The sequence below is a fragment of the Phyllostomus discolor genome, chromosome 8 (assembly GCF_004126475.2).
Source record: "Phyllostomus discolor isolate MPI-MPIP mPhyDis1 chromosome 8, mPhyDis1.pri.v3, whole genome shotgun sequence".
Lineage (NCBI taxonomy): Eukaryota > Metazoa > Chordata > Mammalia > Chiroptera > Phyllostomidae > Phyllostomus > Phyllostomus discolor.
The window spans coordinates 1,798,092-1,936,980 of record NC_040910.2 but is presented as its reverse complement, the minus strand read 5'-3'; the positions used below and the strand labels follow the sequence as shown (position 1 = coordinate 1,936,980).

At 60.4% G+C, this 138,889-nt stretch overlaps 2 protein-coding genes across 5 annotated transcripts; both read left to right on the top strand.

Moving 5' to 3' along the window:
* Positions 1 to 41,791: 41,791 nt before the first annotated feature.
* PDE5A (phosphodiesterase 5A) lies at positions 41,792 to 109,397 on the top strand. 4 transcript variants are annotated; one of them, XM_036031773.1, is made up of 21 exons: positions 41,792 to 42,733; positions 55,995 to 56,589; positions 63,191 to 63,280; positions 71,186 to 71,257; positions 72,782 to 72,871; positions 74,637 to 74,732; positions 76,792 to 76,859; positions 80,311 to 80,419; positions 81,391 to 81,478; positions 83,782 to 83,957; positions 85,891 to 85,950; positions 93,345 to 93,491; positions 95,844 to 95,969; positions 97,604 to 97,698; positions 98,506 to 98,593; positions 99,244 to 99,344; positions 100,555 to 100,632; positions 102,326 to 102,389; positions 105,247 to 105,321; positions 106,169 to 106,252; positions 109,187 to 109,397. In XM_036031773.1, exons 1-21 carry the CDS (start codon positions 42,621 to 42,623, stop codon positions 109,322 to 109,324), a joined length of 2,553 nt encoding a protein of 850 aa, XP_035887666.1. In that variant the 5' UTR covers positions 41,792 to 42,620; the 3' UTR covers positions 109,325 to 109,397. The 4 variants fall into 4 exon arrangements, with proteins under 4 accessions (XP_035887666.1, XP_028376510.1, XP_035887668.1 ...); XM_028520709.2 differs by having other exon boundaries at positions 41,793 to 42,733; positions 74,637 to 74,774; XM_036031775.1 differs by lacking the exon at positions 41,792 to 42,733 and adding an exon at positions 42,995 to 43,255 and having other exon boundaries at positions 74,637 to 74,774.
* Positions 109,398 to 122,576: 13,179 nt separating this feature from the next.
* On the top strand, positions 122,577 to 125,653 carry FABP2 (fatty acid binding protein 2). Its single transcript, XM_028522045.2, has 4 exons — positions 122,577 to 122,796; positions 123,812 to 123,984; positions 124,856 to 124,963; positions 125,341 to 125,653. Exons 1-4 carry the CDS (start codon positions 122,730 to 122,732, stop codon positions 125,389 to 125,391), a joined length of 399 nt encoding a protein of 132 aa, XP_028377846.1. The 5' UTR covers positions 122,577 to 122,729; the 3' UTR covers positions 125,392 to 125,653.
* The last annotated feature ends 13,236 nt before the right edge of the window (positions 125,654 to 138,889 follow it).

Genomic DNA, 138,889 nt, shown 5'->3' with positions numbered 1-138,889 from the left:
GGGGCCCCACGGGCTCCTTCTGGGCCTAGTTTCCAAAGCAATGAATGGTTTGGTACTTTCTAAGAAAATACCAGAATCACCTGGCGTTCCTTTTTTTTTAAATGAACTGTGCCCTCTGAAAGCGTGCTTGGAAGGACATGCAGGTGAAAGGCATCTATCTGGGTGGACCCTGGCTGGGGGGACACAGGCTGCAATCAGCAGCCGGAATCAATACAAAGTTAAGTCGCATCGTAAGACTATTCAACTGTCTTCCTAGGCACAGGAATGGAGCTTCCAGGATGATCACTTTTAAATTGTAACTGTTTCAAAATGCGCCTGGCTGGTAACCACGCGAAGAAATAAAGCAGACCACATTGCTAATAAAATTTACGTCACATGTAATCAGCAACGACAGAAAGCAAAGCCTTCTAGGGGTTATTTTCAAACATTCAGACTAGGTTTCACTTAATAACAGCCAAACTTTCTGATCGTCATGCAAACGCCCACTCCTATCCCTGTCCTAGTGACATCCAAAGGTCAACAACAGCTGTGCAACCCAGCATCCGTCCTCTCTGCATCCTCCAGGGAGGCGGGAGGAGGGGGGAGGGAGGAGGGGAGGCCCCGCCCCCCGGGAAGGCCCCGCCCTCGGGAGGGAAGCGGGAGGCCCAGCCCGCAGGCCCAGCGCGCACAGGGAGGCCTCTCTGTGCTTTGACGGAAGGCCACACTCCGGGGGTTGTGCAAGAACCATACGGGCCGCGTTTGTGTTAAGCATCGTAGCCCCACAGATCATTGCAACCTGCTCTTACCATTGTAACCGGCAACGGTGTGTCGTCCGGGTGGTCCCGCCCCGAGTGGCCCCCACTGACGGGAAGCAGGCACCCCTGAAACCGATGACCTGCCACTTCTGAGCTTTCCGGTTGCTCTGGGACACATGGGGGTCTGTTAATCAGCCTCCAAGGCCTTCCCCCACGAGCTCTGACCAAACACTGCCATTGACGTGCTGAGATTAGTGAGCGGTTGCTCCGGGGAAATGGATGTTTGGAGAGTTGCTAGGGCAACAGTTCATCTCTCCCAGCAGCAAGCAAGTCTGCCGGGAAACATGCGACGGGAGAATCGAAACCCTTTTAAGTTAGAGGGAACTCCATGCTTGAAGACGGAGGCCGGTGGATGGAGAGACGCAATCACACACACGCGGATGGATGCAAAGGGGCGTGCTGCCTCAGTAGAAATCAAGGCAGTTTCGCTTGATGAAATGGGTTTTTCTGATTGTTTGCTCGTTTGGGTAATGCTGGCTTGGCTTTGTCCGGTGCTTCCTGTGGGTTCTCAATCCAGCTGAACTGCTGAGCTGCCCACAGGTCTGGCTGCAGGAGCCTCCGGCGCCACTGGGGAGCCCTGGTGGCAGGGGGCGTCTAGGGCCTGGCGCGGGTCGGCGGTCAGCGCAGCCGTGGAGGAGGACAGAGGAGGACAGCAGAGGACGGAGGAGGACGAGGCAGAGGCCCTGGGCCTCGTCCTCCCTGACGATGCCTGTGACTCTGTGGCCACGGCTCTGCCTGGAGCTGTGCTCCTCTCCGCTGTTTAATCTCCACTGTGGACCAACCCAGAAAACTGAGGCCCTTTCTAACAGCGCATTCTCAGCTATAGTCCTGCGTTTCCTTTGAACCTCTGCGAAGGCTCAGATCGGGAACCAGAACTCTCCTGGAGGGGAACCTTTCCGTGCCCTTGCCCCTGAACTCCCGGTGAATGGGCGGGGCGCTGGGAGGCGGAGGAGGCCGCGAGTGGCGGTGTGATGCGCCTTGCTGCAGGGAGTGGGGGGGGGGGGAGGCCGCCCTTCTCCGCTTGGGGGTCCGGTCCCTGATGCAGAAGTGGGTCGCGGGGACCGAGCCGCTGCCAGCCGGCGTGAGGCTGTGCTGACCGATGACGCTTGGAGCAGTGGGACCCCAAAGGCTCCACGGAAGGACGTGGGGGAGGGGGGGCTGCGGAAGGAACGCGGGGAAGACGGTGGAAGCGGAACCGAACCGCGCGCTCGCACGGCCCGCCGCCCGCCAGGGAGGGGCGGTGTCCCGGGGAGCCGAGCGAGTGTGTTTGCTTGTTCCGTCCTTCGCTGTTTGTCCGGGAGGAGAAAAGTCAGGCCGCGAAGAGGGTACAGTTCTCAGCCCCAAGATGACTCAAGAGAAGAGGAGCAGCTCGCTGAACTCCCGACACTCGACCGTGGGCCTTCAAGGGCGAGAGTCCCGGTCGGGAAGCTGTGTCCAGCAGACAACGCGGGGGGCCGGGGCGGGGGCTCCCTACGTCAGTGCGCCGGCTCACCCACCTTCTTTTTAAATCACATTCCTGTTGTGCCTGGTCTCCTTCGACATCCACAGAGAAATAGCAGCTTTGTTTTCCTTCCCCTTTTGTTAACCAAAGCAGCTACCGATGCGGAGGTTTCGTCCCCCAGGGACCCTCCTCCTGCGGACGGCCGGTGCAACCCTCCTCTGCACGCCTTTGACGCTTCACTGCGTGCGAAAAAGCCGTCGCAGGTCCCGGGGGACCTCGGCTTCCAGGCTGGTTCCCGCTGGGTCCCAGGAGTTTTGCTGGGCAGAGAAGCAGCCCCCCAGGTGGCCTCACCTGTGACGCAGCACAGCAGCTCCGGTCGTCCCGCAGACCCCACCTGCGCAGTAAGGCCATCGGAACACCACGTGACACAAAGCCCTTCTCCACGCGGCGGCGGCAGCGGGGGCGTTGAGAACAGGCCTGGGTGCCCCCTGCCTGTCTCACCACGCCCCTCACGGTCGCAGGAAGATCACAGCACCGGCGTGTCTGTGTCTGTGGTCTGTGGTCCCGGCCCCTGCCGGTGGGTCTGCACGCTCAGCAGCCGGCCTCGCCGCCTACCCTTAGCCTTCCCCTCCGGACGCGCCTCTGAACCAGGCAAAGATGAGTAATTCTTCCTCCTGTTGCCCCATCTCCCTGTCCGGGGGCCGCTGTCCTTCAGAACATGTAATTCATGAAAGAACGCCCTCTCGGAAGCGATGAGGCACAAGAATTATAACCCCTCAGTTGCCACATTCCCTCAGATCTTGCAACACGGAATTCTAATTCAGCGCCTGACATTCTCCGGCAGCCGCCCAGGCGTTATTTTACCCGGCACCGATGCAAATGTCAAGCCAGAGTTGGTCACAAGAAGTGGTGACGCTGGCACGCATGTTAGGGCTTCCTTCGTGTTCAGGTGACAGGGAGAGCGCTGGGATGGGACGCTCTCCGTGGCCAGCCAGCCTCGGTTTCCCCTGTGCCACACGTGGCCAATGGAATGGCGATCTTGGCACCTACTGACTAGACTCCGTTTAATGAGGTGCAGTGTGTATATGTGAGTGTGTCCATGAGTGTGCCGGCTCGTGTCTGTCTCATTGTCCCACACTCATGACACCCCACTTGTCAGTCCCAGGCTGACAGGGGAAGAGAGACCCCCACACTGTCCGTGGGCACTTCTGCCTGACTCACAGTGCTGTGCCACGTGGGCCCGGTGCGCACAGACAGGCCAAGTGCCACCAAAGGTGACCGAGAGCCACCATGCGTGGTCTGTCGTGGCACCAGTCACGGGCACAAAACAATTCCACGAAATAAAGGAAATCCACTGAAGGGAAGTACACAGTATTTTAATAAGTCTTCCTCTGGTAATTGGTGTCTTCTGATGAAATTCCAGAAACATCCCTCGGGACACCCACGATTGTTTCGGCAGCTCCTCGTACCAGGGCCACAGTCACACGGAGACACGTGTTTGGTTCCCTCCGGCACATGCAAGGGCAACCCGGGGCCCTGGACGAGTACCTCGCCTCCAAGTTCATGGGGAATGTTATTACAGCAACTTGGCAGCACATGAAAACTACTGTTAAGAAATGACAGACTTCTCCCAAACAGCGGGCTTCGGCTGGGTAAGCTGGGGTGCAGAAACGCAAGCCCGCAGGACCACTCGGGGGCCTCCGCCCCCCGAGGAGTTACAGCTTAACAAGCACAGACGAGATGGCGTCAGCGCGCCCGACAAACACTTCCTGCCACTTGTATGTAGCTTGTTCTGAAATGTGGTCCGTGGTCGTGGAAAACAGCTTAACGTCTTCTCTAACTCCACAAACAGCTTTAGCATGTTCTCGCTGGCCCTGCCAAGGCCAAGGCTGTGAGTCAAAAGTCTTGCGTCGGTCCCTGGGGTGGGGACGGCCTCTGCTTGGAGCGCTGGGGTGCAGAGTGGAAATGGCGGCACGGCGGGGGTCAGGGGGGCACGGACTTGGGCACATACACGGGACTGGCTCCAACCGACCAGTGTCTCATGACTCTGTCACCCCCGTCACCCCACCGTCCCTCGGTTCCCCCCTTCGTTATTACTAGCTTGGCCTCCTTCCTAGCGTCTGAGCCCTGGCTGCCCTCCCTCCCCCTGGCCCTCCCGCTGCTCCGCAGGAATGCGGCCCTGGACGCCTGTCCTGAAAGCCTGCGCACTGGTCCGGCTGCCCGTGGTCCCCAAAGTTCAGACTCCTGACCCGATACACCGATGTCTTCACGGTTCTCTCCAGCCCGCTTCGTCCGCCTCCTCTCTAACCGCCCTACACGTTTTTCCAGATGCCCCAAACTTTTATCATTTTGATCCCAGTGGCTAATAGCACAAGCCGTGTGACCAAACTGTCTGGGTCCTCGTCCCAGAAGTACCGCCTTCTGTCAGTGTGTGAGGCAGAGACAAAGCACTTAGCTTCTCCAGTTTCGGTTTTCCGCCGGGAAAATGGGGACCAAGGGGTGGCTGCTGGTGTTAAAGACACGCAACCCTCCGCAAAGGGCAGCGAGCACTAATCAAGCAAATAAACGCCGTGTCCGCTCCGACCTCCACGCCGTTACCCAAACCCGCCGCCTCACCTGCCCCTCCCGCCCAGCGTCCTTCCCCTCCCCCACGACACTCGCCTGCTTGTCCCCCAAAGTCCTGTTCCAACGGCAAACGCCCCTGACCGCCTCCCTTCCCCCTTCACTTAGAAGGGGGCGGTCCCCCCACGGCCACGCCCCGCACCTTCGCAGAGCCCGTGCCTGCCGCCCCCGCACCGCAACGTCTGTGCAGGCGGCAACGTCGTCCGTGCAGCCGCAGTGGGGTGGGCCGCCAACCCAGGGCGACGGGAGTGCTTACAGAAGGACGGCGACGTGGAGACGCGGGGACCCAGGGAAAGCACCACGTGACCGCAGGCAGAGACCTCGGCTGTGATGCGGCTGCGGGCCTAGGGCCCCCGAGGGCCGCCGGCCCCCCCGGGAAGCGGAGAGGCAAGGAGGGATCCTCCCGGGAGCCTTCAGGAGGAGGGTGGCCCCGACCACCCCTGGGTTTCGGACTCCCAGCCTCCGGAGCGGTAACACGGCAGACTTCTGTTGTTTCAGTTCGCGGTGCTTTGTGATGGAAGCCTTAGGAAACGAACTCACGTTCCCAGACTCGGGCAAAACTCCAACATATTTGTGTTGAGGCAGCAAGGGGCTTCATGAATGCCGCCTGGTGGGTCCGCACTTACCCAGGAAAAGAGGGGTGCACCCAGACAGCTGTGTTAGATCATCGAGGGTTCTGACTCTGCTTCCTGTGCCACCTAAACACTTCAGGCCAGAGACTTTCAGGCCTTAGGAAACTTGGCTGCATTCCTCCTTGCCCTGTGACCTACACGGATCACCCGTAAAGTGGCCATTGCTGTTACCCGCCAGGCAGTGACACAAGGCTTCTCAACAAGGGAGTCATGAAACCTGCACCGTTACTCATTTCTACATATCATCTGTAATCGAAGGCTATTGTGTTAGAACTTTAGTAAAACATTTTAAAAGCATTTTTATTAAAGCACGTTTGCTCTTAGTATTCTATTTATCTGTTATAATGCAGTATGCGAACATGTGCCTTACCTGGAAACATTAGTTTTTGCAGAAATAACAGTGCAAAGACGGATAAAACTAATCTTATATTCTAGGCCAGAATCAACGTCTACTCCCTACTGCAGTAACTGTATTTGAGGAGGAAGGATAAAATTTCTAGAAGAATCTGGAAAGAGAATGTAATTTCTGTCATTTGTGGTTAGAAAGGATGTTCATCGTATAATTGAAAATTCCGAAGTATGCAGGGAAGGCAGCACAGCATCCTCTTTGTCGCCTGAAACAACACATTATTATAGAGCAAAGAGAGTTCATTTTTGGAGCAAGGAAACCCAAGGCTCTGAAAGTAAGTGTGCCTTCTGAGTGGGACCCCCCTCAGCTCCAACTTCAAGGACAGGCGATGACGGTGCCAACTCTGTCCTCAAGTAGAAACCTCGGCCCTCTTGGAGCTGAACCCCCAGTTTTCTGGCACCCCCACGGGATGCCTGCTCTAAACTGAGGGTCCATCTCTCGCTGTGCCGGTCTGCGGACGCCGGGCCCCACGGGAGCAGGCCAGTGTGGCGCGGTCCGGTTCTCCGGCTGCAGGGCTCCAGTGGGAGCAGGCGCTCCACCCAGGCACCCAGCGGTCCCACTGTCATCGACAATCTCGGGTTAGGTTTTACCCCAGGCCCGCCTCCGCCCTGCTGTGGTGCTCGGGGTGAGGGATTCTCCCCTGAGCTTTCCTCACTTGTAAGCACGGGCAACGACCGGACCTGCTTCCTGGGATTTGCAGCGAGCGTTAAATAGGAGAAGGCTTGGGGTGTTTAACCTAGAACCTGGCATAGAAGAGTCAAGGTCACTGTTATTTCCATCATCGTCATCATCCTCACTGCTGAAGCTAGGAAATGGAGTGAATGAGCAAGCTGAAGGCAGGGCCACGCCCGACACTTAGTGGACACCGAACACCAGTATTCTAGACCGGGTGGTTAGCAGACTAGACCTTGGGCCAGATCCGGCCCAGCGCCTGCTTCTGCAGGGCTGTGCTCGCTGGCCACGGCCACCCTGTTCTTGCCCTGTGGCCCGTCTCCACTTTCCCCTAAAGAGCCAAACATTTGTGAAACAAACAAAAAAAAAAACACATAAACCTGCGGACCCCAAGATGTTTGTTACCTGTTAACTGGCCCCTGAAAGAACCGGTTTGCTGACCCCACACTGGGCCCTTGGAACCCACAGTGTTGCCCTCAGTTCGTCAGAAATGGGCACGCAGGTCCCCCAGACCTCCTGGGTCCGACGCTGCACCTCCCACAAGGCCCCCGGCTGGTTCAGGGGCACGGGAAAGGGGGCGCGGCGTCAGTCCTGGCCGGAGGTCGGCCTTTCTCTGTGAAGGGCCAGACGGTAAACATTTCCACCTTCTGGCCAGTCTTACACTCTGCCGTCCTGACTTGAGGGCAGCCATGAACAACACGGGAATGAAAGAACATTGTTCTACACCAATAAAGCTATTTGTGGAAACTGAAATTTTAATTCCATTAAATTTTCATGTGTCACAAAGTAGCTTTTCATTTTTCCCAAGCATTTAAAAACGTTCAAGGCTTTCTGAGCGCACAGGCCGTGCAAATCGGGTGGCAGGCTGGGCACAGCCGCCGGCCCGGTTCGCAGCCTGGGCCTGGGCCACCAGCTCGTCACCACCCTGCTGCCCCCTCCCCGCCTGCCCCCCCTCGGACTCAGCACCTGTTGATAGTCTAGCACATGTGACTTCAGAGGAGTTACCTGTTGTTTATCTAACCTTTCCTGGGACACACTTCTCCGTTTCTGTCCCTCCTTTATAATTTCTGACTCACCCCCTACGGTTTCGGGCAGACGGTGGACGGGAGGATGGACTGCATCCTTGCTCCCGGGCTGAGCAGGACGGTGCAGAGGGCGAGCTAGGAAGATCCCTCTCCTCTCTCCTCTCTCTCCCTCTCCCTCTCCCTCTCTCTCTCTCCCTCTCTCTCTCCCTCTCCCTCTCTCTCCCTCTCTCTCTCCCTCTCCATCTCTCCCTCCCTCTCTCTCCTCTCCCTCTCTCCCTCTCTCCCTCTCTCTCCCTCTCTCTCTCTCCCTCTCTCCTCCCTCTCTCTCCCTCTCCCTCCCTCTCCCTCTCCCTCTCTCCCTCTCCCTCTCTCCCTCCCTCTCTCTCCCTCTCTCACTCTCTCTCTCTCTCCCTCTCTCTCCTCTCTCCCTCTCTCTCCTCTCTCTCTCCCTCTCTCTCTCTCTCTCACACACACACACACACCCACACACGCCCGGCTCCGAAGGAATGAGAAAGCGGTCATAAAGAGCTCCTTTGTCCTAAATTCAAACCAAACACACTGCCCAATGACATACAGAGACAAATCCATTTCATAAAAGAAGTTTAGTTCATGGGAATCTTTCATTTACATCTGAGCTTGGCGGAAGCTGAGCTCAGTAAAGGCCTGCCACTGATGGCGGTGGGGGGCGGGGGGCGGGTAAGAATCGTTAGGTTGACACGGCACGGACAATGCGGGTTAGCAACTGACGAGACAGGGAAGTGCTTGAGCCAACAGCATAAACTATGTGAACTATTCGAATACTCTCAGAGGGAGCATTCATACAGATACATATATTATAACGGCTATATTTTACATTTATGATCTGAATGAACTTGTTAGAGGAGGTTCTGACTCCTGGTTGAGGCTATTGCTACACCTTCACGTATTTTTTAAAAATGTTGCCTTAATGACTCTATTTGATGTTTCTACCATCACCCAATTTTCTCTCTTTCTAAGAAAATTACTCTGTAAGACAGGCTAATATAAAGACCTTTCTACTTAATCTCACAAATCCTTCGCTAATGAAGTATTTCCCCCGGCGTGTTAATTAGGAAAGCCACACCCACACGGAACAGAAGATGCTGGCCTAACTCGCTGGAGCCTTATGAATTCATTGTTTTGTGTAAGAAATTCTGAGGCGAAACAGCCCCAGCGCTGCCTCAGTCAGTGCCTCAGCAACATCAAGGATGAAGTCTCCCCCGTGACTGCACACCGCGGTCTTCAGGATGTGCGCGGACTTGTCTCAGGCTACCCACCCGGCATCATAAGCAGACAAAGCAGCACCCAGTACAAATGCTGTCTGTTCAGCGTTTCTTCTGAACCGTGATGAAGTATCTCCGTGAGTTCCCCAGAAAATTCGACTTCACGGCCCACTGACGGGAAATGCATCATACCTGCTGTTAAAATAGGATCAGCCAGGACGAGTGGGTTCCCGTAACTGGACTAGGAAAGCGTGTGAGGGAGGTTCAATGACCTGGACGGAAACCGAGATAGAAAGGAGGAAGGGGCCGGGCAGTCAGACGATGCTCAGTGCTACAGCCAGAGTCAGTATGTAGCCAGTTGCCACTAAAAAAACTTCATCCCATTCTTCAGCAAGAGCTGGTCTGAAGGTAGCTTATTCATTTTCGTGGCGTGTACTCATATACACCACGGGGGGGTTCCGGCGGCGACCGAACCACCTGCAGTTTGGAGCAGCACAGACCTGAAACAGAGGAAACCGAGTCGCAGAATTCAAGGCGCACACCACACACCGAGTGAGCATCCCTGCAGACCTCGGCAGAACCCAGCCCTAGCGCCTTTCGGTACACCGACGCCCGTCACGTGCGTTAGGAAGCTGGAATCCACAGCCTCCACGGAGGCGCCAGCCGGCCTCCTGCACGCTGTGATTGGTCCCAGTCAATACCATCGCTGGCCAATCGGGACCCCCACTCTCTTCAGGTGCCTTTCTGTCCAGCCAATCAAAACACTTGCCATGTTAGTGCTGCTCCCTTCGCTCCTGAGTCCCTCCCAGGTCTTTGTGGTGTTGGGGGTTCTGGATCACCACTTTAAAGTCGTTCCAACTTTCACCGTCTGTGCTCATCAACAGCAACCGATGTTCGTCTTCACAGGTGGGGTGTTAGGGGGAAGTGCGGACTGTGGAAAAATGGAGGACATATGCTCTACTTAAAGGACCATCTCCTTCTTGGCGTCACTGACTACTGTTAGTGAAAAGGCGGGCTCAGGAGGTGAGACGTCCCAATGTTTCAAGAGAAATAAGGAATCTAAATATTTACAAAGTGATGTCCCGAGTTGTCAGTGTTGGCAATTAATTAGGTGGTATTGATTACATGGAAGTGTTCATGGTGTGAAAACTCTTTGAGCTGTACACCATGATTTGTGCATTATTCTATATTTAAGTATAATACATTCTTACATACATTTACTCTAAAATAAGCATAAACTGCTTATCAAGAACAGTATATTCCCACCTTAAAAATATATTCTATTCTCAAGAAAAAAGCAATAAATCAATTAAGTTAAATTAAGGATAAAAGCCCTCCAATGTGACCCAAGGTGACTGTCAGGGGTCTGTCTCTGACAGACTCGCTTCAGGACACTGCGGGTGAGAAGGAGCAGGACCCGGTCTTCCGGTGGCTGACAGGTGGTCGCGGCTGAAAGGAGAAGAGAAACGTGTGCATTCTCTTTCTTCCATCCTGGCTGTCCACCCTCGGTGTCCACCCAGCCGCAGCAAGTCCAGGAGCCTTGGGGAGGGCACAGCACTGTTTCCGAGACCCGGACGGCGGAGGGCCAGGGTGCAGAAAACTACTGTTTACTGTTGCCCACTGCTCCTCAAGCTAGGAGACGAAGCCTGTCTCAGTATGACCCGTTCTCAGTCTTCCAACTACAACACAGAAAGCATCTCAGACAAATTTCCTCTCTGTGATTTAAAAACCTAAGTTAGAAATGGGCTGATATTCGTTAATGTGATCGGGATCTGACGTGTTTCAGAAACAGTTATTTACCTTACCTTCCTGTCATGTTTTGCTTTTTTAAAAAATAGGAATACAGTTACAGAGTCAGTAATTCAGGACGAGATTATCTCGCAGGGTGCTTCACAAGCGGTCTTGCTGGAGACCTGCTTCTTTTAAATGTTTTTCTGCTGAAAATGGGAGAGCTGTTCTTTCCTTTCCCACGAATGCTTTGAAGACACATTTAAATATTTCAGACTATGAGAATTTGCTTGCCCTCACTGCAGAACTATTAGAAAAAAAGAGTTATTATTTGACCAGGAAAGAATAAGGCATTCAAATAGGATCAAACATCTGGAAATAAAATAGTATGTTCCATGAAGAAGCTGAAAAATCTCAAGACACACGCACTGTCAACCAACAACTCGGACACGGAGTGTAAGAGAAGAGGAACACAAGTGATGTCGTTAGAGGAAGCTCATTGGAGCACGCAAAGTCACACGAGAATAAGTCTATTGGTTTTTCCTACACAGACTAGAGGGGGAAAATAAAATAAAAATTGGCGGTATTAAATGTCTCCATTCTTTCAACTTAAAGGTGAACTGCAGCTTGAGAACTTTCTGAAAGTTTAATAAATAACTATTTCCCTTTAAATCCAAAGTGTTTCCTCTACCAGCTTTTTGGTGAACTATCTGGTTTACAGCGCAAACACATCCGCTCTAGAGATAAATGTACTTATTGGGTCCTTAAAGGGCGTGGCCCCTGCCTCAGAGCCCAGGGAGACCGTTGCCCGGGAGCTGCCCGGGTTCCAAGAAACCAACCGGGAAGTCAGAGAGCAGTGCGGGGGCACGTTAATGAAAAGTCCACTATGTAATCTAGGGTAATTGAGTATTTCCGCAGATGTGTATGAGATTTTATCACATGCCGTTGAGGTTCATACACACACCATTCACACACACAATAACCACGTATGACTCAAGCTCTCAGAACTTCCGAGTCACCATCTAGCCGGAACGGGCACTGATTTAGCACACTGCTCTCACCCTGATCTAGCACACCGCTCTGGGTCACTCTGGACGGGGAGACTGGCTCCTGGGAAAGTGGCTGACGACACAAGGAGGCTCCCGACCTTCAACCTCCCTAAGAATCATTCAACGGCACCCGGCTGCTTCCGACAGGCGAGACGCTGGCGTCTGCATATCTGCACTTACATGAAGTGTCCAGGCCTCACAATCCGAAAGACCATTCCGGCCTTTCAAAACGTGGTGGGGACGTGGAGCCAAGAGCATCCTGCACCGGCCCTCTCATCGGTGGCTTGGCTGCTGTGCCTGTGGGAACCGGAGGTGAGACCGTGCTGGAGATGGGCCCCACCTTGCCGACTCTGGGAGGCCTTCCCAGTCCTGTGACATCCACGCCCCCGACCGCCTGCACAGGCCTGGCCACAGCACAGGCAAACCGTCCCGTAACTAGACGCCCTCCCGACAAACAGGGACTCCTGCATTTCATCCGACTCGCCAACGAAACTCGGGGTGCGGACACTTCCAAGATCTCATTCCATGCCTGGTGGTCTGTGGTGACCCGATACTCCGCACACCTGTGAGTGAAGTCTCCCTTCTCACACCGAGGAACCGTGGGAACCGCCCCCCCACCCCCCGAACATCAGCCACGGTCAAGGGCAGCAGACACACCCCGGCCAGCCTGACCCCTCCTCGTCCATCGCCCCAGACGGTTCTGTCCAAAGAGATGGGTAAACACGCGAAGTCGCTGACCCGCATCAGCGTGCTGGTTTGAACCGAGACGACACCTTGCGGCGAGCTAGCGAGCATCGCGCCAACCCGAGAGCCCTCCCCGGGGAGTCCAGGGCAGAGAAAACCCGATCTGGACACTGTCTACCACCGCAAACGTCAGCCTGTGGTGGAAAAACAATAATAATAATAATAACAAATGTGCACGTGGTGACTCGAGCGCCCAGACACACTCTCTCATGTGGTGGTGTCGTCTGCGAGCATTGCCATCCTAATCGAGTTCTGGTCCTTGGATCCCCGGGGACTCAGGGACAAACAAGCAGGAGCCGAGCAGCAGGAAGAACACGGCCGTGCCCACTGGTTGATGAGACCTCCGGACGCTGAGCGTGGAGCGCAAAACCACAAACCGTACTTATAGACGGTTTATCCGTATGCGGACCAAACAGGAGTCCACAGGCGTCCTCGCGGAGGCAGATCCGTTGTCACAACACCCCCTACCGTCCCTAGCTTGCGGTCACCCCTGCATTCCACTTCGCCGGTCTGTGTCCTGAACCTCACCCGGTGCTCAAGGACCCAGGGGTGACCAGGCTGGCGGACCCCCGGGACTCGGGTCTGCCCCCCAACCCTGGCCAACACGGAGCCCCTCCAACTCCCACTCCCAACACACCAACTCCGCCCCGAGGAAGCAGATTCGCTCCGCCCCCACCGTTGGCTGTGTTCTCCGGAACACTCTGCCACTCGGACCTGGCGGCCACTGGTAATCAAGGGCAGCTCCCGCCCCGCCCACCTCACCGCCCCGCGGGTAGGCTGGGGCTGCAGGACCTACCTGGGCAGAAGAGGCCCAGCCTGTCCGTCCTGGGGCGGCAGCACCGAGGCCGAGGCCCGCCAGCAGGGAGACCCGAAACCCGTTGGAGGCGCTGTTGGGCAGGCGGCACCCAGGCCCTCCACGTGCGCGACCCTCCGTGTCCGACCCGGACCGCCAGCAGGGCTCTGAGCTGCCAGCTCTGGGATCCCTGCGCAGCGCCCGTGTACGGAGCGCCCTGTGCACGTGGGCGCACGCGCAGGCCCCACCCGCCAGCCCGGGAGCACACGTGCCTAGTACCCAGCTGCGCCCCCCGCGGCGTCTTTGCTAGGAGGTTGGTGAGGGGAAAACGGCTTCCGGCCGGGGGACACGGTCTCCTGTTCTCCCATCACCCATGTGGGCTTCCTCGGGGCTCGGCTTCCTTCCACGCGCCGCAGGTGTGCAGAGCGGCCTGTGGGGTGGCCGCCTCCTCCCCCCACCCGAGTGTGGCTGGGAGGCTGTGAGCGGTCATGCGGGTCCAGGGTGGGTCCTGCCTGCGCCCTGCGCTGCCTGGACAGAGGGGCCTGGACAAGGGGACCCGGACCTGGAACCTGGAACCTGGAACCATCAGCTGGAAAATAAAGATCTAACTTGCTTTTTCTCGTCTTTCTAAAGGGTCTGCACAGCTCACACTGGTTTCCCTCTCTCAGTTTAGAAGTGTGGCGGCCCTGCCCTAGAAGTTCGGTGATGTTTCTGTGAGCACACATAAGCAGCAGCAGGGCCCTAACCCTTGTTTCTGTCAGTCAGCCCCTGGCCCAACGGGCGTCCTTGTCCGTCTTGTCGCCGAGGGGCGCGGTCTCCGAGCAGACGTGAGTGGCGTTCACCCGGGGCGTGCTGCACGTGAGGGTTTCCCGGGTGTGCAGTTTCACACGAACAGGGGAGGACTTTTACAGGGCCCGGGCGCCTTCCCCCTCTGAACCCCCGGGGCGTCCCTCCACGGCCCACTGAAGGCAGCAGCCAAGGACGAGGGCAGAGCAGAATGGGAATCGCTGGCCGGGGTAAGAGGAGGAGGAGGAGGAAGCGGCTAGAGAGCTTGACGTTCCCACGGCCCATGCCCTGGGAGGAAGGTCAGCAGACAGGCGGCACCCCCACCCCCAGGGCTGGGGGACGGGGCCGAGGTGACGACCCCAGCACAGCTGGGTGCGCTGTGAGGTGCCAGGGGGCTGGGCAGGTGGCTGGCTTCCCCGAAGGGCGGTTTCTGCCTCCTCGGGTCACGGACAGGCTCCGTGTGTGGACGGGACACGTTCGGCCGTGTTTAGATTCCCCCCCCCCACCCCGGAACTCCGGTGCGGGTGACTTCCCGGAGAAAGCCTGGGCACAGGCAGGTCCCCCTTGCTGGTTCTCCCCCCGCCCCCCCAGCACTGCCGCCTGTGCGGCCCACCGTCAAGCACCTCAGAACAGCTCTTCCCCAACCCTGGCCACGTTTCTGGTCGCTTACGGAGGAAGGGCGGTTCCATATCCCTGTGGTGCCCGGTGGCCAAACACCGCCGTAACTTAGAACAGAGTGCGGTTGCAGAAAACTCCGGGGCTTAGGGCCTTCCAAATGCAATAGACTTGAAGGTGCATTCCGTTAAAAATGTATTTTTAAATAGATGCCTTTATTATTTCTTTTCACATATCCTCTGAAGTCCAGTTCCTTCTATTAGCAGGAAAAAAAAACTAAAATAAATCAGCCAAATACAATGAACTCAGCTTCTGCCCTGGCCGGTGTGGCCTCGGTGATTGGCGGGTCACCCCCTAAAGGGAGGGTCGAGGTTCCCAGTCCGGGCACGTGACTGGGTCGCAGGTTCTGCCCCAGCTCCAGGCGTGCGTGCAGGAGGCAACCGGTCAGCGTCTCACTGGGGCATTGGTCTCTCTCTCCTTCCGTCCCTCTCTCTTTCCCCCTTGCTCTAAAACCAATCAGCCTGTCCTCGGGTGAGGATAAAAAATGATAATTCGGTTTCTTTTGATTTTAAAATATTTCACGGAAAAAAATCAGCCAGTTAGAGGTGAGCCACAGCTCTCTCCCCCTCCTCGGGAGCCTTCTCTGACTCTCCCTCCTCCCCACCTGGCCGCTAGGTCCTGGCCGCTGGGTCCTGGCCGCAGGGCGGAGGGGACGAATGTCCAGCCCACGTGCTCTCTTCTGCTGGAACGGCCTGGCCCTCCCTCGTTGCTGGGTGGCCGTGCTGCCCCAGGGGCTGCTGAGGCCCCGCCGGTCTGCTCTTGTTTCGTGGTGTCATCTGCGGTTGACACCTCTGCATCTCACCTTGTCCTGAGGTCCCCACAGGGGCTCTCCTCTGTTCTACTTGCCGGTGGTCTCGAAGCCCTGAGCCTCGTGGGGGACCCAGGAGCCACCGCACCACAGCACGCAGGATTCTTTGAGGCAGCCTTCAAAAGGGACCTCGGCCATCCCTCTCCGGCCCAGAGACCACGCGGCGCCAGCGCTGGCTGGACGCTCGGCTCCCCGAGGAGCTGACCGCGCTCCCTGTCCCGCTCTCCGGGGCATTAGTGCCCAGGTAGGTGGCTGGGTCACTCACCTCCATGCGCCCCCACTTGTCTCCCTCCAGCTTCCAGATCTGACTCTGCCCGGGGGCAGGAAACGCCCTTCTCCTCGGGAGGAAACTGCCCTGCGAGTGAGGAAACGTCTCCCTGCTCCCGGTCGGTGCTTCTCAGAAACACCGCACTGCGGGGATCACGCACACGGGGCCGGGCTCCTCACTGTAACGAGCAGCTTTTGGAATTCATAAAACGCTCTTGTTCTTTAACAAAGCGTGGCTTTATGACTGGGTTCATGCAATTGGATGAAAAATTGTCAGCCTGAGGACCCTGAGAGGAGCACAAGTCCCCGTTGTGCTGCGCCTCCTTGTGCTCCGGAGCAGTGAGCGCCATGGATGCGACAGACACGGCGGCCGCCACGCACCTAGGGACTAGGGGACCGAAAACAAAGACGACACCGATTTAATACTTGAAAAAACATTGTCACCTTGTACCTACTCTCTATGGAATCTTTGAACAAGAACTGCCTTTCACTGTATCCTCCCGCCCCCTACCAGCATCCTGTGGCCCAGGGTGTCGTCCTAACCCCATTTTACAGAGGGCAAAGCTGAGGCACAGAGGGGTTCGGTGACTTGCCCAAGGCCACACAGACACGTTCTCTTGGATAAAATTGCTAAGTCTTTAATGTTCGGTCAGAGCTACAATGGCAACAGTGTGAGTGAGGTGGTGTGTGCAGTGAGTGAGGTAGTGTGTGAAACAAACCCTTCCCAGCTCCAGACTGCCTGGGTTCAAACTCCGAATTCCTCGCAGGTGCCCTCGAGGCCCCTCACCCCTCCACAGCTCAGCTATAAAGCGGGAAAGATAATAAACGCAAATGTCTCCGAGCGCCATTGTGAGGATAGATGAATGAGCGTGTGCAGAGACTCGAACCCACACCCGGCACACAGTGGGCTCTCACAGAACACCGGCTCCTCCCCAAGGCCCCCCTCGTCTGAACTCCTGGGGACCAGGGGGGCTTTGGAATTTGGAGACTCGCTTAGCTTGGCAGCGGGCGGCATGATGACCGGGGGGGTCTCAGAAACCCCTACGACCAAGTATTAAGGTTTCTGTAGCAAAACTCATGAATATTCACTCTGAGATAAACAACCCTAAAAATAGCCTCGTGTCAACCCTAACACTGGCCCATAAATCTACTCAGATCGTATTGTGTAACCGTTGGCGCATGAGTCATGGAAAGAGCAATTAATTCAATCACACGTTGTTTTAGTTCTTGCGATGAACTAGTTCCAGGACATGTGTCAGTGACTTACGGGGCTTTTTATCCGAAACCCACTTTATATGGTAACAACAGGTAGATACATTTCTCTTAACGTCCACATAAAAATACAACCGTGCAGCGGGGGTAGGGCAAACCAGTTGTTCACAGTCACTCAGTAAAGGCCCAAGACTTGGGGGCGGGAGTCTCCTTCCACTGTACGAACAACAAACCCACATCAGCGGGATATGTTGAGGCAAGAAACACTCGGGATCAAGAGTGCCCGTTTCCATTTCTTCCTGTGTTTGGTAAACATTACATTCTAATGTAGATGCGTGTGACTGTTTAAAGAGAGGAATGTCGTCTGTCAATGTGAAGGAGTCAGATGATTATGCAGCACTTCTGAGTCGCAGAATCGACTTAGAACTTTCCACAAAGCTAATAAAACAGAGCAAAGATAACATCCACGACAGAAAGATGGGTGAGACATTCCGCAGTCCCGCACTTGAAAGGAGCAGCACTTCCTGTTCCCAGGCTAGCAGGAGCCCCCGGATGGCAGACCCGGGTGGCGGCGGACCCGGCCTGGTGAGAGCCATCTCCCCCTCCAGCGGAGCAGACTCCTTCCTTCTCCCAGCAGCTGCCTGGGTCAGCCGCCCCGGGGCACTCGGCTGACCACCAGGTTAGGATGTTCCCAGGACTGGGGATGCCTCCTTCCCCCTTGCACTCAATGCATCATCATGCCTCTCTCTGGGAGCTCGGGCTGCTGCCTCCGAGAAGTAAACAGAAAGGCAGCTGAGTGACGGCTCTTTCAGAACGGAGCGTGATCTAGTCTCTTTCATTCCTGGGCAGTAAATGAAAGAAATACATTTCATTCTTGGCGTGACTTTGACCTCCATGGTCTAGTTAGTAGAATGGACACTGGAAATGTTGATACAGTTGTAGCTTCGCTTTATTTGCAGAAGACAAGAATTGCATCGGGTTGAAGAGGATGGGTGACATCGGAGTGTCACAGGCTGGCTACTCAGGAATCGGGTCAATGACCTGGCTTAGGTTGAATGCTCCGGACTCTACAGAAGAAACACCCCCCCGCTAGCTCGCACCGGAGGGAACGGAAGGCGGCGTGGCCAGGGGGTCCTTTCGCGGCTCAGGGACTGCAGGGTGGCAGCCGTGGCCGGCAGAGCCCGCGGGGGGAGCCGGCGCTGCAGCCCCTGCACGTCCACCCTCCGCCGGTCACTCCTAAGCACAGACAGCTGGAGCGGGAGCTGTGGAAACCGCGGCGGGAGAGAGAGGATGTTTCAAGGAAAACAGTCACATTTGTTTAACATGGCGCTGACCGAACAGAATAAGGTTGTGAGCCTTTCTCTTCTGGGGAAGGAAGAAGGATGTTTACATTCTTAATTCTTCTTTTCATCCGAGTCCAAGTCCGAAGAGCCTGAGAGCCTGAAGCTGGGTCTCCCCGCGGCTCTCCTTCCGGGAGGCCTCCGGTGGGAACGGAGAAAACCCACATTCGGGAAAGGCAGCGGGGATGGGGGAAGCTGGGAGTGAGCGGGTGAGGGTGCAGAGCAGCACAGTCAACATGGGAAGCACCCCCAAAACTCTGAGTCGTTGCGCCGTGGCTCTTCCCCGGGCACGGGCATCAGGACTCCTCACAGAGCTTGTTCAGGACACAGCTGCCGAAGGCCGCCCCCGGCTTCCTAAGCCGGAAACCCGAGACGTGGGGCGTGGGCCTCCTGCCCCTAACCCTGAAGCACGCTCCAGCTTGAGAACTACTTTTCCAGTGTGCCCCGGGCCTCACCACCCCGTGCTCACAAAACCACAGTGAGAGCAAGGCTTCAATCTCTGGCCCGCTGCATGCGATTACCGGGCCTCGCCCACCCACTCCCGCTGCCCCCCCCCCAGCCGGTAGCACCGGGGGGAAAGCGCTCCTCCCAAGGGGTTCTGCCCGGCGCCCGTCGTTGAGGAACCTCTGTGCCCGTGAACTCTGACCCCTGGTTCTTCTTCCAGCCTCGCTCTGTGTCGGGGCGCAGACGAGTCCAGGGGGCCCGTTTGGAAAAGAGACGGCCCCCGTCCACTCCCACCCCCTCCATCTCTGTCTCCCGACACCCTCCTCCTTGGAGACACTTCCCTACGTTAGCCACTTCACCCGAAGAGCCTCTCTCAGCTTTTAGCTGCGTCTCTGCACCGCAAACTGCCCTGGGCCAGCCCCGCCCTGATGTCTTCCTCCGCGGGCGGCTCGCTAACAGATCACTCGGGCCGAGGAGTCAGGAGGAGAGAGTCGGTCCCTCCAGGAGGACAGGCCCTTGTCCACCAAATACCAGACTTGGCAGAAGCACCTCTCGCCTCTGCTTTGCCTCCAAGGGGAAGGGGGCAGGGAACCGGTATCCTGAGGCGGGGGCGATGGGCCGTGATTTCCGAGCTGACCTGGAGGCAGGGAGAAGGGGCCAGTCAGAGGGGAATGCAGCAGACGGCCTTCCGGGGACGGCGGCACATTTCGCTTGGCCTGGCCGAAGCTGAAGGAGCCTCCTGGGTTCTCCCCCGGAATCCGAGGGTCAAGACACCGTCGTATTTCCTTGGCTTCCTAGAACTGTCTCGTGTCTTACGGGTCTAGACGAGTGTGACGGCAGGTGCGTGGGCTGAACCGGGGGTCACTGCTGGAAGGGCAGGAGGATAAAGAGTACAGAATACGGGGGGCATCCCTAAGAGTGCCAACAACTGAAAAAAAAAACAAAAATGCAAACACAGAAAGAAGACATTTCCCTCAAGGCCTTGTGGTTTGAAATGAAGGTGTACAAGAAACCTCTGTGTGTGTGTACACTGCCGTCTCCCTCACGCGTGAGCCTGCATTTCACTCTTCCCCTTTCCACATCCCAAACACCTGCTCGATCACCCGCTTCACGAAAGGGACGCCTTGCCTCAACAACCCGCCACTCACTCGGCGATTCGTGGCATTTGCATGGACGTGGAAATCCCAGCACTGCGTTTCCAGTCTGGAGCTAATAAATGTTCTTCCTCAGCGAGTGAAGCCAGAGCTCGTCTTTTAAGATGAACAAGTAAGCGAAGTTCAAGAACTTCCCACCAAGTTGGTTTTCACAGCTTGAATCTCAGAGTCGTCCCCAGTACATCGCGGGTGGCAATGTCCACCTTGTCGGCTGTTAGAAGACACGGAGAGTCGTACATGAAAAGCCTTCTGTCCCGCCTGTCCTGGAGTTAGCTGTTGTCTTCTCCTTCAGCGGAGCTCAGTGACACCCCAAGTCTGGGTTTCAGATCACAGACCTGTCCCCAGAATAAGCATCATGCGGGCTTTCAACCAGTCCAGAGCTTATGGCCCCCAGGCACCATGTGTTAAAGTGTCATAGAGTGACTGAGACCCACCAGTATTCCAGGGACACATCCGGATCCCCAGTATGAATCTCAGTACTTGACAGCCTTGGGGGAAATCTGCTTTAATAGAGTCTGCCACACACAAGCTCTGGTTTTGATTATTTGTACTAACTAGCCTCTCACCTCCAGCCCTCTTGCTGGACAAGATTTATTTACTAAGCCTCCAGCCAGAGCTGGAGCTCTGTGAGCCCAGAGTATGCGTGAACTTTCTTCCAGAACATGGTCCGGGGTCGGTTTTTCCCATGTGACTTTGATTTTACTGGGTCTGTTCACTCATGTTTAGAAATACATAGTACGGATTTATTTTTTTTCTGGTGACAGCTATTTTGATGAAAAATATACCATTTAGAAAAAAACTAAATGTATCGAATGCATTTCCACATGGGTTATAAACTACATTTGTAGACAGTGACATGATCCTTATATCTTAAGCAAGTCAGAAAATGATATAACTTTTGGACATTTAGTAAGCCCAGTTGACCCATATTTTGAAGCACATTCAAATTTCTCCTCATGGAATAATATGAATCACACAGAAACCCACATTTACCTAACTGTCCTGTTTTTTAAAATGTAGAAAAACTTAGGTTTCTTTTCCAAGTAAATTACATGTTATTCTTTAAGATAATTGTCATGCGACTGCTTTCGTTGGCCAAACTAGTGTTCTCACCACAGAGCATTATTATTTGATGTGAAATTGTTTTCACATGTGGTATGGGGAAGAGGGTTCTAAAAGCACAAAAATTCCCATGCAGATTTTCAATATTGAATCGGGCCTTTTCAGCACAAATAGTTACACATGTCGACAAATTCTTTGGATTGGTCAAAATGACAAAGAACCCTAAATTCCTAGTTTACCTAATTTTTGTCAGCATTTACTGGTGATCAAGAAACAGAGGATTTTACCAGGAGAAGTAAATATGTTTTGAACACATGGGTCAGAAAAGTGGGGTTTTGTGTTTAAACACAAAAATGTGAAAACCACAACCACTATCATTCTTATTTCATTCTCTCTTGAATGAGCGACTGCATTGTAACTGGAACGGGCTGGTCCGGGCCACTGGGCAGGCTCTGCTGACCTTCGAGAGCGAGGCGAGGAGTTCAGCAAGAAGGAGCCCAAATCCAGAGCAGGGGAAGAAGGGTGCAAACCACCGGCCTTAGGAACCACAAGGAGTCACAGCCGGAGAAGCCACCTAAGCGCAGCAGAACCCCAGCCGGGAGCGGGGCTGACCGCGAGAGGCCCGCCCAACCGTGGACCGGTCCAATGGTCAAGGGCGGGAACTCGAGGGGAGCCCAGGGTTCCTGGTATGGGGGGATGGGCGTGAGGCCCTCGTGGGTCGCTGGGGCCGAGGCACAGGGGCCGCCCTCCCTGGAAAGTGCATGACGAGAGAGACACGAGGGAGGTCAGGTCTGGTTGGCCCCGACTGCGTCCCTGCAGATGGGACGGTTGGTTATTCAGACGCAGTTCCCCGCGGGGACTTGCTGTCCTTCCCACGGGCCCTCGCGGTGGTCACGCGGTGGCCAACTTCTCACAGGTTTGAAATATTCAGACGAAAACCCTAGGAATCAGATTCTGTAATTACCTCAAGTGATTATACATGAGTAATTAGAATGATTGTTAAGCATCTGAATTCCTGATAAAATTATTTGCGCGTCATTTGGAACAGGATGAAACTGGAATCCTTATCTTTCAGGTGAAAAGGATAAAGTGTTCTGCAGAAGCCTCGGGCCCGGCTAGCACGCGGGCTGGCCCGTGACAGGTAATGAACGTGGTGCGGCGGGCGGGCCAGCCTGAACTGTTTCCAGTTTGTTGCAGTTTGGGGTGACTCCTTCAATGCTCTCGTCGGGGCGCCGTTAGGAAGTGAAAAAGGGACTGCAATCCAATATTGTATCTTTGTTCTCGTTTGTACCTGTGTGTGAGTATGTAGTTCAGCAAACAAACCCCTCTGAATTCTGACTTTAATGACACCTACGGGGTCTCTTCTGACTAAGGCCTGTACTTAACTGCCCTCCTTTTGGTTTTCACGAAGGGTTTTTCTGCCCCGTGGCAGCCTGTGGGTCTGATGAGGCCAAGGGAAGTAACTCTCCACTAGGGGATGGTGGTCGGTGCAGGGGAAATAACACGGCAACACAGCGGCAGGAAGGCACGTTTTCCGAATGCCCATCTCTACCGACCCCGTGTCGACTCGTCTGATCCACAGAACCCAGCTCTGGAACGAGCGGTAAGACAAGCAGCCACAGGGCGTGCAACACGGACGGATGTGCTGAGGCCGCAAGGGACATTTCAGGAATAAAGGACAGCGATCTCGAAGGACCTAAAAAAAATGTGTCCTCCACTACGGCTTGTCACCCGCACGTGCCTTGAATCAAACACTGGAGACAGCATTTGACTCAGAGACGAGGGTGCAGGTTCAAGAGCAGAGTCCAAGCTCCCCACAACCCATACCCACGTAGAAACTTGACTTTCTCTCCTCCCCTCTGGACCCCCAACCCCGCGGGAGAAGGTTGACCTCCACTGCTTATCGGTGCAGAGAGAGAAGGCGGACGTCGCTTTGGAGGTTGACCTTCCGGGGCAAGGAGCCGTCCCGGCAACCCCACGGCGCTCACCAGCCCTCGGTCCTCGCCCTGACAGTGTCCCGCCCGTCTGCTTCTCGCAGCTCCTGGGTCTCCGAGTCTTGCCAACCGGTGCGAACAGAGGGGCTTTCTCCCCGCTCCCGGGGCCGCCGGCCAGGTGGCCGCTGCACACACAAGAGGCTGGGGGACGCGGTGACGTGATTCAGTTACAGTCTGACCGTCGGAGCCGGGCCTGCGAGAGCACTCAGGGAGCTACGCTTCTCTTCCCCGCCCGGAATGATGCACTTCTGCACGCTGAGATGCTGCATGTGAAGTTTACCGGGGACCTAACGTTGACCGTGTGTTTACGTGTGTGCGGCTGGATGTTTCCCAACATCCTGAGAGGCTGCTGAAACACACACACACACACACACACACACTCACACACTCACACATTCAGCAGAGAGCCAGAAAGGCCAATTCAGTCGCAGAGTGAAGCTTAGTTTAAGTTTCAAACTAGGGAGAGGGTGTCCCCAGCCATTAAAAATACTTTGAGGGTGAGCCGGCCCGAGAGCTCACCCCAACCCAGGTTTGCACCCGGGCCGCCTGGGGGGCCATCGTGGGGAGAGTCCCACAGGGGTTCCGGCTGCTTAGCTCCGAGTTTCAACAGGGACAGCGATGGGAACAGTTAGCTGCCCCCCCCCGCCCCCCGTGCCTCACCCTCACCTGCCACCGCACAGGCGCCCGCACACGCATGCACTCGTGAAGAGGAGCTGGGAGCCCTTTCTCCCCACCCCACCCCCGCACACCCCCGTGCCGAGGTCGGCGGGCCTGCACTCACTGCCCCTCCCGGCCCAGTCCTCCGACCAGAGTGTCCGGCCTGGAGCGCATGAACACAGGCACACATAGGCAATCCCCTAAACATTCGTTTGGCCAGCAGTCCGGCAAATTCCAGCCCTCTAAGGATTAGACCAGCCCCTCTGTTTCTCTTGGAAGGCTCTGCCCGAGCCCAAGCCCGACGTTCTGTTTATCTTCCACTGTTTATCCTCCGAGGGACACGCCGCAGGGCGCCCGCCCTGACGGAGTACCTGCCGCGGCAGCGCTCGCTCGCAGGGGGACAGGCAGGCTCTCTCGGGGCCGGAGCGACTGACGTGCCACCTAAAATAATTCTCGGTCCTTGGTGGCTGTGGACACCGCGTAAGATTCAAAAGATTCCAAAAAACTGTATGGAGTGTTTCCGGCCCCTCTTCGTGTAGAAAGTGAAGCAGATCCGCTGTGTTACGTGGACTTTTGAAGCCTATCGCTACAAGCAGACTTAATTTGCTAATTGGTTTGCCCTCCCCGCCCCGCAACAGCAGTTTCCGGAGAAGGGCTGAGAGTGGAAGGGGCAGATTTGCATGTCAGAGTCCATCCTTTCTGGCCCGGAATGCAAAGATCCTCTGGCGGCAAGCCAAAAGGAGGGTAAAGAAAGCGAAGACGGAGATTACAAACAGCCCCGCCAGCTATCCCACAAACCCTTGAATGGCCGAGGATTAATTATGAGTGAGCTCATTTTTTGGTCCCTTTGTTCCAGTCGCTGACCCGAGGGGGCGGGCCGGCAGAGAACTGGGAAGCGTGGTTGAACAGAGAGAGGCTCCCTCAAAAGGCGCAAGTCCCCATTTGCCCCCTGAATGATGGCGGAACGAGAGCTGCTGGAAGTAATGTTCTATTAAGAAAAGGAATGAAGATTTTAGTGTCTTTTCTAAGTATAGTTTTATGAAAATAAATGGGAACCAAGGGAAGCCAGGGACTTTATTGTTTGTCTCAACAGCTGGAATTTTAGCATCTGTCTGCAAACAAGTAACTCAAATACGACACGAGTGCTACATTTAAAATACAGACGTATTTTGAATGAAGATATATATTCTCAACCTTTTTTTGACCCACATCTTATTCAATTAGCATGTGACATCCAACAAATATTTATTGGGCACAGACACGCCAGATATTTCCATCCCAACAATGCCAACTATTATTTCGAATCCTCTTTTGAAACAAAGATTATGAAACACGTGAGGATTAATGGAGAGAGCCCGTGACCGGCCTTGGGAAGGAGCCTGACGGGGAGGCAGAAGGCTGGGGCCCGGCCAGCGCCAGGGGTGTGCTGGTAAATGTTTAACAGCTGGCTCCCCGGGTTGGAGGGGAAAGAAAAAAAAACAAGCCTGATTTCCAGCATATGCTAAATTACTGCGGCGTAAATACGCCTCGGCATTGAACTCCATCACGGAGGGGGAGGGGGGAAGAGGGTGCACACCCGTTCTCCTGACCCGTGCGGGCCCACCTGAGCGCGTCGTGGGTGGGGACAGTGGCCCTCGGGCACCCAAGGGCCTGTTCCTAACACACAGCAGGCAGGGCCCGGAGGCGGGAGCTCTGCAGGGTGACTCACAAATGCCCACAGACACATGTCTGTGTGCGCCTGTTGTCTCTCTCTCTCCTGCTCTCGATCCGGGAGCACCCTCTCCCCTGCGCCCTCCCTCCCTCTGCAGCCCTCTTCTGCCCTTGGGGCGGGTGAGCTCTGCCGCTACAAAGCCAAGTGCGGCTCCTGCTACGAGTCGCTGGCAATGACCTCGAGCCCCCTGGGTGGCAGGCCGCACCAGTGGGTCCCACGGCCTCACAATGACTCACGTGACAGCATTAGGGTGCAGTTCCGCCTCAGCGAGGGAAGTCTTAGGCACAGTTGTTCAGGGACTACGTTGAGATGACACACGTATCGACCGTAAACCTCAGAGCCACATTTCCAGAGGCTTACCCAGCTCTCTACACAAGGTAAAGGGCAAACGGCATTTCCGTGTTACTGTGAAAGGAGCGTTACCCGGCGAGTCCCACGGAAGTGCCTCTGGGCCGTGCGGGGTCCGAGGACAACGCCTTGGGAACCGCCGCCCCAGCCTATGGTCACGGGCGTCTCTGGGTTTGCCTGGCGCCACAGGCCCCGTCCAGCCACGGGCAGCCACTCTGGGCCTGCGAGGAGGCCACTGTGACCACGGCACTCCCCGCTCGCGTTGGGACTCCCCGTGACTCTCAAGATAAAATCAAAACCCTGAGCGTGGCTGGCAGGGCCCTCTGCAGTCCGATCCCCACCCCCTCTGTCCCCGCCCGCCCACTGGTGACGGCCACACCGGCTCCCTCCTGTGCTTCGGACATGGCAGGTCCACTCTTGCCCCGGGGCCTTGGCCCACGCTCTTCTTCGTGCCCGTCCTGCCCTCCGCATGCCCCGTTCGCCTGGCGAACTTGACCCGCCAGGCAGGCGGCTGGCTACTGAACCCTCCCTCTAAGAGGCTTCCCTTCCCTGCCCCCCCCCTTGGATTAGGTCCCCATCGCGAGTTTGAACTGTCTCTTGGTGACATCATTCGTGTCCTCACCGTTGTCAGGGGGGAGACTGCCGGTCTGCTGCGTTGACCGTGAGCGGCGCTGACCCCGCGGGCCCAGTGAAGGGACGACGAAGCGCCTCATCCACCGGACGGCATCACAAAGACGCTCAGCGCTCAAAGAGAAAGCGCGACCAGATGCGCAGAGCACACGCCTCCTGTTCCCGTGAAAACGAGCTGGAGCCAGAGCGGCGGGGCCGCGCACAGAAGCGGAAGTCGGCTCCAGGAATGTGGGTTCCGTTACGGGGGGGGAGTCCGTCCCACCTGGACCCCTCTTTCCTCTGCGACAGCGTGTTTCCCGGGAGGCTCCGAACTCAGCCCCCACGGTCGGCTCCTGCTACACTCTGTCCACGGCCGTGTTCTCTCACCCACCCCTGCCTTTCAGGAAAATCATTGGAGTACGTGCCAGCTCCGAGTCTGGTCTGTGACCTCTTAACTTTCTGGGACAATTATCATATTCCCAAGCTAAACGTCACAGTAAATCTTACCTCTAGAAAATACTGTGGCTCTTCTCCTATTAAAAAAAAAGTGTGCGGCCCTGACTGGTGTGGCTCAGTGGATTGAGCACGGACCTGTGAACCAAAGGGTCGCCAGTTTGATTCCCAGTCAAGGGCACGTGCCTGGGTTGTGAGCCAGGTCCCCAGTAGGGGGTGCTCAAGAGGCAACCACACTTTGATGTTTCTCTCTCTCTCTTCCTCCCTTCCCCCTAAAAATAAATAAAATCTTTAAGAATAATGTGTAGGAAGTCAGGTAACTCCTGGAGGCTCAAAGCTCTTTGGAGTTTGCCCGATGTGACTTATCTGTGTCTTATGCCAGGGGGAAAACCAGCAGGGGACTGGACACAGAGCCTATGAAGAAACCATTAGAAATTATAATTTTAAATAGTTATTGTTTTGCTCAGTACAGAGCAAGTCACCAAAATGTTTTAAGATTTCCTGAAATGCTCCAGTAAACATTTGTCATTAATTCTACTCCAGACGAGACTCGGGCACCTTGCACAGTGCAGTGTATGAATGATTTACAGTAAGTCGCACAACCCGAGGCTGGTTGGGGATGGAAAGTGAAAGTGCGCAGTCAAATGGTTAAAGCTTTGGTTTAAAATATCTCAGCTGCATCTGGAAGTGTCTGAGAGGTTGCTTCCTTTCTCTAGTTCCTGCTGTACCCCTCTCAAAGCTAGAGTTTGTTTTAAAAAGACACAGATTAAACACTGCAGTGAATTATGTCTGCGTTCATGCACAAACACCTTTTTATTTTTGCTTGTCTTCGTGGATTTGGGGAAATGTAATGTTTATTTCATTGTGTTTGAGAAAACGACCGGTTCGAATGCAGCTTGCAAAAGGGAGGAGGGGAGCCGTGAGAGACCTAATTACAGTGACCTGTGGTAACTGGGTCAGCAAGGGGGGGGGGTTGTGTCTGTATTGGGAATAGGAACTTTCTGGAACATTTAAATAGCCGACCCTGTGCCATCCCCTTGCAAACCCACTTGGACATAACCAGTCACTTTGGATCAGGTCTGGGAAGGGAGTTCTAGGTGGAGGGGTTTGAAGTAGGCAGTGGGCGTCTGGGGAGGAGCTGGTGCCTCTGCTTGGGACCCCAGATGTGGGGAGACCCCCGGCAGGGCTGACAGGCCAGACACAAAGCTGCCGGGGTCCTGGTGCTGTGAGCGTGGGCGCAGCGAGGACAAACGCCGTTCTCCGCAGTGGGCGGGGGACACTGTTATTGAATGGCTGGACGTTGACCGATGTCCTTTCACATTGGCCATTTCTCATTTCTTTTTCTAGCTACACTATTCCATTTTAGGCTAACCCCCAGCTGGTGAACCCCGTGGCACTCCGTGGTTCTACGATACCTCCTCTAAGGGAGCGCTCCTCCCCCGAAGCTGGAAGGCTGACCCACTGGTCTACGGCATCTCTCAGTCCCCTTCCCTGCCGTGCTGAGCTGTGGCTCCACTCACGCATCCCGCCGCCCCTTGCCGCTCCCTCTGCCCAGGCTCTGCCTGCGGGGGTGCCTCCTCGGGGCTCGGGTCAGGTCGAGGGGAGGCCAGGCCTCCGACTCGGGCCAGCTGTGTTCGTAGAGCAACACTCACGGTCTCAGAGTTGGAGGACTTGGAGAACGTCACGGAAAACAAGAACCCACCAGCAAACGGGAGGTCTGTAAACCACCTGGGAACGCAGTCAATTCACGTCACAAACTCCCTCTTTCTGTCGAGCAGCAGCGTCGGGCCGAGCTCCCTGTGACGGGGGAACGGTTCCAGTCTGGGCTGCGTGGCGGCCACCTGTGCGGCCGAGTGACGGAAGTGTCCTGAGTCTCACTATGGTCCTTATACGATTGTCTCAACAGACACAGACAAAACACAAGCATCCCACAACAAGTCACTCAACAACTGAGGAACCGAAGGGAATGTTCCCGGCCTAATGAAGGACGTCTTACAACCTCGCCCTCTCACGACCCCTGCACCACGTTGAACGGGAGGTGCTGGCCGGGGCAGCGAGACAAGGGGGAGAAACAGGAGCATCCCCCTCGGAAGGGAAGAAAGAAACCAAACCATCTCTGTTGGCAGGCGGCATGATTTTCATGTCAAACACACACACCCCCACACACAGTCAGGCCCGTAAGTGAGTTCCGCACGGATGCAGGACGCGAAATCAACAGACCAAAGCCCGCTGCATTGCTCTGCACTAGCAGTGCACACGCTGGACGTGAACTTCAGAGAACAAGCCCGTCGATAACGGCAGCGGAAAGAGTGAGACGCTCAGGAGTGTGTCTAGCGAAGGCGGCCGGCGCCAGCACACTGGCAGCTACCAAGCGTCACTGCGGGATGCTGACGAAGCCGTCAACGAAGGACGGGAAATGCACGCTGGCGGACGGGAGACTCGGTGTCGTCGAGGTGGTGACACTCCCCAGGCCGATCGAAGGCTCAGCACGGTTTTCGTTAAGGGTTGACATCTTTCTCAGGAATTGACAAGCTGATCCTAAAATTTGTACGAAGATTCAAGGGGCCCAAAATAGTGCGGACAGTCTGGAAAAAGAGCAAATAGAGAAAACACACGCTTCCCAATCTCAACACTTCGGAGCCGCAGCAGCCACCACCACGGTGTGGGGCTGGCAGGACAGACGTAGATGAAAGGAAACGGGTTGAGACTTTTCACAGCAAAGTAACGGTGGGGCTGCGATTCCAGCCCAGATCGGACATGAAGCCGCACGATTTCCCACTCCCACGCAGGGGTGTTGGGGTGGTGGTTGTTCTCCGTATTCTTCTGCACAGTAAGCACCCTGGGACCGTGCGCCTCAGAAACAGCCAGCAAGCAACCGTGAGTGAGTGAGTGACACTTCTGGTGGTGACAGCTGTGCAGTAAGCAGTACGTGGGGTGTGACGTGGGTCATTCTGTTTCTAGGTACAACACGCCAGTTACCCTAAAGCCAAAGAAAGGAGTTAAAAGCTCCTTACCTATGTGCTGAAAAAACACAGACGGAGCTTCTACCCTCTGACATCCTTGACCCTTAAGGATGGATTGGCAAGGATATGAACATTATCTATGCAGCAGAAAGAAACAAGGAGCTCCTGCCCTTTGCAACAGCATGGATGGAGCTGGAGAGCATGATGCTAAGTGAAACAAGCCAGGCAGTGAAAGACGGATACCATATGATCTCACCTTTAACAGGAACCTAAACAACAAAACAAAGAAACAAGCAAAATATAACCAAAGATGCTGAAACAGAGGACAGGCTGACAGTGACTAGAGGGGAGAGGGGAGAGAATTTCAGGGGACATTGGGAAGGGTTCACAGAAACAAATTTAAAGGACACATGGACACAAACTAGGGGGAGGGTGATAATGGGAGGGAAGTGGGGAGGGTTGGGAGTGGGCTGGATTGGGAGTAAAAGGGAGAAAACTGTACTTGAACAATGATTAAAATAAAATTTAAAAAAAGAATATGAACATTAAAAACTATGGGTCTAAAATACAAGACGCTCCCACACTTCAGACCAAAACAGAAATTAGAGTAACCAGGAGGCGTCCACCCGGGTTCTCACTTTCCCCTGCAGCCGTCACCCTGAGCGAGACAAAGGTGGGTGAGCGACACGGAGGGGGACTCTTCCACGGACCGTCAGTCATTCACGGGAATCCTCCCAGGGACTCCCGGGACGCACTAGTCTCAGAATGGATTCATGGAACAAAGCAGCCCGAAGGAGTTCAAGGTCATCGGCGATGCCTGGGCACCGTCTCAGAGTGCCTCCTTCCACATGGAGGGTCGAGCTCCGAGGTGACGGCGCTGGAGAACTGAGCGGCTTCCTGACGACCTGAGACGTGACCGTTGCTTTGCCTCTCGTATCTGTGGACCGGTGCACCAGGACCGGGGGGTTCTCTGGCCCCTGAGAGAGTACCCCCAGCCACTCTGCCCGCAGGCGGCCGGCAGGACGGAGGCCCCCGGAGCCTCCGTGCGTGTGCTGGTGACGGGGTCTGACCACGCAGGCGGGGAAGGACCTGGGGAGGAGATGGGGCCGAGGGCTGGGCCGGCCTTCGCCACGGCTCCTCCGTCTCCTCCTATAGCCTGGCGGAGTGGTGGGGGGGGGGGCCCGACCAGGAGCAGCGGCGTGCAGGACGCAAGTGGGTCACACAGCTGGAAGTAAGGGCCACATCTGGCCCACATTCAGGCCCGTTTCTTTGGACAGCTGAAGGTTAGCAATCGTCTTTATGGGGTAATAACTAATGTCTACCAGGTACTTTAAAGGATTTATATTTCATCTAATAACGTTATGTAAAGTAAGGTTTTTTAAGGTAAAACAGACAGCACTTTGGTATTGCATTGTGTCTGACCTGTAAAATCATCGAGAATAATTGGCTTTGCTTTTAGAGCCTAAATCCTCCTGCTTATGAAAACAGCAACAATGACAGTTGTCCCTCTGGTGCTGCTGTCACCGGGAGAGCTGTAGTGCAGGCAGTGGAAGGACCCCTGTGGTGTGAGTTGACCTGGAAGGGGTGCGGGGGCCCATGCGGAGAGAGTTGGGGGCCTTACAGGGGCGTCTTCTCAGGAACCTGGGCCACACGGCTCCTTCCTCTTCCCACCCGAGTTTATTCTGTCCCCCGGTTTTATTATTTAGCTCTTGTAAGAACTATCCATCTATCTACGCACCTGTCTATCGACGCATCTTACCAGACGTGCAGTACGGTAGCTGCCCAAACCCTTTTGGGGTACATAAAGTGAGGGTGTCGATAACCACATGCCAGTGAAGTGGTGCGATCATTAGTTGGCTTCCTCGAGCCCGGCCGGGCGACGACGGGGAACAGCAGGAGACCTCGTGCGGTGCTCAGGGGCGCCAGCCCGATAAACAGTGACAGGCGCAGTCACGTACGGACTCGTAAGGCCCTTCTCAACATTCGGGAGGAGCCGTACAGTGGCAACAACGCTAGACGTGAGCATTAAATACCTGCTTCCAGCGTTCGGCCATTTATACTGCATGCCCCGGGCTGGGCACCGGTGTGGCTGCCCCGCCCGTGGGACGTCTGTCCCACTGTTACCGCCGCCCCTTTTCCCCGAGAGGAGGCTGAGGACCGGAGCGGCCGCGCGCCCTGCCCTGCCTGCACTCAGGACAGCCCACAGTGGCTCTCTAAATAAGACCTGAGGCCCGGCGGGCCGGCCTCGGGGTCTGCGGGGCCGCCGGTGGTGGCGGGTGGCGGGTCCCCGCCCAGCAGAGCTGGGGTGCACGGAGCTTCATGATCCTCACCCCGAAGGCTAAGCGGCAGCATCAGGGGGTCGGGGGAGTGGGTTAAACCCACACGCTGGTCGGATTCTCGCCCAGAAACCGTCACGCGCACTTCCTCAGAGCCCCTGGGTCCAGACGTGTGGAAACAGGTGAACCAGCGAGGTCAGCTCACACATCAAAGAGCAGCAGGGACTTTGAAGGGACGCTCTGCACCCTGGGCAGGCCCTTCAGACTCTTTGGAGTGGAGGAGCGATGGACATGGGTGCGGTGTCACAGCCCCACAACAATGAGGAGCAGGACCGGGCCCCGAGGAGCCCAGCCCCAGACAGGCCCAGGGTGGCCCTCTCCTGCCGACCGAAGACCCCACAGCCGGGGCAGCCCACAGTGATGCCTATGTTTGAGGGAACAGACGCGTGAGCCCCGAGGTGGCGGAGGCGGGAGGGTGGGGCTGCACTCCCCCCAGCACTCGTGGGGTCCCTTCCCCCCTGGTAGAAATGGACCGAAGTCCCACCGCATGCAGGGTGGCCACCTGCTCAGCCCCCGGAGCAGCTGCAGACTCCGTCCTCACTGCCTGACAAAGAGTGTCTCTCCCCACCCCTGCTTCCCGGTCGGAACGCTGCAGAACGGACCATCTTCAACCGCAGGAACCTGCGACGGAAGGTCACACGGCCGGGAGGTCCGTTCCCTGAGCTGATGTACCTGCACTCCAGAACACGGCTATTTGATGGGGGGGGGGGGGGGGGGGGGCAGAGGAGAGAGAGCAAGCGGGACAGGCTGAGCCAGGCACCACCAGGAGCTGCATCGGCCTGGGCGTGTGTCTCCCCGTGAGCCTCCACGTCCCTGCGGAGACGGGAGGTGGGGCCGTCTCCTGTGAGCCCCCAACCCTCTCCGCTACTCTAGCTCCTGGAGCTTTCCGGGCACACAGAGGGCTTAGCAGGTCACGGCGACCACACCTGTGACTTCTTCAAGGAGCCCCTTGTGTACACGTCACCTGTGTGTCCCCAGCTGTGTGCCGCTGTGCTGGGGGCCGGATTCCTGGGAGAAAACCCCCCACCACATTGTTTTGTTCTCAGCTGTGGCTTGGATGCCACGGACCTTTGGTGGAGTGATGGGGCTGTGAAGAAGGAAACCATTGCATGTCCCCAAAGGCCGTGCCTGGTTATGCCGATGCCAGCACCAGACCGGTGTGCTCATGAGGTGGCGTGGGGAGGTGGCAGCCACAGCTCCCTGCGTGTACCTCACGCCGAGGCTCCAGCTTTGGGGGGTAAGCTGTTGTCTGTGACCAGAGACGGACGCAGGCACCTGGTTTTACCTCGGTGGCCGCGTGCTCGTGAAACAAGTGAACGGCCCGGAGCCCGGAGCCCACCCTCTCCGGAGCCCGGCGGTCGTGCATCAGAAACTCAGCTGGGGTTGCCAACGACGGCCAAGACGTGTTTTTGCCTCAGAAGGAAACGGGTAGCAAACAGTGCTTTATCTTCGAGACATCTCGATGTTTGTGCTAAATATTACAGCAGAGACATCCTTGTCACCGACACCCTCGCAGCGGTTTTATGACGGCCACGCTCTTCTCCCCGTGTTTACGGAGAAGTCACTGGAAGTCCAGGGGGCTGGACACGACGAGCTCAGTAGGCACCGCCGGCGAGATCTGGGTGGCAACCCCGAGCCCAGGCCTTTCCTTCCCCAGTGTCCCCACCCCTGCTGCCGTGGCCTCGCTGGGCAGGGGCAGCAGGGAAGGTGGGAAGCACCCGGGGCAGGTGGCTTTTTGCCCCTGACAGGATAACCCCCCCCCCCCCCGCACAGTCCCGTCATCGGCACCCTGGTCAGCCGCAGCCTGGCACCCACGGGAGTCAGGGTCCCATCGCACTCACAGGGCTGCTGTGTCCCTTGAACGTTCCACGTGGCGAGGCCGCGCATCGGGCCCTCGGAGGCCGGTCTGCGTTTCCTGTGTGACAACGCCTTCGCCTTCGGGTCCGACGGGATTGTTACCAGACGCTAAAGGCAAGCAGAAAAGTGAGGAATCGCAGAATTGGGTCAGAATTCAAAAAAAAAAAAAAAAAAAGAAAGAAAGAAAAAGAAAAAGAAAACCCAGAATGGATTTGATGTAGAACCTAGGGACAAAAAAGCAATAATAAAAATGTATTTTACAAGTGTCATAAAAAATTTGCTACAGAAGAAAAATTCTTACTCCTTTGCTACAGAGGAAAACGAGTAACAGTTAAACACACAGAGAGTTTAAGTAATCTTGCTCCGTCATATATTTTACTTTTTATCCAAGACGTCACATCCATGTGGGAAAGCATGCGCCCCGGCCCACAGATACGTGAGCGCACAGGGTGAGCTCCCATAACGTGGACGCCCGAGGTAACTCCCCCGCCCAAGTACCTCTCCTCACCAGTGATTGGTTGTTGTTTACACGTCTACAAAATCACACTCCGTTTCCCCCGGGGGAGCTCCGACGAGGGGCCACAGAAAGCGACAGCCTCTCCCTCCGCCCCCAAGGACATCGCGCCTCTCGAACAGAGCCCTTGGGGCAGCTGTCTCCCGTCAGACGCGGGGAGAGAACTGGACCACGGCAATGACAGAGGGGAAAGGTAGCTCTCACCCCGGCCGCACCCGGTCTGTACCCCCAAGGGGCCAGTCCCGGCTGGGAGCGGCACCTGCACCCGTGAGGTCTGGGACTCCCGGGTGCATCTGTCAGCGGAAGGAAGGCCGCACGCAGAGCCCCCACGAGCACGGCGTCCTGTGCGTCCTTGGTGGCGTGACCCATCTCACACGGCCCTGGAGAGTGCATGGCCCCGGACACCCTCCACTCTCCCTGGCTGGCCCTGTGCCGCCTGGCCCTCCGACGCCCACACGTCCAGGGAGCTTTCTCTTTCGGTGCCGGCTGCATTCTCTCCCTCTGGGGACGAGGAGGCATCCTGACGCCCAGGGAATAAAGTCAGTGAGTCCCGGGTCTGTCCTGTCTCTGTGTCCCACTACTACTGCTCTCGACAGCACTGGAAGTCGAGGACTTGCCTCTGAGCGAGTGCAAGAATAAAATGCTGGGAACGTCTGAACACAGGAGGTGGCTGGGCCTTACATACCAAACAGCACGGGAGCAGTCGAGCGGGAAGCGAGGTCCAGCGATGTTGAACACAACGGGACCATCTCTAGGTCGCTCTGCTGGGCCCACACTACACAGGAAGCCATTAGTAGCAACGTTTACTTTAGGAATGCATGACCAAGTCAAACACCTCGGAGCGGTACATTTCCTTGCAAAATAAACAGAAAATAAATGGCCTAATAGCTGCCTTTCCAGCAATAGTGTATTTTCATAAAACCCTCTTCAATGACTACAATTTATTTCACACAGAGGCATTCAAAAATCTTTTTGTCACCGAGTATGCGACTGGCTGAGTAAACCTGGGGGACCCCAAGGGCCTCTCTGGCTCCCGTGAATAGCTGGATTATCCTTCCACGGACACATTACCGCCCCTTCCAGAAGAACACTGCTTGTTTGGGTCCTGAGGCAAAAAAAATATATCTGTGTAAGTATATTTTATATATTCATAAAAATATATGTAATCATTAGAATATGAAGAACATAGTCTATAACATTCATAATATTCATAATATATACTTATGAATTATTATGTGTAATATATATTTCATAATATAATATTCATAATATATAAAATATACATTATATAATTGTTAGAATATATATTCTAATACATTCGTAATATTAGAATATATACTCTAAAGCAACTAGCTTTTGTAGACAAGGAACGTAAGAGACACATTTATCTGGGAAAAAGCCTTGAGCAGGCCAGGTAACAGGGATTTCAAAGGGCACTGGAAGGTACTCGTGTATTTTCTAAACTCAACGCTCAGTGGAAGGTGGACACGACCACCCACGCTGTCCACATCTCTGCCCACTTGTCCTGCAACGAGAGTTTCCTTGCAGCTAGTGGTTGGGTTTGCTTGACTGTAAATCAGGCACTTGGGACACCGTCACCACCTTAGGAGGTGATGATGTGGCTGAAACAACCTGAATTTGTGTGTCCCACAGGGAAAATAATAATGACATTTAAATATGGCACTTTGCAAATAGTGATACTCAATAAATAGTCGCTAATTGGGTTTAAAGATTGCAGCTACTTCACATGAAGTAATCACTGTTTAACACCATACACTATCGGTCCAAGAACAAGCTGGAAACGTTACTCTAAGATCAGTTGAGAACAGCATTGTGGTTCTGTATGAGCAGATTCTGACTACAAGAATAGATATACTGCACTTATTCAATTCTTAAAATACAATAGAATTGCCCTGGCTGGCGGAGCTCAGTGGATTGAGCACGGGCTGTGAACCAAAGTGTCACAAGTTCGATTCCCAGCCAGGGCACATGCCTGGGTTGCAGGCCACGACCCCCAGCAACCACACATTGATGTTTCTCTCCCTCTCTCTCTATCTCCCTCCCTTCCCTCTCTAAAAATAAATAAAATAAAATCTTTAAAAAAACAATAGAATTTTTCTTTTTTGCACACCACAAAGAAGAAATTTCTCTGGGACTCCCAAAGGCAATTCTGCAGCTCATGTAGGAGCCGCATTGGCCTGTACCCCTCTCCTCCAAATAAATGGGCCAGAAATGCTTTTTTTGAGAAGGAAAAAGAAGAAAACTTGAGAAATAATGTTTCTTTATATAAAAAGCAGATGCTTTTTAAAAAACAATTAGTTAATAATGTAGTTATAGACCACACGTAGTCACTTAAATAAAATGATTTAAATTTTTCACATAAATGTTGGTCCTATTTTGTACTTGAGAGCATAATTTATTTAAGTCATAAACATACTTTTGGAAATTGAATGTAAGACAGGGATTCATGAATTGCTAATTTTTCTCCCCTGCTAAATCTTGAAGCAAAATGGGCATATTATTTTACATTAATTGCCTGAGATAGTCTCAATTTGAACCCCCCTGTGGATAGTTCTGTATCATTTCAATCCAGAACGCTTTCTGAAAGTTATGTACAGTCTTTGTTCTTGGGAGGGGGACTGAAAAAGTCTCGGGTCGTGGGGGGGGCCGTAGGGGGCCTGGGAATGTGAGTTTCCCGACGCACGTGGGTTCTAAGTTAAACCCAGAGGAAATGGCTGGACTTCACCGGAAGCCGGAGGAGGAGAGCGAACCTCAGCCCACGCCAAGTGCTGGACGGGCACGCTCCGTCCACGGGCGGGCGGCGTCGACAGCCCTGCAGCACACCGGGCTCTGGCCCGCAGCGCCTGCCGAGATGACCCTCTGTCCAGGGAATGGCAGGGAGCCAGCCGAGGGCTCTGGGAGGGAAGTGGCCGCACCAGGCTTCTGAGAGGTCACTGCCGGCGACATGGACAGTGCCTGGGCCCATGGGTGAGGACGGGGAGGAGCAAGGGAGGGGGGTGGACCGAGGAGAGGAGTCAGGGTGTGGGTCGAGCTGCAGGACGCCCTGACCCGTGGGAAGGAGAGAGAGAGTTCCACCACAAAGTGAGTGGGTCGCACCGAGAGGCAGAGCTGGCTGCAGAGAACGGCCGTGGCCGTGGCCTTGGCCTTGAGTGGGTGCTGGATCTGAATGGATGGAGAAAGGAGTTCGGCAGGATGGAGGGGCTGGGAGTCCCTCACACAGCTGCCCTCTGGGCAAGAGTTACCCGCTCCCGCTGGGGGCTGGCACCCCGGTCTCCACTGCACGGCCGCTCCATCGAAGAGCAGTCTCACCAAGCCGGGGGGCCGGTGCACCCGTGTGCAGGGAGAGAAACTGAGCCCTGGGAAGCCGAGTGCGCTGCCCACGGGCACACGGCCGGCAAGTGGAAAGGGTGACGTACACTTCCAGTCCGGGGAACGAAGCCCTGTCCCGTTGCTTTGTACCCATTCCTCCTTTTACAATAAACAAACAGACAAGCAAGGCCAAAGTGCTGTCCCTGCGGAGACAGGCAAACCGGCACGGAAGGTATCCAAGAGGATTTCCCCAAAAGTTTCCGCAATGGCCACATGGCCCTCCCAGGTGCCCACGGCCGTGAGAAAATCGCTGGCATCAGCGAACTCGGTGTTCTCCAGACGCTGCTGAGACTGTTTTTGGATCCCCGGCTCTAAGACACACGCCCAACTCACAGGCCTTCCTCGTGGGCAGGTGGGCACCGCGGTTCCCTGGAGAAGAAGGAAGACCCAGGAGCTGAGGGGCTGGGGGCGGGGGGTACCGATGCTGCTCCCTCTGCCCACTGACATGCCCACTCCTCTTCTGGGAGGAGCAGCCATCAAAGACGACCTTCCTGTGAGCCGGGCAGACGTGCTGGCCTGGGACCGCCTGGTCGGGCGGCCACAATGCCCCCTGCAGTGGGCGGTCCGTCTCCCTGTCTGAAGGGAGCGGACACACGGAGTCACCGCGACTGTGCCCGTGAAGAACGAACTCCTGCTTGGCCCGCGTGTCCCTACAGCCCTCGCTGACATAAAAGGGCGGCATTTCCCAAGCTCGTGTGTCACGTGCAAGTGAAAATGTTTGCACACCTTACAGTGTACCTAATTCGGGGGTCTTGCTTAAATTTTAATTGTTCTGATTAAACTGTAAAGTGTTAGTTTTTGTGTTAAAAGAATGGACTGTTCCAAGGCCATTCCAAGTCTTGAAGAAGTCTGTTCCAAGGCTGCTTTCGAGAGATGAGCATTGTCCCCAGTCACACGGCTCTGTCTTCCTCTGTGGCGTGACAATTAAATCCCACGTCCCCGCCCGTGTTTGCGGGGAGGCGTGCTTCCCGGGGCTGCGTGCCACCACCTGAGACTTTAAAAACCAGTCTCTACGCGTCAGCTAGAAAAAAAATTATTCCCAACGTCTCAAGGAAAGGCGAGTGACTCTCTAGAGGGGAAAGGAAGATTAATCAGCCTCCGTTTCTCTCGGATTTCTTTTAAAAATTCGCATTTCTGTTCCTTCGGTCTTTAGAGAGTCTATTTTAAATGACCTACTTTTAAGCCGGCTTTCCGTTCGGCGTGTCGCACCGGGATGCGGTCGACTCAGAAGTCTTCCCTGGCCCACGATGTCCTCCTGAACGCACCCCTGCATTCCCTGTGGCCCCGACCGGTGCGGGCTGCTGTCTCCAGGGACCGGACTCTTGGCGCTGGGAGGACTGTGGTCCAGAAGAGTGCACACCTGTTCCGGGCCTGAGCATTCTCTGTTTCTGTGGTGGTTGCCACTGGGTGTCACAGTCCCCGTGTGCAGGAGAGGGGCTGCAGCCCCCGAGCTGACTGGCTCCTGGGACCGGTCTCCAAAGCAGTAGCCGCAGGCAGTTGTCCGCTGGCTGCGGAGCGCTCTGGGCAGAACCCCCGCCACACACACACGCTGTCTGTTGCCATGGGTCTGGGCGCACTGCTCCCTCTCCCCAGGGAACTGCCCCCTCACACAGACCAGCCCTCCTCTGTCAGACCGAATTCTGGGGTGGAAGAGCCCTTGTCCGATTTGGGGGCAGAGAGGCTCCTTGGCATCACGGTGGCTGACTCCGTCCTGTCACCCAGAAGCCAGCCCCGACTTTGACACCGAGAGCTGGGATGAGGTTTCAGCCCACCTGTTTAAAAGACCTCGCCGGTCCCCATGGTGCCACGTTGAAGGGGCACTCCGACTCGGTGCTCAAACAACGGTGATGCCCGGGGGCCTCGGAGGCAGAGGCGGGCTTCCTGGGGGCCGTGGCCGCTGAAGGCCGTGACAGCTGCAAGACATCGCTGGGAGGAATTTTAAGAGACTGAAGCAGACGGACAGGCCCGAGAGGTGGATAACAGGCGGATTGCAGGACTCTGTGTTGCTTGGATGTCGGTTATGGAGCTAACAGATGCCCCTTCCGCCTAGCCTCCCACCAGGGCGCCGTCCACTCCCTGGCTGGGGTTGGGCCCCGTCTGAGGCCTGGCTGGGGGGACGGACGCCTGCTTCCGAACTCTCCCAGGGTGTCGGCAGCGCTCGGTCCCTTGAGGTCACAAGGCTGGGGGATTCGTTTTCTTGCCAGTTCGAGCTTCTCCTGGGCTGTCTGCTGGGGGCTGCCCGCAGCTCTCAGGAACTGCCTGCACTTTCTTGTCACATGGGGTTTTCCGCCTCTGTCTCTCTGTCTCTCTCTCTCACGCACATACCCACACACACACTGAGGTTTTAACCTCCACTTCCATTTCATCTCCACAGTGTACCTTCCAGCCTTCCCTCTTCCACGCTGAGAAACACGGGGCCCCTTTTCTGTGCAAACGCACACGCCATCCACTCCGTGTCCTCGGGCCCAGCACACACAGGACCGCTGCAGGAGAACAGGAGACACCGTGTGGTGTTTGGAAAACGAAACGGCCAGGCAGGAAAGACGCCGCGCCTCCATGACTCACGATTTGCGTTGCCCTTTTTGGAAAAGGGGGGGGTGACCCTCCGTGGTTCCGCTCATTTCTTTCCACCTGTGAGACCGAAACCTTCGACAGCGGAGGCGGAGAACGGCGGAAGGCCCCGCGGAATCCGAAAGCCGGGCTGGAGGGCGGGGCTCTCGCTCTTGCTCCCCGGGGTCACGCTGGGGGGGCGTCTGTGCGTGGTGGCTCGCCGGCGTGTTGTGGACAGCACTAACAGCGTTTTCCACGTCATCTCCGGGTAACGCTTGTTATTTTCTCACGCGTGCAATCGTTCTACAAGAAGAGTTGGGGTGCCCGAGGCAGCCCACGGCAGTGGGCTATGACAGGACACAGTGGAGCAGGTGCAGCTAAGGAAGGAAGCGGAGCTGGGAGGCGCGAGGGGCCAGTCCGCAGGAGGCTTACCTGCCGGCGCTTTAGAGTCCCGGGAGGCGCCGTTACCCCTGGGGGCTGAGGTTCGAGGGAGGGCAGCGTGAAGCACCTCACCCCTCGGTCCCTGGTGGTGTGATCCTGGAGTCCCAGGCCTCCCCGCTGGCCCCCAAGTCGCCACGGGCAGGCTCAGCTCTGAGACGCCCTGCGGAGAGAGTCCAGGGCCCCTTTCCTTTGCGGTCATTGTTCGGAAGCCTTCCTGGCCTCTGATCGTTAAAAATCTGATACCGTTGACCACGCAGCGCTTCACACTCTGCTCCGTCGCCTGCTGGCTTTGGGCTGTGGCGACCCGTCTGCCACCAGGCGGCTTCAGAGAGACCGAAGTCACAGGAGGACATTTGTTTAGTGCAGGAAGCATCACCCATGGTGTTGAGGAACTGGAAGACACTTTAAAAGTTCTCATGTTATCTGGCCCTGGCTGGTGTAGCTCAGTGGATTGAGTGCAGGCTGCGAACCAAAGCATCGCAGGTTCGATTCCCAGTCAGGGCACATGCCTGGGTTGCAGGCCACGGCCCCCAGCAACCGCACATTGATGTTTCTCTCTCTCTCTCCCTCCCTTCCCTCTCTAAAATAAATAAATAAGTCTTTTTAAAAAGTTCTCATATTATCAACCTAATGATGTGTTTCTGGCGTAGTGGTAATTTCTTACACTGTTGCCAAGACCGTCTTGAAAGGAGTCCGTTAACGTGGGCAGCGAAACGCTGTTGGCGCGCACCACGGCTAATAGTGCCCTCCACGGGGTGTGGAACCTGCGAGGCCGGGTTTGATTCTGCCACAAAAAGAAAATAGTCCATTGAGAAAACACCCGACTGAAAGAGCAGGTGTGGTGCAGGGGTAAGAGGAAGAGGACAAAGCAAAGGGAGACACCAGCTCCTTTTCGAAGGGATACAGTTGAAGGCGGGGGAGGAGGGGTGGTGAATTCCAGTGAAACATAGATGACGCAATATTTTAAAATCGGGCGGGCTGCCTGCTCTGCCCCGGCCGGTGGGCGTGGCCCCCGGGTCAGCGGGCTGTACAGGGGGGTCTTCCTTCCCGTCTTGGTTACCCCACTTCGCTCCTTTCTTTCTCGGAAAATCTTTCTCCAACTCGTGAAAAGGGGGTGTTTGATGCAAAGGCACTTAGTTTATATTTATTATTATTGTCGTTATTATTAACATGGGACACAGGGAAGGCCATGTTGGAGGTCACCCGCAAACCCGTCCCGGTGCCCCCACTCCGCCCCCCCGGGCGTGCTGGGTGGCTGGGGCGCCGTGAGCCACCCCGCCCGCGGGGCCCCGGGGTGGTGTCCCCGCTGCTCCCAGACCCCAGTGCCGGCTGCAGCAGCTAGGCGCACGGCCCTTCTTCGCCCAGGCCCCCGGGAAAGCGCCCGGAGTGGCAGCACCTCCCCTCTCGGGAATACGTCCCCCGGCCACCGCTCTCGTGGATGAGTCTCCACGTCGCGACCGCCCCTTTCCTAGAGGGGGACACTCGCGAACACACCCGTCACCTCCGCGCGCCCCGCAGCCCGCCCGCTCGGCGCGCAGCGCACCCCAGCGGTCGCGTGCCGCCGCCTCCCGGCCCTGGCCACCCGGCTTCCGGAGAGCTCGCCAGTCGCCGCCGCGGCCGCCTCGGAATCGGCACTTGTGAGGCCGCGGGAGCCGGGCCGGGCCGGACCCCCGGAGGCGCGGCTGCGGCTCGGGCCTCGCTCCCCGCACCTGGAGCCGGAGCCGGAGAGGCGGGGCGGGGCTGCAGCCCGGCCGAGCGCCGGTGCAGCTCGCCGAAGCCGGCCGGACCCGAGCGAGGCGCGGGGGAGGGTCTCGCGGCCGAGTCCGCGGCTCCGGGGGGGAGGGACCCCAGCAGGGGTGGACCCGGCCCCCGCGAGGCGCCGAGGCGCGCGGCGCGGGCATGGAACGGGCCGGCCCGAGCTCCGCGCGGCCGCGGGACCACAACTCGGTGGAAGCGTGGCTGGACGACCACTGGGACTTCACCTTCTCTTACTTTGTTAGGAAAGCCACCAGGTAAGAGGAGGACACGCGGCCGCGCGGGCCGCGCGTGGAGCCCGACCTGGGCTGGTCCGTCCTGGCATTGTCCCCTCCCTTCACCATTAGCAGCCTCGGATCGCGGGCCTTCATTTTAAAGTAGGTCCCGGGTCCTGTTACCGTGCGGAGATCTGGACTCGAGGGCGAGCGCAGTGTTAAAACCCAGGCGTGGGCTCGGATCCAACTTGCTCTCAAAGTTCAAATACAGAAATAACCCAGCGCCCGGCCCCCGCTGCTCGCATCCCGCGGGAGCCGTTCCCGCGCGCCCGTGTGCACGGCCTCCTGCAGCCGCGTCCACCTCCCGGAGCCCCAGACCTCCGCGGCGAAACCAAAACAGCCCGAGCCCCTTCCCTGCAGCTCCGGAAGCGCCGTCCCCGGCCCGGTCCCGGCGGCCGCGCTCCTCCCCCGTCCCCCTCGCCCGGGCCCGGCGGGGCGGGGAGGCGGGGTGGGGGCGAGACGGCGGGGCAGCCCCGGGCAGCAGCGTGCAGGAGCCTTCCCGGAGTGAGTGCTGGTGCCTGTACCCCTCCAGTCCCCAGCGTCCCGCCCGCCTCTTTTTACTCGCTCCTGCGTCTGAGGCGGCGCCGCGGACGGGGCTCCGGGAGGGGTGGCGGCGGGGCGCGCAACGGACCCCAGGGCCGGCGGGTCCCGAGCGGCCGAAGCGACCCCAGGGCCACTGTGGTCCGGAGCCAAGGCGGGGCGGCCGAGGTGGAGGGCGGGGGCGAACTCTCCTCTGGGAGGCGGCCGCCGGCCTTGGGGCGCGCGTGGGAAACACTAGCGGAGGCTGGGGAGGAACAGAGGCTGGCGCCGAGGGACCCGGAGGGGAGCGGAGAGTGCGTGGCGCGCGGGTCCCCGAAGCCTGCGCACTCGGTGAGGAGCCGGGACGCCAACAGGGCTCCTGCGCGCGCTCGGGCCGACTTCCAGACGAGCCTTTGGGAAGGGTCGGAGCCAGCCCTGGACGCCGGGCCTGAGGTGATGGTGGGGGAGCCGGCCGGGGCTTCGTGCCGGGCTCCCACCCGCCGGCGCGCAGCCGCCGCTGTGCCGGGCGCTCCCCGCCAGGGGGCGGCGCGGCGCGGGGCGAGCGGGCGGCGGGGTCGCTAGGGGAGCCGGCTCCAGGCACCCGCCGCACCTGGGCGCGGCGTCGCCCCCCTCGCCTGCTGGAGTTCGGGGTCCACCGGGGCCGCACGGCCTGCACCTCGCCTCCCCACGTCTGCTATGCTGCCCTTTGGAGACAGAACGAGGTACCACCCGGCACCCCCTTCCCACTCCTCGGGGCGCGGCAGGCCGGGGCTGGGTGGCGAGGGTTGGGGGGGGGGCGGTGCTTCACTGGCAGTGGACCCTGCGACATTCGAACCTCCTTGCCTCTTGCGGACCGTTACTTTGCAGCCTTAGATGGGGCCGTCTTCACCCCGTTACTCCTAAGGAGCATCCAGTGTTGGAGTCCACTGAACCACTTTCGGGTTTCTGACAGAGGCCAGGGCTTTGGGACAGATCTCCTCTCTCCGGATTAATTACTGTCCCCTCTGAAAGTCAGCCTTCTTCCCTGCTTTCACCTTCTCCCCTGGAGACCCACCCCACCCCACATCTGGGGCGCCTGAGGGGTGAGCCCTGTGTGGAATGCGGGTTCAGGGTGAGCACGGAGGCCGGAGAGGTCTGGAACTGCCCACTGCTGTGGGCAGCAGCATTCAGAGGTCCCCTGCTACTCCCCGGCCACCTGTCCCATTTCTTGGCACTTGTGCGCCCTTCCCCCGCCTGCCTCCCTGGAGTCCTGCGCGGTGCAGGGGATGGGGAGTGGGCAGGGGACCGGGCTGTTGGTTTAGGTGTGTGTGTCTGGTGGGGGGGGGGGGATGTGTCTTTCAGTTAGATTATCAACAGTTGAAAGAAGCAAGTCCTCTGTCTCAGGGAGCAGCCAAGACGCCCTTTCCTCTCCCTCCTGCCCATGTAAAGGCAGAAGCCGGGCGCCCATTTGGTGGTGGGTTTTACCTCGTCATGCCGAACCCCGCTGAGCGTCCTTCCGGGGCCTGCCGGAGCCTGCCGGAACTTTGGAAGTGGTATCTTAGTGCAAAACAAATGGAAAATGTTGGTGCCTGTCTCTTCACGTTACGTGTTCTCCCAAGTAGCACAGGATGAAAATCCTAATTCCCAAATTGGCGTTTGTCAGAGCAAAATGTAGGTCGTCCGAGACTCTCGGTGCGTTTCTCGGGCTGGGCTGTCCCCGCACGGCTGCTGTGGCCGGCTGGCCGCGCCCTTCTGAGGCCTGTGCGTCTGTCTCTGTGTGCATGCTCTCGGGAGAGGAGTTTGTGCCGAGTTCCAGGCGGAAAACGAAAGTATGAAGCAGCCCCGAGCACCGCAGGCCCTCGGTCTGGGGAGTTACAACGTGCTGGAGGGGTCAGCGTGCAGCCGGGCGCTTCAGGGCGCGGGGGTCCGGCTCGGGGTTGCACTGGGTGGTGCTCACTTACATGAGAGACCTGCAGGAAAAAAAACAAAGAGAGGTGGGGACGTAGGTGCTTATACAGCTGCCGGACTGCTGGGCCCGGGCACTCACTCAGCCGTGGTCAAGACTTAGCGCAGGCGCCTTCACTTCCCTGGCAAGGTCTTGTTTTCCAACTAGGAGCCCACGCTCCTGGGCCTTGTCCCCTCTGTCCCCAGGCTGGGAGTGCGAGTGCACACCGCAGGTGACTCAGGAAACCCACGAAACGACAGACTCCCAGCCCCCGAGGGTGCCCTTGGCTCGGCCCTCTGGGCCTGTGACCGGGCCCGATGCCCAGACTGTCGCCACAGCCCTGGACGTGATCATGGTCCTTTGACAACCAGGCCTGCTGCTCCATCCTTTCCCTGGTGGCGTGATTGGCGCCCGGGAGTGGACACCGAGGGGAACGCAAGTTCCAACTTCCCCAATTCTCCCTGGGACACCCGGGAATGTGGGCTGCCCTTGAAAGCCCTTGTTTGTGCTTTACACTGTGACTGTTTTCAGTGACAGAGTTGAGCACCTCATTGAAAGCTGTGCAGTTTGCAGCATAGAAATAGATGCGATTTGGCCCTGGCAGGGTAGCTCAGTGGCTTAGAGCATCGTTGGGGTATGCCAGGGTTGTGGGTTCGATCCCCAGTCGGGGCACATACAAGAAGCAACCAATGAATGCTTGGATAAGTGGAACAACAAGTTGATGTTTCTCCCTCTCTCTCTCTCCTTCTCTCTCTGAAATAAAGGGAATAGATGCTGTTTAGTAACTATAATCTGTCTATGTGAAGTTGAGGGTCAGCTGAACAATTGATGACGTAGTCTATTGGCATAAAAAATAATCCGAGACTGGCCCTCCCTGTGGGAGACAGTGTTGCAGCCGCCCCACCGGCCGGCCCGGCGGGAGAGACAGGTAATGAGGGGCCCTGAGGCCCACCCAGCGTTCTCAAATGACGCCTTCCTGGCTGCAGACACCACCCTCGCGGCCGCCGCCCCTCTGGACAGCCGGTGACAGCGCGGCTGCCTATCGTGAGTGCCACCAGCCCTGGGATCCCCGGCGGCTCGGGGTTCTGTCGGGGGAGCAGCACTTTTTATTGCTCTATTTTGTGTGAGGCAGATGCTTGAGAGTATTTGGCCTCTCCTGGAGAGAGGAGATACCACGTGAGGACAAGGTTTTTATGGCCGCGGGGTCAAGGTCCAGAAACAGAACTCCCGCGCCCCGGGGCCGTTTTCCGCGGCAGACTTCCCATGTAAGCGGCCGCGCTGGCCGGCTTGCTCACGCTCCTCTGGCCCAGAGCTCAGGGTTGGCCCTCCTCTTCCCCTTTCCCTCGTTCTTGTGTCGTTGTCTCACCTCTGGAAGCTGTAGCATCTCCATGTTTAAGGCATTGATGTTAACACAGATGACGGACAGAATGTAAACGTTGCTCCCCACTCTTAAACCTGACGGTCGCTGTAAGGGTGCAGGAATGGAAGCGGCATGACTTTCAGGCAGCGCTGTGCTGGCACGTTGTGTTAAACTGGTCCCCGGCGCTGAGGATGATCCAACTCCGTGGGCGTGCACTCCGTGGACCTGGATGCGATTTAGAACGCAGGGCGGGGCAGGAGCAGGCGTGCGGTTGTGCGTGTGGGGAATCGTACAATAACTAGTAGTACAAGAACACACTCAGGTGCTCACAGCTGGAAGCCTACTTCTGCCCCACCCTGTGCTTTTATGGTGGTAATTCTGGGGCAGCAACGGCCTTTTCGCTGTATCGTTTACAGCCAGGGCGCAGCCAGCCAGCTACAAGCTGCCTGCCGGCAACCTCAGTGCGCCTGCACAGATCACCTGGGAGACCACCAGAGCCCCTGCCCCCCCCCCCCGCCACGTGACGCAGTCTCTTCGCCCTTCCACCTTGGAGCCTCCAGTTCAGATCCTCCGAGAGCCCGTGAACCGGGGCCTCGGCCCCTAAAAACGTGGTCGAATGTGCGCAGTGGCCGTGGGCCAGAGAGGGATCTGTGGAAGTCAGGCTCTCTGCGCAGCATAGCCCACGTGTAAATAGGCGTGTGGTGCCTAGGGTTCAGGAGCTCCCCCCGCCCCGCCCCGCCCCGCCCCGCCCCAGTGAGTGACCTGAGGATGTGTAGAAATCGCCGATGTTTGCACAAGGTCGTGTTTTCAGCACATGAAGGTGAGCAGTTGTTTGCAGTTTAATTATGCTGTGCAACAACATTTCCTTTTTAAATAATTCCACCTAACTAGATGATCTGACTCCGGTCTCTCACGTTATTTCTGTGAAAGTTCCTGAAACCCCGTTCGCGCCGTGTGGGGGGACGTTGTGCCTTCTCCCCTCTCCGACGATGGAGAACATGTCCCACCACCGCCTTCCCCTCGCCCCGGCCCTGAAAACACAGCTCATCTGGGAACTGTGGCGGAACGTCCTGGTGTGCTTCAAAACAGCTGGGAGAGTCCTCTCGTAACTGAAGAGGCTGAAACGCACTGCTTGGTATTTTCTCGTTTACCCCCAGCATGTTCCAACCTAGTGGTTTACCAACCCGTAACCGCTGGGACGAGTTAGACGGGCTGTTTCTTCTCGGCGCCGGCCGTGGGAGGCGAGCCCCTTCCCGGGCCGCGGGCCTTCCTCCGTCAGGGCTGCCGGACAATTGAATGAACGCCGCACGGATGGATCGTGGAGGCCTGGAACGGGGCTCATCTCTGACTTCAGGACGCAGACTAGCTGCCGACGAGGCAGGACGTCCTAGGGAATCAGTTTGTGGGGCAGATGTGGGCCCCACCGGCCCCGTGGCGGCCGACCCGTGGGCCTGGCTACAGTGCAGCAGCGTGAGGTTACAGTGAGGTCACATTCCTGCCCCAGCGTGGGTGAGGTTCTCGGCGCGCAGAGCCCGCGGGCTGGGGAGGGAAGGGAAGGGGGCTTCCCCACGCGAGATGGCCTTTGACGGGTAGCTCTGTGATCGTGGGAGCCGGCGGGCATGCTCACTTCGCTTCGAGTGGCTTATCCGTCTGTACTTTATGATGTGCGTGTTTTGTTCATTCTCTCTGAACGGTGGGAAGTTCCGCTGTTGCCAAACAAATGCTCAGAGCAGGCCAAGCAGTCTGAGTGTTCAGTTCAGAAGACTCCTCCTGTGAGGAAGTCTGACAAGCTGTTGAACACATGTGTTCCTGGGGGCTCCAGCTCGAAGGGAACGTGCTTTCTGAAGACGTCCCTGCCAGCGCACTGTCCGAGCCTTTTCCCCGAATCTGACTCGTGAAGGAGGGTGAGCCTTTTGCAAACCATTTTCTCTGCGTAACTTCATCACACCCACACTTGAGAGGCCGCAGCTCCCCATCTGATGTCTCACCCTTCGTGATCATGGTGAACAATAAGAATGACCGTTTCCACTCCCTGCGGAGCAGCTGAGGTCACGGGAACAGGAAAGACCCGATCTGCTGAGCCGATGACATCGCCGGAGGACGCACGCGCAGACCGGACCAGTGCCTCTTCGCCGTGGAGGGGCCGCGTGACCCAGGGCTTCCCAAACCTCAGCGGCGCGCCCCTGCGACAGGAAGACATTCTTCCCCGTCTCCGTGACGGCGGTTAGGGAGCGCTCGGTCCCACGTGACGGACGCACAGCTGGGGCTCGTGCGGAGTGGTTCACCACAGGACGGCGTCCCTGGGGGCCGGTTTGGCTGGGAAGCTCAGCTGCTCAGAGGATCTCGTCAAGATCCCGCCTGTCCCTCTGCAGATCTAACCCATCTGCTCCTCCTGCAGTCCATCCGTCCGTCCCTCGTCCCTGCGTCCGTCCGTCCTCAGGCCCTGTGCTGTGTGGGCTCTGTTATTCCGAGTGTTTTCTTCACGTGCAGGAAACACCGTTTCTTGGCGGGATTCTGCGGTCTTGCACGTCTGATGTTCGAGAAGTGCCTTGAATGACTCAGAATTACTGGGAATTGCCCAGAATTACTCAGGCCTTGTTACGCCGCCCGTCTGTGCTGGGCCCGTGGCCGTGCCCGGGACGGTGTCGTCGGACCACTCCCCTGAGGCAGCCGGCCCACCGGGCGACATGTCCTTGGGGGTGGGGAGGGGCGTGGTTTCTAAAAGGAAGTGACGAGGGCACACCCAGAATCTCCCAGTTAACACCGTTCCTACTGTCGCCTTCCTTTTACTTGAACATCGTTTAAACATGGGGTTTTCAAGAGCAGGTGTAATTTAATCACAGTTACAGCCTGCATGCAACTGTAAAACCAGAGTAAGTACGTAAGTTAATTATGAACAAAATGAAAAAACTCCAACCAAATGCCCACGGACAGCGTTCGTTCAATCCACCCGAGGAGGGACCGCGGCCAGGCCTGCCAGACGGAGGGTCTGGGGCCAGCTGGCTGCTGCTGTAGCCGCCCTGTGTGGGCTCCCCCCCACTTCCCCCCACCCCGGGCCATTCCGTGGGCGCAGCCACGAAGCTTTCCTTCCCAGAACACAGCAGCCAGCCCCCCGGTCGTACTCGGTTTAACAGCGTCTCTGCACATCATGCCTTCCTCTCCCGCATCCTCTCTGCCCCGCTGGGCCGCCGTGCGGCCGGCTGCCTGGAGGACAGACGCCGGGGCTTTACAGCCGCAGGGCGGGACCTGGGGACAGGGTGGCCGTCCCGGGTTCTGGCTTTGTCGCCCAGGACAGGAGTGAAACGTTTTCATGGAAACGGAACAGGGCTGCGTGGGGTCCCCAGCTTGCTCTCTCGGGCTGCCCAGGGCCGCCTCCCCGAGTCTGAGCGGCAGAGCCCGTCCGGGGGCAGAGTCACGGCCTGGATTCCAGTGGCTGTGTCCCTGCCGATGCAGCCGGGTTGCCCTTTGAGGGACGCCTTTCCCGCGTGTGACCGTGAGTGCGTGGAGGGTCACAGGGCGTGTCTCCCCCAGGTCTCGGTCTCCCTCGGACGTGGAACCCTACCTATGACGCGGTTCTGCGTGTCATGTCGTCTGGTTCCCACAAGCGTCTCTGGTGTTTTTGTGGCTGGAGGAACCCGGGAGCCACGGAACCACCGCGGGCAGAGCACCCCTGGGCTTCCCGAGGCGGACCCCAGCGGACGCCTCGCTCCCACCCCCAGCTAGATGTCGGTGGGGGTGTCCCGAGCTGCCCCTGCTCCGCCCAGCACCTCGTGCCTGCACATCATCCGTTTGTCCTTCCCCTGAACCAGCGCGTCCCGGAAGGCAAGGGCCCCCACCCGGTCTGCGGCAGGCCCCGTGTTTGCCGTGGGGGCTGCTGAGCATGTGGCGGGAGGTTCGCCGGCCCCTGGCCCAGGCACCGAATGCCAGGGCCCCTGACCCCCACTTTGTGATCCACACTTCCAAATGCCCCCCGAGGGCTGGCACCAGTACCGGGCTGCGAGCTACTGCCCAAACCTTTAGCGTCTGTTTCCGTCTGGGGTGGCTCAGGGCCCTGGGCAGACTCAAGCTGGGGGACCCCCGACCACCACCTCCTCCCGAGGGTGTGGCCTTGGGGGCCTCTTTGGCGCTCTCCGTGAAATGGAAACAGTAGCAGGTGCTCCCTGGGGCTCCTCAGAACCCTGGAGAAAGTGCTGTGCGCTTCCTTGTCGTTCCAAGGAGCAGTTTTTGGGCGCCGCTGGTTTGCCCTGAGAACCACTCACGCCCGAACCAGAACCTCAGACTCGGAGAGTCACTCCCTCGGTACGGAGGGCGGGGTTGGAGCGACAGGCTGGCGATTTTATAGGCTTCGTGGGCCTTTCTCGTTTTCAGAGGACTTTTTCCTGGCGGCGTGAGCAGAACCTCTGTGGGTTCTGTGAGGGGCCGGGAAGGGCTCAGAGCCGCGGGCCGAGCTGGAGCGGGTGCCCAGCGCTGCCGTGGGCTCGCCCTGCGGCCGGCCCGGGGGAAGACCCCCGGCGCTACAGCTACAGCGGAGGGCGGAGGGGAGTGGGGACGCGGGGCAGAGAGGTTCGTAAACGGGCCGGAAATGCCCTCGCAGCTCCCAGCGCTCCTGAGCCTCTCCCTCCTTCTCTGAGTGTTTCCCAAGCGTGAGCAGGCACCGGAGCCGAGTTACGCACATCGTGCAACCACAGTGGTCTAAAGCCAGAGTCCAAGAGCGGGGCAACTCTCTGAGAAACATTGTATCTTATGCGAGTCGCTGTTGTGTGCTTCCTACCGATAACTTCAGCAGAGGTCCGTGTCAGCTCCCAACTGCCCCCTCTCCGACAGGAAATCTGCAGCCTCTGTCACTCTGGTCTGCGGTGACGGGTTCATGGGAGTGATGACGGAGAAACCCGCAGAGAGAGGGGGAGGGGTGGGGCATCGACAGCAGACAGACACGTGAGCACGCACCATGTGCGTGTCTGGGTCCTTCGGGGCCTGCAGCTTCCACTCTGCTCTGAGGTGTCCCCCAAGTCTCCCCACATGCTCCCGCTCCAGGGGGTCGGTCCACAGGCTCCTGGAGGCCCAGACGTCCGCCTGTAGGTGAGAGTCCCCCAGGTGACCCCCACCTCCGTGGGCAGGAGCAGCCAGGCCACCGGCCGCCCCCAGACCTCCCGTGGCAGAGCGAGCGTTAAGGCCGTCGAGTGGTGTGACCGCCCTCCAGGCTGGAACCGGGGTTGTTGTGAGACAGTGTTATGGTTTAATTACAGGTAACTACTTGTCTATTTTCTCACATTTGTTGTCAGTTTGGCTGTATCTTTGACAGTTTGAAAAAAGAACTTGTCCTTCAAGTCTCTAAATTATTTTGGAAAAACACTGAATTCGAAGTAGTGATGGGAAAAGGCGAGTTACATTCTTGCTCTTTCTGTTCCCGCCAAATGTGGGGTCTGGGTCTCCGCGTGTCACTCCGGACGTGATGCTACACGGGACTGTTGTCGTCGTCGGGGAGTCTGTGTGTTTCACCTCTGTTGTAGAAAATACACTAAAACAATGTGTTTTTTTAAAGATGAGTGTTTCTGTAGAGACACTTGTGCATTTAAATTGGGAGCTTAAGAAGAAACACAGTCGCTAACATCTAGTCTTTCTCTAGAAGCCTGTTTATTGAATAAGTTCATTTTATACTTTCAAAAATTTAAAAAAAAACCCTTTTTAGACGCATCACCGCTGAACGCTCAGCTCACTTGAAAACAGCTCGGCTTGTGCACTCGGCGCTGGGGACCTGGCGCCACCTGCCCCTTTCTCTGTGGGCACTGTCGCCTCGGGCTGCCAGGGGGCCTGCGGGGGCTGCACCGCCGTCCCCGTGGGGGGGTGGGGGAGAACAGACCGAGTCTCTCAGGCCTCCCCTTCCAGAGAGGGAGCTCTGGGACGAAGGCCCGGTCTCCCCACCCGGGGCCCTGACGGCCGGGTTCTGCGAGAGAGCCCAGCTGTGGGTCAGTGGGAGCAACGCCCGGGCTCACCGGCCGGCCTCCCCCGGAACCGAGCTCAGGCCGAAGTTTGTCCCGGGCTCCAACGCGCAGGCCGCCCCCCCACCCCCACCCCAGGGAGCGCCGGAGACTGTGCCCACGTGGGGCTATTTCCATATATAGTTTTAGAGTCTGAAAAGTGGGAACTCTCCAATGACATTTTAAAATAGAGTGGCTGAACATTTAGGTACTAGGCCATTACGGCGATATTTTTAGTATTAGAACACAAATACCCTAAGTACAGTATATTTTCAAGGAATTTCCATCCCTTGCTACATGATTTTAGGCAAGAGTGCAAAACACGTTAAACTCGTTTTACAAGTGGGTTTCGTCTCACACTTTCAACTTAGAAGAGTTATGTTTATATCACACTTCTCCTTCGCCTTGTAAATGTTTTCTCCCGATTCTTCTAGATGCCAAGAAATATTCTATAAAACCTAGGCAAAGTCTCTGCATTAGTTTCTTTTTCCAGACAGCCGGAATGTCGAGTACGTATTTTGAGGCACTTCTGTCTTTTTCAAGATTCCTTCTGTAAGGTGCGTGAGCTATTCCGCTTCGGCGGCAAGAACACGCGCGGCCATGTGCAGTCCTCCGCACAGGCGTGTGCGTGCGTCTGGGCGTCGTGTGCACGCGTGTGTTCGGCTGGTCCGGTCTGAAACGCCCGTGCCCCGTGCCCTGTCGGCACCCACTGCCCCTCCCGTGGGTCCCCACTGGAGAGCTGGCCCGTGGGGAGGCTGTGACTCGTCCACATCATCGGGGAATTTTTAGAACACAAACCGGGTTGTGCTTTTCCTCCCTGCGGTCAGTCTCTGCTAATCTTCAGTGAAAACGAGAAGTTGGGGAAGGGAGGAAGTTCCTGTTCTTCACAGCGTGACGCCTTAGACTGGCCTTTTCACTTTTTCAGTGAATGGTATCCGTCAGTTTACCAAGTTTCTAGAAAGTGGGCGATGGAGTGTGCCCAATGCACAATACAAAACTTTAAACTGTTTAAATATCCATAAAAAGGAGTTACTATTTTGGCGCCATTAAATGTAATCAATTAACTTAATGGAGTCTACCATTTTAAGAATGATACATTTTTAAAAAATATTTTATTTATTTATTTTTAGACAGAGGGGAAGGGAGGGAGAAAGAGAGAGAGAGAAACATCCATGTGTGGTTGTCTCTCACACGCCCCCTACTGGGGACCTGGCCCACAACCCAGGCATGTGCCCTGACTGGGAATCGAACCTGGGATCCCTTGGTTCACCGACTGATACTCAATCCACTGAGCCACAGGGCAAGAATGATACAGTCTGTATCTACTTAAAACAGTAAGCACGCAGGAGGTGTGGAGTGAAACACAGAGCGCTTTACTTCCGCCATGTGCGTAGTTGCGATGAACTGAGCTTTCTGTTACACCGTCGGTCAACAGCGGCTGTCCACCATCCGACCCTGCTGGCCCCCAGAGTTCCTTTGATCTTTCCACTCGCCAATGCAGTGACCCTCCCCTCCGGGCATCACTGAGGATGCCAAAGGTCGGGCACCGGAAAGGTCAGGTCCCACCTTCTCCCTGCAGCAGCTGCCCTGACCTGGCGGCCCAGACGCCTGCACAGTGAGTTCGTTGAGTGTCATAGGGCGTTCTGCTGCCTGGCGACACCACCGTGGGCCAAGCGGGGCTGCCGGTCCCCTAAGAGGCCCCGTGGACTGAAAACACGGCTTTCATGTCACCAATTTTCACACCCAGTCGTCACTGGGGGACCACACTGAGCTGCGAGGGTCTCCCCTGACGCAGTCCCGCGACCCCTAATGATTCCGACATTCCCTGGAGCAGGACAGCAGGACGACAGTGCGCTCCTCATCCGAGTCATCCTTTGAGCAGATTGGAGGTTTAAAGTTCAAGTCACGTTTACGGAAACTTATGGCAAGTTTTTGGCAGTTGCCAGTGGCTGTGTTTCCTGCCATGTGATTAATTCCCGTCCTCGGTTCCGCTCTTGCTCGGGGTGGGAGGGGGCGCTGAGGGAGGGGGCGCCGAGGGAGGGGGCGCGGGTGGGCTGGGGAGCCCAGGGGAGGTTCACCGGAGAGGGACTCTCCCAGCGTTGACTGCGGCGCCTTCCGGGCTTTCTCCGGTCGGTCGCTGTAAGACGTGCCGTCAGAGTCTGGAACCAAAACTCACGTGTGAGGCCCCTGGGACGGAGGGGGAACGCATCTTACAGTCTGTGAGGTGTGGCCCGTCTGCCCACCGGAGGGGGTGACGCCAGCGTTCCCTGCAGCCGAGCAGGTCGGACAGGGGCTGCGTCTCCGTGCTCCCCAGACAGTGCACGGCCGAGCGTTTTCTGTCCCGCCGTTTAGACACGCGCCCCCGGCGTGGAGACGGCGTCGCTCTCACTGGAGGGAAGTTCTTGTACGTGTCCGCAGTGGGGGCAAGTGTTTTTCTTTCGGAGGCGAACTTCGGTTTGGGAAGGAGTCAGGTCTCAGGCATGATGGCGCAGACTTTAAGTTAGCTGCTAATGCTGGTTTCTTCTTGAAGTTTGCTTTGTTTGTTTTGAGAGGAAGGCTTAGGGAAAAACAAGTGTAACTTTTAGATAAAACTAATATCCTAAGGAACTTTGAAATTTTCTTAGAAGTTAGTCTCAGAAGAAGGGTTTTAAACATGTCTGAGGTAATGGTGCTGTGCAGTCCAGTAAGATCGCAGCCTTCCAGGGCACCGTGCGACCTGACCGGTGCGCGGCCGCACGAGACCTGGCTGGTTCCTAAACAGCTCGGCCACTGCAAAGCCCCCAGCTCCTGCAGGGTTCTCCCACAGGGCAGGGCATTCAAAACAGACCATCTGAATTGGGGGGACGGAACCTTTAAAATGCGGTATTGCCTGCTGTAAGATTTCCGTCCCCCACACCAGACAGGTCATTTTTACCGCTACGGGTCAGGCATCACCGGAGCCTTCCGGTCACAGAGGCCTCCAGCCTTTCTGCACGCCAGATCGCACTGTCCATCTTCTCTGCGTCCTCCTCGGGTCTGCGTGGGGCCACAGAGGGGCAGCTATGTGAAATCAAGGGTGTGAGCGAGCCAGATCTAGCTACACATGTGTTTTCAGCGTCCGTGCATTTATTTAGCTTCAGAACAAGCTTCGTTGCAGACGACAGCCCCGTCTCCCTGCCTGTGTCTTCCCGAGACTCGTCCCGGGCTGTGCCTTGAGCCGCAGCGCAAACGGACTCGGGGAGGAGCAGGCGTGGCACTGCCTGTGGTGCGGGTCAGACACCCCCAGTCTGCTCCCTGAGAACCTCCGCTGGACCAGTCGTCCCCCGCTGCCGTCCAGGTCCCGGCCGTCCTAAATGAGCCGCCTTGTCTCTGTTCCCTGTGGCCCATCGGACGACGACCCCACTCGGCTGGGAGCTGGCCGGGAGCAGCCTCGGGGAGCCCCCGGCCCCGGCCCCAGGTAACCTTCGCCCCTGTGTTCCACAGAGAGATGGTCAACGCCTGGTTCGCGGAGCGCGTGCACACCATCCCCGCCTGCAAGGAGGATACCCGAGGCCGCTCCGAGTCCTGCCCGTGCCCCACGCAGCCCTCGGGCGCCCGCCCAGACAGCAGCGCCCCGGCCGCGCCGGCCAGGAAGATCTCTGCCTCCGAGTTCGACCGGCCCCTGCGGCCCATCGTGGTCAAGGACTCCGAGGGGACCGTGCGCTTCCTCCCGGACTCGGAGCAGAAGGAGCAGATGCCGCTGACCGCCCCGCGGCTCGACAAGGAGGATGACGGGGACCAGTGCTCGAGGCTCCTGGAGCTGGTGAAGGACATCTCCAGCCACCTGGATGTCACCGCCCTGTGCCACAAGATCTTCCTGCACATCCACCAGCTCATCTCCGCCGACCGCTACTCCCTGTTCCTGGTCTGCGAGGACAGCTCCAACGACAAGTTCCTGGTCAGCCGCCTCTTCGACGTGGCCGAAGGCTCCACCCTGGAGCAGGCGTCCAGCAGCTGCATCCGCCTGCAGTGGAACACGGGCATCGTGGGCCACGTGGCGGCGCGTGGGGAGCCCCTGAACATCAAGGACGCCTATGAGGTGAGGGTGCGCGGGGCGCGCGGGGCGCGCGGGGCACACTCGGGGTGAGGGGCGTGTGAAACCCAGGTGCCACGGTCTGCAGCCGTGTCCCGAGGTAGAGTCCACGGTAGTAACTCTTCCATCTCTGAGACGCCAGTCCCCTGACTGGTGGGTGTGGCCAGGAAATGGCCCTGGGCAGGGCCCCGGCCCCTTCTCCACCCCCATCCCCGGCCCGTGAGGTTGTGTCATCGTCTCTCAGCCACGTGCGCATCGTCCCACTGGGTGTTCCTGCGTGCTCCTGTCTCTGCTACCTCTGCTCGAACTTCTGAAGTTTGCACGGAGATTCCAGAACAGGTGCCAAAACCATCCAAAACCAAAAAACCCTGTTGACTTGTTTATTCATCCATCCACCATCCATCCACCCATCTACCCATTCATCTACCCATCCACCATCCACCCACCCATCATCCACCCACCATCCACCCACCATCCACCCACCATCCACCATCCACCCACCATCCATCCACCCACCCATCCACCCACCCATCCATCCTCCATCCACCCATCCACCCACCATCCACCATCCATCCACCATGCACCCATCCATCCACCATCCACCCACCCACCCATCCACCATCCGCCCATCCACCCACCATCCACCCACCATCCGCCATCCATCCACCATCCACCCACCCATCCACCCACCACCCACCCATCCATCCAAAATCATACTCGCTCACTCATAGTCTCCCTGACACCAAGGACGGATTCTCTTCCTTTCTATTCTTTCTTTCACTTTTATTAAGCATATAAAGTCATGGGGGTCTTTAAAAATTGGAAATCTTTACTCTAAACTACTTTAATGGAAAGATTTCCCATTTCTCCCACTTCTGCTCCAGTTGTGTACGGATCTTTAATTATGGACTTACAGTTTACACTATATAAGGTTTCAAATTCCATGCTTAAAGCGATCCTTTTCATTAATAAAACAATGGGGGTTGCACCAAGCCCCTGAGTTGAGTGACGCGTCCGTCATCTGTGGGTGACGCGAAGGCCAGCTGTTGCCGCTCCTGCCCTCCAGCTCGAGGGCTGCTCTGAGAAGCGCCCACGACCCCCCCCACCACCTGCAGCTCCTCAGTGGGATCCCGGGGTGGCAGGTCTCCTTCCCCCCTGGACCCCGGTGCCTGATACGACTCCTGGTGCCCAGTCGTCTTTGTAGACACTGACTCAGCAAAGCCGCAGCCGGTCAGGGGACAAGCAGAGGAGAAAGCAGCCCCTGACAGGTGCTGGGGGGGGGGGGCAGGCGGTGGGTCCGGGAAGCAGGGGACACAGGAGTCCGGATGGATGTGGGACGGAGGGTGGAGATCCAGGGTGGGGAGTGATGCGGGCTGTGGGCCCCGGAGGGCAGACGGGATGTGAGTGGGTGGGGGGAGTTGTGCACATGGTGGGACCCGCACGCGCAGAGGCAGTTAAGCAGGGTGGTCCCGGGGTCCGGGGCGCACGTCTGGAAATGGGGGGGTGGGGGGCCATAGTCCAGACACCGAGGATCCGGAGGGGCGGGGCCTGGACATGGGGGGAGGGGACTCGAGTGCCAGGCTGAGGCGCGTGGCCGGGCCCAGGGCCCCGGGGAGCAGTCACGGCAGGTTCAAAGGGGACGGCAGGGAGGCCGCACTTGAGAAAGTCGGGTTTTATGGCGGCTGTAAAAAGAGGCTGAGGGGAAAGTACTGGAGCGTGGGAGGGGGAGGGTTTTAGCAGTCTGAGGAGCGAGGCCTCCGAGGCGGGCGCTGGCCTTGGACACCCAGAGGGCTGCCTTTCCGGCGGGGAGAGGGGTCTGCAGGGAGGGGCTGGGGTCCCGGAGAGAGGAGTCCCGGGGGACTCAGTGTTGAAGGCGGGCGAACACTAACCGGCGGGAAGTGCCGAGGGCAGGAGTCCGGGGAGAGGCGTGACAGGTCAAGCCCACTACGCCCTGGGGTGTTTTTCCGAACCCGTCCTGTGCACGGGAGCCATTCAAACCTGATGCTTCTCGGCGCTGTCTCCACGCCCCCTTCGACCCGTCGTAACATCCCGCCCACCGCGGCTGACCCCAGAAGGGCGCTCCGGACGCAGCTGAAGGACTCCCTTCTGTGACAGGTGACAGGTGACAGCTGGGTTTCCCCTCTCCAGTGGCAGCAGGGCCCGGGCGTCTCCCGCCCGGAGAATCTCTTCACTTGCCTGCGTTTTGTTGAGTCTGCTCACCCTCCTCGGACGCGGACGGCGCAGTTTTTGTTTGGGGTTGGCGATGATCTGATGCCCGCACGGCCCTCTGGAAGGGGCCGCGTCCCCCACCCGTCCTCGGTCAAGGAGACGGCTCTCCGCCCGCGGTTCCTGCCTTGCCACCTGACCCTCGGGGTCCTGGCCTGGGTGTGGGGTGGCCCCGCAGAAGGGACTTGTGTCCAGGAATTCTGCTGCAGGTGGTGGGGCTGACCGTTGACGTGTAGTTGAGGTTGTTGGTACGACCCTGGGAGTCAGCCCCACCGATCCAGTGACTAGCCCGGGGGCTGCCCGGAGCCCTCTGTGACAGGAGTCAGGACGTGAAAACGCATTCGAGTGTTCCCCGAACCCCGAAACCCGCATCTGTGAAAGCAGCACTCTGCCACGGGGTCTCTCGGGCGCGTCTGACCGCGGGACACTGTGAAGGAGGTGGCGTCACCTTGGGAAACCTGCAGGCAGCCGTGAGGTGTGAGCGTGCTCAGGGGGAAGCTCAGAATGAAAAAAATGGTCTCACGGATCAAGGAGTGGTGAGAAAAACCAACATTTCATGCACTATTTGAAACTTTGTAACAGAAGGACGTAAGTTGGAGGATTCCACTGCTTAATTGCTAACAAAAGGAATGCATTCACACACTCAGTACGTGAGACGGGACCAGCAGCTCGGACCAGCAGGCCCCGGTCGGACCTCAGGGGCCCGTGAGAGGCCGGGGGCAGGCGCTGCCCACCCGTCGACGGCCAGACACTCGTCGCCTTCTGCGTCAGCCGGCCAGCGTTTTCGCAGCTTTCTGGACCGTGGCCCCGGAGTTGTTGACGATAAGACATTGACACAGAGTAATCAAAGCAGCAATGGGATCTGTTGGGCGCTTCTCTCACCTGTAAAAACTAGACGTCCCCCAGTGTCTGGGTTGGACCGGGAGCTAGTCGGGGCTCTTCAGAGAAACAGGGCCCACGCCGGAGGGGCCGATGCGCCCGCCCCGCCTGTCTGCCAGAGCAGGCTGTCCCCAGCGGGCTGGACAGCCCACCGCGGCGCGACGACCTGCACCCCGCCCTCTGAGGCCAACGCTCGCCCTTCTGGGGACCCCGGGAAATGATGTCGTGCCGGCTGCCCGGGCATCCCTGAGCCCAATCAGGTGGGCACGGGGAGTCAGCCGGCTCAGACGGCCCGAGCCCCAGTCCCGCACCCCGTGGACGCCCAGGCCGCCCTAAGACCCCCGTGTCCGCAGATTCACGGTGCGGAGCGCCCTCCTCTCCCAGGTCCACCGAGACGCCGACCCCAGCCTCTTCTCCCGCCTCCACAGGGCAGCCACGCCCCGTGTGCCCCGACTTCAGGGGCATGCCTGGGGGTCTGAGGGAGGGGCCCTCACCACGCAGCTGCCCTTCCCCCCACCCCACTCCCTTCCCCCCTTTTTCTCCAGAAGGCTCGTGGCCGTCTCCCCCCGCAGGCCTCGCTTTCTGCCTCATTGAGACGCACGGGCTCTCTCAAACGAGTTTCTGCTGCTCACAGTTATTTCCAAAACGGGTTCTGGAAGGAAGAAATAACCCCGCCACCGTTTCGGTGTTGAGGAACCCAGCCGTCTGCCACCACCCGGGCACGGCCCAGGGAGCACGGCTGGGGAAGCGCGGGGTCTGCCTCGCTCGGGGGGCTCACCACCGTTGCCTTACCGGGCCCCTTTACAGAAGAAAACCAGCCGATCCTTCGTCGCGTCTGTCGTGTTATTTCCTTCTGGGTTTCCCGTTCTTTTCAATCTCACTCCAGCTCGCAGAAAAGTCTCGAGGCCCGTGGGGGAAGCTTCCACGTGCCCATTCCCCGGTTACGTGTCGCCGTGTTTGCTTCACCCTTGTCCTTCCTCTCCCTGTCTAATGCATGTCAGTCCTGAGTGCGGGTTATTCCCTCTGACCCACTCAGTAAGTTGGAGGCATGGCCACTGAACATTCCAGTGCATTTTCAGTAGATCTTTCAACAAGAACATTCCCTTCCACCACTGCCATGTATCAGAGTCAGGAAACTTTACGGTGCAGCGCTGTCCCCTAAGAGGTGACAGTCATGTTGGCGAGCTGTTCCGTCGGAGCCACACTTCCCCTCTGACCGAGGGCCTCGTCCGGGACTGCAGCTGCACGCCCGTGTCCGGCCGCCTTGGTCTCCGGCACACCTGGCGCCATCTCTCCCTGTGTCCCCGTCTTCCTTGACACGCATTCGAGACGAGCACCGGCCAGCCCTTCTGCGGAACATCCCTCCGGGACAGACGCGGCCCAGGGCCCGGGCCTCGCTCCTGGGGACCCAGCTTTGCTGGCAGAGCGTGTGAGGCTCGCACTGCCCCCGCCCGTCTGTGCAGAGGGACGCCCGGGCCGCGGCCGGCTCCAACTCCATGCCTGCCCACCCCTGTTGCCTTAGTTGGGCCCCAGGGTCCAGTCCTCTTCTCCATAAACCAGACTTGGGATCAGAGTATTCATTAGCCACGTAGCTGCTGACGACATGTTCCTCTCTGTGTCTGGACATCGGGCTGTGGACTGATTCTCCGTGACGCGATTGCTTCCTTCTTTACACGCCTCCACATGGCCGTGCCGGGTGTCACCTGAGGACTGTTCCCTGGAGACACTCAGCCACGCGGCCCCCGTGTCCCCACAGAACTGCCCCCCCATTGCACCGACGGACGAAGCCACGACGCAGCGGCGTTCACGGGGACTGCACCACGCTCGTGCCGGTTCCCTGCCGCGGTCACGGCAACTTTCCTTCCGAAGTCGCCTTAGGTGCCACGTCTGGCCCCCGAGGGGAGGGCTGGCCTCGTTTCTGACCCCGATCGAGTGCCTCCGTGTAACCGTTTCCTCCGTGCGCAGCTTGGGCTTTGCGTGACTTCCGGCTAATTAAAAAAAAAAATAGACGTGACCTTCCGAGATGAGGATTTTCCGGCGTGGCTGCTCCATGCTCTCTGAAGGGAGGTCCGCGAGCAGGCCCGTGAGGGCGGAGGGCTATTATTAGGCTGAGCCTGTGTCTTCCCAGGGCTGCGGCTCCCAACGCCCATTCCAGCGTCTCTGTTCGGGCATGTGGTTTCCGTGGTAGTCGTGCCCCTCCCCCCCGGGGTGCCAAGCCGCCTGCAACTTCCTCCCGCAGGCCCCCCACCCGCCGACCAGATCGGCTTTGAACGATAACACGCCGAAGATGACCACACCTGATAATGTCGACGCCTGTTACTCACGCACCCCTTCCTTAATGTCGCAAACGCTTGGGATTCCTGTGCGCCTCCCGGGGGTACGCCGCCGGGCCAGCAGCAGCCCGGCCTGGAGCCCACGGCCCACCTCCCCCCCCCCCCAGGTCCGCAGGGTGAGGGGGCGGCCCTCTCTCCGTGCCCACCTCCCGGGCCGTGCGCCCTCCAGCCCCTCCTGACCACCGGGTGTGCACGGTGCGCCCCTCAGAGGGGCCGGGCCTCCGGGGGCGAAGGGGCTGTTGGCGGTCTGACTGCGGCCACAGAGGGTCTTCCCGGGCATTACAGCAGGGGCGATGGCATGGTTTAAATTCCCATGAGCCCCTGGGACAGAGGAAACGGGGGACCCGTGCTCCCGAGTGGGGGGAGGCAGGCACTGGAGGGGCAGCGGCGGGTTTGGTGGGGAGTGTCAGAGCAGAGACAGCACCGAGGCGGGGGCAGCGGGGGGCGCAGGAAGGTGGGCCGAGAGCTGAGACTGGACTGCATGGGGTGGGGGGGAGCCTGGTGGCATGGCCTCAAGTCCCTGATTTTTTTTTAAATGCCTGCCAGAATTTTATTTTTTTAACGTGGCTTTTTCCCCCACAGTTTAATTTTTTATTTTTATTTATTTTTAAATCTATTTTATTGATTATGCTATAACAGTTGTCCCATTTCCCCCCTTCATTCCCCTCCCCCTGCACACCCCCTCCCACCCACATCCCCCCCTTTAGTGCATGTCCATGGGTCATAAGTTCTTTAGCTTCTACATTTCCCGTACTATTCTTACCCTCCCCCTGTCTATTTTCTATCTACCATCTATGCTACTTGTTCTCTGTACCTTTCCCCCTCTCTCCTCCTCCCCCTCCCCTGGTGCTAACCCTCCATGTGTCCCTGATGTTAAGTGAGGCTGTAGGAATCGGCTCCTGTTTTGAGTTCCCTTAATCTCTGAACATTTTGGTTGAGTCTTTATTTCTTGGGTTCTCATAAACATTGGATTCTTGGAAAAACTTAAATTTGTCTTGGTGGAAAATGTTCCAGACTTACGCGGTCTGCTGCCTTTTACAGCAATAACATTGCCGTTCAGGGCAAAAAGGTAAGTCGAAGGGTAGGTTTCTCTAATCTTATAAGTCGGGAAAATCAAATCAGCCTTTGAACAGGTCAGCCACTAAATCGAATTTCTCTTCCCTCGCGAGGACCCTCGATTCAATGCAGAAGTGGACCGCATTACCGGCTACAGGACACAGAGCGTCCTCTGCATGCCAATTAAGAACCACAGGGAAGAGGTAAGCCAATTTTCCGTTTCGTAAAAGGTCATTTGAAAGCATTTTTCTTTTTGAAAAAAAAAAAAAAAAAAACTTGCGTACTTACGAATAAGTCCAGAGTGACAAGTTAACTCTACGGTGCTTACATGTCCTGCTTGTTGTTTCCGACTTAGACTTGAGTGTTAGGGTTGAGTCCTGATGGAGACCGTGCCGGGACTTAGAAACAGACATCAGACCTTTCGTCTCTTTACCGACCCCTCTCTCCGGCCCCCCTCCCCCCGCCCATGGATGCTGCCCGAGGTACACCGTCCAGGGGGTGGTCGTAATCCATCCATCTCACACGTGTTGAGTGATTGAGTAATGCTCTTCCCCAAATGATTGCCCAATTATAATGATCATCGGAAAATTTGAAGTTTCTTTTTTTTAAATACTTTTTTTAAAGATTTTATTTATTTATTTTTAGAGAGGGAATGGAGGGAGAAAGAGAGAGAAACATCAATGTGCGATTGCTGGGGCTAAGGCCTGCAACCCAGGCATGTGCCCTGATTGGGAATCGAACCTGCGACACTTTGGTTCACAGCCCGCGCTCAATCCACTGAGCTACACCAGCCAGGGATGGAAAATGTGAAGGTTCACTTGCAAGTTTTTTCTAATTGTTGCCCATCTTCTCCTTGTGTGTACTGAAAATACTCTGCGTGTGAGAGGACCTGGGTGGCTCAGCCCGGCTGCTCCAGAAGGGGGCTGCTCGTCGCCCGGTGGGCGTGCGTGTGACTGTGTAGGAGACCCCCAAGCTCTCCCCAAAAACCGCTGAGCCACGTGTGTTCTTACCCGCCGTGTCTGCTTGGTCCACGTCCGTGGCCGTCTGGGACGTTGTCAGCGTGTGTGACATTTTAGCAGCTCTCTTGCGGGGACGATTTAAATTCGGTTTCGGGGACACAGGACCCCACCCTCAGCTGCGGCGGGCCATCTGGGCCCTGCAGATCGGGTGAGAGTGGGTGCAGCCCGGGTCCCAAGGCTCCGCCTTCCCTGGGGTTCCGGCCGGACCCCGAGTGTCCTCCCCACCCCTACCTGCTCCACGCTCAGCGTCCTCTCTGCGTCTCCGTCTCACCTGTGACGCCCCCCCCCCCCCCCCCCCCGCCGCGGCGGTCACGGTTTCCTGGCACCAAGCACGGCACGAGATGAGGCACCGCCAGGAACTTCCCTGGAGGAGGCTGGAGAACTGGACTGAAGGGAGGGACTCCACACCGGGCTTTAACCCCCTCGCCACCCCCCCTTCTGGACCCACTGCCGCTGCGCCCCCGCCCTGCCCCCCCCCCCCGCCCCGGGGCCGCACCACAGCCTGTGAGAACCGTCCGCACGGGAGAGGGCGGTGGGAAACGGGAGGCCAGCACGCTCTCAGCCAGGCCGCGGTCACCCGAAGAGCGGACTTGGCGGCCAAGCGGATGCGGCGATGACTTCCAGATTTGTCTTCCCAAGTAAACAAACTGGGGGCAGGGTCAGCCTGCGTCCACTCACGGAAGCCCTCCTTCTCCCACGCCGCTTTGGAAGCCAGAAGGGAGGGTCCCAGCGAGGGTCTGGGGAGCGGCGTTAAGACGGCTGCTCTCGGGCGGAAGCCCGCCCTCGCCACTCACCTGCCGAGACACCGGGCGGAGTGGGCCTGCCCAGGAGTCTGCTGCAAACCGAGGCTCCCGAGAGGCCTGCCCCCGGGGTCGCGTGCTCGGGGCACCGCTCGGTGCCTGGCCCACGGAGGCATCAGTGCAGGCTGGCTGCTCGTGCTTGAGACAGACAGAGCTGGCGGGGGTTTTAGGGCAGACAGGGAGCGACAGACAAAGCTGTCCAAACAGGTCACCAGCCACACACCGACCGGCCGGCCGGGGTCATGTGATAGCGGATACGGTCCACCTTCGAACCAGTGCCAGGCCTCCGAGGAGAAGGCTTTTGCCAGGTTTCCTCGCACATGAGCCCAGCGGCGGGTCTGGAGTCTCCTCCGTGTCCAGTGCCAATGCCAATGCCAATGCCAATGCCAGCGCTGGCGGCCCGGGACCTGCGGGGGGGAAGTGAGCATCGACTGTGGATTCGTTGTCTGCAGACTGCCCTGGTGGCTGTCAGAGGCCCCGACCCTCGGGGCGTAGGTGTCAGTGCGGTGAGCTCCTTAAACAGACCAGTGAGATGCTGACCACGAGACCTGTGACCGCGCAGCCCTGTGACCTCAGAGGCTGAGCCGTGACAGCGCAGAGAGTCCAGGGAGACGCCCAGGTTTCAGGAAAACGCACGACCTCATCGTCTCTCCTTCCGCGCTCCGGGAGTTCCTCCCCTTCCTGTCCCCGTCGTGAGGGCGGTGGGCGCAGGACCCCTTTGTGGAGGCCTGGGTCACAGGCTTCTGACACATTCCCGAACGTCTGTGGCAAGTGTTTTTTTAAAACACAGAGAGGAGCTTTTTACGGTCTGCCCCCTCAGCTCCCTTCTCAGAGGAGAGGGTTAATGAGGACACTGAGGTGGGGGCGGGGGAAAGCTTGAGAAAGCTACAACAATTTGCTTGGAAAGGTCAAAGAGCAGCCGGCTGGAGAAAACGAAGATGGGGAGGCTCAGGGTGGGGGAGAGGGGAGCCGGCCGGGCTGGGCTGCGGGGTGAGGACTGGGGGCTGGGGCTCTGGCAGCAACTGCCCACCCTGGGGACACTCGCCTGAGGCCCTGGGGCACACCCACTCGCTCGACCTTCGTCCCAACCGCAGGAGGCAGTCGTCACTGCCCCCACGCAACACCCGAGGGGACGCGAGGCACGCAGGGGAGCTCACCTGGAGCCACGCCACTCGGCTCCGGCGGCGCTGGGGTCCAGACCAGGCAGTCTGTCTCGGGGCCGCAACGTGAGGAGGAGGCTGGGCCCCACGGGGCTCCGTGCCGCACGGGCCCTGAAGGTGGGGTGGGGAGGCCCATGGCCCCCCGAGGGTTCTGCGAGGGACGGGTTCGAGCCACTGCGCACAGGGCTCTTTTTCAGGCGGGGGAAGAAGGGCAGGAGGGAGAGGGAAGTGGGCTCAGGGTCACCTCCTCTGCAGCGTCCCCGGAGAACACCTCCCCGGGGAGAAGAGCGTCCCGGGAGCGCGCATCCTGTCCATCTGGGCCAGGTGCTCCGGAGAGCAGCCGCCACGGACCCACGGGCGCAGAGAAATCCATTCACTGAGTGTGCTTGCTGCGTGTGTGCGTGCTGCGTGCATGTGTGTGGATCTGGGGGCAGCTGTCCGTGGCCTCCGGACGTGATGCTGGATTTGGGGGACCTGGTCACTCCCGTCAGTTACTTCTACACCAGACGGTCTCTTTCCTGTTCGGGAAAGGAGGACAGGGAAAGGCGGCTCCTGCTCTGTGGCTCGGGCGACCCACTTCTGCGGAGCCGGCCTCCCGCGGCGCAGACCTGCGTGGTTTTATTTCTAGGGCTGCGCCGACCGGGAGGGGGGAACGGTCCTCGCCGCCCTGAGCTGGCCGAGCTGCCCGTGGGGGGGAGGGCCGGTTCTTCCGGGCTGAGACCCCACTTCCTCCGGGCTGAATGTGTCCACCCTGGTCACCGAGGAGAAATCTAACTGGGAACCAGACCTCTGCTGGTCCTTCCCTGTTTGCATCTGCACCATGACTGTGTTTCGTCACACGCAATGCCGTGCTCATCGATCTCCGATGCATATATGACAGGAGCGCGACAAATGCTTGAACAACTCGATAAAGGGAGCATTTTAGTTAAACATCTAATTACTTGTATCTCCCTCTGAAAAAAGCCTACACGTTTAAAAAGTACATATCAGCTAGTTTTTGTGAGCGTTTTGTAGGATGAATACTCTGGTGAACCACGAGATGTCATGCCGGCCCAAAATCCCAGAGTGAGGCCTCGATGGAATTAGACGTGTAATCCCCGCCGTGACACGCAAAAGGCAATGTCTGCAGGGCACGAAAGTAGCCCTGAGCCACGCTGACTGGGCTGGCCTCGAAAATCCTCATTCCCCCGCCCCTGCACGGTCCGGTCCGGACAGGCAGTGAGTGAGTGGCCGTGACATGACGTGCAGGTGCTTGGTCTGGGCCGTGAGGGTTTGAAGCACGTGCAGTGAGGAAGACTCTTGCTGTGAAACCGTTTTCAGTGGTGGGCGGAGAACTTGAACCCAGGAGTTAGAGGTCCCCTCGAGGTCACAGAACATGTTGCGTGAGTTCAGTGTTCAACACACAAGTTCAAGGGTCAGGCTGTGGGACCGGGGGTGGGGAGGCTCGGGCGGTGGACGCCGGCCTGCGCTGTCCGGCTCCCAGGGCCGCCGGGGCCTCCTTCAGCTTGACACGTCAGCTTGGAGCGGGTCGCATCGTGGCTTTACGTGTGGTCCTCCCGCCTGTGGTCAGACTGCGTGCAAATACGGCGACAGGAGGAGGCAGGGCCGAGTCACAGGGTGCTGGGCGACCTGGACCTGTTTCAGTCCTGAAGAGCCGGCTGGCCCTGTGTGTCTTCAAAACTCGTAAGTCGTTCGCTGCACTCATTCGCCCGGCATACTCTTTCTTGTGGCTTTGTGTCAGACACAAGGCCAGAGTGCTCGCAGGGTTTCCGTTTGTTCTGGGTGGGGATGTCACGATGCCCATGAGCTTGGCCGCCTCCTTTCCCGCGGGGCCCTCTGACCACACACAGGCGTGTTTCCCGAAGAAGAAGACGGCGGCGGCCCCGGCCCTGAGGCCCAGCAGAGGCAGCAGGTGGATGCACCTGCCGGCAGGTTCCCCACCCCAGGCTTCCCGTCCGGCCCGGGGGCAGGAGAGTGGGGAGGGGATGGGGACGTGGGTGAGGGTAGGCTGTGCTTGCTGAGTCTCACCGAGGCGCCCGGCAGGGGCTCCGGCTGCGGCCTGAGCGCCGTGTCACACAGGACACAGTGTGTGTTTCGCTCGGCCCTGCAGACCTGCTGGCTGCAGGACATCTGCTGTAGTGTGACAGGTCACTTACAGGCTGAACTTGGAGGACTGGTACGCAGGCCCTGCACAGCGACGGCAGCGCTCTGCGACCAGCTGCAGGCCGGCGTAGACCGTTCCTGGGGGTACCGTCTGACCCCGAGTCCCATAACTAGACCGCGGTGGGGCGGGGTGTGCGTGGTGGGTAATTTGCACTTTGTCTCAGGGAGCGAGGGGGTGGCCGGGGAACGGCTGCTCTCCACAGACGTGTGTGCAAACGCCCACACTCACCTGCTGGGAGCTGGGATCGCACAGGGGAAGGGCCGTGTAGACCGCTGAGCGCTCCATTTCTTCTCACTAACCCTCAGCTAAGCGTCCCGCCTGCTTCTCCCCCGGCAGAGCGCAAGGGGACATTCCAGGGTTAAATCAGGCGGAAGAGCAAGAGGGGATGACCTGACACAATTACTGAGTCACACTGGTTTTTCATCATCATCCCCCGAGCAGTGACACAAGGTGACAGCGACTGGACTTAGCGTCCAGGTCTGTTTGATGATGACAGATGACTGGACGATCGTGAGGACTGTGCTAGTGACCTCTCGCGACAGGACAAAGTGCCCGCAGCCCGGGGGTGGTGAACAGACCCCGGGGGGCAGGGCGGGCCCGTGGCTCAGCCCAGGCCCCCTTCTCTCAGGCCAGCAGCCCTTGCCCCCAAGGGCTCCCTCCAAAGCCACTGGGCAGGAGGCCTCAGTTCCTCGCCACCTGGGCCTCTCCCCTCAGGGTCCTCACCCCGCAGCAGAGGCAGGCAGGGTGGAGAGGGGCGGTGCAGACCGGTCTCCAGATCTGTGTGCCACCCCCTCTGTGTGCCCTGTCCTTCAGGGCCAGGCGGCAGGTGCAGCCCCAGGTCAGGGGAGGGGCGTCAGGCTCCGCCCCTGAAGGGTGGAGGCTCGGAGAGTTTGTGGTGATGTCTGGAAACTGCTAAGGACTAGATGTATTTTGTGGCTTCGTTCCCTTTCCTCATAGCCAGCCCAGGGATGCAGGAGGACGCTGCTGGCTGATTAAAGCAATTCTCAAAGCGTCCTTCTCGACCTCTCGTGTGCTTCCCTACCCCCGGGCCACCCGAGGCAGCACGGCCTGGCCCAACGGAAGGTGCCGGGCTGGCCTGCGTCCTGGGGACAGTGGAGGGGCACTCGGAGGAGCAGTGAGGACGAGAGGAAGGGGCCTGCCTCCCGGGCCGTGGCAAAGGGCGGAGACATTATCATCCTTCCAGGAGGTTCTGCCACAAAGGCTGCTCTGCAGGCGGTTGCAGCTGGCATGGGGCTGACGTCCCGTGCTCCTTAACCTCCACGGGAAGTGCTCACTGCGGTAGCCTCTTCGTCTGCTGCCCCGGTGTTCCCTGCGCCCGCCCCATTGGTCAGGAGCGCAGGGTGCACCCAGCGTTTGCTGGAGTTTATGCTGAAGGAGGGAAGGGTCCGGGGACACAACCGCTCCTGCCGGGCACGGGCCGGGCTTTATTTCAAGCCAGGGGACGGTAGGTGCCACTTACAGATCGCTGTTAAGGAGTGACAGCTTTCTTCGCTTTGGAGCAAACCCAGAGCCCCACAGGCCGACACCTGAGGGGTCTGGGCAGTCGGCCCTCTGCACGTGTGCCCGTACGTGGAGGAAGGCCCGGGTCCCGGTGCTTTCGCCGGGATCCGGAGCGGGCAGAGAGCCAGCTGCCGCCGGGGGCCAGTGGGGCGGGCTTGCCGCTCCGGGTGGGAGGCCGGGGACTGGTCTGGTGCAGGAACACCGGAAGGAGGAATCTGGAGTGTGTCCCAGGGTGTTTAGATAGACGTATGGGGGAGAGAGCGCGGCCGTCCCTAAAATAAAGCATGCCGCGGAGAGAATCCGTTCGTGGGGATCAAGACCATTAGCTCCTTTTTTGGACATGTTGCCTTACTGCCTAATGCTCTCCCCTCCCTCCTCCAATGTCAAGGCGGCCTCCCCACCCCCACGCCCAGTGGACGGCCTGGCCTGTTAGCTCCGTGGAGACAAAGCCATTAGAAGGACGCTCCCGCTCCTACCTCCTTCCCCCGCTCATCAGCATTTCCCTCCGCACCCGGCGGGCTCAGCCCACAGGCATGCCGCGGCTGACCCTCCAAATCCTGGGACCGCACCGGCCCTGCGGGGGCCACCGCATCCCCGCTGGCCTCTCCGCTGGCCACTCTCGTCCTTCGTGCATGGCCATTGCCCCCCGCCCTCTCCAGCCAGACCCCCCCCATCCCCCACCCTCGCCACTCTGTGGAAACCACCCTGGGTGACAACCCGCGACTCCCGAGGGCAAGAGCTGTGGCCCTTTCTCTGGCCTCACCTCGCCCAGCCAGTCAGCAGCACGTGGCAGCAGTGGCGGTCACTCATTCCTCCGGGACAGGCTTGTCTGCATGCTCTCCGGGACCTCCGACTGCCCGGCTGTCCTGCCTCCCCCTCGGCCTTTCTGAGTCGGCCCATCACACCTTAGTGGTTCTTATTTGACCATAAAAAGTAAAATTTAAGCCCTAGCTGGTGTAGCTCAGTGGATTGAGCGAGGGCTGTGAATCAAAGTGTCCCAGGTTCGATGCCCAGTCAGGGCATGTGCCTGGGTTGCAGGCCATGACCCCCAGCAACTGCACATTGATGTTTCTCTCTCTCTCTCTTTCTCCCTCCCTTCCCTCTCTAAAAATAAATAAATAAAACCTTTTAAAAAAAGACTTCTTTCCAAAAGTCAAATTCACATGCAACGTGATTGCCCGTGATGTCTCTCACGGTGCCAGGCGAACTCACAGGACCCAGTACGGTCCGGGACCCAGGAGGTCAAACACTTGAGAGCTCTCCCAGGAGCTGGCTGCAGTGCGAGCTCCAGGGCCCTCTCCTTCCGTCCCCGGCGGGCGTGTGCCGGGTCCGTGGCTTGCTGCTGCCTCCATGCCACGTGGGGCCACTTCTGTAAACACGGTCTGGTGAATTCACGCCGGTGACTTTGCCCAGCGGACTGACCGCCCTTCTCCCCTCACACCAGGTTGTCGGTGTGGCCCAGGCCATCAACAAGAAGTCGGGAAATGGCGGGACCTTCACGGAAAAGGACGAGAAGGTACGAAACGTGCGTCCGGTGTGAGGTCTGTCCGGGAAGGTGTGTTCTCTGTAGCCCACAGGTGGCAAACACGAGGCCCGTGGGCCGCATCCGGCCCTCCGCCTTGTTTTATCCGGCCCGGCACCTTGTTTCTACCCAACAGCACTGAGCTCCCTGCCCCTGGTTAAGGGCAGTCACACTTAAACACAGTCCTCAAATTACACTCGGCCCTTGGAAGGCCACGGTGAGGCTGATGTGGCCCCCGGTGAAGATGAGTCTGACGCCCCTGCTCCAGAGTGTACAGACCTCCGGAAGGGGCTCTGGCTGAACCTGCCGGTCACGGAAAGCCCTGTGGTTAAAAGCGGCTCGGAAGGGCCGCGCTGCCTTTCCCGCGGCAGACTCAGGGCCGGCCAGACTGCAGGCCACCTGTGCTCTGATCCCGTCAGCAGGACCCCGCCCTCCTCTCCGTGCGGCCACACCCCCCACCCCAGGGCCGCCTGCGCACGCGCACTCGGGGGCCTGCCTGCCCAGGGTGCTGGGGACCTCTAATCCGCTCCTGTACCTTCCATCCCTGCCAGTAAGGAGTTCACCCTCGCGTGAAACCCGGTAAGGCAGAGCTCCAGGCCTGCGCTCCAGGTCAGCCACAGATCGGAACTGCCTCCGGGGCGCAGCCACCCGCAGAATGTTCTCTAAGCCTCGCCCGCGGACAGACGGCGGGGCCCGGCGTGGGCATTCAGGCTGGAGGGGGGTGTGTGGCTCCCGCGAGAGCAGCGGCGGCGGCCGGCACCACGCCGCTGCCCCCGCCTCCAGCTCTGAGCCGCGGAGAGCCCAGCAGCGCCTCTAAGTAAATCGGGGTGGCAGGTGCCTGCGCTCCTGCCCCGTGAGCGACCCCTGCCAGTATTTGGTGGGGAGCGCGGCGCTGGACCGGCTCTGCGCGCCCCCGTCTGTCTGTGGCCCGTTAACGTGAGCCCCCCCCCACCCCTCGGCAAAGAGTCGCATCCCAAGGCTGTGGCGTCTCCGGGCAAAGTGAACCCACGACTGTGCATTACAGTATGTCGTGTAAAGACGTGGTTTGGTGGACAAGTGATACCATCGTGAGCCCACCGCCTTAGTGTGGTGCAGTGAGGGTGACCGCTACCCGTTACAAAGAACGAGATTCTGCTCCTATGTGCGACTCCACAGGCGCAGGAGCTCCGAGTCTCACCGCCACTCAGAGGCCGCACCGCCTCTGGCACCGGCGGGTTCCGCGTCAAAGGATGCAAAGAGCCCCGCGTCTCCATCCCACTCACTCCCTTCCCCTTGCTCCTTAGCGGAAAGCGACCGAGCAGGCTGTGCGTACACGTGGCATCCCCTGGGGGGCGCCACTGAGCTCGCACCTGCTCTGCACGCGCTCCGAATTCTCTGCAGGACACGCAGCTCCACTCTGGGCTCTCTAACGTTCACTACTCCAGCTCCGGATAACTTCGGATGCCCTCTGCACTCCAGGTAACGTAACAGGACACTTGCACAGGCCGTTCTCACCTGGCGGCGTCTCCTGTTTCCTAGGACTTCGCCGCCTACCTGGCCTTCTGTGGGATCGTGCTTCACAACGCCCAGCTCTACGAGACGTCGCTGCTGGAGAACAAGAGAAACCAGGCAAGTCTGAGGCCTGGAGAGCGCATACACTCTTCCGAGGTGGTCGTTAGCCTTGTGTCCAACATGCGTGCGTGGTGTTTGTCCGCGTGGGTGTGTGGGTGTGTGTGTGTGTGTGTGACTGAAAACCCCCAGAGTACGGATCCCCTTTCTAAATTCTTTAGCTGCTGCTTCTGACAGTCATTCCCGTTCCCAGCGGTCTGTGCGTCGTCACTGACTGGCGGTGCCGGCTGAGGTTAAGGGCGCGGGGTCACTGGGCTCGCACCCCCCCCACCCCGAGGCTGGCGCGGCCCCCAGCCTGCCAGCACTGTGAAACCCCGGGGCTAGGCTATCGGATGGGCGGCATCTGCGATGGAAATGAGGCTTCTGGGTCTCGCTCTCTCCGCGGGAGACACCGCCTCTTGGTTTTACTCTTCCCCAGACGAGGACCTCAGCGTCCATCCCTCGTCTCCCCTTCCTGGCCACCGCTCCCAACCTCTGCACTCCCAGCCGACTAGTTCTCCCAGGCTGCCCACGTGGGAAACCCACGTACTGTCCACAGCCAAAGTTAAATCTCCTTACCTTCCGTCTAGGTTAATTCTGATGCTGCAATTCCAAATAAGGGTTTTTACAAGTACTGTGACTGTGTAAATGTTGTTCGTCTGCGTGTTTCTGGATGTTTCTGAACTCCTTTCTTTCCTCCTGGAACCGTTTGCCCTGGTATAACCGCACGCCAACTCCCACCCCCCGAGACCCTCCGTTATTTAGGCAATTCTGCTGAGTTCTTTACGTGGGAGTCTCCTAATCAACGTCCTCCTCCTCCATCTGTCCTCCTCCACGGCACACATCCTCACCCACGGCCTCGGCTCGGGTGGCCGTGGGGACCTCTGTCACGGCCTCCTTAGGGGGTGGACTCCTCTGCTCCCCACCGGCTCCCTAGCCCCTCTCGGTTCCCCGCCCCGTGCCCCTGCAGCCCACCCCCAGCGAACTCCGTGAGGAGGGGCCGTGGCGAGGCAGGCTCTCTGAGTCCGCACATGCGTGCAGTTGTCCACTGTGCTGTGCTGCCGGCCTGGCTGGGTACAACATCCCCAAACAACAACAAAACACCAGTGTCTCAGGTTGTGAGGGTAGTGCTTGCTTTGTGTTCCGACTGGCATCCGTGTCGCTCTGATTCTCGGCTCTCTGTGGCTTCTTATTTTGTCTGCAAGCTCTTGGATCCTTTCTTTATCTTTGCTTTGCTAACTTAGTCTCACAACATGACTTTTTTTTAACTCATTATGCTGGTACCTGGTTGTCCCTTTCAGTCTAGAGACTCACGTCCTTCGGTTTTCGGTGACTCCTTCTCATCTTTTCTCTGATGCTCCATCTCCCCTGCTCTTCATTTTTTTTCGAACTTGCGTTAATAAGATCAACTTGTGTTTACAAGTGCCTTGTAAATGCTAAACTGTTTTATTCTTACAATATTACTGTGACTTCGGTACCCCGTTACCCTCATTTTTAAGAGTCTGGTGCTAGATCACAAACCTGGGGGGACGGCACGTCAGGGTTCAAGTCCGGTAGCTCTGGACTCAGAGGCTGCGATTCAGCCGCTGCCCTAACAGTAACGACCGTGGGCAGGGGCTGTTGTCAGGGAGCAGAGGCGTGCGTGGGTAACACTCAAACCCAAACCTGGCCCTAGCTCGTTACATTGAAGGCATACAAACAACACAAAGCCCGTGTTTGCCATTATATGGCTCTCACGATCACAAGCAGTTACTAAATAATGAGCCGTGGACGTGTCCTGGCCTAGGTGCTGCTCGACCTCGCCAGCCTGATCTTCGAGGAGCAACAGTCGCTGGAGGTGATCCTGAAGAAGATCGCCGCCACCATCATCTCCTTCATGCAGGTGCAGAAGTGCAGCATCTTCATAGTGGACGAAGACTGCCCCGTGAGTGCGGGCGCCGCCCTCCCCTTGCAGAACGACGGGCGCGGTCCTCGGAGTGCCGCCTTTCAACCCCATGCCTGCCCCCAGGCCCTCTTGCAGACCCCCCGGCTGCTCACGCACAGCCGATGACAGACAGGCGGTGGGAGCTGTCCTGGCGGAACTTGGCGGCAGTGGGGGGCAGGAGGGGCAGGGTCCCTTCAGGGTCCCTCCTCGAAGCAGTCGCCACGGCCGTGCCCGGGTGGCTGTGGTCCGTGGCCCCACAGCCGTGATGGGGAGTCACGTGGGCGGTACAGTGCGGACTCTCTGTGGTCAGGAATGGGGGGTCCCGGCTGCGAGGGGCAGGCAGGCCCCCATTCTGAATCCTGGGGTACACACTTTTGTTTTGTCTGGAAATTGTTTGAAAACCAGCAGGCAGGGCCCCCTGGAGGAAGTGCTTTTCAAGCAGCCCCTGCATCCCCAGCCGCTGCAGTGTTCGGACCGGTGGCGCTCCAGCCGCCGGTCTGTAACGTGGAGCCGCAGACATGTGCGGGAGGGTGTGTCCGTGCGGCGGCAGAGGGCTGGTCACTTCCAGTCCCGGCCGCGTCTGCAGTCGTGCAGTCGGCACCGGGCCCGGCCGAGGGCAGTTTCCCTTGTGCACCGTCCTTCCCGGCCCCGCCGGTGCACCGTGGCCTCCGGAGTGTTGCTGTTTGAGGGGGGTCATTCCTGTTCTTCCTCCTGCAGACCCGGGGGGTGGGCTCCTCTCTGGTGGGTCGGTGGGCAGGAGGGCGGGGCTCCCGCTGGTATCGGTGGGCCGCAATCCGTGTACGGCATCTGAGTTGATGTTTTTTGGGGCAAAGTAGAATAAAAGGCGCTTACTATGCAAATCAAACTTAAACACATTAATTGTGAAGTGGTCAGACTGCACCACACAGCCCACCATTATCAGGACCGCTGTGTGCACTAGTCCCTCTCGTCACCACGGCATCAGCTAGGGTCCCCCGGGCTGTCAGGGAGTCCGTGTTCCCGGAGAGCCTGCTTCGCCGTCTCAACCAGCCATGAAACCTCCCTATGGAGTCGGCTGCAAGACGGTAGCCGCCCTTTGGAAGTTCAGGCCGGCACTCATTAACGCAGCCCGTCAACCCGCTGTGTCCGCCCGGGGCCTGCTTGCTCCTCGGCGTCTGATCTGCGGACATTGTGTGTGAGGCCCCCTCCCAGACAGCTTACACGTCGCTCTCATTAACGTTGAGCGCGTGCCTCCCCGCCCCGCCCCTGCAGCGACCGCCTCTGACCCGGCTCAGCGGTGCTTCGGAGTAAGGCCCCCGTCAAGCAACTTCAGTGCTCGGGCTCGGAAAGTGGATTAAGTGATTTCATTTATATTGCAATTATTTATTGGTTCAGAGTATGTCAACAGCATGAGCCAAAATCAAAATGTAAGCAAGGAAAAAAAAACAAGTATCATTGTTTTATTTCTCTGTTTCCTTCCAAATCTTTATTCAGGTGTAAGGGTGGCCTCACTGCAAACATGTGCTCTGCTTTTTTTTTTTTTAAGGAAAAAAAAGTATTTTTCTATGTGGTTAAAGTCTTTACAATTATCGTAAGATCTCATAAAATATTACTGAAAGGCACGTCTTTTAAAAAAGACACTCCTCACCCAGGGTCCAATGGCAGCAATAAGTAGACGCCTAAAAGCAAGAACTGGAGGACTCTGAGTAAAGACGGAGCAGTTCTGAAGCCCACATTGCTTCACACCTGGTGGGGAGAAAGAATGAGCCAGTCGCGAGGGGAGCGCGGCGAGGACAGGAGCCGGCCTCCGTCCCACGCAGTCGTGAAGCGAGGGCTCGTGTCCTCGGAAAACGGCTGAAAAAAAAACCTGACCCCAGGGCTCGGTGTGCCGGTCCTGCCCTGGCCGTGTGTGTCTGTGCATGTCTGTGCATGTGTGTGCCTGTCTGTGTGTGTGTGTGTGTGTGTGCATGTCTGTGCGGCCGCGGGGGGCGCCTGGCGGGGCCCGTCTCTCAGTCCCGCCGCTGCTCTCTCCCCGCAGGACTCCTTCTCCAGCGTGTTCCACATGGAGTGCGAGGAGCTGGAGCGGTGCCCCGCCGCGGGAGCCAGGTAAGGCCGCGTCCCCGCCCACTCCCGAGGGGGTGGCACTGGTGAAAGGTGGTCGCTCGAGTACCCTGTTAAATTCAAGACCCAGATGCTCCAGGCTGTCCCTTCCCACACTTTTAAATGTCTCAGGCGCTGCCCTCTGCCCTCGAACCCCCCTCCTCTCCTTCCCTCTCCCCCTCTCGTCTTCGCTCTCCTCCCCTGGCCTCCCAGGTCTCCCCCCATCCAGACGGAAAGCTGCTCCACAGCCACTGCCAGCCCTTAGTTGGTTAGGGGCTGCGTGTAAATCAAAACTCGCTGTGTCTAGGCTATTATTTTAACAACGAACGCCAGTGAAAGGCCTTTCTCCTGTTAGAAGAATCCTGGGAGGCGGCCGAGGGGCAGGAGGCAGCTCTGGGTGGGTGGGATTCTGGGGATGGGTGCAGCAGGTGCCCCTGGTGTGGACCTCAGCTGCCGACCTGGGCGTGGGCAGCCGTGCAGGTGGGTGGGCTGGGGGCTCTCCCCAGAGGCTCTGCTGCCCGGAGTTTCCAGCTCACGGAGTCACAGCTGAACAGCTGACCGGCATTTCCCCCTCGGCATCGCTGGTCTCGGCTGCAGTTTGGTCCCTTCTCCGCGTGCTTTCTGATTCTTTGACGCCGTGGAGTGGGTACCGCGTCCCCTCTGGAGGTGCAGTGATTCGGCCACGTCCTGGGGAGGGGTGTCTCTCCCGCTCACGCGCGGGCCCCAGGCTCCCCCGCCCAGGTCAGCTGCGGAGCCCCTCATCCTCAGGACAGGCGTGGATCCATGCTGTGTGATGTTATGAGGCCGTGGCACCGTCGTTGCTTTTTATCAAGAACATGTTAGAGAGCTTCTGCATGAGACATGCAAATATTTGACTGTTTGTCTTTCCGGCTTGCATAGACAGTGAGTTTCTATACACGTGCAGATATAAACATACATGTATGTTCATGAATTTACATACGTCTCGGGGATGGTAGGAAATGGGTGTGATAATGCACACTAAGTGTACGACATTATGAATTACCTACACGTGCCTTTGGATGTTTGTGCAGCAGCCTGTCTGTGCAATTACATTTCGTGCATTTTCATTTTGATTTTATTATGAACTCAGCCAAGTCCTCTGAGTCCTCACGGTCACAGCGGAAGGAGCCCAGGGAGTTGGTGTGAGGGCGACCCCTACTGGTCAATGTGCATTTTTTTAAAAAGCCCGTCTTTCTGTGGATTTAATTTCTTACTATATAGTCAATCTGTGTCTGGTGAGCACCCTATTCCCTTCCTGTGAGCCAAATAGAGGTATCTTCCCACGTATGCTTTCAACCATTTCCAAACTGTCGTAGGAGGAAGATATTTTTTACAAAGGATAACTAGGGGAGTGTGGCTGACCTACATGGGTCACTTTCACCGATCATTAGCTGGTTCTGTAGTAATGGACATGATCGGACACTACTGCCTTATGTCCACTAAACATTTTAAACTTGGCCGTTAGTCTAAGGATGCAATTGAAGACCTCTCAGCGACATGAATATTTTTTAAGTAAAAATTAGATAGGAGGCTGAATGTTGCAGAAACTCTGCACTGGACTGGCGTTTACTGAGTCCTGCGTTCCGAGCAGGGCCTGAGCTGCTCCTCACCCGTCAGCAGCATCAGCATCGGGCCCTCCTGACCTTCTGAGCCACCCATTGAAGGTTGCACTCAGGCCTCTGCCGTTCCGTCTCCCAGACATTCTGTCCGTCTTCTGAGAGCGGGAGGCGTCAGCGGTGAGGAAATCGGCCATTTCGGGCAGTGAGGTGTCACTTTAAAAGCTCGGTCCGTTTGGTGTGTTTCCAACCGGCCCACTTGTCTTCTGTAAACTCAGACGCTACGTTGCAGACGGCCTGGAAATGTTGAGTGCGGAACGGAGACACACCGGGTGCCCGCGGTGCGTCATCGCTGGCCCCCTCCGTCCCATCCCTGTCTCTCTGTGTTCCCACCCGTGACTCTCACCTGGCCTTCCTTCCGCACCAGCCTCCAACGCCACCTCGCCCACCCGCTCCGGGCAGGTGCGCGCTGTCCTCCGCCCCCCAGCACCCGTGCTGTGGCACTGGGACCAGCTGTGCTAGTCAGCATGGGGCCTGACCGTGACCTGAGACCCTGGCACACAAGGGGCCTAGGCAGGGGTGCAGCGCTGTCGCTCCGTCCTGGGGACGCCCGAGGTGGCCCAGGCCCCTTGGGGTTTCTCCCCGTGCGTCCAGGGTGGGCCCGTCCCGGGGCGGGGGGGGGGGTTGGGGGTGCAGCTCCCGCCGCCCCCTCCCTGTTCCTGAGGGTGGGGGGGAGGACAGCAAGGACAGGCAGAGAAATGTGCCGTGGCCCCTCGGCTGGGGTTTCTGGACGCCCCCACATCTCCTGGGCTGTCCTGCTGGCTTGGACTGACTCGGGCGGCGACCCCCAGCCACAGGGCGGCTGAGGCCCGTGGTCTTTGTCCGTGGCTGGGGGCCCAGACTGGAGGGAGGTGAGGGCGGGATGCTGGCAGCCTGGGCCCTGGACGGGGCGCTATGCCGACCCTGGGTGCAGGTGGCCGCCATGCTGCCCCTCCGCCACAGCCCTTGCCTGGACCGTCCGCGCCCAGGGCGGCGCTGCCCCGCACCCCCTGCTGCCCCCCCCCGTGCTGCTGGCGGCACCTCTCCGCCAGCCGGCGCTCCCTCTGTGTTAACCGAGCACGGGAATGGGGTTTATCGGCATTTCTCCTGAGTCAGAGGGAAACGGTGCCCATGACTTAGTCAACCACACACTCCCCGTTCACCGGAGTGACCACTAGGAAACCTGGACAGTGTCGGGGAGTTAACAGGAGAGCTTCGAACTGATGCCTCTGACAGCGCTCTGGTCTCTGTGCCCCACCCGTGCGGCAGAGACTGGGGGGACATCCTCAGGTCTAGGGAACCGTTTGAAGACGATACAGTTTTAATCTAAAAAGTATCATGAAAGATCTCAGAGGAAAAGGGGAGGTGAGCGCTTCCCCAGTGAGACCCGCCCAGGCCGGCCTGCCCTGCCCTTGGTCTGGGGTGCGGGCGGACAGGAGGTTGGGGAGCAGGGGCCCGCGGTGGGGGCTGTGGCGGTGGACGGGCCGCCCCTCGGCCTCCGAGATCTGGTGAGACACAGGCGCTGGGAGGAAGTCCGTGCGGTTTCACACTAAAGGGCCCCGATCAGTGTGCCACTAACAATGGCAGCTCGGTCACTGAGGACGTGGGAAAGCTTGTCATAGGACACGTGAAAGGCTGTGGGCCTTTGTCTTCTCAAGACGTGTCAGTGACAGTGACTTCCGAGGGCCGTGCGTCATCCCACACGTGTAAAACGGCCTTTTCCGAGTCAGACACGCACTTTGCCCTGTAACCTGCGGCCGGCCCGTCTCTCGCACCCTCGGCCCTGCCCTGCCCTGCCCTGCCCTGCCTGGGAGGACTCACGCGCGGGGTCTCCGCCGCAGGGAGCGGGCCGCGGGCCGGACCAACTACATGTACGCCCGGTACGTGCAGAGCACCATGGAGGTCCTCAACATCCCCGACGTCGCCCAGGACAGGCGCTTCCCCTGGACGGTGAGTGCCCCGCGGCCGGGCCGGAGCTTGCAGCCGGCCTGCCCCGCAGACGGGGCGGGGGGGTGGGGGGGCTGCGGGGACCCCACAGCTGCAGGGAGGGCTGGCGGGCAGGCGGGGACGGGTCCGGGGTGGCCCCCGTGCTGTCCCTGGCCCCACGAAGGGGCACTGAGCAGCTCTCGCCAGGCGGCCGCCCCAAGTGTTCTGCCGTGCCCGTCGGTCAGGGGGTCCAGCACGTGCTGATGAACCCCACACATGCACCGGTTCTGGGGGACTCAGCTACGGCGTGCTCCCCGTCAGCGGCCTTCCTTAGATGCTTGCCAGGGTTCTCAAGTCTGCCCTGAAAAAGGAAGCTCCGTGGGGCCCGAAGGCCCGAGACCGGAGATCCGGCCCGCGGAGCAGCCCTGCGGGGAACGGAGTCTGTTTCTCTTGACGGCACAGCCACAGAGGCCAGTGTGTCGGCCATGGAAGGCCTCGGGTTCTGGTGTTTTCTCTCATTTCCCCTCAGGAAAGCGCCGCCCATTGTGGCCGCTGTCTCCCTGTCACTTCAGGCCCAGGGGGCGTCCCAGAGGCCGGCAGGGTGGGCGTCGGGAACAGCGGCAGTCTGTCCGCGGAGGGGCCGGCGTGTGACCGTGGGCCCCGGGGTTGGGGGAGCCCACTGGCTCTGCCCCTGTCACTGTGTCACCCGACACGCCTCCCGCCCCGGGCACATGCATGCCAGCGCTATGAGTGGCCGGGCCGTTTACAGTGGACAGGGAAGAAATACGGGGCGTTCGTTATGTTAGTGACACAAAGACTGATCGCTTTAGACTGCAGTTTGTGAGCCTGCTGTAGCCGGTGCACTTTCTGTCACTCCGGCTGGTACAAGACGCCTCTGTTCCTGGACTCCGGGTCCGGCACAGTTTACGTAGTAGCATCTCATGGGCAAATCGGTCTTCTTGTAACTTGTCGCTGGTCTTCTTGTCTTTGTTCAGAATGAAAACGCAGGGGACGTCAGCCAGCAGGGCATCCGGAGTCTGCTCTGCACGCCCATAAAAAACGGAAAGAAGAACAAAGTGATAGGTGAGCCTTTCCTGAACCTCCACGCTGCCCTCACTGGAGAAAAAAATGTATATCCCCAGAAACGTCTCTCCCGAGTGCAGATTTAAAGAGCAGCATGTGCACAAGACACAAGCTGAAGTGAAGGAACACTTCTGAAGTAGCCCCAGACATGGGTAACATGTCTCCCTGACGAGGATGCACTTGGTAACTGCTCTAACCCCGCTTGGGCGGACGCTGTGACTGAGGGGCTGTGCCGGGAGCCGGCAGATGGCGGGACAGCGGGTGGACCATGTGCATCGTTTCGGAGCCTCTCGCTTCTCGGTTTCCGACGCTTCTCTCACGAGTGCGTGGTCGGGACTGCAGGCTGTGCCCTCCATTCATGGAAAATACTTAATGAGCCCCCCGTCTGCAGCCGTCGGCACGGGGGGCACACCAGGGACCCGGGCAGAGCGAGGCCCGGCCCACGGGGAGCTCGGGCCCTGGTCCATGCTCACGGACAAACACTTCTGGTGGGGAAGTGTGCCCGCCTCACGCGTGTGTGCCCCGCAGGCGCCACCCGCCTCCTCCCCCCTGACTCATTCTGGGCTGCGGTCGGATTGCAGAGCCGTGGGCCTGGGCGGCTGCCCCACTGTCGGAGGCGGGAGGACCCCGCAGACACACACACACACACGGGAGAGCAAACCTGAGCGCGATGCAGACCACCTGCGGTGTGAGAACTGGCGTGGGCGACACAGTGATGAAAGGGCGGGGCTGATGGCCTCCCGTCTTCGTGGCCCTGAAATCCTCTGGGAGCAAGGAGAGAGAGCGGACTGCAGTCCTCACGGGAGGGGGGAAGTGGGGGCCGGAGCCGCCGCCCAGCCTTGCTCCACCGGCTCGGTGGCCAGTTTCTGCCCCCCCGCCACAGGCCGGGCCTTCTGCTTGCGGAGGAAGCAGAGCCAAGGAAACAAAGTCTCTGCGCCCAGGGATGCAGGGTCTAGAAGGGAGACGAGTACAGTCCCCCACGATACACTGAGTGGGGATGCGGAGGGCGCAAGGAAGAGGCGCCCGCCTCCCGGAGAGGTGGGAGGCCCTAGGGGCTCACCGGGTGGGGCTCCAGGAGCGGGAGCGTGGGGGGTGGGCAGGCCAGCGGACACGCACAGGCCAGGGTGCAGAGGGGAGCTGCTGGCCACAGGGTGCAGGAGCGGCGAGCAGCCCCGTGTGGCGGAGAGTGGCCATGGGGCCGGGCTGAGCTGGGGCGTGAGCTGGGCATCTAAGCACATAGCTCGGTGGCCTGGAGCCAATGAGCTCCCCTTTCCGAGACTCGGTTTCTCCATCTGTGAGACGGGGTGGTCCCACCCACCTCACCCACCTCACCCACCTCACCCACCTCACCCACCTCACCCACCGCACCGTACATCCTGAGGCCATCGGCACCCTGGAGCGTCGGGCCCAGGCCTGCCCCCCGGGGTGCAGCTGGTGGGGTCCGTTATCATCGACTCAGACACGGAGGAGGGGAGGGCTCACAGGACACGGTGTTACCCGGAGGTGGGAGGCCCCCGGATGGACCGCAGGCCGGGTGTCCCCCAGAAGGGCCGGCCCAGGGAAGACCAGTCATGGTGTCGACGCCGCCTTCCTCTCCTGTGGGTGACGACCTCACCTTCCTCTCCTGTGGGTGACGTGCTTGACTCGTGAGGAAGAGAGGCCGGGACGGAGGAGGCGAGGGTTTCCTTCAGAGATCAGCTCTGCTTCAGGATCAGCTCTGCTTGGATCGCTACGTAAAGCGCCGTTTTGGATTTGCGGCGGCATTAGAAGCCGTCAGCAGGCGTGATTGTCCCGGATGCGGGGGGCCGTGTCCGGAGTCTGAGGGCCCACCGTGAGTTGCCCGTGTTCTGTGCTCCGTGTTGCACGGCACCGTGGTTCTCACTCCGGGCTTCTCAGTAAGGAGACGCCGTCCGTGTGACCCCAAGTTCTGATGTGCGTCAAACCTGTCCTCTTGGCCAGGGTGCAAACACCCAAGTAGTCCCCGAAGGACGGACTGTCTGTGGGGACCCCAGTGACCCCAGACGCACGATCGAGTCTGGAGGGAGACCGCGCTGCAGGGCGGCTGGGAGCACGCGACCTGCGTGCAGGGCTCCGAGGGGTGAGCCCCCGTGTAGACAAGTTCCACCGACCTCTCTGTCTTGCACTGCACGGGGGCAGACTTGTTCGCCTGCGCTCAGGTGCCGGGCATTCCTCGGAGGAAAGTACAAGTCGGTCGTTGGGGGGTGGGTGGGCAGGGGGGCAGAGTGGACAGGAACCGTGACCGACGCCGGTAACCCGTGCCCCCCCCCCGTGGGTCGTTGCAGGCGTGTGCCAGCTCGCCAACAAGATGGAGGAGGGCACGGGCCAGGTCAAGCCATTCAACCGGAACGACGAGCAGTTCCTGGAGGCGTTCGTCATCTTCTGCGGCCTGGGCATCCGGAACACGCAGATGTACGAGGCCGTGGAGCGGGCCATGGCCAAGCAGATGGTCACGCTGGAGGTGAGCGCGGCCGCGGGGGCGTCCCGGCGTCCACGGCGCACACGCGGGCCCCCGTGCCGCCCCGACGACACACGGGTCTCTGCTGTCACCCACCCTCGCGGGGTCGGGGGACCCGCAGGACCGGGGCCCCCTGTCCCCATGCAGGCAGCCAAGGAAGCACAGCCCCGGGATGCGCGTCACAGGGCAGGGGACCAAACCACAACCTGCCCCCGGCGGGCCCCGCCTGACCTCTGTGTTCTCGGGGGGACGCGATCCTTGCCTTGACCCGAGCCACCCATGCACACAGACGGCACTGCCCGCCTGTCCCCACGCCACCTCGCCCACAGCTGCAGTCACACAGACAGACCCCCGAGTGCTCCCGGGGAGTCGGAAGGAGGGAGAGGAGAGCCAAGTCCACACGAGTCAGGCACAGCGTGAACCCCCAGACTGGCTGCCCCACTGTCTCTCAGACACTCGCTGCACAGATGGGCCGGGGGGGGGGGGGCCGGCTCCCGAAAGTCTGACTGGGCGGAGGCTGGGGCTCCGCTGCTCCCGAGCCCCCCACCCCCCCGAGATTCCCACCTGCAGGGGGCAGGGAGCCGCTGGTGGGGAAGCGCACCCCCCCCCGCAGGACCCAGGTGGGGCAGCCCCCTCCAGGGACCCCCGTCTAGGGAAGCAGACTTCCAGAAGGGCAGGTGCCACTCTGTGGGTCGGCGGGAAAGGCATGTGAGTGTCTGCCCGCGCTGGGATGCGCTGGAGTCGGTGTGCGGGGCACGGCTTTTCCTCGGACCCCTGATAAACAAACACCCAGCCTGAGGGGCTAGGAAGGGTGCACGACACGCCGAGATTTACCAGTAACCGAGACGGGTCACTTTACGTCCCAAAGGGAACACGTGACACTGTTAGCCGTGGTGTCCGGTGCCACCGTGAACCAGGGGCGTCTCAGTTCCAGATGCGCGTGCGTGTGTGCACACACACTTACCCACGCAGATGCACTCACGTATGTGTGCGGAGAGCCCCAAACATCTAAAACGGAAGTACCTTTCACCAATGGTGCCGAAACTCTGGGGGCGATTTTGTCACCCTGCGCTGCCCCTGACAAAAAGGAACTTTCAGGGATGAGCTCTGAAAGCATGCCCCACGGTTGGACCCCAGCCAGCGCCCTGGTTACCGAGAGCGTCTGAAACACTCTCCCAGCCCTGGGCCGCTGTCACTCTCCAAAACGGGGATCGGTGACCCTCTCGTCCGGCCGTGAGAGCCGGTGAGCCCGACCCTCCGGCCCCGCGAGGGCGATGGGCCGTGCTCCAGAGCAGGGGGTGGGAAGCTGGGTCCCCACCGCCCCCCCCACACCCACTGGGTGTGAGCTCCCTGCGTCTGGGTGTCCTCAGCCGGCTGTGGGCGGACCCTGGGCCCGTGCCTCTCTGCTCACTCGGGGTCCCGTGCGTGGGAAGGGGTCCCTGAGCCTGTGACGTTTCTGTGCCACCCGCAGTTTTGCGTCAGGGGCACAGGGCCCCTCTGAGGACTGCCTCTGCTCGCCCGCCCCCCCGCCCCCCAGACAGCAGCACCGAAACGCCAGCTTGTGCAAGTGCGGTTGTCCTGAGTGTGTCCACGAGCACAAGCAACTAACACTGGTGTGTTTTAAGGGAAAACAATCAAAACTACATGTTTTGCCAAGTGTGAGCCAATGGCGTGGCTCACAAACGTGTTTGTTCCACCAACAACATCGGGTTTCCCTGAACGCGGGGCCTACAGCGTCGTCGCCTGCGACAAACAGGGGACAGGGCGTCGGGGGCTCTCCCTCTGCGGGACGAAGCAAGCGGGAGGCCGAGCAAGCCCTGGCGGTCTGAGGGGTCCGGTCCCCCTTCCAGGGAGCTGTTTCGGCAGGGACCACCCCCCACGCAGGCGGGCCCCGCCAGGTAACCGGGTAACCGGTGACCGTGCCGTCTCTCCGCAGGTCCTGTCCTACCACGCCTCGGCGGCCGAGGAGGAGACGCAGGAGCTGCAGTCCTTGGCGGTAATGCCCGCTCCCCCCGCGGGAGCCACCGACCCCCTCACTCCCTCGCAGGCGCGCCTTCCCACGGCGTCTGCCTCCGCTGCCACGGCCCCCGCAGCCCGCGGCCCCGCGGGGCCGAGATGCAGACGGACACGCACAGACACACTTTCCGGCAGGGCCGCGGGCCCCGGCAACGCACGGATAATGGCTGACATTGACCTGTCACGCGTCAGACGGTGCTGGACTTTCTCCCAGCAACTGCTCTCGTCTTTACATCCGTCTCAGGCCGAAATTAGTTTAGTTTCCAGTCGCCGCAGGGACGGGGCCCGGGGGTTGTCTGGCCGGGGTCACGGCCCCGGGAGCACGCAGTTGCGATGCTGACAGCCACTCCATCTCACTGAGGACTGCGCGTGGCTTTAAGGCGTGTCTGACCGCACGGCTGGAGGAGCGTGGTTGAAGGGGGGTTCCCGTCGGGCCAGTCCCCGAGTTCTCGCCGCGTTCTCGCGTGTGGGCTGAGAGAGAGAGGTGTGCCGGTGTGGAGTGGCGTGTCCCTGGTTGTATGTAGCTTCCCACAGAGGGGGCCAGGGTCGATGCCGTGGACACCTGAGGCGTTGTGGACACTGGACGGCCAGGGCGGGCCTCCCGAGTGTGAGTCCGAGGCGGCGGCGCAGTTGGGTCCGTGTGACACGGGACGAGAGTCCTGCACGGGACGGTGGGCGGGGCCGGGTCGTTGTCACCGCTGAGAGCACCGACCGACACACGCGTGCCCGCGGAGCCCTCCCCACGTCTTCTCGTGCGCACTGTGCGCTGTGGAGGCCACGGGAGCCGGTGACCGCTGCAGGTGCCCGTGGCGGGAAGTGGGGGTCCACACACCACACAGTCCCCCCCCAGGGCCCACGCACGGCCCCACCTGTCAGGGACCGAGGAGGAGGAAGGTGTGCTGGACGAGGAGGAGGATGGTGGCCCGACAACCAGAGGGGGGACGTCAGGGAGGAGGGCCAGCTGGTCTGCTGTATGTGGGACATGGTGGGTGGGGCCGACCAGATGGACACTGGCCATCAGAGGGACAGGCTGGGGCAGGGAGGGCGGGCGCTCCGACCTGGAGGTGGTGCTCTGGGAGGCAGTCCTGGGGTTTGGGGGTGCGGGGGGTCCCATGGCCAGAAAGTCACAGCAGGGCAGCCGCTGGGAGAGAGCACAGAGACAGCGGGGGAGACGGAGGAGCAGGGCCGGGAAGAGCTGAGAGACGGGGCAGAAAAACAAGGGTGGGGTGGGGGGGGGACCCCGCGGAGGGCGGCAGTAGAGGCAGCTCCGAGGGGAGGGCGTCCCCGAGGGGCAGGACGGGTGACAGACGGGAGGACTGAGACGAGGCTGCACACCGGTGATGGTGACGAGCTGGGTGCTGAGAAGGCAGCTTCAGGCAGCGCACACAGGAGGAGACGAGGGGACGGAGGAAATGAGGACAGACTATTTTTTAGAAACAAGTTTTGTGTAAAAGAGGGAGGAGGAGGAGGAGCTACGAAGGGTGTCGGCTGAATCCTGGGAAGTTTTTTCTGTTTGTTTGGGTTTGGTTTGTGCTCGTGCTCATGAGTGTCCTGCTCGCAAGCACAGCCGCCAACGCAGGCGCTCTGGGGCTGAGGTGGGGAGCCCAGTGCCAGGCGGGAAGGGGCCCAAGCGGCCGGGAGGGCCGTCCCTGCGGCCAGGACGTGAGTTCAGGGGTCACGAGGAGAACAGCTGCGTGCACGGAGCACGGTCGAGGTTCTCCGTGTGTGTCAAGGAAGCACGTTTAATCCGCAGCAACTCTGAGCGTCGGTGCCCCTAGCACTCTGAAATGCGCTCCAGGTTGACAGCGTTTCTGTTGTCCTTCTCAGGGTCTCACAGCGCGGGGGGCAGAGGGGGGAGCTGGGAAGGCAGGGAGGCACGGAGGCAGGGAGGGAGGACTCCGTATCCTCGGCCCTCTGCAAGCTGAGCCCTCCGCCGAGGGGAGTTCCGGGAACTTGAGATGGTTTCCCCCCACCGAAGTCAGGCGCCTCTGGGGGTCAGCCTCATTTGGAATCAGCCATATTTGTGTTGTTCTGGATAGTGTTTGGAGAAGTGAGAATTTTCCCAATTATGTATGCAGGTCGAGGGGTTCAAAGTGTCTTTCCCATCAAGCTTTACTGGCCCCTTGTGGGACCCTCCCGGGGTGCTCACGTCCGGGACTGAGTCCCGCGGTGGGTGGGAAGGGACCGCGTGGGAGGATGCATTTCTCAGTGCAGTGGGCGCTGTGGGGTTGCTCGGCTCTGAAACAAGCTCCAGTTTGCTCCCTGCTGTGTGTTGTTTCGTATAAATAAAAACCAGCCCATAGAGCATTCCCTAAAGATAACACCCCCCTCCCAATCACGAGGCTGTTAAACTTTGCTTTTCACTTTGAAAATAGCATCGTCTTTCAGAAAACTCTGACAATTATTTTCTCAATTATGTGTATAATTTTAGCAAGGGAAAACACTCTGGAGTAACTGAAAATGGCTGTATTGCACCATTGTTCAAAACCATCTGTTGTTCCATTTGCAAAATAGGTTTCTGGCAGCTGCGTTGAGACATGTAGGGTTGCATAGCTCGTAGGTCAAATAATTCACTTAAATTGGTTGCAGTCCAGCGGTCGATTGCGCCTCCGGTTTTCCATCTGGTCCCGAACAAAACCCCGGGACCGCCCAGTGGCCCGGAGAGCGGCACCGTGGGCCGTGACCCAGACCGCCACCTCTGTCCCGGGTGTGGTTGTCGGTCCCGACTGAAAACATAAAATAAATGGGAAAGCCACCAAATGTCTTCTTAACGTTTATCTTAAAAAACTGGTTCTTAAGGGAATTAAAAAGTATGCTAAATATGTATGCCTGAGCCCAGAAAATTTCTCCAGTTACACAAAAGCAGTTTTGTTGATAGGAAATTCAGAATCCTTATTTTTTTTTCCCCCTTGAGTTTATGGAGCTTCCTGTTGTACATCTGGTCGAGTCTCGGCTTCACACTGGGCGCCGCACACGCAGGGCCTGGAGCTGGGCACTCTGCCACGCGCGTTCCAACGGTCCTCGGTCACGAGTCATTGGGACAGAGATACAGCGCCCAGCTGACCTGGCTATGGTGCTTGGGAAGCTATCAGAGCGTAATAAACGTTTATGTACTATAGGTGACCGCGTCGCTGATCGGCTCCTTGCCTCCCCCGCCTTCCTCTCTCGTTAGGAGCGCAGTCCATAAAAACGTGCTAGAGTTCAGCTTTGTCACGGGGTCGGGCCAACTCCGTTCCGTCCCTGCGGCTTCTGCCTCGACTCCTTTAATCTCGTCTGGAAGCCCATCAAGACGCCACGGTGGAAGGGCTTTGTGTCAGCAGAGCGAGAGGGGGAGAAGTTGGCCACACAGGCAATGGGCTTCCTGGGGCGTCCTGCTCCCCTGCCCCCCGGGTCGGGCCCGGGTGGGGCGGGCAGAGGCCTCGGATGCCCCAGCCGGCGCTAGCGTGGGGCCCCTGGTGTGTGTCCTGGTGAGCACAGCCCCTCACTTGTGGGGAAGGTCTCTACCGACCACCACACTGTCCGCGAAGAAGGCTGAGCAGGAATAACGAGGAAGAGCCGACCCTCTGACCTGCGTACCCAGCGCCCTCAGACTGCGGACTCGTCCCCGGGAGAGAGCGCCGTGTGGCCGAGAACCACGCACGCCCTCTCTGCACGCCGCGGCGACTCGGCCGCGCCCACCCGTGCACCGTAGAGGCCGAGGGCGTCTGAGACGGAGCTCGGGCCTGTCCCGGAAGGTCGCCGGCACGGTGGCCATGTGGGGCCAGACCGGGAAGGCCGTGAGCGAGCCCGGGGCCCTGTGGACACGGAGGTGACTGGGCCCCGAGCTCAGGACACTGCACCTTGGAGACCATCCCACCCCGCCTCCTGGTCTTCCAGGTGCGGGGAAGGGGAGAGAGGCGGCCGCGTTGCCTGGCGACAGAGTCGGTGGACGTGGGGACGACCAGATCCCGACAGCAGGCATCCCCTGGCCTCACTCCCAGACCCTCCTTCTGCGACGGCAGATGTCGCCGAGACGCAGGTGCGGGAGCCGATCGGGGTTTTGCCGCACTAGCGCCTCCCAGCCAGCTGCCGCTGGGGACAGCTGGTCCGGGTGAGGATCGCTGGGACATGGAGGTGTTTGTATAACCGAGCACGGCTCCCGTCACCACCCCCATCCCCACCCACGGGTGGCCGCGGCCCCCTCAGCGGGTCTCGCCTGCAGAGCTGCTGCTGGCTGCTGTCCGAGCGTCTGCAGGGACAGACGCTGGAGAGGGCCAGGCATCAGGACAGAGTCACGGACGGACAGGCGCCTTCAACGGGGAATCTCCTGCAGAGACGCGGGGGCGGCCGGCTCGCTCCGGTGTTGGCCGGGGAACTCGGAAACCAGGCGAGGTTGTGCACACCCAGCTTCCCCCCTGGACCGCACCCTCCACCCAGGGCGCGTGGTGCGTATCCGGCCTTCCGAGTCTGGTGACCCGGACCCGGACCCGGACCCCGACTCCCAGCTCCAGACCGCGTCCTCACTCAGCCGTGTCGTCTGCGGGCCGCAGCCCCTGTGGCCTCGGCATCAGGGCGGTCACAGCCCCTTACGGCCTCATGGGGCCGCCGAAGCCCGCTGTTTCTGCTCCTCGTTGACACCTTGCACAGCGCGTCACACGGTCCCCCGAAGAAAACCGGAGTCGGACTCTCCCTCTGCAGGCTCTGGCACATCGAGCCGCCGCCGTCCTAGGAAGCAGGAGAGCAAACCCACAGTCGTGCGCACAGACCGAGCCCGGGCGAGCCGTAGGCCCTGCCGTCAGTGAAACGCAGACTCTCGAGTCACACACCGGCGTTCAGAGCCGCCTCCCCAAGCCCGTTCCAGGCGGACGGAGATCGGACCCCTCGTGATGGTCGGACAGCTTTAAGTGACCTGGGACTTTCTCCCGGTCTGTGGGTCAGGGGTCCCCGGAATGCTGGACCTCTGCGTCCCCCACCACAGGGCTCTGGACGGACACGCTTGCTGTCCCCACGCGGTCAGCCCAGGAAGGCCGGGCCGTGGTGTGGCATGGTGGGCCGTGGTGTGGCCCAGCCTGCAGAAGGAGAGGCGCCGGCACTCCGGAGAGCGGGGCTGGAGCCGGCGTCGGTGCGGACAGGCCCCAGCTGCGCCGGCCTCGGGCCCTGCAGCGCGGGGACCGCCCTCTGCGGAGGGGAAGACGGAAGACTTCCCGCTGAGGGAACGCCGCCGCCCTAAGGGAGGACCACGTGCTGGCTGCCGGGTGCGGTGCGCCGGAGGGGACGGCTGCGCTCCGCTGCGAGTTCGAGGGCGGCTGCCCCGCCTCCTCACGTCCGCGCTGAGCCCCGCTCTGATGGGGGGAAGCGGGGGGCTGCCGTACACAAGGAGGCCCTTTAAGCCCCCAAATCCGCATCCGCCTCCCCACGGCGGCCTGCGCGTTAGCCCGCAGAACCGGCTTAGCACAAGGCGCGTTCCCTGTTTCCTCGGGAAGGCTGGGCCTGGGGACCGCCGGAGTTCGGAGTGGGGTGGGGGCGGCCCTCCCGCGGAGTTGGAGCACGGCGGGGTCTGTGCCGGAGGGGCGGAGGTCCGGCGAGCGGGGGGCTCGAGGCCGCTCCGCAAGACTTTGTTGTCTGACCTTTCACCCCCCCCCCCCAGTAAAGATGGAGGCAGAGCGGAGCAGTGAGGCCCCCGGTGTGCACAGGGCACCCAAGGATGGGGGGCGGGGCCCGGGGGGGGCGGGGAGTCGAGGGAAAAGCCTCCGAGGGAGCAGAGCTGGTCCGGATGATTGACACCCCCCCCCCCCCCCCCCCCCCGCCCCAGGCGGAAGCCTCTTTCCAGCAGGTGGTGCTCCGCCCCTCCGGCTGAAGTGCTGCTGGGGCCGGAGGCCCGGGGTGGGGGTGGGGGTGGGGGTGGGGGTGGGGGTGGGGCGGCCCAGGGTGGGGGTGGGGGCGTGCCCCACCCTGTCCCCGCAGGAATTCCGGGCGAGACGCCCCCCAGCTCTGCTGTCTGCAGGGCCGGCGTGCCGGGTGCTGCTCCGTGGGAGCTGGGGCCCAGCGTGGCCTGACTTTTCAGGAGAAACCGAAATCCATTATCTTTTAAACTCCCCCGACTCTTAAACGACACAGCACACGTGGTGATTTTCAGTGACCGTACCAAACTAGGGTGATTGGGAGGCACGCGCCGAGTCTGCCGGCTCCCCAGCCCGGGCCGAGGGCTTTGCCGTCCTGGGGGGGGGGGTGCGGGGAGGGGGTTCGGGTCCTTAGCACCGGAACCTAGGGCTCAAATCACGGGAGGGGACCGAGACTTTGTTCTCTCGTTCACTTAATAAGTGTTCATGCTGACACACTTCGAACGCACCCACTGGCAGTCCCAGGGGACCCCGAGATGTGCCCCCGTACGGCCTGCCTGGAGCTCCCAGGCAGTTCGCAGGAAGGCGGGAAGTTACTCGGTCACAGCAGGCAACCTGTGCGCACTTGAACAGGCTTCCCCGGCCGGGTCGGCTCTGGGGGCACCTGGCCCTCCAGTGGGTGGGTGGCAGCTGCGCCTCACAGGGCCCCCCCCCTCGGAGAGCAGGTGCCTCACGGGAGGAGCCGGCGGTGCGCAGGGACACGGATGCAGAAGGGCAAGGTGTGTCGACGAAGCTGCTGGCATGGACCACAGTGTAGTAACTAGCAAATCCGCACCGAGGTCGGCCATTAAAAGCAGATTCCCAGCCCTGGCTGGTGTAGCTCAGTGGATTGAGCACGGGCTGTGAACCAAAGTGTCACAGGTTCGATTCCCAGCCAGGGCACATGCCTGGGTTGCAGGCCATGACCCCCAGCAACCGCACACTGATGTTTCTCTCTCTCTCTCTCTCTTTCTCCCTCCCTTCCCTCTCTAAAATAAATAAATAAAATCTTTAAAAGAAAAGAAGCAGATTCCCCTCTGAGAAGCAAAGCGGGCTTCCCAAGACCCCTCTGGGGCCTCCCCAAGGAGGCGCCCTGGGTGAGTGCCGGGAGCAGCGGGCCGCCTCTGCTCCGCCCCCAGGAGGAGGAGGAGCGAACCCCTGTGCTCAGGGGTGAGCGCCCGGAAAACGGCCGCCTGAGAATTAAACGTGAAAGGCTAGTGTCTCACTGTCCTGCTCCCCACGGGACGCGCAGCCCCCGCAGTGGGACCGTCCTGGGCGACGAGGCGGCAGTAGTTATATCTGCGTGAGGCCTCGGTCCGGCGCCCTGCTCTAGGCTCAGCTCCCGGCAGCCGCTGCTCTCCCCCGCTGCCTCCGGGGGCCGAAGGGCGCGTCCCCGGTGTGGCGTTGGAGAGGAGAGTGAACCCCACGTGCTGTTCCCCAGAGCCCGGCAGGGGGCGCTGTGACCCCGCGGCCCGCCGACCGGCAGCGTCCTCACTGTCTGCTCCCCTCCCCCCAGGCCGCCGTGGTGCCCTCCGCCCGGACCCTGAGGATCACTGACTTCGGCTTCAGCGACTTCGAGCTGTCGGACCTGGAGACGGCGCTGTGCACCATCCGCATGTTCACCGACCTCGGCCTGGTGCAGAGCTTCCAGATGAAGCACGAGGTGGGGCCGCGGCGAAGTCCTTCAGGCGTGTGTGTGTGTCATGTGTGAACATGTGTGTGCACGTGTGGGGTCTGTGTGCCACGTGCCACACACATGCCAGTAGGTCGTGGGCACTTGTGTGCCTTGTGCGGGGGGGTGTCGTGTGCCATCATGTACGGGCAGGTATGTCGTGTACACGTGTGTTGTGTGTGCACGCGTGTGTAAGAGAATCGGTCTTGGGTGCTAGCGTGAAACACGGAGGGTGAGTCTCAGGGTTGATGCCTGTCACCTGACGAGTTCCAGAGAACGTTGAAGACAAATCGCCAGCCATCGTGAGGACGTGCACCCAGCACCAGGTGGAGGACCAGGAGAGAGGGCTGCCAACGGTGGGGGCGGGGCGTGTGAGGGCAGGAGGGGGCGGGGCACCGTGCGGGGGAGGGGCCGGTGGGGAGGCGCCGGGGAGCACCGCGAGAAGCAGGGCGTGCGGACCCTGTGAGCTGCTCGGAGGGCCCGGGTTCTGTCCGGGGAACAGCGGCGCCGGCAGGGAGCTGCAGCAGGAAGGGGACGGACCAGGTCATGATGACCCCGAGCAGGGAGGACCAGAGCTGAGCGAGCTTTGGCATCGACTTGAATGCCATCGTGGATGACCCCATCGGCCCCTGGGAGGTGGCGGGACCGGAGCACAGCCTGTGCGGACGGCACCCGCGGGTGTGGGAGAGGGGCAGGTGCCGTCTGAGGACGGGAGGCCGCTGGTTCACCTTCGACGTTGGGTGTTCTGGTCAGTCGACGGTCTGCTCCAGCGGTTTTCAGCCGGTGGGCTGCAGAAGGTTCTAAAACACGCAACACCTGGCTGCTGAGTGGGGCACTGAGCTCCTTTCCCGAGTAGACTGTCAAATAAAGAAACGACCACCACCACCACCACGACCACGGCTGGCTGGTGTGAACGAGTCACAGTTGTACCGATTTCAGTCAGACCGGCAGAAAGCAATCCACGTTTGGAGTGCTGCGGGATGGCCACGTGCGCATGTGTGTGTGTGTGGGGGGGGGGCGTGCTCGCCCTGAGGCGGGGAGGCAGAGGACCGCTGGAGTGTCTCTTGCACAGATTCCTCTCAGGAGCTTAAAAGGCGTGAGGGCCTCCCCCGTTGAGCAGTCTGCTAATTCATGAAATGCAAGTTCACTGACACGGCCAGTGCCAGCGTCCCCTGGGACGCGCGTCACAGTGCGGGCACAGAGAGGCCTGGGGGGGGGGGGAGGGCACACAGGCGCCCCCTCGCCGCCGGACCCCCCACGAGCAGTTTGCGTCCCCCCAGGGAGCCCCACGGCTTCCCGGACCTAGGTCTGCAGCGGGCGCTCAGCGGGAGCTAGTGACGCGGCCCCCTCCCCCTCCCCCGAGCACGCCCTCCGGTCCCGGGGCCCTGCCCTCTGGGTCTGGAGCGTCTCCAGTGACGTGTGAAGGGACAGGCACCTGCCTGTGGCACAGACCCCCGGTGCGCAGGGCGTGCGGGGCGGAGAGGAGGCAGCTTGGAGGCGGACAGCCCGCAGAGCCGCGCTGAGGGGCCGAGGTCCCTGGGGTTCCAGGGAACATGCACCCCACTCGGAAGGGGGCTCCCCCAGCATCTGAGATTCTCTCCGCAGTCTGTCCTTCTTTCGTTCCATCTCTCATGTTTGCTCCCCATGGACCTCGGGGCTTTATCCTGCATATAGTGTTTCTTAAGTTACTTCTTGGTACCCGGGCAGTGGCCCTGCCTGGACGTTTAAGCACAGTTTGAAGGGCGTGGAGAGGCCACTCCTGCGTCAGGGCTGGGAGCTCCCCTTCGGACCGGCGCCCTCCCCCTTGCCGCCCCCCCCCAGGCCCCGAGCCCTCCCCAAACACCTCCGCAGACAAACAGCCGGAGCCCGAGGGTGATGTCGGCGGCTGCTCGCACGTCTCTTTCCCTGAGAGGGAGTCCGTGCACGTGGGGTTCCCCACGTGGACTCTCCTCACGGTGACACTCGGACATAGTATCTTTCAAAAGGCTCGAGGGTGCCCCCCCCACGCCCCCACACCTTTCTTAGAGCCGTCTGGTGTTTCACCTCCAGCTCAGCCACTGGTGGGGGAGGGCAGGCTGACCCAGAGTCGGGCTGTCCAAGGGGATCTCAGCCTGACCCTTAGGAGGAGCCACAGGCCCCCGAGTGCGTTCCTTCTCCGCGTGCCAGCGTCCTCGTCCGCGAACGGGTCTAATCGGTGGAATCTCATGCCCGCCCCAGAGTCGGGAGTCGGAGGGCTCGACGTGCACACCTCCTGCGTGCAGCGCCTGCGACAGCGCGACTCGGTTGTGTGGCGGCGGCCGTGAGCGGCCCTCCTGACCCCGTGTGCTCCCCCCTCCCCCGCAGGTCCTCTGCAGGTGGATTTTAAGCGTGAAGAAGAACTACCGGAAGAATGTCGCCTACCACAACTGGAGGCACGCCTTCAACACGGCTCAGTGCATGTTCGCCGCCCTGACGGCGGGCAGAATCCAGGTACTCCGGGGCGCGTGCGCGGCCGGGGCTCTCTCTGTGGTGTCGCCAGTGAAATGCATAGCACATCCCGCCCCCCCCCCCCCAGTTTGTTTGGCGTGCCCCGGGGACGGTGGAGAGGGACACTGACGGCCAGTCACAGAACCAGTGACACTTCAGGGAAAGGAGGCGGGACGGCAGGACACTTAGTGGCTACCTTTCTTTCAGCTCTCGTGCACACAGCGTGTTCGCATAGTCCGTAAACAACCTCACGTGCAATTTAGATGGTGCTCGGGCAAAGAAATACTTCCTTCAGGGGAAGACGCCACGGTGTAACAAAAAGTATCCCACGTCTCAGGGTCACGTCCAACCTGCTCCACAGGAGAACTCCTCAGAACCCCGCAGGCCTGGGCCTGGCCCCGTGGGCACGCCGGGGCTCTGGGCTGCGGCGTCTCTCCGGCGGCAGCCCGCTGGCTTCACAAGCGCGGGGGCCGGCCCCTGCTCACGAGGGAGACCGCAGCAGAACACATTCGGGCGGTTCGCCCCCTCCCAGGCCACACAGTACGCACAGCCTGGCCTTGGGTTTGACCTTCAGTGGGGACCCTCAGGTCATTCTAAGTGAACGGTTCCAGGCATCCATCACGTCATTTATTTTTATTTTTATTTATTTATTTTGAAAGAGAGAGGAAGGGAGAGAGAAACATCAGTGTGTGGTTGCCTCTCGCACGCCCCCTACTGGGGACCTGGCCCGCAATCCGGGCCTGTGCCCCCTGACTGGGAATTGAACCAGCAACCCTGATCACATACTTTTTTAAAATTCGGAGCTTCCATGATTTTTTAAATTACTGAATTCTAAAACTCCTCCTCTGCCTCTGCCTCTGCCTCTGCCTCCATCGGGGGCTCAGTTAGCGGCGGGGACCAGAGCCCACATCTATAAGACACAGGCTGCCCTCACGCCGGGGCCTGGCGAGGTCACGGGGATCAAACCCCTGAAAGCCATCCTGGCTTCTGTGCAGAGAAACACACGCTGGTTCCGTGTGTGCTGCGAATACACTATTCAGAGCGCTGAGAACTCCCACAGGGTGGTGGAGCTGAGAACCTCCACGTGCATTTTCTCGCTCAGAAGAACAGGAGTGTGGACCACACAAATGGCAGCCACCCCCCCGCCAGAACAAGTCTGTGATTGGCTCTGGACTATACTGAGCAGTTTTAAAGCCAGAGGCTCACCCCGGCTCCCTCCGGTGTGCCGTTTGCTGGGCAGCCGCACTGTGGGTGAGCCTCCGGGCTCAGCCCCGGGGTGGGGGGAGAGCCCGGGCTGCAGGGAGCACGAGGTCGGAGAGGGGACGGCCATCCCCAGTTCACCCCGACTGCTCCGGTACGCGCGTGGGTCATCAGGAACGAGGGGCGTTCTCTGGGGCGGGCAGGTGAGCGGCAGAGGCCTCGCAGCCTTTCCTGTCGACATGTGGCGTTTGCCGTCGCCCCGTTCTGAAGACGCAGCGCAGCCGCTCCCCGCAGGGGGCAGGGCGCCCGCACGCTCCCCCGTGACGGGGACGCGGCCCGCGTGTGCGGCCCGGAGACAAACCCACGAGACCGGACAGAGGCGGCCCGGCCCCTGACCGTCCCCCCTCTGTCTCTCCTGGCCCACGTCGGCCGCGCAGAGCAAGCTGTCGGACCTGGAGGTGCTGGCCCTGCTGATCGCCGCGCTCAGCCACGACCTGGACCACCGCGGCGTGAACAACGCCTACATCCAGCGGTGAGGCGGCCGGGCCGGGGGGGTGAGGGGGGTGAGGGGGGTGAGGGGGGTGCTTCCTCAGAGCAGAGGCCACACCTGTGACGCCCGGTGCCACCTCTCAGCCAGCCGAGACCCCGCCACACGCGCTGGCTGTGTTTAAGGCAAAGGGAAAGAATCGTGTGGGTCTGGCACGGGGTCGGTAACGCTTCTGGCCTGAAGTGAAGCACATTTACGTTGAGAATCTTACTTCATGGGACAGTTGCTAACAGTTTCGCGTGAGGTCGAACGTCAGTGTTTCGTGGAAAAGAGTGCAGGCCAGCTTGGAAAGGCAGTGCTTTTCCTGACGCAGCAGGCGGGGCGTGGCTGGACGCTGGCGCCCGGCAAGCACTCGGGAGGCGGCGGTTTCGTTTGGTCGTGGTGGGCCTGGGGCTCCAGGCTCTGCGTCTGACTTGGGTTCACACCCTCCCTCCCACGGGCCCCGGTGCGGCCTCGGCCGGGGCTCAAGTCTCTCTGCACCTCGCCTCCCCGGATCGGTCGGGGGAACTGAGGCAGCAGCGCCCTGCCCTGCAGGGCCGGTGCGAGCTGCAAGGGCCAGTGCACCTCTGCGCCCCGTGGAGCGGCCAGTACCTGCTTAAGTGTCGAGGGAGTCTCAGCAGCAGAGGCTGGGACGCCCCCACCTGCAGCAGCCTGCCCTGTGTCTGTGAAGGAGCCCCTTGTTTAGCTGACCGGCAAGGAGGAGGAGGAGGAGGAGGAGTTGGGGAGCTGGCCCATGGAGGGGCTTGGCCCTGTTCTCTGAGCCCCCTACTCTCCCGGCCCCGGTCCCCACAGGAGTGAGCACCCGCTGGCCCAGCTGTACTGCCACTCCACCCTGGAGCACCACCACTTCGACCAGTGCCTGATGGTCCTCAACAGCCCGGTGAGCACCGGCAGCCAGGGGGCGTCCGAGGTTCCCTTGTCCTGTTCAGTCCTGGCTCTGGGCCCAGGGTCGTGTCCCCGAGCCTGACTCCCGGGTGGGGGAGGAAGGCGGCACAGACCCCTGAGGTGAAAGCAGGCTCGCTGGGTGCCTTTCGGTGTTACCTGCGGGCCCTGCCCCACCCCCTGCACCCGGCTGGCCACGTGAAGTCAGCACTGCACACAGGTGTGCCCAGACGTCCCTGGACGTGTCACAAAGGCCACAGAGAAAGGATTTGTTAGCACTCAATCCTTTAAAAGTTTCTCTGCTCCGTTCTTCATGAATGGGGCCTTGATTTTTCAAAGTTCCACCTTTGGTCGGGATGCAGCCGTGAACACGCCCCAGGCTCCCGGTCAGGGCGCAGGCCTGAGCTGTGGCCCTAGTGGGGAGCAGGCCTGAGCCGGCAGCGGCACCCTGTGAAGCCGCTTCTCTCTCGGGGGACGGCAGTGGGGGCAGGGCGGGTGGCTCGCTGCGGGGCGCTCACTGTGTGCCGTGGTGGAGGCAGGCGGGTGCCCCGCCCGCAGAGCCCGGAGCGCGGGGCCCGCGCCTGTCCGAGTCGGCAGCTCCTCCGCGGGGCGGGCGCGCGCCGACGCCGGTTGTCTGTCTCCCTGAAGGGCAACCAGATCCTCAGCGGCCTGTCCATCGAGGAGTACAAGACCGCGCTGAGAATAATCAAGCAGGCGATTTTAGCCACGGACCTGGCGCTCTACATTAAGTAAGTTCCGGGCAGCAGCCGGCGGCGAGCGGGTGTCGGAGCCGGCCGCGTCTCAGGCTGCGCGAGTGTCCGCGCCAGGACGCCGAGACCGCAGGGCGCGCGTCCTGGCAAAGCTGCCCGAGGACGGCGGACGGCGGACGGCGGACGGCTCCGCGTAGGGGGAAACGTGGGCCTTCGGGGCGGCTGGCCCAGGACTCAGTGTGTGCGCGTCCGGGGTGCACGTGGGCCTGTGGTCCCTGCGGCGGGTGGGGGGCGGGGCGGGGTGGAGCACAGACGGCTCAGGGGGGGTCCCTGGAACCCGCGGCCCCGCCCCCCCTCCCCAGGGTCACTCATCAGAAGGTACCTGCCTCCAAAGCCCCCGCTTCTCTGAACGCCGGTGGGGGGGGGGGGGCACTGTAAAGTCGGGGAGGATCACAGAAAATTCGGTAAACCTCGGCTGATTCAAAATGATCGCCGAATACAGGTGATCAAATTAGGGAGCACTTGACAAGCACCCGGAACCCCAAAGCCTTCCCAACCTTTCCCAGGCAAGGAGGGGTCTCTCCTCCGAACCCCCCCCCCCCGAGGCCCGCGTTTCCGTCTGGGGCCTCCGTCACCTGCGGCCCCTTCTGTTCTGTTTCCCGTTTTCCCGGTGGGTCCGGCGCCTCTGACCCCCGGCGCCGCCGCTGACAGTGCTGGGCCCGCGGGGGGTCGGCAGGGGGCGCCGGAGGAGCGCTGTTCCCGGTTCTCTGGGTCTGTGTGTGCTTCAGAAGCACGGCGCAGCGCTGGACAGACACGGCGCAAGTGTCACGACCCCTCTCTCTCTCTCTCTCTACCCGTGTCATAACCCACCGGAGTTATCCGGAATCCGGCTGTAACCACACAGATCGTCTTAGGCCGTGCACCTAAAATGTCTTGCGTCGGTCTCAGCATCACATTCCTAATTCACACTGTGTCCTTTACTTGGAATCGCGGGCAAGAACTGAGATGTCCTTTGTTTGTGCGTGGTACTAGGTGAGGTTCAACGTTCCACCCAAAGAAAGGGGCGGGAGGAGGAACCGTGGGCTGCTCACGGTTTTAAAGGATGACTTCTGAGTCGGCCCTAAGGCGGGTAAAACCGTTAGAGATTTTTTCCCCCGCAAAGTGAGTCCACGATCCTGTGTAGGACAAGGGGTGAGGTAAGTGCCTAGGGACGCCTCCTAACCACCAGCTGTTTCTCTTTGTTTTCAAGGCGGCGAGGAGAGTTTTTTGAACTTATAAGAAAAAACCAGTTCAGTTTTGAAGACCCTCACCAAAAGGAGCTGTTTTTGTGAGTAGCGCGGCTCTGCGGGCGGCTGCCGCTCTGCTCCCCGATGGGCCGTGTCCCCGCGGGTTTCACCGTGGCCACTGGCCCCAGCGCGGTGATCCAGAGGCCGCCAGGATGTTCCAGGGTCGCACCAAGGGCCGGCCACACGAACGGGCAATAGACATGCCGTTGCAAATTCAAGGGCATAAGTCACTCCTTTGTGCTAGAAGCAACGTTCCAATGTGGTAGAGCATCGGTAACCAGCTCTGGGGTTCCCGTGTTCGGGTCCCCAATTCTTTGGAGCCAAAGAGCACCGGGGGGCATCCCGAGGGCCTGGGTGCGGGGGGCTGGCAGCGAGAGCTCACTGCCCTGGAGCTGGGACTGCGGAGTCAGGGGGTCAGGGTGGGGGCGGGGCCCTCCTGGGGGAGCTCCTCCTCCGCCCACCCCTGCTGTCCCGCCCACTGTGAGCACCGTCCATCCCTTCGCTGTTACCATGGCTACCTTCACGGGGCCAGACCTGCATCCCTACGAAAGAGCAGAGAGGCCGAGCCGGGATGCGGCGATGCTCGGGACCCTGCGCTCCCTGACGCGCTGTCCCTGCGAGCGTGCAGATGCGCCAGTCGGCAGGGCAGCGACGCCCAGGCCCCCGCGGTCTGCTCCAAGGCCGCGCCGCAGACGCCAGCCTCCAAGCGGTCCCCAGAGCGGGCCCCGGAGAAGTGTGGGCACACCGCTGTGTGCCCACCAGCCAACAGGAAACAGGACCGAGCACCAAGCCCGGGCGTGGCCCTCGGGCTCTCCCCCTGTGGCCGCGCAGTCTCGGGGTCACTTGCCGTCACCCCCCGCGCGCCTCACTTTGCAGGCGGCAGGAGTCCGGTGCACAGAGTGCAGTGTGCCCTGCGTGGGGGCGGCCGGTGCGGGGAGAACTCCCGAGACCCCTGGTGACGGTGGGTCCACACCGTGACGGCTCTGCCTGGGGCCCGGGGTGCTCGCCAGAGGCGGGCGCAGAGGGTGTCAGAGGCACAGAAGTGGCAGGCACCTGTCGTCTCTGTGGCCGTCCGTCCTTGGGGAGCAGGGGCCCCCAGCTGGGCCTCCCCGCGGGGACCGGGGGCACAGCCCTCCCCCCGAGTGCCCCCGCAGCACCACAAGGGCCTTCCTGCCGCTCCTCCCAACCAACTGAGAGGATAGGATGGCAGGTGCCTGGGTCGGACACGGAAAACTCCATGCTCAGGAGGGCACCGTGTGCATGCCGTGGTCTCGGTGCTGCGTCCCGGGGCCCGGGCCCCCAGGCTGCGGGGGCTCTTCTCAGTCCTCCCCGGCTGCTCCCACAGATGCCGGTCCGTGATTCCAGGTCCCCAAGTGTAGGAGTGTGAGGGAGTCGCACGGCCCCCTCCTGCCCACTGGGCCAGGACCTTGGTCAGTGGGACACGTTGCCATTTCATGGTCAGTCACTAGCGACGGGTGTTCTCATCTCTCCTTCACCGTGGGGCTGCGGGAGGCGGCGTGCGGGCAGCGGCTCCCTGCGTAACCTGGCGGCAGCCCTCGGCTCTCACGGGTCAGCCAAGTGTCTGCACCAGTCCCGTCCCTGTGTCTGTGGTCTTCACAGGCGGCCACCCCCGGGGTAGAGGGCTGGAATTCGGCTTCTCCCCTGGCAACGGTTTCCTGGGGGCGGTGCTTCCAGCAGAGTAACGGGGCCGTGGGGCCGCTCTCTCCCCGGCAGGGCCATGCTGATGACCGCGTGCGACCTCTCCGCCATCACGAAGCCCTGGCCCATCCAGCAGCGGGTAGGTGCCCCCCCCCCCACGGCGAACACGCGCTCGCTGTGCAGTTACCACGGCAGAGGTCTGTGCCCTGGGGGCAGCCTCGGAAGTGCCGGCGGAACCGGCTGTCTGATTTTCCAGCGGTAGCCAAAGCTGATGAGGGGACACACAGATTTCCTTCTGGAGGCCCGTTAGCACCCCGTAGTGTTTGCGACGTGCACTGAGGAAGAGAACACCCGTGCTAGCGCGGCAGACCCCTAGCAGCGGGTGAGTTCTGCGCGGGGAAGTCTGGCTTCTGGCCCCCTCAGGGGTGTGCTCAGCACCCCCCCCCCCTTAATAACGGGGCGGGGAAGGACCTGGGTTGCCACCTTTCCTTCCCGTCTCCCCGTCCGGGCCGGGAGCAGGCAAGGCGGCGAGGTCCGGGACCCCCCGTGAACACCCGCACCGCGGCCAGCACCTCGGGGTGCGGGGGTCAGCAGAGCTGGCGTGGGGGCGGGCCAGCGGAGGGGAACATGACATTGGACACGGCGTGGAGCACTGAGCGGCGTTTAAAACAAGCGGGCAGAGGCGGGCGTCTCACTGGGCCGTGTTAGAGCGGTCTCCCTCCCCACGGACGACAGCGGAAGGCGGAGCAGGGCCCGCCCTGCGAACCGGAATCCCAAGCGGGGCCGAGGGCGCCGTGCAAAGAGTCAAACCGTGCAAGCACCAAACGGAAACAGGTGTGCGCGTTCCTCTGTGACCCTGGACTGAGAGAACCTCCTGGCTGTGGCTCAGCACGCAAACACGGAAAAGGAAAAGACCGATACATTCGATTCCATAAAAAGGAAAAAAAAATAAAGAAAACTTTCGCATGACAAAGACACGATAAGCAAAAAGTACAAGGCCACGGTGAACGGGTGACAGGAACTGCAACTTCTGTCCGATAGTTAGTCTCTCTAATGTCACAGAACCAAAAACTGGAGAAGAAAAAGGCCAATAACTCTACAGAAAAGTGGGCCAGAGGCTCGAACAAAAATTCATAGAATGACTCCTCATTTGAAGCGCTTCTCGGAACCTCAATCGCCAGAAAAAACACAAGTTAAAATGACACCAACACACTCAAAAAGCTTGTACCGAATCCTGTAACAGCTTTGCTCCCGACAGTCAGAAACTCGGTATCTCCCTCCTGGGGAGGGAGGGGCGGGACGGAGGGCGCAGAGGCAGGGGCAGGAGCTGCGTGGAGGGCCTGGTTCTGCAGATGCGACTGCCGGGCCGTGGAAATGGTGCTCACAATCACGGAAGAACCTTGAGTGTTTCAAACAGCGCTGAGCCCGGGAAGCACGTGAAGCAGACCCGGCCGTGGCTGAGAGACCACCCTGAGAAGGGCGGTTGCGTCCCAGGGGACATCAGCACGACGACGAGACCACGTGTCTGCAGGAGGGAAAGAACTTAAAAACAGAAAGAACCGTCAAGAAAGCCCTCAGCGCTGTTTCCAGGGATCGCACTGTCCGCAGTGATGCTGTCTGGGCATCCGGCCCCTGTCGTGTGTGGCGTGGGGTGAGAGCACCCGGGAGGTGCTGCTGGGGCTGGTGGGGGCTGGGATTCTACGAGCGAGTGCAGACCAGGTCCAGGGGGTCGGCCTCGGGTGGAACCCCGGCGTCCTGGTGGGAACGGGAACACCACGTGAGCGTGTGCCGTGTCCCGGCCCCAGCCCCTGAGAGGCCTCCATGGAACCACGGGCGTGGTGCACAAGCCACCTGGTGCCCGGCTGAGTGGAGGGGCAGGCAGGCGCCAGCAGGAGGAGACGCTAGTGCAGGTCCCAGGCGAGTGGCGCGCAGGTGAGCCCAGAGCAGCTGGTGCCGCAGCAGGCGGGAGGTGCGGCCCCCACCACGGGCTGGGACGGAACAGTGTGAGCACCCACGGGGGTTGCAATGCACTACACACGTTCTAATGTGCGAGTTCCAGGTAACACTGAAGACAACCAAACAAAGCCTTCCCTGGTCGTCTTGGGTGGGCGCTCTGGTGGAGACCCAAGTCATGTCTTTTAAATGTTAATTAATGTGGAGAAGATCAAGAGTTTCTGTTGCTTTTTTTTTTTTTTACCAATTGTACTTTAGGGCATTAAATCCCTGACTTTCTCTTGTTGCATTCCAACTAACGACGGAAAAAGGAATGGCTGGTTTGTCCATCTGGTTTGTCCGGCTGTAGACAGAGATCACTCACGGTGGCTAAGGCCCCAAAGCAGCGTCAGCCAGGCCTTGCGGAGCCCCCACCGGCAGCAGCGACACTGCCCGTGCGGTAGTCGGTAGTCGTGGCGCAAACACAAACGAAAACAAGCCCAGTCTCCACCCAGCCCAGCTCCCCACGTGGAGAACCGGCCCAGAGACTGTCCCTGAGGGCAGAGAGAGAGAATCGGCCAACCCCAGACTGGAGGGGGGGGTACCTCAGGGTGGGCGACCCAGCTTATGCAGCCGGAAGGACAGCAGAGCAGAGCGTAAAGGAAAGCGTTCGGAGAGAGAAGAGAGGGTCCGGGAGATGGAGAGAGAGGTGCAAGGCCTGCGAGTCCCTGGCAGCTCAGGTGCTGAGTTGAGCTTTCTCACGGCTCCAGGTGTGACTGGGGCTCAGGTGCTGTCTCCTGGATGATGGGTGCATATGGGGGACCGGAGGGGGAACGCTCTACCACCTTCTTCCAAGCACACAGACCGCAGACTCCGGCCTTCGCAGGGAGTTAGGCGCACGCGGGCAGCGAACGGAACCCCGCTCCACCCCCCCGGGACCCTGCTCTGGTTTGCCAGATGTGCGGGGAAGCTACAGACATGACAGGTTTCCCGTCTCCGTTCACAGCCCCCTCGCGGGGCGATGCGCTCCCCAGCGCCAGCCCGCCGCCTGTTGTGTGTTGCAGATAGCCGAGCTGGTGGCGGCCGAGTTCTTCGACCAAGGGGACAAGGAGAGGAGGGAACTCCACATCGAGCCTGACGTGAGTGCGAGCCGGTGGGCGGGGCCCACTCAGACCATCACACGCAAACACGTCCGGGGCGGGGGGGGGTGGGGGCGCACTTCTTCGCGGGTGTCACCGGGGACGCTCCTCAGAGACACAGCTTCTTCTCACTGTGCTTCTCATCATGTTATGCCTATTTTCCCGTGACTTGCTTCTTCCATTTAAGTATCATGCACCGCTTTCGTGCCGACAGACGTCCTGCCGCGTGTCTGTGATTCAGCATGCTCACGCAAACATGTCCCTGTAACCCGCCCGCTGCCTTTCCCATAGCGCTTGCCCTGCTCGCTCGTCCCAGCGGCACCGCGATAAACCGCGTGTTGCTAGTGTGTCCGTCACCTCCTCGGGGTGAACGCCCAGGACCCCCGGGCTGGGCACGCGGGTGTTCAGGGGCTCCCTCACGCGACCTGCCCTCTGTGTGGGGACCAAGCCGCGGTGGCCTGTGGCCTCGGCACCCTCTTCTGAGGGGGTTCGATTCCGCGAGGGCGGACGGGTCGGAGCCTGTGTGTCATCCAGGGACAGGTCAGCGGCTGGCTCTGCGTCAGCCGTGGACTTGAGGTCAGTGGTTGACTGCGGGCGAGGGGTGGAGTTCAGTAGGCAAGGCCGCCGATGGACTCTAGGTCAGTGGTCAGCTCTGGCCAGTGGTCAGCTCCCGGTGATGTGGGGGCGCCCCAGCCAGGACACCTGAGACAACAGGGGCTCACAGTGCCGGCGGCAGTGCGGGAGGCCGGGGCAGGTGAGCGGGTTGCAGGCCCCCCCGGCCGGCGAGCCCCGCGCTCTGTCCCCGGCCGCCGGTGTGTGAGCCTGTGCTCCCGCGCCTGTGTTCCAGGACCTCATGAACAGGGAGAAGAAGAACAAGATCCCCAGCATGCAAGTGGGCTTCATCGACGCCATCTGCCTGCAGCTGTACGAGGTATCTCCACGGCAGCCGCCGGGCTTGCCGCGCTCGGCGGTTACGGAGTAAAGCGAAGCGACTGGCGCTAGGCGTTAGCGTGTATCGTTTCTTCTGCCGGCGAACACGCTGTGTGCAGGGAACAGGGGACACGCTCTGTGTTTACTCAGACACTGTCACGCCTCAGAGCGTAGCCGCCTGCTGTGCGCGCTGGGCCTGCACGGGCGCGGGGACCGTCCCTGGGGGGGCGCTGGGCACAGGCGAGTCAGCATGTGCTTTTCAAGTGGAAGCTTTGGACTGAGGAGAGGAAACAAACTGTCCAGCCCCTCCCACTGAGGGCCGCAGCTGTAGTGTTGCTAACAAACTTCCCACGGGGCTGAAAGGGGCGGCCGGGAGCGTCCTGCACGCCCCGTCTCCACACACCTGCTGGCCCGGGGTCTGTGTTCCCGAGTTGTAGCCCTGTCCCCCGGGACACCCAGTTCAGATGTCTGTGCCCCGGGCACAGGAGAGAGGTGCTGTCCTCGTCTTTAGAGGGTCAGACGGGAAACTAGGTTTCGTTTGGAAAAGGGCATTTCTCCTGGTGCCATCACAGAAGGCCAAGGCCAAAAGCAGCCCCCAGCCTCGGACCTGGGTCCGTGAGGCGCACCCCCCGGGACGCGGGGCTGTTGCCCCAGTCGGGCAGGCGCGTGGACCGTCCTTCTCACCCAAGAAATTCCTCAACAAAGCTGGGGCCACTGAGCGGGAGGGGAGGGCAGCAGAAGCAGGGAGGGGAGGAGGGAGGAGCACAGTGTGCCCCAGGGACAGCGTGTCCCACCGAGTCGGGTCCATTGTCCCCGTCCCCCCCCCCAGCAGGGCTCAGAGCACTGCCTCCCGCACCACCCCCAGGTTTCTGCGCATCCACGCAGGCTCGCTCTCCAGGCTAAGAACTCTTTGGTTCCAGGTGCTGGCGAGTCCCCTGATTTCCCCCCGTGCCGGGAGAACGCAGTCAAAACCACAGACCCCCGTGCTAGGGCCCTCCTCCACGTGCACCTGTGCGCAGACCCCCGTGCTAGGGTTCCTCTCCCCCACGTGCACCTGTGCGCAGACCCCCGTGCTAGGGTTCCTCTCCCCCACGTGCACCTGTGCGCAGACCCCCGTGCTAGGGCCCCTCTCCCCCACGTGCACCTGTGCGCAGACCCCCGTGCTAGGGCCTCTCTCCCCCACGTGCACCTGTGCGCAGACCCCCGTGCTAGGGCCTCTCTCCCCCACGTGCACCTGTGCGCAGACCCCCGTGCTAGGGTTCCTCTCCCCCACTTGCACCTGTGCGCAGACCCCCGTGCTAGGGCCCCTCTCCCCCATGTGCACCTGTGCGCAGACCCCCGTGCCAGGGCTCCTCTCCACGTGCACCTGTGCGCAGACCCCCGTGCTAGGGCCCCTCTTCCCCACGTGCACCTGTGCGCAGACCCCCGTGCTAGGGCCCCTCTCCCCCACGTGCACCTGTGCGCAGACCCCCGTGCTAGGGCCCCTCCCCCACGTGCACCTGTGCGCAGACCCCCCGTGCTAGGGTTCCTCTCCCCCACGTGCACCTGTGCGCAGACCCCCGTGCCAGGGCCCCTCTCCCCCACGTGCACCTGTGCGCAGACCCCCGTGCTAGGGCCCCTCCCCCACGTGCACCTGTGCGCAGACCCCCCGTGCTAGGGCCCCTCTCCCCCACGTGCACCTGTGCACAGGGCTCCACTCCCCGGCCCTGCTCCTAAATGCTGTGTGTGCAGGTGCATACGCTTACTGTTATCCGTTACAGAATAATATTCTCACCGAGTGAGAATGAGGAGAAGCGAAAGACAGATAAAACGACCTATGATTCCACTGCCATTAACCTAAAAGACCAGAGTGACCTTCTGGAGGGGGGCCCCTTGTAGGACAGCCCCCCCCCCGCCGGCACCCCGGGGAATGCTCTAGGAAGCCATCTGTGTCAGGGTGTCAGCAGGCGTTGCTGTGAGAGGCTGCGTGTGTCTCTGGGGGCTGGTGAACTGTTTTTGAAGACCCCTGACCCTTTCATGATGGGTGATTTATGGGCGCACCCGCCCACACTGAGGGAGTGCTCAGCAGCTTTTGACCAAAACAGCATCACCCTATGCCCCACCCTCCTGTTCACCCGACTCGCCCCCAGTGACTTTTTGTTTGTTTCCCCGGATAAAAAAGTCCTCAGAGGGAAACATTTTGCCCATGTGTAAGAAGTGAAACAGAAAAATGGCAGAAGCACTAAAAGGCATCAACATTAATGAGCTCAGAAACTGTTTTGAGCAGTGGAAAAAACACCTGGACAGGTGTATTGCATCGGATGGAGAGTACTTGGAAGGTGACTGAAGTTTATGCACGTAAGAATAGATACACGGTTTTTGATAATTCCAGTTTGGGGGGCCCCCCGGCACACTCTGACATTTTCATGTTTTTCACTTTATGGGCATTGCTTGCTGCAGCCAGAAGGTCTCCGCGCAGCGCACACCTTTCTGTGTGGGCCTCTCTCTGTGCCCGCAGCCAAGGCTGCAGACCAGCTCTGCAGACCACCCCCCACAGCGCCCCGTTGTGGGGCATTTAAGTCAATGTTTCTCTGTTATAAAGGAAGCCGCAGTGAACCTCCCTCATCGCAGTGTGTACCGCGTTACAGTTGCTAAATAGTAACGCCACAAAGCGTTATGAATTAACCTGTACTGGAATCTTGGATTAAAAAAAAATCGATTCCAGCGCATGGCGTGAAACCCTTTTACGGAAAAGCGCGAGAGCCATGGCGGCGGGTCCAGGGGCGCGGAGGGAGACACGTCTGCGCTGGGAGAGGGCGGAACGTGCGGTCCCCGCCGCGCAGAGTGGCTCTCGCAGGCCTGGCTCCCCAGCTCCGCGGGGGCAGCTGCGTGGCCCGGGCGGCGGGGGCGGCCCCAGCCTCCCAGCAGCTCCCTCTGTCTCGCTCCCTCCCCGCAGGCCCTGACCCACGTGTCCCAGGACTGCTTCCCGCTGCTGGACGGCTGCAGGAAGAACCGGCAGAAGTGGCAGGCCCTGGCCGAGCAGCAGGAGAAGACGCGGGTGACCGGGGCCGGCGGCCGGGCCCCGCGGAGTTGACGCCCGCGGGCTGCGCGCCCCGCCCCGCCGGACGCTGCACGGCTGGGTGGGTCCCCTCCGGCACTGTACGGGTGTATTTGCACGGCTTTTGAGCGCACAGCGGGAACTGCCGTTCTCCGGGGCGGTTCCTCGTCTCGGCGTCTGCGTTTGGCGCCACCGAGCGGGGGGCGCACGCGGCGCCGCAGGGGTCTGCGCGCTGGCAGTGCGGGCTGCGTTCTTGCAACCCCCCTCGGGTTGGCTGGTTTTGCTCGGGAGTTTTCAGAAAAGAGTTTTGTGGGTTTGGAACTGCCAATCTTTCATGAATGTCTAGAATCTTCTTTAAAACAGGCTAGGAGGACACTGAATGTATTCCGGGACGTTTGAACCCTTCGTAGGACAGGGGAACCTTGTGGGCGCAGGGGATTTAAGGGGAACGGGGATCTTTGTCCACAACGTGTTGCGTTAACAAAGCCCCTGAAACTCGGAGCAAACGGGAAGCAGTGCCAGGCGGCACTGTAAAGCAAAGGTGTCTCATCGGTCGCCGCTGACGCGTCGAGGGGCAGGTGTGACCCTGAGATGCAGGCCGTGGTCGGTGGCTCCGCCCCCTTTCCCCAGTTCCCTCCTGTGCACGAGTGGGTGTGCGCCCCTGCACCCAGGCCGCCCCGGGCCGGGGAAGCAGAGGCGGCAGCAGGCGGCTGCTTCCGGACAGGGAAACCGGCCCCAGATGCGTGGACGTGTCGGGCTGGAGCAGGGACACGGGCGTTTGCTCGACTTGTTAACCAACCCCCCCCCCCAAAAAAAGTCTCTGAGCTTCTGTCACGGGCCCGGACGGAGCAACTCGGGGGGGGGGGGGAGGTGTGGAGATGCGGTGTCAGAAAAGGCCTTCCACTAAAACACGTGTCCATTTGCATCTTTTTTTTTCCCTAAGCTGCCTGAGGTCCAACGTGCTTCTTAAGTGTTTGAGATCCTGGGTGTGTATGTGTATCTTGAGATGCTGTGTCTTTATTCTTACCATGCAGGTAAAAAAAAAAAAAAAAAAAGGCAGAACAACGTGCGTGGCCCTCACTGTGCGGTGAGCGCGGCCAGCCCGGGAAGTCACGGCCGGCGAAGGCTGCGTGGGATTGTCACAGGCTCGGGCTTCCGGGAGGTCCTTGCTTCCACTGCCTGTCACACAGATGAGATCTGTCAGGGCGCCCCCCGGTGGCACCCGAGTGCCGGCTGCCGCGCTCCTGGGCCCCCTGGGAACAGAACACGGCGGGAAGAGCGGCAGCCGCCAAGCACCGCCCACGCGTCCTGCACGGAGACTCGCGCCGTGGCCGCGGGGGCATCTGCTTCCGCAGCTGTTCCGACCTCCCCGGCACACGCCGCCGCGGCTCCACGCCACAGAGTGGACTCTGCCCCGGGAATTCGTGCGTGTGCCCTGTTCACAAGCAGAAAGAAACACTCAGATGAGAGAGACATCGTGCGGCTTGCCCTTAGGTAGCGGTTGACTCTTCTTCACTAGTTTAGAAATGAGAAGCCAGGCCAGGCCACGCCTGGACGTTTCAGCTCGTGCAGGAGGAGAGGAGTCCTTTAGGGCGGGCCAGCTGGTTCCCATGATGCTGATTTTTAGGAAAATCGTTCCAGGACACAGATTATTAGTGTCTGGCGTGTGGGCACACATCGGAGTTTCCGCTCTCACGTGGATACTTTCTGTCCAGTGTCTGTGAGTTGGACACACACACACACACACACACACAGGGCGGGCCACAGTAGGCTGCAGCCATCCGCAGAGAAAACCAGAGGGTGACAAGTGACAGCGTAAGACTGAGCTCCGCCCCAGGCACTCAGCCCCGGGGGGACTGCCTGGGCCTCCCCCTCTGAACGCCCCTCTTCGCCTAGGCCTGTGTCTCTGTTGTCCCAGTAGTCCATTCTCATTTTACCCGAGAAACACGACACCGTGTCCCTTCGAGTTGGCAACCCCACAGCCCCCACTGCTCACTGAGCTCCCTGTGGAGCCGCCCGGCCTTCTGCTCTTCCGAGCGCTGCCGCGGCCGCCCCGGTCCTGCGCGGGCGGGCGTGGGTCACAGGCTCTGGGCGTTGGAACCAGCCCAAGGAGGAGTCAGGTGTGGGTGAAGCCACTGTGTTCACGGAGGGTGTCCCAGAAGGCCGCCCCTCCATCAGTCCTGGCGGGCCCTGGACAGCCCTGGACCCTGCCGTCAGGATGGCGCCTCAGCCCACGTGTCACCTCTCACACCGAGTGTCCGGGACTGAGAAAGCAGAGCCGGCACCTTCATGCGGCCTCTCCTGCACACACACCGCTGTGAGTGTGGGAGTCAGAGGCCCGTGAGCTCCAGCCCCGGAGAAAAGCCCTGCAGACAGCGTGCTCCCTGCAGCGAGCCCCCCCACTCTGAAGACAGCCCCTCCATCACCGTGATGGCCACAGCAGGGGCAGGAAAAGGGACCGAAACACTGGGCTCCGGGGGAAGCTGGCGCGGGCAGACCCCTGCCTCGCAGCGGGCACCTCTGGGTCCAGCACAGAGCGTGGACGGCAGGCCACCCCAGGCTGACTGTGGGTTTCCCAGGCCTCTCCCCAACTGTCCCCTGGCCCGGCACGGCCGTCACGAGCAGCGCTGCTTTGCTTTCACAGAATCAGTTTCCCATGTTGGGGGGGGACTGTGCTCGCCACGCTGTCCCGTGACGGCTGCAGGCCGCACGGGACGCGCGCCGGTCCACTTCCAGCAGTGCCCCCCGGCGCGGGGCGGCCGGCTCAGCTGCAGAGATGGGCACCGCCCGGGAGCACAGTCTCTGCCCGCGGCGAGGGCCAGACACTCGGCAGCCCTGCGCCGGGCCGGCCGCCTTGCCGTGGAAGCCGAGGGAACGATAAGTCACTCTGTTTTCGTCGGTGGCGGTATCTGAGGGACCCCCGTCCCTGGGACTCAGTGAGACTCTGGTAGTGACCACCCTGTCCCCTCGCCAGTAGAGCGCGAAGAGCCTGCGGACGCCCGCCCACCTGTCGCACCGTCTCGGGGCCCGAGGACGGGAGGATTGAATCTCACTCCGCCCACCCATGTCCTGCTCAAAAACAAAACAAAAAAAGCCTGTGTAAGCGCGTCTGAACCATGCTGTCGAAACCCATGTAAATAGTTGAAGATACAGGTTTCTATCACAGGGTCGGGAGAGAAAACCTCCTGAGCCGTCACTCGCCACTGTTGATATTGTATCTATTTGTATTCCGATGCCTTTTCAGTACGTTTGAACAAACATAGAGTTTCCGGCACTATTTTTGTACTAGGACAAAGGGGCTCCCGTGTGTACCATGTGTGGCGCCCAGGTCGCTGGGAGCCGTCGGGACCGCGGGTGTCTGGCCTTCCCGCTGCCCGCCGTGGGCGGCGTGAGTCAGAGGCAGATCACTTCGAAGGACACTCGCGGGGCGGGCGGCCTCCCACTGCGCGGACCCTCGCCGGCCCGCCGCTCCCTCGCGTCTCCGCGCTGTGTGGAAATAAAGAGAGTGGACACCAGGTGTGAGTGCGGCGTGATTCTTGCGGGCGTGGACTCCGGGGCAGGGGGAGCGGGCCCACGGGGCTCAGCGTGCGCCGCCAGCCCGGCACGCGAGCCCGAGCCCAGAGCCGGCTGGTTTCGCAGCCCGTGCACATTGCACGTGGCGCTCTCGTTGAGCTTTAATTGCCAGGGGCCCCAGGTCCGTTCTCACGGGTGCAGGTGGGCCACCCGGCAGCTCGGGAGACAGGCAGGATGGGCGAGCTTGGGCTTCAACGGGTTGCAGCGCCCTCCTGGGCTGCGCAGCTGGGGGCGGCAGGTGGGCTTCGGCGCAGGGCTCCTCCCTCTTTGTTTGGTTTCCCGCCAGACACGCCCCTTCGTGTGGGGCAGAGCCTCCAGGCCCCGCCCAGTCCACGAAGCTGAGGGCCCACACCACAGCCACCCCACAGAGCCGTGCTGCTGTACATTCTCCGACCGCTAGAGGGCACCAGATGTCCAAAGAAGTGATCCTCCAGGTCGGGGTTCAAACCTGCCTAAGGACTGCTCTTTAAATCAGTTTTACCAGCCAACGAAAAATGATCAATGGAGAATTAAGGCCGGCTCGCTGCCCATCATCCAGCGGCCATTTCCCCGTGATTTTCTCCAGGAACGCTGGCTGACCACCCGAGTGTCTCTGACCGGCTGCCGCTACTCCGCCCACGGGGCCTCGTGCCCCCCCCCCTCGGCAGACACGCCCTCCCTTCCACTCCCCCCGGGTCCTCGCTGTCCGTGGCGCTGCCTCCTCGGCCCGCGCCCGTGTGCGGCATGTGCGGGTGTTGGGCGCGGCTTTCGGGTGTTAAGCTACGACGTGAACGGAAACCCCCCCCCACGTGCGGGGGTCACGCCCTGGCTCTAAGCCACAGTTGGCCTCGGGAGGGAAGGCTGTGTGTGTTTCCAGTTCGCAGACCGTCTGTTCGAAATAGGAATCCACGGGACTTGCGAGTGGGGTCGGACCACGGATCATTTGCACCAGAAGCAGCCCGCCTCACTGAAAGGCGAGTGTGACTCCCCTCTCTGCCGTGTGTGAGCGTGTGCAGGCACACACGTGTGTAAGGCCGGCAGCAATGCCGCTGGCACACGCCGGACCCTTCTCTCTGCACCACAGGTGGAGGCCGAGGGGCGGGGGAGGGGCGAGCACCCGCGGGCCGGCCTGGGCCCCCCCCCACTCTCCCAGCTCCCGCAGAGACGGGCGTTGAAGCCGGTTTCACCTCCCGTCGGCTTCCTCTGGGCCCGTGGGAGTTCCCGTAGCCTCCAGATGACCCCAATCCAGCACATTCTTACAAGAAACAAGCTTCCCCTTTCCCAGCCCTCTCTGTGCGCGGCAGGAATTCCCTGGCCCGGCTCACCGCCCCCGGAGGAGGACGGGCCTGAGACGCGGCCAACCCCGGCGCGGCCGGCCCAGCTCTGCCCTCTCCAGCAAGGTGGGCAGAGGTCGTGGCCAAGGCTGCTTCGGAGCCCTGGGGGGATAAGGAGCAAGCTTCTCCGGCAGTGAAGGCAGGCCTGGGACCGAGTGTTGCTCCTCTGTCTCTCGGAGCCGCGGCTGCTCTTCGGAGCCCCGGCTCCACCCCACGCCTCCTGGAGAGCGTGGCTGGCCCCCCTGCTCCAAGAGCTCCCCCGAGCCCATGGGCTGCCCCCCGCCAGCCTCCCGGTCTGTGTCCCTGCACTTAGAAGGCACCCGGCGATCACTGAGTGGAAGAAGACACTCCCATCCTTCCCACTCGACATACAATGCAGTTTCTTATACGGAAGGGAGAAGGGAACCCCAGTGAAGGGCAGTGGGAAAACCAATCCGGCCAATTTAGAGACTCCCAGTTGGGCGAAAGCCAGAATTTCAGGTGAAATACAACCTGAACTAAACAAGTTTTCAGAAAAAAATACTCGTCCCCTGCCACGAGAAGTATGTCGGCCACCAGGCCTCTGCTAACAACCGGTAGGCATCGGTGGGGCTCCCGGGCAGGGTTGGACCGCATTGGTGGGGGCCAGGGACCGTTCCCAGCATCTAGAGGCCAAGGATCTGGTGGCGAAAACAAGATTTGCATTTTAAATAAACAAGCAAACAAACGCTGACGATCATCCACAAAACAGCGGGTTCCCTGCCAGGGTCGGGCCAGGCGAACGCCGCGGGCAGGTCTCAGGGGCTTTTCGGCCCACGCCAGGGCAAGGACAGGAGTGGACGGCACTTAATTCAGACTTGCGGGCCGCAGGCGGCTCCCCAAGGGGCGTGGCGCCTGGTGCAACCCGGCGATCCATTGACCGGGAGACGGCACGCCAGGCGGGGAAACAGCGGGGAAAGCCTGGACCGCGGACAGCGCCGCCCAGGGAAAAGCCCGGTTCTCGCCGCAGCCCGACGTCCAGGCCGTGCGGAGGGACGCGGGCTCAGGGTCCGGAGCGCGGGTCTGAGACGGCACTCTCTCCTCCGCACACCCCACGGGGACAGAGCCGCGGGGAGCCTGGCAGCAACGCTTCCGCGACCAGAGTGACACTTGTGTTGAGAGACTCCAGCAGGACTGACCCGCGGACTCACGCGAGACCCGGCTCTGGTCCAGTTCGGTGGGCTGCCCATCTCCACAAGAGCATGCGCAGTCAGTCCTGCTGCGCCCCGCGAGCCCCCAGGGGCCGGGCAACCCCAGGGCGCGGAAGCCTCAGTTATGGTGGCCAGGAGGCCAGCCGCCCAGGAGGCTCGGCCGTTTGTCCCGCTGACCGGCTCCTTCTCCCCAGAGAGAGAGAGAGGACCTCCAACCGCCACCTGGAGGGGCTGTGCCCCGCCAGGAGGGGCCCAGGGTGGTCCCAGCCGCGCAGGAGGCAGGTGCTAGCGGGCACTGTGGCTCCATCCTGCGGGGTCGCTGCCCACCCCGGCACCCGCCCAACCCTACAGGGACAGACCCCTGCGCTCCAGGCCCCCCGGGCCACAGACTGTCAACCCTTCAGCCCACAGCTGCGTCCCTCCCAGTGCCGCCCTGACCTGGAGGGCCCCCCACCCCCCAATCTGGCTCGGCTGGGGGACGGGGCAACACCCACCTAAGTGAGGGACAGAGCTGAAGGCCAGTCCAGGCCCGGACCTCCAAACTCCGCAAAGCACAGGGCAGGTGTTTTGCCCCCGCCCCCGCCCCCCGCAGTCCCAGCCGGGTCCTGCCGCCCTGGCCCACCCCCAGGTGTCTCCCAAGGGTGCACCCTCCTACAGCCCCGTCCCACAGTTTGAACGAGGGGTCGCTGAGAGGGGATTTAGTGGTTACTCTTCCTACCATACAGGTGAAATGGACTCTCACGTCAATGTGCGTGCTGATAAAAGCACTAATAAAAGTGTGCATGTTTCCTGAACTTCTGTCTTATCCTTTGCAAGAAGTTTGCCACAAACGTGGACTTCACGACATGCACTCATTTTCACCCGCAGCCCCGGGGCCACAGACCCCTGCGCCGCCAGGGGGCGTGCTCAGGCCCAACCCCCCGCCCACTGCGGGGGCTGCGCTTGCCCTCACCGCGCCGTCACCAGGGCAGCCGCGCCGTCACCAGGGCAGCCGCGCAGCGGCCCCGCCGGCAGTCTCCGGCGTGTTTTAGGAGAGCAGCGCGGTGTCGCACGCAATTCCACGTCTGTGTCTGTGTCGCGCGGGTCACTGTGGCAGAGCAGTGTCTGGGGTTTCAGGGGCCCTGTGCCACGGGCTAAGACGACTCTTTGGACGAGAACTCGTTCAAACCCCGGTCACGCCGCCCCACGCCGGCGCGGTCCCAGGGGGTCCCCCTGCCTGTGGCCAGCACGCTGCAGCTGAGTGTACGGAGCCGGGCGCCGTGCGGGCTGGGCACAGGGAGCAGGGTCACTGGGATGACCAAAGCCGACCGCTGACCGCTGACCATGGGGCGAGCCACAGAACGGCACGCTCCGTGGACTCAGGAGGGGGCGCGCCCGTGCGCGCCTGGTGCCACAAATCGGCCAAAGGTCCCTTCCCTGGTTTCAGAGTCATCTTTGACCGTTGGCACCAGTAATCATTCTGTATGGCGTAAACTACATAGATAACAAAAAAAGTTATTGAGTGAATTGCCCCTTTGAAACACCAGCTAAAGAAAAAACGTGAAAAGATTCACAAAACGTCCAGGGCCTGCCAGGACGTGCCTGTGCCCTCCACAGGAGTCTGATTCGCTCCTCCCCTGACAGCTGGCCCCCACAGGCCCCGCCCCCCACCCCCCCACCCCTCCCCCACCCCCGGCCCCGGGGACACGACCCTCTCAGAGGGGCTGACTGCTGCCTGGCGGGAAGGCCCCTCCTTTTTCCCTGAAGGAGACAGGCGCGGTCACCTCCCTGCGGGACAATGGGGGCGGGGCGGGGGGGGGGGGGGGGGGGAGCCGACCCCAGGGCGAGGCCTGTGGAGTGGAGGTGGGGGGGGGGCTGCAGAGGAGGCTGACATGACCCGCTTTCTGGGCGTTTCTAACAGGAGAGCAAGTGCCGTGACCCCCTCCTACGACGGACCCCGTGGGGGGCCGACGAGGGGCGGTGGGCCGCCTGGGCGTCCGTCCCTTCCCTCTGCACCCGGCGAGCTCCCGGTTCCCAGGGAAGCTGGTGGAGCAGGGGCCTTCGGAGACCGTCTTCCCTCTCCCTCACGTGCAGCCCAGCACGTGGGAGGGGGCGGGGGGTGTTGCTGGGGAACCGTAACTGAAACTGAAGACGGTGACCGCTCCGGCAGCGGCAGCGTGCCAAACTCGGAGCCCGGCGGGCGGCACGGGCAACGACGGCCGTGGGGACCGCGAGCGTGGCCCCGAGGGCTGCTCCACTGGACACCGGGACGCGCTCTGGGGACTGAGGACGGGGGCTGCTCGCGACGAGCCTCCAGACAGCCCAGGACGCAGACGGCAGGTGCGCCCGCACTCAACGGTCTTCATGTGACCTGGGTCCCTCGCTCACCAAGCTTTTCGCATTCACGTTCACTTTAAACCAGTGTTTCACTACAGCATTGATTATCTTGGGAGCTGAGTTTTGCAGCCCCCCCCCAACACACACACACACACAATTCTGCACTCAAGGTGAGGGCCTCCCCAATGCCCCCAGTCCCGGACCTGACCGAGGGGCACAGGCAACGAAGTCTGAGCCTCCCTGTGCCTGCGGAAGCCCCGACAGCTCGCAGAGGCGGTGACCGCGCAGGGCCTCTGACCGTGGGTCAAAACTCGGAAGGCAAGGGACGAGACAGGAACTACAGGCAGGAATGTCAGCCTGGGGTCATTCAGTCGGCATCCTGCGTGGGAGGAGGGTGGAGGGCTGCCTGGAGGCGGTGGCTCCAGGATACACTGCCGGGGTACGGGAGCTCAGGAGCACCGGCAGTGACCACATGCAGGGAGGGCCTGCTCATGTGGGGCGGGAGATGAGGACCAGAGCAAGCAGAGGGGCCGGCCCCGGCCCTCCAACCCCCCAGCCCTCCGGGGTGAGGCAGACAGGATCACCATGCACGCTCTTGCCGGGCCCCGGCAGCCAGAGCCCCGCACGGGGCACGGGGCACAGGGCACGGGGCACGGGGCCCAACGGTCCTGACTGAGGGAAGTCGGAGTTCCGTGGCACGGCAGGCAGACCCCTTCTAAAGGCTGAACTGAAACCAGGACCTCAACGGTGAAGAGACCCTGGGCCTCAGGCCCTGCTGGGGAGCTGGCCCGTTACAGCCTCCAGGAGGGGGGCCTCAGGGAAGCCTGGCGCAGTGTGCCGACCCCGCCCCCCGGCCACACTCCGTCCCGGCAGGCTGCGTTTTCCTGGGGCCCAGGGATAACCCCCCCACTCCCCCCAGTGACAGACACCGGCGAGGCGAGGACAGGTTTGCAGGGCCCCTCAACTCCCTGCCTGGGCTTGCTCCCCGGGGCCGGGGCGGGTGGCTGGGGAGACGAAGGGATAAGCAGAGAGATAGGGAGGGCCAATTAAGTCATCACTCACAGCGACCTCTGCCCCAGCAGGTAGCGAGGCCAGGAGCGGCTGCTGTCTCGGAGGAGGAGGGCCGCACGCTGCTTGGGGGCAAACGTCAGCGTCCCCTGAGGTGGCCCAGGGGCCTTATCTGTGCTCCAAAGGTCCCCGAGGCCCCCGCCCGTGCGGAAGAGCTGGCCGCAGCGAGACTGCTGCGCCCCGTGCCCTCGCCCGGCCGGCCCGCCCGCGCCCGGTGTCCTCAGCCGCTCCACCGCCCTCGGATTCACGTGCGCACGTGCCCTGAGTTCCGGGCAGGGCTGCGGGGGGCTCTCGGGCCCCTCCCGTACTTGGTGCCGAAGGGAGGTGTGTGCGTGGCAAATGTCACTGTGTACACACACACATGTACATAGGAACACGTGTGCATGAGTGTGCACACACACCCACAGGCCTCACCCTGGAAGAACCCTGCACAAATGTCACGGTCATGACGGCCAGTTGGTAGGACTAGGGGCCCTCGATTTTCTCTTTATGCCTTTTAATATTGTCTGACTTATGTGCACTCACTGCTCCTTCACTTGCAATGCTGAATTTTCCTTCATGATGTGAAGGAGTGTTCAATACAGTGAGCAAGTGTGCAGACCGCTGGCCACCTTCCCCGTGTCTATAGAACAACGCCTGGGCCCTGAGCCCCGGCGGTGCTCTGCTGGCTGGGCGGCCCCGGGGCCAGCGGTCTGCGTTGGACGTCCCCCTGGGGAGCCTGCAAACAGGCACCTCGATTCGCGGCACAGCAGGCAAGGCCCCGGTGTCACACCGGGGGCCCCGGGAGCCAGAGTGGACAGCGGGGGCCCCGTTCGCTGCTACGCAGCCCGTTAGCTCCTTGTGGGCCGCACCTGGAGCAGAGACGCGGGCACGAGGGCCGTCACTGGGGAGCAGGCGCCTGCCTGGCCCGTGCCTGTGCGCCCCGTGTGGCCTCCGCCCTCGGCTCTGCCTGTCTCCGAAGGACCAGCAGGGTGGCCAGCCGCCCCCATCAGCGGAGCACGGCGTGTGCAGGGAGGGCAGTGTGTCAGGAGCCCAGACTGCAGGCGGGGGCGGCGAGGTGGCTTTTGGGAAGTAGCATTCAGCTGCTTCTGGAAGGCCTCGTGGGAGGGGGGGAGGCGGGAGGGGTTTCCCAGCGGAGGAGGGAGGAGGGAGGAGGGAGGAGGGAGGAGGACCGGGGACGCAGACAGAGAAGTGGTCGGGCGGGCGGGAGGGGGAGCAGGGCTTCAGCGCAGGGAGAGGCGGGGGGTCTCCTCACTGGGGCAGCGTCCGCCTCGGCCGGAGAGGGGGAGAGCGGAGTGGCCGGGCCCCCGGGCTGGGAGACGGGAGGGGCAGCAGCTGACGGCAGTTCTCTCAGCGCTGGGGGCCAACTCGGGGCCACTCAGTGAAGGATGCAGGGTTGAGGGGGGACGGGTGGCCCGGGGGCGGCCTGTGGCCTGGCGCAGAAGGCAGGACGGCGGGGATGACTGGCCGCAGGCCGCAGCCCTGGATGCAAGCAGACGAGACGTGGAGGCGACGAGGGTCGGCGACCGAGAGGCCAGCGTGACAGGCAGCCGTCCACGTGGGCTCCGAGGCCGCCGGGGCGACGGCAGGGCGCGGGCTGGCAGCGGGCCAGGCCGTCAGTGATGGGCGGCGACGGTGAGCTGGACGGCACAGATGGGGACAGTGACCAGCGGGGCGGGCCAGGGGCAGGCCACGTGAGGGCACAGGCCGGAAGGCGGCGCCCGAGTGGAAGCGGGTGCCGGCAGAAAGGTTCTCTTGAAAAGAAGCAAAAGGCAGAACATGAGGTTTAAGCGTGGGCTGTGGCCGTGGGGAGCGAGTAAGACCACCACGCACACCCCCGCCCTCTGTGTGGCCCAGGAGCAGACCACCCTCCCGCACACGGCCTGCCTGGGGGCCTGGGCCCGTGGGGCCAGACCCAGGTCACAAAGGCCGGGAGGTGACCCATGCGGCTGTGAGCCAGCCCTCTCCTTGTCAGTGAGTGATCGGCGACAACGTCCCCCACCCCCACCCCCACCCCACCCCCACAGCTCTGCGGTCGGTGGGGAGAAAACCTGACCTGCCTCCCAGGTGCGGGCCCTGAGGCCTAGCAGGGCTCCATTCCTAAAGGCAGCGGCTGGGAAAACCAGAGGGGGGGAGGCCAAGGTGCCCCCCTGCGCCCCTCCCCCGCCCCACCCGAGCCCCTCCCGAGCGAGCGAGCCCCCCTGTGCGTGGAGAAGTCAGCCGGCCTGGGCCTGGAAGGCAGCTTCAGGAATTCATTCTGTCGAAGGCCTGACAACACGGTTTCCCGCAAACCACAGCTCAGAAACGGCTCCAGAACCTCTCTCCCTCCCCCGGACGGACCAGGGGGCAGACGGGTGGGCGGCCGCCGTCTCCGGAACCTGTCCCTCTGGGACGAGCTCGGGACGCAGGTCTCCCGCTCCGGGATGACACTGGAGTCTCCCTGGGGCCACAACTCGGAGGTTTCTGTCTCTCTGGGCGACCCTGAGACCCTCGGAAGGTCGCCGAACCGAAGGTGGCTCGCCCAGCCTCTGGGTGGGGAGACGCAGGGCAGGCGGCTGGGCTACAGGGCCTGAGCACCAGAGTGCAGCACGCTGGGAGTGGGAGATGGGGCTGCAAGGCGTTTAGTAGGTGCACGCCCTGGGGACACGCCAGTGGGGACGGCAAGAGGCCGCAGGCGAGAGCAGGAGCGCCGACAGCCGCGTCCCTGGAGAGACAAGAGGGGTCCAGGGCCAGCGTGGTGGGTGCTGGCCACTCCCCACCCCTGTCCCCCGCTGACGCCCACCGCCCTGCCGCACGCCCCCTCCAGGAGACAAAAGGCGGGGCAGCTGCACGGAAAGGGGGTGCCCAGAGGGCGCAGTGGAGCGGAACCCCACGCTCCCTTCAGATGAGTCGGGGTCCTTCCTCTGGGCCCGAGTGGGCTCGTGGGCGGCCGGGGGCTGCTCCACTGACATAACAGTAATAACGACAGCAACGGGCTCTGGAGTCGCCCGCACTGGCAACCATCGTCGCTTTTCGTTCAGGCTGGTTGACAACCACACTCCGCCCTGCACACCAGGCACACGGCCCTCCCCCAGCCTCGGGGCCTGGCGCCGGAGGCCTGCGCTGGGGAGAGAGACGCTGAGCTCCTCCCCCGGCCCCTGGGGCCCCTCGCGCTGCCACCGCCCCCGGCCCCACGCCCCACACATGGAGTCCCCGAGACTGTCTGCACCAGGGCCGCGCCTGCAGAACCCAGGAGCGGTGCTGATGAACCGCGCACGGCGGACGCCTGGCCTTCGCGTCCTTTGCGCACGGCCGCGGTGTGAGGCTCACGTTCCCTCGTGGGTGGCTGCACGCCCCCTGGCCTCACTGCTGCCTCTCGAGAGTTTCCTCAGCGCCCCCCCCCCCTCCAAGAGCAAGGACAGCCCGACTGAGCCTGCCCTGCATGTCGCGCTCTGCCCGGGGCTGTTCCCCGGCTCCCGGCAACGCCGCAGCACGAGGCCGCGCCACCTCCGCACAGCGAGCGCCTCTCCATCCCCATCCGCGCGGACTCTGGACTCCAGCCTTACAGCTGCTTGGCCAGCAAGCCCCGCTGGCTGGCGAGGTGGCTGCCCTTATAAAAAGTGAAAGGCTGTTAGCACTCTCGCTTCCCAGATGTTACTTGGTGAGCGCTCCAAATCACGTTATCTCCCCGGAAGTGCACCCTCTGAACTCGTGAGCAATAAAAAAAACCTATCTTCAGATGGTGTGCACTCTGAAACAAATGTGTCCACACACGAGTCCAAGTTCAAGGAGGCGTCCGCTCAGCCTGTCGCAAGTCAGTTGACTTTCGGAAGGGGAACTAAGGAGTCTGTAGGAAGGGGAGCCGGCTGGGCCTTCTGTGTACCCAGGCGACCTCCTGAACTTTGAACTTCCACATCACAGCACCCGGTCAAGTCTGAGATAAGGAGCGGGATAAATTCCCCCCGAGGGCCAGCCCTGGGTCTCGGGCTTCCTGGAGGCTGACCCCGCTGCTGCACTCACACCATGGCGTTCGACGGGACCTGGAAGATCGACCAGAATGAGAACTACGAGAAGTTCATGGAGAAAATGGGTGAGCGCTTCTTCTTTCGTGGTTCCCTCTTCTGCTTCTCCTGGGCGTCTCCGCCACCCCCTCCGCCCCGGGGCTGCGGCCGAAAACCCAGGCCGAGTGCTGGGGCGGAGGGGGAAGCGGCCTCCTCCCTGAGCCCCACCAGGGAAAGCCGGCGGGTGTTTCTGGTTAGAGAGCAACAAAGGGCGGCGAGGAACGGGAACCCCAGACCTTGGGAGGCTGGGTTCTAGGGGCTGGAAAAGCAAGGAGCGTGGGGTACAGGGAGGGAGAGGCATCCCATCAGACGCCACAGCGCTGAGTGAGGAGACTGGGTTCTCTCCCCTCTGACGTGAAAACCTTCTGGGACCGTCTCATGACCTTACGTAGTTTCTAAATGCAGCTGATCTTAATTTTATACCACTTCTCTGGCAGCGCGTGCGCTGCACAAGACGGGCAAAAAAAATGTTGTGTTGTTGCCACCGAGTAAAAACCTGCTTCCATTGCCACCTGCAGTGCAGAGTTCCTACGTGCAAACGTGTGGCACTGGCACACTCTACCAGGGCGAACTTGACTGTAAAGGTTTCGAACTGTCGAATTTTCGTGGCAGAAACGCCACAGAAGGCAAAGAGAACCATGAAGGTCGAAATTTAAAATGTCGTGGAAGCAAAGGCACAGTGAACAAGGAACGCCGCACGTGCAGAATTCAAGTCGAACACCCTCATAAACAAACGGACAGTTTTAACCCTTCACTCGTCCTACGTGGAGTTCGGCTGACTTCACTCTGAAACAAAAAGTCTGATAACTGGAACAAAGTGACTTAGTTCTAAGATCCTATCATTTTATGCTTCCTTTAACCTTTCATAAATTTCGGAAAACGTGCTCTTTCTGTGTTGTAGCTTGAACTTTGTCTAGAGAAGCAATCTGAACGCTCTTGCGCAAAGCCCATGCTCCCAGCCCCGCCCCCCCCCATATTAACACGGAGTCCACATGGACCAGCGGTGGTCCTGACTCCGCGGCACCCACTGTCGCCCCCCTGCAGGCCTCAACGTGGTGAAGAGGAAGCTGGCGGCCCACGACAACCTGAAGCTGATCATCACACAAGAAGGGAACAAGTTCACAGTCAAAGAATCCAGCAACTTTCGGACCACCGAAATCGTGTTTGAGCTTGGCGTTGCTTTTAACTACAGCCTGGCAGACGGCACTGAACTCAGTGTGAGCACTTTTTAAACGCATTGCATCCCTGACTTCTCTGCACAGCGCTGTTAAAACAGTCTCTGCTTTCTGTCGCTGGGGGGTTGAGTCCAGGTGGGTCTCCTCCGTTCATGAGCTTATCCGCAGCAGAGATCGCACACGCTGGCGGAGCACGTAAAAGTTTTTATTTTCATCCACGCCTGTAAGGAGCCTGGACTGAACCGTAAGAGTTAGAAAAAACCCTTCCAGGGACCGAGTGTAGGCCTGTCCATAAAGGAGAGCTTGGTGTTTTCAAGGTCACGTAGCCGACAGCAGCGAAAACTTGCAGTTCTCCCAATTAAACCTAACAGGCGTTTAATGAATGTGGTCGAAATGATAACATAACTGACGGAATTAGTGGATGAGTGGGTGCCCAACGGGAGGGTCTAATGCCACAGGTAGGTCGCGCCTTCTAAGGCCAAAGGTACTAAATTTTAGGGGACCATGTGTCTCAACGGATTTTTTTTTAACTTTTCTGTGCTCAGAATTTTTCTAGTTAAATTCTATGTTTGCAGTGCCACTTACATTGTTAAATATTTGATCAACTATGACCTTTTAAAAGTCGCTGTAACAATTACCTAAGGGTAAGCCAGCACGTATCCCACCGGCACTTGGGGCGCCCCTGAGCCAGGTGCTCACTGACAGAGCCGGAGCCTGCGTAGGTCCTGGCCCCGCCCCCGGCCCCGCCCCCACCCCGGGCCTGCACGTGACTCCCGGGCGTGCTTCCTCTTGGGAACCCCCCCTCTCAGGGGCCCCTGCGGGTGGGAGGGGCCCCCCCTGCACAGCTCAGTGCCGTCGTTGACACAGGCAGACCCTAAAAACGCTCTTTTTTGACTTGGTTATTTTCGCGCAGGGGACCTGGACCCTAGAGGAAGGTAAACTCGTTGGAAAATTCAAGCGGGTGGACAACGGAAAGGAGCTGAACGCGGTCCGGGAGGTGGTCGGCGACCAGATGGTCCAGGTGAGCCGCGCGAGGACCCCGGCTCCTCGCCTCGCCCAGAAGAGCTACATGACACGTGTTTACTTCCGTGGTGGCCGAGTTCTGTCCTCAGTAAATAGACGGCTACTTTTCCCGTAAAGCCTCTGATGTAAAGACTAGACGTCTTTGCAGATGCCGGTCCACTGAAGAGGTCTTCCGTGCACATGGATGCACGGGGCCTGCTTCACCTGCAAGTCTGGCTCAGACCAGAACGGGTGTTAATGGGTGTGTCCTGCACCTGTCCGAAAGGTCACTATCGAGTGCAGCAAAAATATTGTGAACACGTTTCACACTACTCTGGTCTCTCAGTTCCGCCTTGAGTCTGACCGCTGAACTCTCCCATCTGTCCACCCTTCCAGACTTACGTGTACGAGGGCGTGGAGGCCAAGAGGATCTTCAAGAAGGAGTGAGCGCGGCCCCTGGGGGCTCAGCCCAGAGCCGCTGGTCTCTCCCTGCCCCCCACGGCGCTGCCGACCCACTCGGCCCCTCGTCAGCAGCGGCCACGGGCTGACACTTCCAGTCTCGCCGAAGCAAAAGGAGTGGAAGCTGATTAGGCCTGACCCTGGTTTCATGCTCTAAGATGTATGTCCGTCGGCGTCCTAAAGAATTTGTGACCTATTTTAAAACAGATAAATAAATACTGTCCCTCCACTGCTGTGTAAGTCGTCTCTCCTTAAAAAAAGAAAAAAAAGCTACGTGGCACAACCATGTGTATCAATAGACTGTTTGGTTTTTTCCCAACATTTGGGAAACCATAAATGTAGACCATTTTGGGGGGCTTTAAAGTCTCGCACTGGTTTTAAAATAACCATCAGTCGAGTACACTATTACAAAAACCACATGTCCAACCAGAAAACGCACAGATAAGGAAATCGAACGGAAAATTATCCCTGAATGAGCCCCGACCCGGATCTGGTCAGCACTCAGACTCAACACACCCCACTCCAGTCACTGTCCCCGGTGGGAGCACTGTGGCCGCACGAGAGGACCCAAAGGACGTGCACCTGGGGGACCTGCAGACTGTCCCCACCCCCACCCCCGTCCCCAACTCCCAGGCCTGGCTGAGCAACTCCACGTGAACCTTCTGCTCCCCCTGCCCCCTGCTGTCCTCCGAGGTCAGAGTCTCGGGGCAGAGCCCGGGGGACCGAGTGCACTGGCCCTCGGACACCAAAGGTGTCCCCTCCACACCAGCCCCTCCTCAGGGGCGCGGCCAAGAGCCGAGTGCAAACCTCCTCCTCTGCTCAGAGCCTCACGTGAGGCTGCGTGACAGCAGGGGGTGCAATGGGGGTGGCGGGGGTCACTTTTTACAACTCTGTCTCTGTGAACTTTTGCTCTGGGCGCCTCTTCCCACGGATGAAGGTCACAGCATCCTCCCAGCTCCCGCTGTGACCAGGTGCTGTCCCGAGTGCCCGTGTGTGGGGCGGAGGCGCCGGAACGTGGGAGGGAGAGATCTGAGTGGGAGCCGTGACTGAGCAGATCAGAGAATCTCTCGCACAAGCAAGAAGCAAAGCCCCCTGTTTGTCCATAAGGCCACTGGAAATGTCACACAGGACACAGCCATCATCCAGGTCTTCGCACACTCTGTCTGGAAGTGAAGGCTCACAGGGAGCCCACCTCTCCAGCCCCACCCGCCTGCTCCCACCTCTCCAGCCCCACCCGCCTGCTCCCACCTCTCCAGCCCCACCTGCCTGCTCCCACGTCTCCAGCCTCACCCTCCTGTGTGTTTGGAACGGGGAAGCGCAGGCGCCGGCCACACCTGGCCGTGGGGGGACGGCGCATGCAGGTCTGCCGGCCTGAGGACGCTGTCGGGGTCCGGCTGAGGACGGGAGCTGAAGGCAGGCCTGGACGTCCAGTCCAGGACACCAGGGTCAATGCCGTTGCCCAGCCCGCCATAAATAAAACACCTTAAGGAAAAGCACCCCTCACCCCCCACTCCGTGGCGCCCCAGAGCAGTGCACCGAATGCCCCAGGCGAGCCTGGAAGACAGCGGCCGCCAGGGTCAGGCCCGTCTCCGGTCTGGCCACACGGTGGGTCACCGTCTCCACAACCTGCACCCGCTCCAGGGTGGCTCTCCCTCCCGCTCTGCGCGAGGGCTGGACAGCAGCCTGTCACTTGCCGAGTGGCTGCCACTGCTGCGGCCCCTCCTTGGGAAGCGGACCTGGGCATCAGGCCGACCCAGCTGACCCGACCAGGGCAGCCGGCCTCACGCAGTGGGGCCAGTTCGTGGGCGCTGGCGAAGGGGCACCCCCAGTGCCCGAACCCAGGAGCACCGCCCCTCGGAGAGTCTGCTCGTGGACAACTGCACAGTCGTTGGAAGGGAGGAAAGAGGTTTGGAGGGGACAGAGCAGGCAGGCGGCGCGGGGAGGTCACGAGTGTGACACCATGCGCAGGCAGACGACGGCAGTTAGGAGCCGCCGGGGCAGCAAGCGCTGACACGCTTACATGCGGAACGTGGTGTCTGGGGCGAGCTTTAAAATGCTCCCCCCCCCCGCGGGGCACTGAGGGAGGTACAGATGAGGCAAGACTGGCCACAGCTGGCGACTGTGGCGGCTCCTGGAGAGTGCCGACACCCAGCGGGTCCCCTGGGTGCTGAGCAGGGATGTGACAACTCATTAACCTTTCTCCCTGCATTCCTACTTGAGAGTTTTCCGTAACAAAACCCTAAAAATACAATACATACATATATAACGGCAGAAGCCGAGTGCACCCCGTCCCTTCCTTGCTGTGACCTTGTCTGAGTCCCCACCGTCTCTCCCCGGACTCCTGGGATGACGGAAAAGACCTCCCACCCTCTGCGCCCCCTACCCCAGCCTCAGCCTCTTTCCAACGCAGCAGCTAGGGAGACCTTCAAACACCGGCCGGAGACCACGCCCCCCTCTGCTCGGAGCCCCTCTCCCAGTCCACAGGGGAGGGGGACAGCGAGGGCCCTGGCAGTGGCGGCAGACCCTCGCGCGTACTCAGGCCCCCCAGCCACCGTCTGACGGTCCCGCGGCAGTGCCTGGGGGAGGAGTACTCGGAGGAGAAAGCAGCCTGGAGCAAAGCCCGAGGGCAGGAGCAGGTGGAGAAGTGTGGCGTGCAAGGAGCTCGCAAGGAGCGGCTGGTCAGAGTGCCCCAGACCCCCCGGGACTGACCGGGAATGACCACAAAGTCCGGGAAACACAGGCGGACTCAGCCCTCCGGCCCCGTGGGGATGTCGTGCGAAACAGACGGGGCGTGGGGTCGCACACCCCCCCACCTCCCATCCCGAACTCAAGGGCCGTCCTCCCTCAGGAGGCGGGGACAGTGGGACGACCCCCTGCGGCGGCTGTTCAGGGGGGGTTGCAGACCGAGCACCCGCATGAGGGGGCCCTGCGTGAAGCCCACACGCAGCGCACCGCTGGCTCCGCCCCCCGCCCTTCTCTGGCAGAGAAAGCCGGGCGCTGTCTCTCTGGACGCCCGGGAGTCTTCTGTGAAACTGCCCTGGCCACCCACCCAGCCACTCGGGGTCTGCTTCTGCCCCTGCCCCGGGGAGCCACCTGCTCTCGGCAGCGCCGGTGGGAGACTGCCACCTGCTGGTCCGGCCCGGGAGCGCGGCCACAGCCTCGGGCGGCAGGTGCAGCTCCGCGGGCAGTGCTCCCCGAAGGTCAGAAGGTTGGCCACGCTGCGCGCTGCAGTTCGGAGGACTCCCCCAAGGCCTGCTCAGCCCCAGCTCCCCAGCTACAAGCAGCGACACAAAGCTCCCTTCCGTCTCCCCCACAGCCCCGCCGACGGCACCCCTTTATTCGCTCACACAGCGCCGTGCGCCGGCCGTCAAGGAGCCCCTGCCGGACGCCCCTGGGAAGGGGGACCAGGACCACACAGATTCAGGTCCTCGGGTTCATCCGGGGTCTGACGGGAACACCGACAACAGCAGCACCCCCTTCCGCACCCCCCTCCGCATGCGCTAACACACAGGGTGGCGTCCACCCAGGACAGCAGGCACAGGGACCGCCCTCAGACCACGGGCTGGAAAAGCCATCCCTGGGGAGTGGACAGCAAGTGACACAGGCCGAGGCAGGAGACGGGACATGTCGAGGGTGCGGGGCACGTCGTCCCGAGAGCATTCTCTCCGCCTCCTGCTCGCCCACTGAGAACTCCCTTAGAAGAGTGAAGGGTCCTCGGAGACCCCTTCGGTGACATCTGCACCCCCGGGAAGAGAAGAGGGGACCTGACTGCTCCAGCCTCAAGGAGCAGAGGGGGAAGCCGAGCCAGAGAGGTCGTGCACCTTGGCCAGGGTCGGCAGCCAGGAAGCGGCCGGGCCAGGATTTGAACCCTGGTTCATGTTCTAGACTGTGTGTTCTAGAGTCCGGATTCGATTTTACAGTCATGCGTTTCGAAATGTTCTTCCGAACACTCATCAGCCAACCTTAACTGAACAGTTGCTACGTGTGGGTGCTGGTCCAGGTGGCAGAGACGCAAGAGTGGGCGAGGCAGCAGCCCCCGGCCTCAAGGGGGGCCCAGGGACAGCGCGCACAGGACAGCGGTGGGAGCACCTGCAGGGCGGTGCTGCGGAGAGAGCAGAGCCAGGGAGGGGGACGCAGAGTGCCGGGGGACGGCGCGACAAGGCCCCACCGGGCGCCTGGGGGAGAAGCTGGGCGGGTGGCATGGGAGCAGCAGGAAGCGGGAGGAGTGAGGGCAAGAGCCGTCCTGAGCATGTTTCACCGGATTCCGGGAAGAGAGGAGGCCTGTGAGGCCGCCCCGCACAGGGCAGGTGGAGAGGGCCCGGCAGCCACCCTGGGGAGCCGCACTCCACCAGCAGGCTCACGGGGCCGAGGCCAGGCGGCAGGACCCACCAGCATGGCCCCCTGCCTACCGCACACGGGGACTTGTGTAGGGCTGGTTTGGGAGGTGGCTGTGACGCTGAAAACGTCATAGACTTACTCGTCTCGGTTTCTAAGGTCAGTGCCCTAAGTGTTTGCCACCCCCCCATCCCCCCACCTGCAGTCACTGCCCCCACAGTGGGCAGGTCTGCCGGTTCACGGTGCCGTCCCCGTCCCCTGTTTTCTTCCCAGCTCCCCACGCGGACGGGGGTGCCGGGGTTTTCAGCTCTCGCTGCAGAACTCTTTCTCTGGTCGGTTCCACCCACGTCTCCTTCACAGACTCTGACTCTGGGTGCTGGAGGCCTCTGACCACCTCGCCGGGCAGCTTCTGCTCGCTTCTTGATGTTTCTGTGGAGGGACGAGGCGTGCAGCTGCCCAGCGGCCACAGTGAACACGGGTCTCCTCCGGACATGGCGCCCCCTGCGTGCCAGCAGGACGCCCACAGTCTCGAAGGGGAAGCGGGGCCCCCCGAAGACTGCAGGGCCCTGAGACGCAGACCCAAGGCACCGTCGGCGACCACCGCAACCCCACCGCTGGAGCCTGGGCCTGGGCGCTCTGGGCGGAGCCAGGCCAGCACCGATGTCGCCCCGCCTCACTCCTGTACTTTGTACCCTGTTCCCAAAACCCTTCCTTCCCTGCTCCCCAATCACGTGTTTTCGTTGAGGAAATCTGGAAAATGTGGAAAAGCACAGAGGCCAGGCTTGAAAGGGTCTGCGGCCCCCTCTCCTGGGGACGGCCTCAGCCGGCCTTCCCCACACGCCCACTGACTCCGGTTCGGGTGTTTTTCCAAGGCAGCTGCCGCCTGCCACCCCCTTACGGCACACTGTTACTCAGGGGCGCGCCTACCTGAGTACCGGCACGTCCGCCCTGGACGCCTCTTGGGTGACTTCAGGCCACGTGCTGACTCACCTGCAGTCTCCACCCTCCGGGACTGTCCCTCCCACGCCCTTCCACGAGACGGAAATCGGCGGTAAGCATGAGGACATTTCAAGGACGTGGGCTTCCGCACCTTTGTCACCGACGCCTGCCTTCCGGTTCAGTAACCTCTGCCCCACCGAGTGGCTTTAAACCCTAGGAAGCAGCGAAATGCCTCACTTTAAAATAAAATCTCCCGTGACCCCCTGAAACGTGAAAGAACTGAGACCGAGCTCTCCCAGGGGCTGAGGTCCGTGTAGGGGGGGGGATGGGGGAGGGGTGGCAGGCAGCAGTGTGTCCACAGCCCGCCCCCCCGGGGGGCCTTCCCGCCCCACCCACTGCTGTGCCGGCCGGCAGGGCGCTGGGATGTGCCTCGAGGTCGCCAGGAGGACGCACAGGCCGCCTCGCCGAGAAGGCCCTCGTGAGATGCCCCCACCGACGCTGCCATGGAAATCAAGAACGAACTACTTTGGATTCAGGCGCGCCGCCCCAGGTGACGCCAGGTCGCCACTCCCAGGACGCGGGCATGGCCGGCCGTCCCAGAGGCGACCTGAGCGAGGACCCCGGCCACTCGCCAGGCCCCGGGGGTGGGCACGCTGACGAGGCAGACAGCTTTCCCGAGACCACAGAGCAAGAAGCTTCGCTTCCGCCTGCCCGCTCCCCCGGTTGGGGCTCCCTGCTGCCTGCGGGAGATGAAAAGGGGAAAGACCTTCCCCCCAACAAAGCCTCCCCTTCCTTCAGCCGTTTCTTACAGGGCTGCCTGGGGCCTGCTTGCCCGCCTCCCCCACTGCCCTCTGCCCCCCGCCCCCCATGGGCTGTCCCCCAAGCAGCGCCCCACTCTTGGGCACTGGGCCTCGCACTGCCTTCTCAGCGGTGCGGGCACGGCCCAGACACCCCCCACCAGCTCCCCACACCCGGGCCATGCGAGCTGACCGCTCTGACCGCCGGCCGTGTCGCATCAGGACCGAGGGCCGGGACGGACACACCTCAGTTCTGCTGCTGCCGCCAGTGGGGCGCCTGGTGGGCCGCCTCCGGAAAGCGGATCTGCGACCAAGGACACAACGTCACTCTCCTCCCTTTGGTGAGTTAACTGGGCCCAGAAGCTCAAGGGCTGGGCCCGCGCCGTACACACATCAGACGGGAGCTTTCCCTGCACACTGGGAACAGGCGTGGCGCCGGGGCCGTCCCGGGCGGCGAGCCGGGGCAGTAAGGGGGCCCCACCCCGTGGTTCAACTCCACAGGGAGCACCCTCCTGCCTCTCGTGGGGTCACAGGTGGTCTCAGCATGGGCTCTTAGGGAGGGGACACTCGCCCTATCACAAGACATTATGCGTGGCTCACAAGCCGCCCCTGTGTCTCCCCTAATTAGCTGCCACAGACCAAGCCTTACCTACGGGTAGACCAAACACCTGGACCAAGCTGGCCAGGTAGCAAAACCAAGCCTTACAGCCACCAAGGCCTGCCTCGGGCCTCGTTCACGTCAGGGTTCCACAGCCTGTTCCGCTCCTGCAGGCCGACAGCAGGGCCTGGAGGGCGGGGACCTGCAGAGGCCCACACGCCAGGTGACGAGACTCACCACCCCCGACCTGCCGGGTCCCACGCGAGTGCCTTTCTGATCTTATCCACGAACAACACTGGTCTTTTCATCGCCCGGGATAACAAGGCATGTACAGCATTCCCGCCTGCATAGCTCGCGTGGGCTCCGATTCCTGACACCCGCTGTTACCAGGCGCTCCGCCTCACATGCCAGCCGACTGACACGCCTGGGCTCCTGTGTTCTTACAGTGGAGCCACACACACACACACACACACACAACTGAGACGTCACAGAAAACCGGCGTGCGCATCGCCACCCTCGCTCGGTTCTTTTCCAGATGGAGAGCCTGTTCCCGGGCTCCGGAGTGCGCCGGCTGGGAAAGCAGTTCCGCCTCTTCCCAGAGTGACACACAGAGGGTCCGCCATCCCTGCGATCGCTCGGAAGGGCGTGGTGCAGCCCCCGCCCCTCACCAGGGACGGCCCCACAGGCAGGCGCCCCACATCCTTGGGACCAAGAGCTGCTCACCGGCACCCTGTGACGGACAAGATCAACGCTACCCAACAAACGAGCCTCGGCCATTCGCTGGCGCTGACCTGCTCCCGGGCGGGAGGCGGATTCAACGCGATACTCGGAAACGCACTCGGATCCGTGGGGTTCTGTGGACTCACCCTCACTGGGTCTGCTCTGTGTTTTTGGGGATCCGCCTCTGCAGACCCCTTGCCGCCGGGCTGCCCCCAGTTCCGCTGTAACGGGAAGCATCCTGTCCCCGGGAGCTTCGGACAGGGGAAATGGAGCTCAGAGCATTCCAGCCCAAACTGTGCCTCTCTGGCAGGTGGGCTGTTCTGAGTTCAGTGCAAGCTGAGAATCAGCAGGTGCACAGAGGGCCCTCTGACCTCTGTTTCTCTTCCTCTGACCTCTCCTTTCCCTCCTGACACGAGGAGCTAAGGTGCTCTCTGGGACCAGGCAGAACGGACACATTTCCATCAGCAGGGACGAGGCATCAGGATGAGAAATCGTCCCGAACCAGCCTCGTGAGACACGCCCTTATCTCCCTCCACAATTTACCGCCGCGGGAAGCCCTGGGGCTCGTTGGCTCGACATGGAAAAGGTGTGAAAACTCCCTGCTCTGGTCACCTGTCCAGGTCTGGGGTCTCCTGTGCACGGAAAAGGTGAATAAACGTGTACGCTCTTCAGTTAAACTGTCTAATGCCGCTTTAGCTCTGGGGACCGAAACAGGGAACAGGAGCTTTTGCTCGCCACTCATCGTCTTTCTGGATGCACTCTGACCTTGCTGGGTGGGGTCCCACTGCAGACCCCGGGATTACTCTCAGATTCATGCCCGCGAGGAACGTGCAGAACTCTGTCCTCTGCTCCTTGGAAGCTCGAGCAGACCAGGGTGATTGGCACCTCATCATTAAATCCCCAAACGAGTGTAGCGTGCCAGGGAAGGCACAAAAGCCAGCCCCCTGACACCCTGGCACGGCATCCGAGGGGAACGCGGGACACGGAAGGAGAGGCGCCCCGGGGCGCGCCGGGGTGGAGCCGCACCCGCCGGAATGGGCGTGATGGTGACTTCCGGTCCCGCCGGAGTGCTTCTTCCAGGGAAACCTGAGCAGCCAGCTCTGCGCCGGAGGCCGCAGGCGGAGGGGCGGGCCCGCTCCTGCAGCTGCGGGGGCCGGCCGCCCCGCCCGCGGAGCTGCCTGCCTGCAGGCCGTCCCGGAGCCCGCGGGCCGGAGGCGGGGTCTGCGCGCTGGGGGCGGGGCCGCCCACTGCGGGGCGGGGCCGGCCGCCGCGCATGCGTAGGCGGTGGCTCCGGGCCGCTTTCTGGCCGCGGGAGGGCGGAAGTGCACGGCCCGCCAGGTGTCCGGCTGCCGGGGCTGCGGCGGCGCTGCGGGTGCGGGATGGCGGGGCGCGCGGCGGCGGGGGGCGACCCGGACGGGCCCCGGGAGCGGCGAGGCCCCGGCGGCGCGGCGAGGCCGCAGCAGAACCACCAGGCGCGGCCCCAGCGCGCGGCGGGCCGGCTGCCCAAGCACTCGTACTGGCTGGACCTCTGGCTGTTCGTGCTGGTGGACCTGGCGCTCTTCCTGCTCGTGTACCTGTGGCCGTGGTGAGAGCTGCGCGGCGGGGCGGCGGGGCGGCGGGGCGGCGGGGGCCGGCTGCGGAGGGCAGGGGCCTCCCGGGCGCCGGGGCGGGGCTCCGGGGACGGGCGTGCGGGAAGCGGGCTCACGGCCTCCTCGCTGCCCCGAGACACGGCAGTGACTGGCTTCGTGGAGCTCTTGTCGTTACCCCGGGGGTCCCGGGTGGCCAGGTAGTGACGACTGCAGTGACTTATCTGCAGGCGTCTCAGGCTCCAGCAGCAGTTTCCCGGGGTTGCCATTTCAGTGGACGTAGCTGCAGCCTGGGGCGCCGACCCCCCGTTTGCACCCTCCCACCCACCCGTCCCGAACACCAGCGGACTCGTGGCGCAGCTCTGTAGGTTCCACTCACAAATCCGCGCTCCCCGTTCCCATTGTCATGTACTCGGGAACACTTCTGGCAGCAGGAAAGGGCCGGGGGCTCAAGAGGCAGCCCGAGGGACACCGGGCCCAGACCCACTGGGGGGCGGGTGGGGACAAGTGGGGAGAGAAGCAGGGAGCCAAGGAGGCGCCTGGGGAAGAAAAGCTACTGCTCATCATCAGACAGGAAAAGGCTCCTTGGGCCTTGGAATGGATCACGCCTGGGAATTGGCACTCCTTTTTTTTTAAGATTTTATTTATTTACTTTTAGAGAGGGAAGGGAGGGAGAAAGAGAGAGAGAGAGAGAGAAACATCCATGTGCGGTTGCTGGGGGCGGTGGCCTGCAACCCAGGCATGTGCCCTGACTGGGAATCGAACCTGTGATGCTTTGGTTCGCAGCCTGCACTCAACCCACTGAGCTATACCAACCAGGGAAGGAATTGGCACTCTTGATAGGCAGTTGCATCTTCTTTCCCCACCTTCGCCCAAGTCTCTGCACAGAGTTGAGCAGAAGCTCCTGACCTTTGTCACCTTTGCCTGACTTCTTGGGTCTGTGTTAGGTGAGGAGGGAGAGGGGTGAGTGGGAGAGGTGGGTGTTTGTAAAGGGAGTTTCCACGCTTCTCTACCTCCCCCCTTTTTGTAGAGATACCTCAAATATAGTGGGGGTTTTTAATTACCTGGATTTTCAGCGCTGGGGAGAAAACACAAGGCTTTCGATGAATAGCTCAGGCTACTTTTTGCTTTTATCAATATGTCCGTCATTAGGAATGGGCAGGTGACTGAGACAGGTGACCTCAGAAGTTGGTATAAAGTGTTATAATGGGAAGAAAGGAAACACTGTTGACAAATACTCATTTTTTACAGACGGGTTGCCTGGCACCCACATTGAGGTGTCGGCTCCGGGACTGGATCCTGAAAACGACTGCAGTGCCGGAACGAAGAGGACGGACAGGGTTGTCCAAGAGAAGTTCAGCCTCCGAGGGACCTCCCTCTTGTCTTACACGTTTGTTACTCATTCAGGGACTCGATTCAATGGGTGATGAATGATGCATAGCTAAGCTCTGAAAACCAGACTCTGATTCATGTGTTAAAACTTTTTCAAGCATCTGGTGGCTTTATAGAAGCTGAATTAAAGTATTTATACGGAAAGGTTTAGTGTATTCATTAAGAACTACAGTAATGTCTTCTTCTAACATTTTAAGGGTTGGCCAGGGTTTAGCCTGATGCAGATAATCTGGTGAATTAATAAGGTGAAGTCCCTCAAGATAAGTAACTCAACGGGGAGGGAAGGGTTCCTAGACAAGCGGGAAGCCGCACGGAAGCTGCAGGTCCAGGAAGCACGGCTCTGCCTGGGCCTGGGGCGTGGCCGCCGGACCGACGCTGTTTCCGGGAAGGTGGGCGGGGCCCGGCGGCGGAAGGCTGGGGCGCCGGTCTTCCCACCTCGCTCCCCGATCCGCCTTTCAAGCTCTGGAACTCCCTAAAATAGGACGGTGTGCTTCAAAGCCGTTCTTTATTATTAGGGTTGCATTAAGAATGCTTGTGACCAAAACATTTACTTTTATAATGTCTGTAACTTAACTAACTAGGGTGTTTCAGCAAAGTCAGCGTATCTTACTCATTCAGTACATATTTGAGCTTCTAGTGTGGGCCGAGTCCAGCCCCGAGGGTCGCGGGGAAACCCAGGACTTGGAGCACTTGACCCGTGGAGCACCCGGAGGAGCGGGGTGGGGGTCCCCGACACTGTGCGAACCAACTGCTGCCGTGCTGCCTGTAGTGACCGTGGCGTCCAAGAGACGCCCCTTGCGTAGCTCCTGTGGTCTCACTGCCCTGGCGGTGGGGGCAGCATTAACACCTCTCCTGTGGCGTGACATGAAGTCACACGCACAGACTTACAATCAGGCCACCTCTCTGAGCCCAAAACCTGCCCACGACCACGAGGACGGAGAGTTCCGAGCATTTCCAGTGCCGGGAGGGTGGCGGACCTCTGGGCCAGGGCGCGCCCCTAAGCGAGGCGAACAGAACTGGGGGCCGTGGGAGGGCAGGTCTGGGGTCCCCGATGCTGCACGGCAAGTCGCCACCCACCAAACTGCCCCCTCGGCCCAGCGGCGGCCACAGGCCCCACCCTGACGCCCGCCAGCTGTCACCTTCCCACACTGAGGCGCCGAGAGGAGCTGACAGACGCGCTGTGACAAAAACAAAGGCGTCAGAAGAGTGAGCGGCCACGTGGTTTTAATCTGGTGAATTTAACAGAAGGAAGAGGCTGTTAGTAACCGTTTGAAATGAACGGGCTGACCAGGAACTGCGAGGAAGCCCGGAGGGTCCGCTAACCTGAAGACATGAGGACGTAACACGCTCCACGCACCCAGGCCCTGGGTGGCACGGGACCACATTCAGAGCCCCCGGGGTGTTTGGGGTCAGCGAGGCAAGTGATGTAGAGGATGCTGCCGGATAAGGGTCCTCCAGCTGTGGCCAGTGGGCCAGCTGCCTCTTTTTATAAGGCCTGTGAGCGAAGGATTACTTTTACATCCGAAACTGACCGAGAAGAACCACGACCACCTGGACAGGTGAAACTTGTTTGCAGCCTCAGGCTTCCACGTCCGAGTTTCGCGGGGCCTGCGTGCGCCTCTGCAGCGCTCCGGGGAGCTGTCTGTGGGAGACGCTGGGGCCGGCAGACCTGCACTGCTCACCCTCTCGCCGCGTACAGAGGCTCGGCCAGCCCCAGCGGGAGCCCTGCCCTGCACCCCACTGGGAAGACGCTGCATGGTCAGGGGCAGCTCCCACACCCCTGGACCCGGGACTGACAGACCTTTCTCATGAAACACCTGATCCACACAGGGGAGAGGTAGCCACGGCTCGCGGATGCCAAGAGAAGTCCAACCATATCAACTTAAAGGTCAGTTTATCAAAAAAAGAAAGTCTGGAACCAGAGAAACTGATTTCACATGAAAACAGAATATTTGGAAGACCAGTACAGTATTTCGAATATTAGAACTGGTTGCGTTGCTTCAAAAATTATCACAATAAGCTTGTAACCAAAAGAAAACACCTATAAAAATAAATAGGCACCCTAAAAATAACACGTTTGCATGTGAATTGTTAGTTGCTCAATGTGCACTCAAACTACGCGTGGAGTGTCGAGTCAGCTGGGGACGTACGGCGGTTTCTGCTGGTCGGCACTGGGGCCCCAGCGGGGGGGCCCCTGCCGGACAGGGCTTTAGGGGGAGCCCCAGCAGCACATTCCCAGTGGGTGTCTGCAGCTCGGTGGCAAGCTGAAAATACAAACCTATAAGATTGCTGTTAAATACCAGAAATTATTTAACTGTTTCAAATAATACAGTTCAGCTGGACAGCTTGACAAAGTAAACAAAAAAAAAACCCCACAAAGTTTTCAAAAGCTATTAAAAAATACTTGGAGCCCATTTTCTAGTATGTTACAATGTTATAAAAGCAATATTTATATACGCTGATATTTCAAACAGTATTTCACAAAGTTTACAGTATGCACAAATGTTCCTTACTAAAAGTTGTTAAAAAATAAGCTTTCTTGAAAGATAAGATTCAATGCGGTTGGTATTCAAGTATCTAAATTCAGAGAGGGCTCCCCGCCGCTGTAGTTAGAAAGGGCTGTTGAAGCGTCTCCCGGTGGGAGACGGCGTGGACCGGGATGCGGGGACGGGGTGGAGTCAGACCCTTACGAGCAAGCCCTTCCTAGTTGTCTGGAAGTACGTTAAGTCGTGTGCATTTTGGAGTATTTTAACAATTTGTGGGACCGCCCAAAACATTAAATTTAGTAGTTTGTTTACAGGATTATCAAGTTATATCTACAGACTTTATCCACTGCTGAATGCAGGGGAAATCTTAATTCTGGAAACCTTAGTTCCCTGGAGTGGGCCGTGGAAAGCTCGTCAAAGCCACAGCTGGCCCGCTCACTGCGAAACGGAAGGACAACAGGTGAAGTAAGGCAACTGAAGTAGCACTCCGGCCCGTGTCGGGCCGCCATCACACCGGGAAATCCCTCTGCTTTACTGAACAGTAATGCCCCCCATGACCGTGAGGGTAACGAGGCACGTCGTGAGCCCTGAACCCTCTCAGGAGAGGCAGATATCTTATTGGAAACCTGGAGG

Bases quoted from the DNA above. Each gene is read 5' to 3' on its own strand.
- PDE5A (XM_028520709.2), top strand. From the start codon at position 42,621: ATGGAACGGGCCGGCCCGAGCTCCGCGCGGCCGCGGGACCACAACTCG. The intron at 83,958-85,890 runs GTGAGCGCGGCC...GTCTCTCCGCAG, and splicing joins AGCAGATGGTCACGCTGGAG to GTCCTGTCCTACCACGCCTC. The intron at 93,492-95,843 runs GTGGGGCCGCGG...CCTCCCCCGCAG, and splicing joins GCTTCCAGATGAAGCACGAG to GTCCTCTGCAGGTGGATTTT.
- FABP2 (XM_028522045.2), top strand. From the start codon at position 122,730: ATGGCGTTCGACGGGACCTGGAAGATCGACCAGAATGAGAACTACGAG. The intron at 122,797-123,811 runs GTGAGCGCTTCT...GCCCCCCTGCAG, and splicing joins GAAGTTCATGGAGAAAATGG to GCCTCAACGTGGTGAAGAGG. The intron at 124,964-125,340 runs GTGAGCCGCGCG...CCACCCTTCCAG, and splicing joins TCGGCGACCAGATGGTCCAG to ACTTACGTGTACGAGGGCGT.